Source organism: Triturus cristatus, chromosome 1_1 (assembly GCF_964204655.1).
Source record: "Triturus cristatus chromosome 1_1, aTriCri1.1, whole genome shotgun sequence".
NCBI lineage: Eukaryota > Metazoa > Chordata > Amphibia > Caudata > Salamandridae > Triturus > Triturus cristatus.
The window spans coordinates 1024506320-1024650498 of record NC_140579.1 but is presented as its reverse complement, the minus strand read 5'-3'; the positions used below and the strand labels follow the sequence as shown (position 1 = coordinate 1024650498).

Sequence of the window (144179 nt, the reverse complement as noted above, 5' to 3'; positions counted from 1 at the left end):
TGGTACTGAGGTACCCCGGACATTGGTACACCAGGGTTCTCCTATGGGCTGCTGCATGCATTGTGCTACCCATGGGAGTCCATGCAAACTGTGTTTGCAGAGCTGCTATTGGTCTGCTTGAAATGGTACATGCACCTTTCACTTTAGATATAAGGCCTCCCTTATATCCCGGTCACTGCACTTTAAACAAATAAGTCACCCACATAGAACCGTGCACCCTGCCCGTGGACTGAAGGGTCTACCTTAGTAGGCCCTTCAGTCCAAGGTCTGCCCTCCCTTTCAGTCCAAGGGCAGGGTGCACGGTTCTAAGTGGGTGGGTGGGTTCCCTGCCCGAGCAAAGTTTCCCCCACAACCCCTGGACTCCATTCTCTTGGCTTTGTAAGTGCGGGGCAGTCATTTTAAGGTAGGTAATGGATACTGGAAAGTCGAGATGCTCAGCTACAAAATGCCTTCCCTGAACCTGGTTATGTTTGGTATCAAACATGTTGGAATCATGCAACTACACCGATTCCAGTGTTACTTGCATGATACCTAGTACTGGGGGGCTCCTTAGAGGACCCTCTAATACCTACGTGTGAATGAAGTATTTTCTGCGAAGGAGAGGTGTAAACGCCTCTCCTTTAGGGATTAGGTAAGATGGGGCGCTTCTGAGCGCCACCAGATTGCACTGAAGGGCACATTTGGTCCACATCTTGCATAAGCCAGTTTGGCCCAGTTCAGGAGCCCTTGGCTTCCTCTCTGGCACGAAACTACACAAGGGACAGGGGAGGGTCCACCCCCCTGACCATCTCCTCCCTAGGGAGGTGCCTAGAGCTCCTCCAGGTGGCCACTTGATTCTGCCATTTTTATTTTTGGCCACAGGGAGAATCTGACTGGCTGTGCCAGCTGAGTAGTGTCCCTTACCTCTCCTGATAAGTGGGTCACTGCAGAAGATGTTGTTTCCCATTTTAGGGTTAATTAAGGGCTCCCCTGAGGGTAGGTCCTTATATTCGTCCAGACTCTATCATCAAGAACTGACTGCCTGTCCTCTGCTGCAACTCCGTCTGTGCTCTTCCAAGTTTCTACAACTCCGTGACCATGCATCCTCCGAGTCAGCAGGGACTCTGCATGTATTCAAGCAAGAAGGAATCCCCTTTGGAGAGAAGGAGTCCCTTCCCTGGATCCGCAGGCACCGCAACATCAAAGACCGGTTTGCTAATCCTGCTGTCCCATGGACACTTCCCGGCTCTGCAACATAGGGGGTAGCTTGTTGGCTCTCCAGAGGCCTGACCAGTCTTCCCAGCAACTTGGAAGACTACACTCCCTCTCCAGCCAACGTGTACCGCATCCCTGTGCACCGCGTCTTGTTGCCATTGCCAAGGCTTTATTGACTCTCCTCACCAAGATCTTCAAGCTCAAAGAAGCACAGCCTCCAGCATTGTACAGCTCCCAGAACGAAGTCCTACCTGCATCCTGTGGACAGTTGGCCTCCATCTTCTATGGGCTGCTGAGGCTTCCCTGTAACTCCCTGTACCTGCCGCCAGAGGGTCCTTGAGGGTGCTCCAACAATTCCAGCTGGCTCTCCTGCATGCTGAGGGCTGGCCATGACTTACTCTTGCAGAGTTAGTCCCATAAATCTTGCTGGTCTGCAAACTAGGCATTTTTTCCGTTTCCCCGACTATTACGGTTGCCAAAGCTTGTTGGTGGACGTGCTGGACACGTCCAGGGTTTGGACTCAGTCCCTTCTGCTTTCAGGTACTTCTCATCCAGAATCCACGTTTGGGTTCCACCGGCCTGGTCCACGAATTGTTGCTGCTGCAGGTCTTCCAAGATCTTCCATTGGCTTCTACGGGCGATTCAGACACCACATCGCACCTATGCACCTGGGCTCTACCTTGTAGGTATCTTGGTTCCATGGATATCCATGGGTGGGGTGGCTCTCCAACCTCTCTTGATCCAATTGGTGTCTTCGGGGTCCTTTTGGAAGAGTCCTGAAACAAGAAAATACCAACTAAGACTTACCCTGTGTTATTCTATAGATGTTTGACCTAGTGTAACCACTAAGCACCCTGCCGAACTTCGGGTACCTAGCTTCTCACCTTTGGTGGTTCCTTGCTTCCCCTGGGGTTGTACATCCTTGGGTATTAGTCTCGTTTTGGTTCTTACCTCTTATACCACGTTCTTAGTACATGGTTTGACCTCCCCATAGCTCATAACGAGGAACATACCTGGCTGGTGGACGCTCCGCTGCGCACTCTGCATAGCCCGGGGTCCGGAGGTGCTGTGGTCTTCTTCTTTGCCGCCAAAGACCTTGCTGGACGCCGCGTTGGGGACTACATCCCCCAGAGTCCCTAGCGGCACTTCCCGCTTCCGCTTCCCTGCGCGCCCGGAGGCGCTTAAAACTGTGAGGCTCCCTCGGTGGAGCGGGGGCATAACGAGGAACATACCTGGCTGGTGGACGCTCCGCTGCGCACTCTGCATAGCCCGGGGGTCCGGAGGCGCTGTGGTCTTCTTCTTTGCCGCCAAAGACCTTGCTGGACGCCGCGTTGGGGACTACATCCCCCAGAGTCCCTAGCGGCACTTCCCGCTTCCGCTTCCCTGCGCGCCCGGAGGCGCTTAAAACTGTGAGGCTCCCTCGGTGGAGCGGGGGCATAACGAGGAACATACCTGGCTGGTGGACGCTCCGCTGCGCACTCTGCATAGCCCGGGGGTCTGGAGGCGCTGTGGTCTTCTTCTTTGCCGCCAAAGACCTTGCTGGACGCCGCGTTGGGGACTACATCCCCCAGAGTCCCTAGCGGCACTTTCCGCTTCCGCTTCCCTGCGCGCCCGGAGGCGCTTAAAACTGTGAGGCTCCCTCGGTGGAGCGGGGGCATAACGAGGAACATACCTGGCTGGTGGATGCTCCGCTGCGCACTCTGCATAGCCCGGGGGTCCGGAGGCGCTGTGGTCTTCTTCTTTGCCGCCAAAGACCTTGCTGGACGCCGCGTTGGGGACTACATCCCCCAGAGTCCCTAGCGGCACTTCCCGCTTCCGCTTCCCTGCGCGCCCGGAGGCGCTTAAAACTGTGAGGCTCCCTCGGTGGAGCGGGGGCATAACGAGGAACATACCTGGCTGGTGGACGCTCCGCTGCGCACTCTGCATAGCCCGGGGGTCCGGAGGCGCTGTGGTCTTCTTCTTTGCCGCCAAAGACCTTGCTGGACGCCGCGTTGGGGACTACATCCCCCAGAGTCCCTAGCGGCACTTCCCGCTTCCGCTTCCCTGCGCGCCCGGAGGCGCTTAAAACTGTGAGGCTCCCTCGGTGGAGCGAGGGCATAACGAGGAACATACCTGGCTGGTGGACGCTCCGCTGCGCACTCTGCATAGCCCGGGGGTCCGGAGGCGCTGTGGTCTTCTTCTTTGCCGCCAAAGACCTTGCTGGACGCCGCGTTGGGGACTACATCCCCCAGAGTCCCTAGCGGCACTTCCCGCTTCCGCTTCCCTGCGCGCCCGGAGGCGCTTAAAACTGTGAGGCTCCCTCGGTGGAGCGGGGGCATAACGAGGAACATACCTGGCTGGTGGACGCTCCGCTGCGCACTCTGCATAGCCCGGGGGTCCGGAGGCGCTGTGGTCTTCTTCTTTGCCGCCAAAGACCTTGCTGGACGCCGCGTTGGGGACTACATCCCCCAGAGTCCCTAGCGGCACTTCCCGCTTCCGCTTCCCTGCGCGCCCGGAGGCGCTTAAAACTGTGAGGCTTCCTCCGCGTCGCGGGACGCGCGCGGGCGGCGCCGGGCTAAGCCCGGGCAAAGGGCGGGCCCTCTGTGGCCCTCAGAGGCCAGAAGAGACTGGGCTGGGCCAGAGACGCTGTCCCTGAACATATATGGTACACTAGCTCCGGGGGTGACATTGAGTGGGCTACTAAGACTGTGCTATTGTTTTAAAGTTTTAAATATAGGATAAACATAAACGGGGAAACCGTTATAACAATTCAGTAAGCTTTAGACGGGGTTGTGCCATTTTATAAAATGTCTAGATCTAAGCCCCTTTCTGGGCCACGTACTATGGATAATTATTGGGTCCAGAAGGTTAGTAAGATAAACTCTGAAAGGCGACTGTCGCTGGGAAAAATTAGCACCCCGCAATTAGAAAGCCCTGTAGGGGGTTCATCAGCATCTAGTATGGAGGATGCGAACAATCACTCTGACATTAATATTCCGGAAGGGGTAGAGTTGGTAGAGATGGGACATCTCGAGCCTGAACAAACTAGCCCCAATGAGTTAAGAACAGATGACTACCCTGATATGGTGGAACAATGTCTACCAACTCCAAAAGTACGGGAAGTTAGAACATGTAGAAAATTCCCTATTAAAAAGGGGGCACTGCGGAATGGGCGGAAACGAGCAGCCTCACCAGATAAAGTCGCAGATACTAATGTAATGAGCAAATCTAATAAGGTGGGAGTGGAGGATGATATAGTAACTAACCTAGAAGAGATTATTGGTTTAAAGATTAGAGGCATTATAGATCCTTTAGTCTTAAAAATTGAGGAATTGACAAAAGAAGTTGCTAGATTGGGTGGTTTGCTTAGAAAGGTCGTAGACAAACCAGGAGAGGTGTCCGCTGCTACTACTGTCACAATTGCTGCAACTGACACTACTAGCAATCAACATAAGCATCAGGGACAGGGAGATTCTTCTAAGGAAGCCACAGGAAATAAAGGGAACAATAGTGTTAACCCCATAACACCTCAAAGGAGCATGCACTTAATTAGCAAGGCTTTGCCTGCCATAGATAACATAAATAGATGGGAGGAAACTAACAAAAAGTGCGCTATTCACCTCCCACCTGAGTGTGCACCTTATGTGGTGGTACTTACAAATGTACCGCCGCTTGATAATAGGGGTCACCAGGAAACCCATGATTCCTTAAAAAATAAATGTCTATCTTGGCTAAATAGACAATGTGGTTTCCCATTGAATTTCTCTGATAATGTCCTGACTACTAGAAGAGTCAATTGGATCGGGAATGATAGGAAAAGCTCAAAAGGGGACTGTGTAATTATTAATTTCAAACACCCACAGCATGTTACTACCGTCCTCCTAAGAGCGGCATCCCTTCCAATTAACGATGGCAATGTATGTGCCCGAGCACTAGGTTACTTTTACAATCACCTTAATGTCAACCGGAGGGACAATACTAGAATCTCTACTTACCCACCCACTTTTAAACCTCATTTTGATATCCCTATACAGAATAGATTTCATGCACTTAGCTCCCTGGACTCCAATGATTGATGCACAAATGAGACGGAGATAGGTTTAGCAAGGGAAGAGGGTCCCGACAGGGATCAATATATGGATGACTGTGTACCTGAAATAACTTCTATGGTCTCCGGATTTGTACCTGAAATAACTTCTATGGTCCCCGGATTTGTGCCTGATCAGAATGAGGCAGAGAATAATTATGAGGGTAGTATGAACGAATGTGAAGCAGGCCAATCAAGTGGGGCTGTCAACATAGAGGGAAATGCCCGAGGTTCTATCAGTGGGATTACCACCAGAACAGGTACATGTTCCAGGATGGTGTGCTGGAATGTAGCTGGTCTGAAATCTAAAAGTAGAGACCCTGGTTGGGAACCCTTTATTAATAGGTACGATATTTTATGTTTCCAGGAAACCTGGTGCAAAGATAATATTGATTATGAGGGATTTGTCTCATATAATCTACCAGCATATGGAGAGGGCCCGGGAAGAGCTAAAGGGGGCTTACTTACCCTTGTATCGGTCAATCGCCAGATATTGGTGGAAAAATATGTACCGGTGGGTGATCTAATACAGATGATCTGGTTTCGCGAAGGCAAAAGTCGTAACATCCTTCTGATCAATTATTATAACAACATTTTTGATAGCACCAGGGGCAGAATAATAACCGAACTGGCCAACGCTATTGATACCTTAAGTTTGGACTCCAATGTAGTATTTGATATTATCTGGTGTGGGGACTTCAATACACCGTTATGTGAGTTATTATCTACAAAGGCTTGTGGGGTTACGAATAATGACGGATGGGAGGTCCCACACTTTGGTCATGATATGTATGGGGAAAATGTGAATACATTAATGGGGAGCCTTGACCTGGTAATTTTGGATTGCTGCAGGGATAGTAATGGTTTACCTATCCCCACATTTAGGAATTGGCGCTCCAAGTCTGTAATTGATCATGTGTTGGTATCTTCTAGTATTGCCGATTGTTTTGCCCCATTGGAAATGGAAATAATGGACACTAGTGATCACAATTGTATCATTGTACCCATGACTTTGTGGGGGGAGAATGATAGAGAGACAGGGACCACGGTTGGAAATATCGAAGCCCATCGGGCTAATGGGGTAAGGTTGAGGTGGATAGGTACAAAAGCATCCGAATTGACTGAATCCATTATTATGAAGAATTTAGCAGACATTGTTTTTATTTTAGAAAATAGATTGGATCATGAGCGGGTCTTATCTAGTTTTATAGGAATCAACAATGCCATTAACGCAAAGTTCACAAGTGGTAGTAGGGGTGGTACAAAACCTGGTTTTGTCTGGTTTGATAAAACCTGTTCTGCTGCTCTGACTGATCTTAAGCAGGCCCTAGCAATAAGACCTAGGGATAAAAAATTAGTAACAACTTTGAGGCTAGAATATAAAAAGGCCATTACAGCTAGGAAGACGGTTCTACAGCTTCAGGCATGGGATTCTCTTAACCAAGCGGCGGAACTTTCTAACTCTGTATTATTTTGGGCAACAGTCAACTCCCCATTCCTTAACCCCTTCGATGCTCATGACGGAACGGTTCCGTCATGAGCATCGGTTGGGCTGTGCTCATGACGGAACCGTTCCGTCATGAGGACAGCCCCCGGGGGAAGCGCTGGCGCTCCCCCCCTTGTGCAGCGATCTTCACCCCCTTTACGGGGGTGGCAGCGGAAGAGCTTCCGCTGCCACCCCCGAGCCCCCCCGAGCCCCCCCACGCTTTCTGATGACGTCAGCGTGCACAGCGCGCGCCGGCGTCATCAGGAAGCGTTGGACGCGCTGGAATCCATTTCTTCCAGCGCGTCCAAGGGAGCAGAGGTAGGTTTTGTAGTCCGGTGGGGGCCGCGGCGGTGAAATTTGTAGTATTGAGGCATCGGGGGAGAGGAAAGAGTATTTCCTCTCCCCCGATGTCTCAATACAGGGCATTCCTGCTCCACGATCGCGCACAGCGTCGCGATCGTGGAGCAGGGATGCCCCACTAGACACCAGGGATGTGTTTTATTTTATTTTGGAAGCGACCCCTTGGGTAAGGGTCACTTCCTGGGGGCCATATATTATTATAAGACTTTTCTGCCCCCTCTGGGGGCAGATCGGTGGTTTTTTTTCGCCGTTTCTGCTCCCAGGGGGGGCAGAAAAGCCCACTAGACACCAGGGATATCATTATTTATGTAGGAAGCGACCCCTTGAGCAAGGGTCGCTTCCTTGGGGCCCTAAATTGTTTGAAGACTTTTCTGCCCCCTCTGGGTGCAGATCGGTGTCGTTTGTTTTGCCGTTTCTGCTCCCAGGGGGGGCAGAAAAGCCCACTAGACACCAGGGATCTTATTATTATTGTAGGAAGCGACCCCTTGGGCAAGGGTCGCTTCCTTGGGCCCACACATTTTTGAAAGACTTTTCTGCCCCCTCTGGGGGCAGATCGGTGTCATTATTTTGCCGTTTCTGCTCCTAGGGGGGGGGCAGAAAAGCCCACTAGACACCAGGGATCTTATTATTATTGTAGGAAGCGACCCCTTGGGCAAGGGTCGCTTCCTTGGCCCCCTAAATTTTTTGAAGACTTTTCTGCCCCCTCTGGGGGCAGATCGGTGTTATTTTTTTGCCGTTTCTGCTCCCAGGGGGGGGGGGCAGAAAAGCCCACTAGACACCAGGGATCTAATTTTTGTTGTAGGAAGCGACCCCTTGGGCAAGGGTCGCTTCCTTGGGCCCCTAATTATTTTGTAGATTTTTCTGCCCCCTCTGGGGGCAGATCGGTTTTATTTTTTCGCCGTGTCTGCTCCCAGGGGGGGGCAGAAAAGGCCACTAGACACCAGGGAATTAGTTCAAATAAAAATAGAAGTGACCCCTCGCTTCCAGGGTGTAATTTGTTTTCTGGCACACAACCCGATTGACCATTTGGGTAGTGACATAGCATGTTATAATGTTTATTGTTATATTTTTTGTGAATTCCAATTGTAATGTTTTTTTTTTGTTTACTTTTTTGTTCTAGGTGAAGGCTTTTCTTCATTTCACGTTGCAGTGTTGTGACTGGTGGTTCTGCTGTTTGTGTAGTTTGGTAAGAGACTTATTTTTGTACAATGTAAATGTGTTTGATTTCTCTGCCTGTTTTGCAAATGGTGTAATAATAGCAGTATGTTTGGTTTTTGAGTGTCAAAAACTTTTTGCATTGGTGCTCGATGTGTATTTTGTTGTCTTGTGAGTAATTTGTTTTTTTTTCTTCTTTCTAGTTTGATATCGTTGGTTTTTGCTGTGTCACTGCAGAGTTGGTTTCTGGTGAGTGCAGCTGTCTCTTGTAATTGGATTGTATAGTTTTTGAGTACATTGATCTTTGTGATAAAGGTACACATTTCTTTACTTACTTTGTTTGCACATTGTTGGTTGTTGTTGACTTGTTTGTGCAGTCTTCTATCTTAGTAAGTATAATGGCTAGCCGCAGGATGACTGCTCAGCAGGTTGTTGGTTTGCTGTTTGAGTCTTCCTCTGATATTGGTTCAGAGACTGACTCTGCATCTGAGGGAGAGGAGGCAGGGGACGATTCTGGCAGTGAGTTGTCTCTCCGTATGGAGTCATCGGATGATGAAGATACTCTTAGTGCGGATGAAGTGCCTGTGTTAGAGGAGGAGATTGATGTGCCGATAGTGCGGCAAGAGGCATCTGGGCTGCAGCCTGGGGCTGCAAGACTTCCCGTTGGTGTAGTGCGGCAAGAGGCATCTGGGCTGCAGGCTGGGGCTGCAAGTCTTCCCGTTGAAAGTGATGACCTCTGGGTTGCCCCTGGCATGGTGCAGCCGGAATTTCCAGAGTTTACTGGTGTTCCAGGGTCTAGAGTGAATACTGAGAACTTTTTGCCTGTAAATTTTTTTCAGTTGTTTATGGACGATGTGTTTTTGGCAGAGATTGTTGAGCAGACTAATTTGTATGCCGAACAGTTTTTGAGGGACAACAGTGCCAGTCTTAAGCCACACTCTAGAGCTACCCGGTGGACTCCCACAAATGTTGAAGAGATGAAGAAGTTCTTGGGTTTAACTTTTTTGATGGGCTTGCTAAGGAAGCCATCATTGGCTTCATATTGGTCTAGCAGTCCCTTGATGGCAACGTCTATTTTTCCGGCAGTCATGACTCGTGACAGGTATTTGCTTCTGCTTCGGATGATGCACTTTGTTGATAATGGTTTAGCGTTGCCACGAGATCACCCTGATTGTGACCGTCTTTTTAAGATTAGGCCTGTCCTTGATCACTTTGTTGATCGATTTTCTGAGATTTATGCCCCTGGTAGAGAAATTGCAGTGGATGAGTCTTTGGTGTTGTTCAAGGGCCGCTTGGTTTTTAGGCAATACATTCCTAGTAAGAGGGCACGCTATGGAATAAAGCTGTATATGCTGTGTGACAGTAGGACTGGATATGTCTCTAATTTCAGGGTGTACACCGGTAAGGAATCTAGGTTTAACCTCCCTGGTTGTCCGTCCACTTTTGGAGTGACTGAGAAAATTGTTTGGGAACTTGGTAGAGGATTTTTTAACAAAGGCCACCATTTATATGTAGATAACTTCTACACTGGTGTGCGGTTGTTCAGGGAATTGGCCAAAGTGGACACTTTTGCTTGTGGCACAATCCGCTGTAACCGTAAAGGTTTTCCGAAAGAACTTGTTTGTCAAAAGCTTGTGCGGGGACAGTGCAGTGCGTTGCGTTGCCAGGAGCTTCTTGCTGTGAAGTTTACAGACAGGAGAGATGTATACATGCTGACTTCCATCCATGATGAAAGCACTGCACCTGTGACTGTTTGGGGTCAGGTCGCTGAAGCGCGCAAACCTGTGTGCATTTTAGACTATAATAGGCACATGGGTGGTGTTGACAGAGTAGATCAGAGGTTGGAACCTTACACTGCTCTTCGTAAGGCTTACATTTGGTACAAGAAGTTGGCTATCCATCTTTTCCACATGGCAATGTTTAATGCTTTTGTTGTGTTCCAGGATTCTTGCCCTGAGTCAAAGATGACTTTTGCTAAGTTTCAGGAGTCTGTAATAGGCAGCCTTGTTGTAGTGGAACAGGCAAGTGTTCCTAGAGTTGGACTGGTGGAGGATGTTGCTAGATTGAAAGAACGCCACTTTCCAGATCACATTCCTCCCACACCCGCAAAAGATTTTCCCAGTAGGAGATGTAGAGTCTGTTGGCGAAGAGGTTTGCGGAAGGAGAGTCGTATGTACTGCCCCGATTGTCCCTCTCATCCTGCACTGTGTCTCTCTGCTTGTTTCAGAGCGTACCACACGCGTAAAAATTTCTGGGAACATTCATGAGTGGTAAAGTGAACTGCCTGGTCTGTATTCTTTGGAAAATATGATTCTGTTTCAAGGTTGGTGTTAGTGCAATGTATTTAGTTGCTGATTTTCTGTTAGAAGATTTGTATCTATTTGCAATTTGTTTGTGTTTTTATTTTTTTCTAAAAAAATCCAAAATGTGATGGCGGTGTGTGTAGGCTTGCGCTTGGCTGTTGGTGTGTGTGGACTGGCACTTGGTTGGTGGTGTGCGTGGAATGGTGCTTGGCTGACGGTGTGCGTGGACTGGCGGTGTGCATGGACTGGCGGTGTGCGTGGACTGGTGCGTGGCTGGTGGTGTGCGTGGAATGGTGCTTGGCTGGCGGTGTGCGTGGAATGGTGCTTGGCTGGCGGTGTGCGTGGAATGGTGCTTAGCTGGCGGTGTGCGTGGACTGTTACTTGGCTGGCGGTGTGTGTGGACTGGTGGTGTGTGCGGACTGGTGTTTGGCTGGTGGTGTCCGTGGACTGGAGCTTGGCTGGTGGTGTCCGTGGACTGGAGCTTGGCTGGTGGTGTGCGTGGACTGGAGCTTGGCTGGCGGTGTGCGTGGAATGGTGCTTGGCTGGCGGTGTGCGTGGACTGGTACTTGGCTGGCGGTGTGCGTGGACTGGTGGTGTGTGCGGACTGGTGCTTGGCTGGTGGTGTCCGTGGACTGGAGCTTGGCTGGCGGTGTAGGTGGATTGGCGATTGGCTGCCGGTGTGCCTGGACTGGCGATTGGATGGCGGTGTGCCTGGACTGGCGCTTGGCTAGCGGTGTGCGTGGACTGGCGTTTGGCTAGCGGTGTGTGGCGACTGGTGCTTGGCTGGCTGTGTGTGAGTAGTGACTTTCTGCTGGTCACTACACACACTGCTAGCTGAGTGCCACTCCACGCAATCCTTCAGCCTGTGTAGTTGCTGTGTCTGGATTGTGGGCGTGTGAAAGTGATGGGCCCTTGAATGGCGCTGTGTGCTGGTGTGAGTTTTGTTATGTGATGGGCCCGCGGCTGGCGGTGTGAATGGTTTTGTATGTCTCACACGTATGAAAGGTGTATGAATGGCCTGTAAAGAGGTTGGTGCCTTGTCGTGGCTTTACAGCTCACGAGCTGTGAGTCAATGGTTCAGTTTCTTGCCCTTTCAATTATTACCAGTGCATTTCATGTTTTGTGAAATCACTTGGTAATACAATTTTATCTACTGAACCATCACTCACCCTCGTGCCAAATCCAACCAGTATGTGTGTGTGCTTGCGGGTTAGATGACTGTGCAGTAATATTTGTCTTTCTGAAGCAGGGTGTACCTTGTCCCTTTTTGGTGATTTTTGTACTGTGTTGCTTTTGTACCTGGTGGTGCGAATGGTCTTCTTTGTATCACGTATGAAAGGTGTGTGAATGGCCTGTAAAGAGGTTGGTGCCTTGACGTGGCTTTACAGCTCACGAGCTGCAAGTCATTGGTTTGGTTTTTTGTGAATTTAATTATTGACAGTGCATTTCATTTTTGTGAAATCTCTTGTTAATAAAATTTAATACACTGAACCATGACTTGCCCTCGTGCCAAATCCAACCAGTATGTGTGTGTGTTTGAGGAATAGATGGTTGTGCAGGAATCTTTGTCTTTAGTTTCTCTGCCAAGGTACACTTTCCATGTAAGAATAACCCACCAACTGTAGATATTGTCGAAAACCCTTGGGAGTTCATGGTGATGTCTCTCTAGTAATTTGAAAAATATTTTTTATCCCCATTGTCCTGTAAACCTCAAATTGTCTGCCACATTTTCTTTGCAGTATTATTCCTAAATTCTCACGCTGTAGTAACAATAGGTAATCTGGTTTTGCAAGGGGGGTTACTTTGGTTTTTTGCCCAGGGCTCGGCGGCCATCTAGGGAAACCTTTCAAACCCACGCATTTCTGAAAACTAGACACCCGGCGGCTTCCAGGGAGGTATGGCTTGCGTGGATCCCCCAACGTTTCCTTACCCAGAATCCCCTGCAAACCTAAATTTTTGCCCAAAAAATCACTTTTTTCACACATTTTGGGGTGGGAAAGTAGTGGCATCACCGGGCTCACACAAATTTACCACCACCCAGCGTTCCCCCAGGTCTCCCGGTAAAAATGGTGCCTCACTTGTGTGGGAGGCCCAAGTACCCGTGGCAGGCAAGGGCCCCAAACGTAGTGAGGCGACATCAAAATGGCCTATCGCCAAACCACCTGGTTTTGCAAGGGGGGTCACTTTGGTTTTTGGCCCGGTGCGCGGCGGCCATCTAGGGAAACCTACCAAACCCAGGCATTTTTGAAAACTAGACACCCGGTGGCTTCCAGGGAGGTATGGCTTGCGTGGATCCCCCAACGTTTCCTTACCCAGAATCCCCTGCAAACCTCATTTTTTGCTCAAAAAATCACTTTTTTCACACATTTTGGGGTGGGAAAGTAGTGGCATCACCGGGCTCACACAAGTTTACCACCACCCAGCGTTCCCCCAGGTCTCCCGGTAAAAATGGTGCCTCACTTGTGTGGGAGGCCCAAGTACCCGCGGCAGGCAAGGACAACAAACGTAGTGAGGCGACATCAACATTGCCTATCCCAAATGTCGCCTCACTACGTTTGTTGTCCTTGCCTGCCGCGGGTACTTGGGCCTCCCACACAAGTGAGGCACCATTTTTACCGGGAGACCTGGGGGAACGCTGGGTGGTGGTAAATTTGTGTGAGCCCGGTGATGCCACTACTTTCCCACCCCAAAATGTGTGAAAAAAGAGATTTTTTGAGCAAAAAATGAGGTTTGCAGGGGATTCTGGGTAAGGAAACGTTGGGGGATCCACGCAAGCCATACCTCCCTGGAAACCGCCGGGTGTCTAGTTTTCAAAAATGCCTGGGTTTGGTAGGTTTCCCTAGATGGCCGCCGCGCACCGGGCCAAAAACCAAAGTGACCCCCCTTGCAAAACCAGGTGGTTTGGCGATAGGCCATTTTGATGTCGCCTCACTACGTTTGGGGCCCTTGCCTGCCGCGGGTACTTGGGCCTCCCACACAAGTGAGGCACCATTTTTACCGGGAGACCTGGGGGAACGCTGGGTGGTGGTAAATTTGTGTGAGCCCGGTGATGCCACTACTTTCCCACCCCAAAATGTGTGAAAAAAGAGATTTTTTGAGCAAAAAATGAGGTTTGCAGGGGATTCTGGGTAAGGAAACGTTGGGGGATCCACGCAAGCCATACCTCCCTGGAAGCCGCCGGGTGTCTAGTTTTCAAAAATGCCTGGGTTTGGTAGGTTTCCCTAGATGGCCGCCGCGCACCGGGCCAAAAACCAAAGTGACCCCCCTTGCAAAACCAGGTGGTTTGGCGATAGGCCATTTTGATGTCGCCTCACTACGTTTGGGGCCCTTGCCTGCCGCGGGTACTTGGGCCTCCCACACAAGTGAGGCACCATTTTTACCGGGAGACCTGGGGGAACGCTGGGTGGTGGTAAATTTGTGTGAGCCCGGTGATGCCACTACTTTCCCACCCCAAAATGTGTGAAAATAGTGATTTTTTGAGCAAAAAATGAGGTTTGCAGGGGATTCTGGGTAAGGAAACGTTGGGGGATCCACGCAAGCCATACCTCCCTGGAAGCCGCCGGGTGTCTAGTTTTCAAAAATGCCTGGGTTTGGTAGGTTTCCCTAGATGGCCGCCGCGCACCGGGCCAAAAACCAAAGTGACCCCCCTTGCAAAACCAGGTGGTTTGGCGATAGGCCATCTTGATGTCGCCTCACTACGTTTGGGGCCCTTGCCTGCCGCGGGTACTTGGGCCTCCCACACAAGTGAGGCACCATTTTTACCGGGAGACCTGGGGGAACGCTGGGTGGTGGTAAATTTGTGTGAGCCCGGTGATGCCACTACTTTCCCACCCCAAAATGTGTGAAAAAAGAGATTTTTTGAGCAAAAAATGAGGTTTGCAGGGGATTCTGGGTAAGGAAACGTTGGGGGATCCACGCAAGCCATACCTCCCTGGAAGCCGCCGGGTGTCTAGTTTTCAAAAATGCCTGGGTTTGGTAGGTTTCCCTAGATGGCCGCCGCGCACCGGGCCAAAAACCACAGTGACCCCCCTTGCAGAACCAGGTGGTTTGGCGATAGGCCATTTTGATGTCGCCTCACTAAGTTTGTTGTCCTTGCCTGCCGCGGGTACTTGGGCCTCCCACACAAGTGAGGCACCATTTTTACCGGGAGACCTGGGGGAACGCTGGGTGGTGGTAAATTTATGTGAGCCCGGTGATGCCACTACTTTCCCACCCCAAAATGTGTGAAAAAAGTGATTTTTTGACCAAAAAATGAGGTTTGCAGGGGATTCTGGGTAAGGAAACGTTGGGGGATCCACGCAAGCCATACCTCCCTGGAAGCCGCCGGGTGTCTAGTTTTCAAAAATGCCTGGGTTTGGTAGGTTTCCCTAGATGGCCGCCGCGCACCGGGCCAAAAACCAAAGTGACCCCCCTTGCAAAACCAGGTGGTTTGGCGATAGGCCATTTTGATGTCGCCTCACTATGTTTGGGGCCCTTGCCTGCCGCGGGTACTTGGGCCTCCCACACAAGTGAGGCACCATTTTTACCGGGAGACCTGGGGGAACGCTGGGTGGTGGTAAATTTGTGTGAGCCCGGTGATGACACTACTTTCCCACCCCAAAATGTGTGAAAAAAGTGATTTTTTGAGCAAAAAATGTGGTTTGCAGGGGATTCTGGGTAAGGAAACGTTGGGGGATCCACGCAAGCCATACCTCCCTGGAAGCCGCCGGGTGTCTAGTTTTCAAAAATGCCTGGGTTTGGTAGGTTTCCCTAGATGGCCGCCGCGCATCGGGCCAAAAACCAAAGTGACCCCCCTTGCAAAACCAGGTGGTTTGGCGATAGGCCATTTTGATGTCGCCTCACTACGTTTGTTGTCCTTGCCTGCCGCGGGTACTTGGGCCTCCCACACAAGTGAGGCACCATTTTTACCGGGAGACCTGGGGGAACGCTGGGTTGTGGTAAATTTGTGTGAGCCCGGTGATGCCACTACTTTCCCACCCCAAAATGTGTGAAAAAAGTGATTTTTTGAGCAAAAAATGAGGTTTGCAGGGGATTCTGGGTAAGGAAACGTTGGGGGATCCACGCAAGCCATACCTCCCTGGAAGCCGCCGGGTGTCTAGTTTTCAAAAATGCCTGGGTTTGGTAGGTTTCCCTAGATGGCCGCCGCGCACCGGGCCAAAAACCAAAGTGACCCCCCTTGCCAAACCAGGTGGTTTGGCGATAGGCCATTTTGATGTCGCCTCACTACGTTTGGGGCCCTTGCCTGCCGCGGGTACTTGGGCCTCCCACACAAGTGAGGCACCATTTTTACCGGGAGACCTGGGGGAACGCTGGGTGGTGGTAAATTTGTGTGAGCCCGGTGATGCCACTACTTTCCCACCCCAAAATGTGTGAAAAAAGTGATTTTTTGAGCAAAAAATGAGGTTTGCAGGGGATTCTGGGTAAGGAAACGTTGGGAGATCCACGCAAGCCATACCTCCCTGGAAGCCGCCGGGTGTCTAGTTTTCAAAAATGCCTGGGTTTGGTAGGTTTCCCTAGATGGCCGCCGCGCACCGGGCCAAAAACCAAAGTGACCCCCCTTGCAAAACCAGGTGGTTTGGCGATAGGCCATTTTGATGTCGCCTCACTACGTTTGGGGCCCTTGCCTGCCGCGGGTACTTGGGCCTCCCACACAAGTGAGGCACCATTTTTACCGGGAGACCTGGGGGAACGCTGGGTGGTGGTAAATTTGTGTGAGCCCGGTGATGCCACTACTTTCCCACCCCAAAATGTGTGAAAAAAGTGATTTTTTGAGCAAAAAATGTGGTTTGCAGGGGATTCTGGGTAAGGAAACGTTGGGGGATCCACGCAAGCCATACCTCCCTGGAAGCCACCGGGTGTCTAGTTTTCAAAAATGCCTGGGTTTGGTAGGTTTCCCTAGATGGCCGCCGCGCATCGGGCCAAAAACCAAAGTGACCCCCCTTGCAAAACCAGGTGGTTTGGCGATAGGCCATTTTGATGTCGCCTCACTACGTTTGGGGCCCTTGCCTGCCGCGGGTACTTAGGCCTCCCACACAAGTGAGGCACCATTTTTACCGGGAGATCTGGGGGAACGCTGGGTTGTGGTAAATTTGTGTGAGCCCGGTGATGCCACTACTTTCCCACCCCAAAATGTGTGAAAAAAGTGATTTTTTGAGCAAAGATGAGGTTTGCAGGGGATTCTGGGTAAGGAAACGTTGGGGGATCCACGCAAGCCATACCTCCCTGGAAGCCGCCGGGTGTCTAGTTTTCAAAAATGCCTGGGTTTGGTAGGTTTCCCTAGATGGCCGCCGCGCACCGGGCCAAAAACCAAAGTGACCCCCCTTGCCAAACCAGGTGGTTTGGCGATAGGCCATTTTGATGTCGCCTCACTACGTTTGGGGCCCTTGCCTGCCGCGGGTACTTGGGCCTCCCACACAAGTGAGGCACCATTTTTACCGGGAGACCTGGGGGAACGCTGGGTGGTGGTAAATTTGTGTGAGCCCGGTGATGCCACTACTTTCCCACCCCAAAATGTGTGAAAAAAGTGATTTTTTGAGCAAAAAATGAGGTTTGCAGGGGATTCTGGGTAAGGAAACGTTGGGGGATCCACGCAAGCCATACCTCCCTGGAAGCCGCCGGGTGTCTAGTTTTCAGAAATGCGTGGGTTTGCTAGGTTTCCCTAGGTGCCGGCAGGGCTAGGGTACAAAATCTACAGCTAGTCACTTTGCCAAAAAAAGGGTCATTTTTCGCTGCAAAACCACGTTGCGTTTTGCGCCGTTTCCTGTCGCGGGCACTAGGCCGACCCGCACAAGTGAGGTACCATTTTTCTCGTAGGACTTTGGGGAACGCGGGGTGGGTGGAAATTTGTGGATCCACGCAGATTCCAGAACTTTCCATCACAGAAATGTGGGGAAAATGTGTTTTTTTTGTCAATTTTTTACGTTTGCAAGGGATTCTGGGTAACAGACCATGGTGGGAGGCAGTCAAGTCACCCCATCCTGGATTCCCCTGGGTGTCTAGTTTTCAGAAATGTATAGGTTTGCTAGGTTTCCCTAGGTGCCGGCAGGGCTAGGGTACAAAATCTACAGCTAGTCACTTTGCCAAAAAAAGGGTCATTTTTCACTGCAAAACCACGTTGCGTTTTGCGCCGTTTCCTGTCGCGGGCACTAGGCCGACCCGCACAAGTGAGGTACCATTTTTCTCGTAGGACTTTGGGGAACGCGGGGTGGGTGGAAATTTGTGGATCCACGCAGATTCCAGAACTTTCCATCACAGAAATGTGGGGAAAATGTGTTTTTTTTGTCAATTTTGTACATATGCAAGGGATTCTGGGTAACAGACCATGGTGGGAGGCAGTCAAGTCACCCCATCCTGGATTCCCCTGGGTGTCTAGTTTTCAAAAATGTATAGGTTTGCTAGGTTTCCCTAGGTGCCGGCAGGGCTAGGGTACAAAATCTACAGCTAGTCACTTTGCCAAAAAAAGGGTAATTTTTCACTGCAAAACCACGTTGCGTTTTGCGCCGTTTCCTGTCGCGGGCACTAGGCCGACCCGCACAAGTGAGGTACCATTTTTCTCGTAGGACTTTGGGGAACGCGGGGTGGGTGGAAATTTGTGGATCCACGCAGATTCCAGAACTTTCCATCACAGAAATGTGGGGAAAATGTGTTTTTTTTGTCAATTTTTTACGTTTGCAAGGGATTCTGGGTAACAGACCATGGTGGGAGGCAGTCAAGTCACCCCATCCTGGATTCCCCTGGGTGTCTAGTTTTCAAAAATGTATAGGTTTGCTAGGTTTCCCTAGGTGCCGGCAGGGCTAGGGTACAAAATCTACAGCTAGTCACTTTGCCAAAAAAAGGGTCATTTTTCACTGCAAAACCACGTTGCGTTTTGCGCCGTTTCCTGTCGCGGGCACTAGGCCGACCCGCACAAGTGAGGTACCATTTTTCTCGTAGGACTTTGGGGAACGCGGGGTGGGTGGAAATTTGTGGATCCACGCAGGTTCCAGAACTTTCCATCACAGAAAAGTGGGGAAAATGTGTTTTTTTTGTCAATTTTTTACGTTTGCAAGGGATTCTGGGTAACAGACCATGGTGGGAGGCAGTCAAGTCACCCCATCCTGGATTCCCCTGGGTGTCTAGTTTTCAAAAATGTATAGGTTTGCTAAGTTTCCCTAGGTGCCGGCAGGGCTAGGGTACAAAATCTACAGCTAGTCACTTTGCCAAAAAAAGGGTCATTTTTCACTCCAAAACCACGTTGCGTTTTGCGCCGTTTCCTGTCGCGGGCACTAGGCCGACCCGCACAAGTGAGGTACCATTTTTCTCGTAGGACTTTGGGGAACGCGGGGTGGGTGGAAATTTGTGGATCCACGCAGATTCCAGAACTTTCCATCACAGAAATGTGGGGAAAATGTGTTTTTTTTGTCAATTTTTTACGTTTGCAAGGGATTCTGGGTAACAGACCATGGTGGGAGGCAGTCAAGTCACCCCATCCTGGATTTCCCTGGGTGTCTAGTTTTCAAAAATGTATAGGTTTGCTGGGTTTCCCTAGGTGCCGGCAGGGCTAGGGTACAAAATCTACAGCTAGTCACTTTGCCAAAAAAAGGGTCATTTTTCACTCCAAAACCACGTTGCGTTTTGCGCCGTTTCCTGTCGCGGGCACTAGGCCGACCCGCACAAGTGAGGTACCATTTTTCTCGTAGGACTTTGGGGAACGCGGGGTGGGTGGAAATTTGTGGATCCACGCAGATTCCAGAACTTTCCATCACAGAAATGTGGGGAAAATGTGTTTTTTTGGTCAATTTTTTACGTTTGCAAGGGATTCTGGGTAACAGACCATGGTGGGAGGCAGTCAAGTCACCCCATCCTGGATTCCCCTGGGTGTCTAGTTTTCAAAAATGTATAGGTTTGCTAGGTTTCCCTAGGTGCCGGCAGGGCTAGGGTACAAAATCTACAGCTAGTCACTTTGCCAAAAAAAGGGTCATTTTTCACTCCAAAACCACGTTGCGTTTTGCGCCGTTTCCTGTCGCGGGCACTAGGCCGACCCGCACAAGTGAGGTACCATTTTTCTCGTAGGACTTTGGGGAACGCGGGGTGGGTGGAAATTTGTGGATCCACGCAGATTCCAGAACTTTCCATCACAGAAATGTGGGGAAAATGTGTTTTTTTTGTCAATTTTTTACGTTTGCAAGGGATTCTGGGTAACAGACCATGGTGGGAGGCAGTCAAGTCACCCCATCCTGGATTCCCCTGGGTGTCTAGTTTTCAGAAATGTATAGGTTTGCTAGGTTTCCCTAGGTGCCGGCAGGGCTAGGGTACAAAATCTACAGCTAGTCACTTTGCCAAAAAAGGGTCATTTTTCACTGCAAAACCACGTTGCGTTTTGCGCCGTTTCCTGTCGCGGGCACTAGGCCGACCCGCACAAGTGAGGTACCATTTTTCTCGTAGGACTTTGGGGAACGCGGGGTGGGTGGAAATTTGTGGATCCATGCAGATTCCAGAACTTTCCATCACAGAAATGTGGGGAAAATGTGTTTTTTTTGTCAATTTTTTACGTTTGCAAGGGATTCTGGGTAACAGACCATGGTGGGAGGCAGTCAAGTCACCCCATCCTGGATTCCCCTGGGTGTCTAGTTTTCAAAAATGTATAGGTTTGCTAGGTTTCTCTAGGTGCCGGCAGGGCTAGGGTACAAAATCTACAGCTAGTCACTTTGCCAAAAAAAGGGTCATTTTTCACTGCAAAACCACGTTGCGTTTTGCGCCGTTTCCTGTCGCGGGCACTAGGCCGACCCGCACAAGTGAGGTACCATTTTTCTCGTAGGACTTTGGGGAACGCGGGGTGGGTGGAAATTTGTGGATCCACGCAGGTTCCAGAACTTTCCATCACAGAAATGTGGGGAAAATGTGTTTTTTTTGTCAATTTTTTACGTTTGTAAGGGATTCTGGGTAACAGACCATGGTGGGAGGCAGTCAAGTCACCCCATCCTGGATTTCCCTGGGTGTCTAGTTTTCAAAAATGTATAGGTTTGCTAGGTTTCCCTAGGTGCCGGCAGGGCTAGGGTACAAAATCTACAGCTAGTCACTTTGCCAAAAAAAGGGTCATTTTTCGCTGCAAAACCACGTTGCGTTTTGCGCCGTTTCCTGTCGCGGGCACTAGGCCGACCCGCACAAGTGAGGTACCATTTTTCTCGTAGGACTTTGGGGAACGCGGGGTGGGTGGAAATTTGTGGATCCACGCAGATTCCAGAACTTTCCATCACAGAAATGTGGGGAAAATGTGTTTTTTTTGTCAATTTTTTACGTTTGCAAGGGATTCTGGGTAACAGACCATGGTGGGAGGCAGTCAAGTCACCCCATCCTGGATTCCCCTGGGTGTCTAGTTTTCAAAAATGTATAGGTTTGCTAGGTTTCCCTAGGTGCCGGCAGGGCTAGGGTTCAAAAACTACAGCTAGACTCTTTGCAAAAAAAGTGTAAATTTTCAGTGTGAAAATGTGGTGTGTTCACCTTAGGTTTTGAGCCACTTCCTGTCGTGGGCACTATGCCTACCCACACAAGTGAGGTACCATTTTTCTCGGGAGACTTAGGGTAGTTCAAATTTGTAAAGCAACTGTTATTACCTATTGATTTTTGATGCATTTCTCCCTTCCAAATGAAAGACATTGTGTAAAAAAAAAGTCATTTTGAAAAATGACCAATAATTGTCATGCAAATATGAGTATTCCCAATTTCGAAAATGTGCAAATATGCACTGTTTCTGAACTCTGTAATTTGTTCCCATTTCAGAAATACATAGGTGACTTTCATACCGATTTTTCCATGTATACATTTTCCCCAATAATTGCTATATACCCGGACCAAAAAAAAAAAAACATTACAAAATGCTGCTCATTTTTCTACTCTGGGTTCGTTGGGCTCTTGGTGAACCTACAAGTCCTATATGTCCCCACAACCAGGAAGGTCTACCGGATGTAACGGTACATTGCTTTCAAAGAGATGTCATAATTCGAAGAAGTTACAGGTAAAAACGTTGACTCAAAAGGCTGCTTTTTTCAACAAATTTTTAATTTTTCCTATATTTGCCTGTAAAATTCTATAAAGAAACCTTGATGGATCTACACAAATGACCCCTTGCTGAATTCAGAATTTTGTCTACTTTTCAAAAATGTATAGCTTTCCAGGATCCATTATTGTTTTTATACCCATTTCTACCGTTAACTGGAAGGAGGTTGAAAGCACAAAAAATAGCAAAAATAGGGTATGTCCCAGAAAAATGCCAAAACTGTGTAAAAAATGTTGGTTTTCTAACAAAATTCTGTCATTCCCTAAAAGCTGGAGAAATTGTGATTTCAGCCCCACAAACCCTTTTTTGATACCATTTGCAGAGAAAAACCCAGAAGCTTTCATTTGCAGCCCGTTTTTCACATTTTTCACAAAAAAAAAAAAAATTGCTGTATTTTGACTAATTTCTGGGAACCCTCTAAGAGAATCCACAAACCCTGGGTACCTTTAGAATCCCCAAGATGTTGGAAGAAAAGGACGCCAATTTGGCGTGGATACCTAATGTGGTCAAAACGTTACAGGGGCCTAAGCGCGCACTACCTCAAATAGCCCAAAAAGGGCTTAGCACAGGAGGGGAAAAGGCCTAGCAGCGAAGGGGTTAAGGAGACAAATACACCTGAGTTAACAGCAAATGTCTCATGCGAAGGCTGGATTACCCATTTATCAACAATCTTTGATTCAGGGAAAAATAGTAATAATGGGTCAGATAGATGGCCTATATTACCACTTGATATTACTGTGGAAGAAGTTGAAAGGGGGATTAGGGCAAGTAAGGGAGGAAAGGCCCAAGGCCCGGATGGGGTTCCAAGCGACGTGTATAAGGATGCGCCAGAAGTATGGGGTCCTTTGCTGGCTGTTGTTTTCAACGCAGCAGTTTGTATAGACCCTCCGTCGACATGGGAGGAGTCTATAATTGTACCCATATATAAGAAAGGATCCAGGTCTGAGGCTAAAAACTACCGACCAGTTTCATTACTGGATGCTTCCGTAAAAGTTATGAGTAGGATTATGCTGGTAAGATTGGAAGAATGGGCAGAACAAGATCATATTTTGGCAGAAAGCCAATATGGTTTTAGAAAAGGCAGGGGTACGCTCGATCAATGTATCAATTTAGAATTATTGATCGGGAAATATAGTGAAGCCAAACCTGGCCATATATATATGTGCTTTGCTGATTTAAGCAGCGCTTTCGACATGGTCGACCACTCTATTTTGTGGTCGACCCTGTTGAAATTGGGTGCGCCAGAGGGCATAATTTATTTTCTTGCCAGGATGTATGAGAGATTAAAAACATGCGTACGTTTTGGTAGGAAGGGAGAATGTACCCCGAACTTCAGCGTAAAACGAGGTATAAGGCAGGGTTGTGTTTTAGCCCCTCTTTTATTTATTTTATTTATAAATGGGATTGATGCAATTTTAAAGGATGTACACGCAGATGCTCCAATGATTAATGGCGCTCCTGTACCGGTGTTACTATACGCTGATGATGCTGTATTGTTGTCAAGAACCCCGATAGGGTTACAACGATTGATGGATAGTTTTGCTTCCTTTATTGACGACAAAAAATTAGTTATTAACAAAAGTAAAACGTACACTATGATCTGCGGCCCAAAGAAATCTAAACATGTAGTGAAAGGGTTTTTTATTGATAAGTTAAAAGTACAGCAGGTGGACAAATTCTGTTATTTAGGCATAACTTTTTCCAATGACAAAAAGTGGACACATGAATTTAATAATATACGCAATAAAATGGCTAGAAATGCCCATGGAATTTTCAGATTTGCTCAGAAAATTGGGGATCGTAGGACCAGAGACATGGTAAAAATTTATCAGGCTAGATGTGTCTCAACTGCATTGTATGGGGCAGGAATCTGGGGTTACAGTTGCGCACATGAATTGCAACTGGAACAGAATTCCTTTTTTAAAAAACTTTTATGTTTACCCACTTCGGCCTCTAATGCTTTATGTCATCAAGAGCTATCTGTGAATTACCTATCTGACCTTTTGTCACTTAGACCCCTGATGGTTTGGCGGTCTATTTGGTTGAATGAGGAAAAGTCCTTCACAAGGTCTATTATCCAGGATTGTTTGCGATTAGATAAAATCATAGCAATACCCTGGATTAAATACATTATCGTGTGTTTCTCAGATATTTTTAACCTGAATATTGTAAATGATCCGAACGCTGTTTTATTGATCCCCAAAGATGAGTTAAAAAGGGTCTTCCTAGCTTTCGCTGAGAGGAAGAGAACAGTTATTGCTGGTACTTTGTCCACTGTTATGTTTTATAACAGATATTCGGCCATGGATGGATTCCCTGTTTATTTAACCCTTGTCACCAGGCCGACACATAAATATGTGCTGACCAGATTGAGATTTGGAATAGTGCATCATCTGGTGGCCCACCCAGTAATGAAAAAATATCCCTTAGGACCTTGTAGATGCGATGGGATCTCCAAGCAGAGTACAATGCATTTTATATTATTCTGCAAGCTGTACTCTAATTTCCGTATCGTTTTGCTTAAACCCATGTTTGTTAAATACGGTACACGTACGGTTGAGCACGCAATGAAATTGATTTTTAATTTACAATCTGCGGACATCTGTTTTTATACTGCTACTTTTTTAAACAAATGTATCAATTCTAGGAAAAGTATGTGTTTTTAGATGTTGATATGTAATTTTAAACGTGTAAATTATTGTTTTAACTGATTATAGTATTTGGTAATATGTGATCATGTCTGCTTTAAGTCGTTCATATTTTGTATTTGTGACTGTGATGGTGTATGCTTTTATGGTCATTAATTTGTACCGAATAAAGCTGAATTGAATTGAATTGACTTACCCTGTGTTATTCTATAGATGTTTGACCTAGTGTAACCACTAAGCACCCTGCCGAACTTCGGGTACCTAGCTTCTCACCTTTGGTGGTTCCTTGCTTCCCCTGGGGTTGTACATCCTTGGGTATTAGTCTCGTTTTGGTTCTTACCTCTTATACTACGTTCTTAGTACATGGTTTGACCTCCCCATAGCTCTCCATGTGTTTTTCTATGCTACCTACCTATTTTTTTAAAGCATCTCTGATGTGACTGATCTCTCCAGGTAGGAGATATACCAAGTTAGTTCCTAGTGTTGTGTAATAAATACTTCAGTATTTTTATAAACTCCTGTGTGGTTCTTTCTTGTGGGAAAGCTTGCTGACTGACTCTTTGGTAAATGTACCTACTTTACACCGTCCTGAATAAGCCTTAGCTGCTCTCCACAGCTACAATTTGAGACCTTTGGTTAGCAGACCTAAACACAATCACTAAGGGTTGTTTCCTACATGCGTGAGCAGATATGCCCCTGCAATATCCTTGTCAATTCGTGGATATTGTAAGTGACCAGGGTAGCCATAGTAAGTACAAGGGCTCGACACTCATCATTTAGAGTTCCCCAGCTCCATGATGGCTTCACTGATTTATGGGATGTTTCGTACCAAACACCTCAGCATAATAAACCTGTATTGATTCCAGTGTCAGATTTGTTAAATGTGCACACAGAGGACCCCTTAGTGGGTTCCTCTGAAACTCACCAATCCTTATTGTGGCCACTGACTGGCCTGAACCAGTCTTCTACAAACAGTGTTCTGACCTCATGCCTGCGCACTCGGAGGCCGGAACAATGGCTTTCCTGGGTGGAGGTGTTCAGCCCTGTCAGGAAGAGTCATCTATGGCAGGGAGCTTCAAAGGCCTTGCTGCTTTTGTAATGCAACCCCAGTCTCTCCTATTAGAGGGAGCAGGCCCCCTTCCTGTTCTCACCCCCTTTTTGGCAGGAGGACAGGCGGGAAAATGTAGAAAGTATAGGAGGTGTGCCCCCCTCTGCCAACTCCACTCCTCAGTTCGTGGAGGCGAGGTGAAGATGGTGGGACTCCTCCAATCAAGATCAGGGATTTGGAGCGTGTAGTCACTCTTAATATAAGTAGCTTATTGGCTACTACCTGGCACTTCCTTTAAACGCCCCTAAATGTAACATTTAGGTGGCCCCCCTGAGCCTTGAACTTCAGTTCCTGGCAACCTAAGAAGACCCGGACACTACAGCATCGCAATAGCAGAGAAGACTGCAGAACCCAACTGACTTGGTCACAGCCCTACCGGCCTGTCTGCAGCCCTCTATGAACCTGTACCAAAAAGACGACTCATCCTGCAGCTTTGGGATAACTGCCTGCCTTCAATAAAGATCAAGATCCCCAAGAACAGTAGACCTGTTCTTCAAGCAGTCATTTTTAAAGGACTCTGTGACCTGAGGAACCGTGATGCCTGCACTGGTCCACCTCTACACCAGACATCTCCGGCCTGAGTGGCCCACTAGTCCAGCAAGGTTCTCCAGTGCTCCAGAGCCCGAGTCTGCCCTGAGCTGACCTCTCCTGGATGTCACTTGCAGCCTCTGCACGGACACCCCCCCCACCCACAACCTGCTCCGGTAAGCTGTTTCCGCCCATCCGCCTTGGTGAAGAGGACAAAAGGTGTCCCTACGTCACCGGGCATCTCAACTTACCTCTGCAGCTGTAGGTTTCCTGCGACCAGCCTCCTGGCCCGAGCCTGCAGCCCTTGCTCGATTTGGCCGTTCTACAATGCCTTGCATCGGAATCCCGGCACTGTGTTGGCACCCTGCACCTGGCAACCCCTGTGCCGCTGTTGGTGCTGCCTTTTGCCCTGTCCAGTGCTTGCTATAACCCCCCAGAGACAGACCCCCCGCAAGTCACTGCTACTTACCTGTAAACAGCCTCTGACTGATTGCCCCCAATCCAAATTGATTTGTATAGGCCGCCCGACTTCGAACTTGCACCCTGCAACCGGCCGCCCTTGTGCCGCTGGTGGTGCACTGTTGGTGCTGCACTGAACCATGCCCAATACTTACCTTAACTTCCGAAGACTGCTTTTGTAAGTCGATGTTATCCCTATATATGCTGAATGTTTTCTTCCTTCCATAGGTTAAGTTTGCAAAGTCTGAAAATTGCACTAATGTCCATTTTTTAAACTGCAAAGTATTTCTTTTGAAAAACGTATTTACCTGTGATGAAGTTCTGTGGTTCTGCAAAATAAATATAACCAAGCACTATTTTTATAAATTGGTCATGAATTTATTCATTGAGTGTGTGTGTCATATATTGCCACTGTGTATACAACAAATGCTTAATACTGCCGTTTGATAAGCCTAACTGCTCGTCAACACTACCACAAATGAGAGCATTAGTATTATCTACTTTAGCTTCTACAAAACCTCTGGGGATCCACTGGACTCTCCGTACACTACACCTCATGTTGGTATATAGAGAGCAAGCTTTCTACAGCTTCACTCTTAATGTCACCTGGAAGACTGCCCAGATACAGGGCAATACTGGACCACATTTGCTGATCGTATCGTCCAAGCAGACACAGGAAATTTGCTGCTCTAACCGTAAGCACTGACATGGATAAAAAGCACTTACCAATGTTATCGAGGTGCCTACCCTCCTTGTCTGGAGGCACTGATAACAGTGTAAAGGGTTTTCTATATATCTTCATTGTGCTGCCTGGGAAATGACAGAGTCTGGTTTGGGGCGTCTGTAGGAAAGCAGCCCTTTTGACACGGTCACCCCCACTTTTTGCCAGGTAACTGATGTGATTTCGACTGAAAGTGCACTGGGTTCCTGCCAACCAGGTCCCCAGTGCCAGGGCTCTTTCCTAAAACTGTACAATTGTTCTCCCTTATTGGCAAAACCTTTTAGCACCCTCTGCAAGTCCCTAGTAAATAGCGCTCCTGGTACCCAAGGCCTGAGGTACTAGAGTGTCCCTAGGGCAGCAGCACAGACAGTGCCACCCTAAAGGACCCCTTACCAAGCACATGCAAGGCTGCCATTGCAGGCTGCGTCTCTTGGTGCAGACAAAAGTGAAAACACAACATGTTACACATCCCTGTGTGCCATGTCACCCAATACTGCATGTAATATTTGTAAGTCATCCCTCCGACAGGCTATGGCAGGGTGCTGAATATTACATGTGTGGGCAGACCTGCATGAGCAGATATGCCCCTGTGCTGGTAAGTCCTATTACTGCCAGTACAAGTGACCAGGGAAGCCATTTTAAAACATGTGCTGGACACTGGTGAAAACAAGTTTCCCAGCCACATGATGGCTTCACTGAAGGTAGGGATGTTTGGTATCAAACATCTCGTATTGATAAACCCACACTTATACTAGGTATTTACCAAAACATGCACCCAGAAGGCACCTTAGAGATGCCCCCTGAAAACCTACCAGCCTCTGGTGTACTTGCTGACTGTTTTTTGCCAGCCTGCCACACAATACACTGTTCTAACCTCCTAGGGTGAGAGCCTTGTGCTCTCTGGAGACCCAGAACAAAAGTCTGTCAGGGAAGAGGGTGTAAAACCACCTCCCACAGGATAACTTGCTGATTAGCCTCCCGGAAAGCTTTAAAGAACTGCCACCTTTGAAATGCGAATCTGGCTCCACTCACAGGAGAGGAAGCAGTCTCCCTTTGTGTAGGCCTCTCTTGGCACCTGGACAGGCAGGAAAATTAGCTAGTCAGGTAGGTGTGCCACCTTCAGGCTAGTACCACCCTTAAGGTGAACTATAGTGAAGAGGCCATATTTGTGATGGCATACTTAGGAATTCTGGGACAGGGTTATGCCCTCTTCCCACAGGAAGTGGTCATGTAAGGGCAAACTGGTCACAAGGATCAGTAGCCCATTGGCTACTACCCTACACTCCCCTAACGCTCCTAAATTCAGTATTTAAGGGAGGCCCTGGCACCAGAGAAGCAGATCATGACTACCTATGAAGAAGAAGGACATGAAGAGCCACAAAAGCTGAAGAGAGCACCTGACTTGGCCGCAGCCCAGCTGACCTGTCTGCCGTTCTCCGTCTAACCAGTGCCAAAGACGTCACATCCTGCAGCTGTGTGCCTCCAAAACCTGAGAGGACTGTCTCCCACAGAACAGCGGAACTGTACCCTGCATCCTGCAGAAATATCAAAGAAAAGCCTCTGAGGACTCCAGAATCACCAAAACCCAACACCTGAAGCCATCACTGTGCCTGTTGCCCCAGCCCGAGTCGAAGTGGGCCCATGGTGTCATCAGGGTCCCCCAGCCCTCCAGAGCCAGAGTCCATCATGGTTTCACAACCCGTGGACTCACTGACGTCACCTATAGCCTTTGCACGCAGGCCCCCTCTACCACGATTGCTCCCGGTAAGAAAACCGGAGGCCTAAAGACAACTCTGCATCCGTTGCCCCTGGACTGTGGACAGGGGGACCAAGGGTGTCCCTACATCCCGAGCATTGCAAGACCAGAGCCCTCCTGGTGGTTCAGCCTGCTGGCCTTCCAACCAGAGCCTGCAGGATTGTTTTTGCAGTCACCAATCTCCATAGAATAACATTGAGCTCCCGACGTTGGTATGAACCCTGCACCCGGCTGCCCTCGTGGTGCTGGTGGTGTGCTGGTGGTGTACTGTTGGTGCTGCCTTGGACCTTGCCCATCACTCATCACTCACCTTAACTGTAGAAGATTGGTCCTGTAAGTCGCTGTACTATACCCGTTTGCAACACTTGTTCTTCCTTCTATAGGATAACATTGCCGAACTCAAAAATCCATTGTGTCCACTTTTTGAAGTGAAAAAAAGGTATATTTAAAAACGTACTTAACTGAACCATTTTTCTCTGATGCATAAACATATATAAAGATACTTGGTATTTTTATAAAGTGGTGTGGATCTCCTTTTTGAGTCTTATATCTCATTTATTGACCATTGTGTGTATTTCTAGAGGTCTTGCACTACTATGTGTTAAGCCTAAGGCGGCTCGATCACACTACCCCCTAACAGAGCAGTTTGAGATTTGCCATAGCAAGCCCCTGTCCACTCATAAGTGAACACCTGGGCTCTTTACACTGTATATCAGATTTTTGATATATCACTTAAAGAGCCAGCTTCCTACATTGGTGATGCAGCGATGGGATACAAGACTTTACATCTACTGCACCACCTGTTTTTTTTATTTTTATAAATGATTTTTATTAATTTTAGTAAAGAAACATCCAAAATATTTGCATGACAATCGAAGCATACTGTTAACATTGTAGATTAGCACTAACATTGAATGGCATAGGTAGGGGCATAAGGAAACACTCAGTCAAATAACATTTCCATGTCTACTATGCTTGTTGGCTTGCTGCTTCACTCAGCAGTGCCTCCCAGCTGAACTTAGTCGGATTACAATTAAATTGATCCTCAAGTCTAGTTCTACAGTACATTGCATACACTGCTCCACCTGGTTAATAAGGGATTCCACTAAGGAATCCAATATTGTCTCTAGTTAAACATTTTTGTTGATATTTGAATTTGTTTCTAAATTGTTTTAAAATAGCTGTTAGGGCCTTGGAGTCCCTCAGTAAAATTGTTTAGTATCTTAAAAAAGTATTTGTGTAAGCTAGGCCTTTAGGAAGTACTTCGCATTTTTGTCAATTTTCCAAAAAAGATCCCCACTAATCTAAAACCATGGATGATGTAGCAGGTTCTTCACAGGAGCTCAACCTGCAGCCCTACAAGAACCTTACGTTGGACAGACTTAAGACACTCTGTGAAGCCTGGAACTTCACCATGGGGCCCAGACCCACTAAGGAACACTTGCAAAATTTACTTGCAGAAAATGCTAGGAATATGGCTGAGGGAGAAGCCCCCCTTGGAGAAGGAGAGGTAGATGCTGAAATGGATGAAGTAGATAATGATTCCAGAAGTAATAAAACCGAAAGCAATACTCCCACTACCCAGACTCAGGTCAGAGCTTTTCTGGGCCTGACTGGGTATTACAGAAGATTTGTTAAGGGGTATGGGTCTATTGTGACTCCCTTTTTTGATCTCACCTCCAAGAAGATGCCTAAGAAGGTGAATTGGACAGTTAGCTGTCAAACCCCTTTGAAGCCCTGAAGAAGGCCATGTGCTCAGCTCCGATTCTGCAAAGTCCTGACGTCTCCACACTATTTTTTGTCCAGACAGATGACTCTGAGATAGGAATAGGAGCAGTGTTGTTACAACTGAATGAAGAGGGCCAGGATCAACCAGTAGCTTTTATCAGCAGAAGGTTGATCCCCAGAGAAAAACGTTGATCACCTGAGAGAGGGGCATTTGCTGTGGTCTGTGCCTTGAAGAAGTTGAGGCCATACCTATTTAGCACAAACTTCATTGTTCAGACAGACCATAAGCCCCTCTTATGGCTAAAACATATGAAAGGTGAAAAACCCAAACTTTTAAGGGGGTCCAGTTCCATACAGGGGATGGCCTCAGTGGAACATAGAACTGGGAGTAACCATGCCAATGCAGATGGACTTTCCAGATATTTTGACTTAGAAAATGAAGACTCAACTGGGAAAGGTTAATCTTACCTTCTTTCATTTGGGACAGTCATTTTAAGGTAGGTAATGGATACTGGCAAGTCGAGATGCTCAGCTACAAAATGCCTTCCCTGAACCTGGTTATGTTTGGTATCAAACATGTTGGAATCATGCAACTACACCGATTCCAGTGTTAGTTGCATAATACCTAGTACTGGGGGGCTCCTTAGAGGACCCTCTAATACCTACGTGTGAATGAAGTATTTTCTGCGAAGGAGAGGTGTAAACGCCTCTCCTTTAGGAATTAGGTAAGATGGGGCGCTTCTGAGCGCCACCAGATTGCACTGAAGGGCACATTTGGTCCCCATCTTGCATAAACCAGTTTGGCCCAGTTCAGGAGCCCTTGGTTTCCTCTCTGGCACAAAACTACACAAGGGACAGGGGAGGGTCCACCCCCCTGTCCAGCTCCTCCCTAGGGAGGTGCCTAGAGTTCCTCCAGGTGGCCACTTGATTCTGCCATTTTTTTTCTTGGCCACAGGGAGAATCTGACTGGCTGGGCCAGCTGAGTAGTGTCCCTTACCTCTCCTGATAAGTGGGTCACTGCAGAAGATGTCGTTTCCCATTTTAGGGTTACTTAAGGGCTCCCCTGAGGGTAGGTCCTTATATTCGTCCAGACTCCATCATCAAGAACTGACTGCCTGTCCTCTGCTGCAACTCCGTCTCTGTGCTCTTCCAAGTTTCTACAACTCCGTGACCATGCATCCTCCGAGTCAGCAGGGACTCTGCATGTATTCAAGCAAGAAGGAATCCCCTTTAGAGAGAAAAAGTCCCTTGCCTGGATCCGCAGGCACCGCAACATCAAAGAACGGTTTGCTAATCCTGCTGTCCCATGGACACCACCCGGGTCTGCAACATAGGTGGTAGCTTGTTGGCTCTCAAGAGGCCTGACCAGTCTTTCCAGCAACTTGGAAGACTACACTCCCTCTCCAGCCAATGTGTACCACATCCCTGTGCACCGCGTCTTGTTGCCATTGCCAAGGCTTTATTGACTCTCCTCACCAAAGATCTTCAAGCTCAAAGAAGCACAGCCTCCAGCATTGTACAGCTCCCAGAACGAAGTCCTACCTGCATCCTGTGCACAGTGGGCCTCCATCTTCTATGGGCTGCTGAGGCTTCCCTGTGACTCTCTGTGCCTGCCGCCAGAGGGTCCTTGAGGGTGCTCCAACAATTCCAGCTGGCTCTCCTGCATGCTGAGGGCTGGCCATGACTTACTCTTGCAGAGTTAGTCCCATAAATCTTGCTGGTCTTCAACTTTGCATTTTTTCCGTTGCCCTGACTGTTGCGGTTGCCAAAGCTTGTTGGTGGTCGTGCTGGACACGTCCAGGTGGTTTGGACTCAGTCCCTTCTGCTTTCAGGTACTTCTCATCCAGAATCCACGTTTGGGTTCCACCGGCCTGGTCCACGAATTGCTGCTGCTGCAGGTCTTCCAAGATCTTCCATTGGCTTCTACGGGCGATTCAGACACCACATCGCACCTATGCACCTGGGCTCTACCTTGTTGGTATCTTGGTTCCATGGATATCCATGGGTGGGGTGGCTCTCCACCTCTCTTGATCCAATTGGTGTCTTCGGGGTCCTTTGGGAAGAGTCCTGAAACAAGAAAATACCAACTAAGATTTACCCTGTGTTATTCTATAGATGTTTGACCTAGTGTAACCACTAAGCACCCTGGCAAACTTCGGGTACCTAGCTTCTCACCTTTGGTGGTTCCTTGCTTCCCCTGGGGTTGTACATCCTTGGGTATTAGTCTCGTTTTGGTTCTTACCTCTTATACCACGTTCTTAGTACATGGTTTGACCTTGACATAGCTCTCCATGTGTTTTTCTATGCTACCTACCTATTTTTTTAAAGTATCTCTGATGTGACTGATCTCTCCAGGTAGGAGATATACCAAGTTAGTTCCTAGTGTTGTGTAATAAATACTTCAGTATTTTTATAAATTCTTGTGTGGTTCTTTCTTGTGGGAAAGCTTGCTGACTGACTCTTTGGTAAATGTACCTACTTTACACCGTCCTGAATAAGCCTTAGCTGCTCTCCACAGCTACAATTTGAGACCTTTGGTTAGCAGACCTAAACACAATCACTAAGGGTTGCTTCCTACATGCGTGAGCAGATATGCCCCTGCAATATCCTTGCCAATTCCTGGATATTGTAAGTGACCAGGGTAGCTATAGTAAGTACAAGGGCTCGACACTCATCATTTAGAGTTCCCCAGCTCCATGATGGCTTCACTGAAATATGGGATGTTTCGTACCAAACACCTCCGCATAATAAACCTGTATTGATTCCAGTGTCAGATTTGTTAAAAGTGCACACAGAGGACCCCTTAGTGGGTTCCTCTGAAACTCACCAATCCTTATTGTGGCCACTGACTGGCCTGTACCAGCCTTCTACAAACACTGTTCTGACCTCATGCCTGCGCACTCTGAGGCCGGAACAATGGCTTTCCTGGGTGGAAGTGTTCAGCCTTGTCAGGAAGAGTCATCAATGACAGGGAGCTTTAAAGGCCTTGTTGCTTTTGTAATGCAACCCCAGTCTCTCCTATTAGAGGGAGCAGGCCCCCTTCCTGTTCTCACCCCCTTTTTGGCAGGAGGACAGGCGGGAAAATGTAGAAAGTATAGGAGGTGTGCCCCCCTCTGCCAACTCCACTCCTCAGTTCGTGGGGGCGAGGTGAAGATGGTGGGACTCCTCCAATCAAGATCAGGGATTTGGAGCGTTTAGTCACCCTTAATATAAGTAGCCCATTGGCTACTACCTGGCACTTCCTTTAAACGCCTCTAAATGTAACATTTAGGTGCCCCCCCCCTAAGCCTTGAACTTCAGCTCCTGGCAACCTAAGAAGAGCCGGACACTACAGCAGCGCAATAGCAGAGAAGACTGCAGAACCCAACTGACTTGGTCAATCAATCAATCAATCATAGGCATTTGTATAGCGCACTGCTCACCCGGAGGGTCTCAAGGCGCTGGGAGGGGGGGGGGGGGTGGGGGGGGGGAACGCTACTGCTCGAACAGCCAGGTCTTGAGTTGCTTCCTGAAGGCGAGATGGTCTTGCGTTGTCCGGAGGTGGATGGGGAGGGAGTTCCATGTCTTGGCTGTCAGGTAGGAGAAGGATCTTCCTCCGGCGGTGGCTCTGCGGATCCGGGGGACGGTGGCGAGAGCGAGGCTGGCAGAGCGGAGCTGGCGGGTGGGCTTGTGGAAGGTCAGGCGGCTGTTGAGGAACTTGGGGCCCAGGTTGTGGAGGGCCTTGTGTGCGTGGGTGAGGAGTCGGAACGTGATTCTTTTGTTGACGGGGAGCCAGTGCAGGTCTCTCAGGTGTCCGGAGATGTGGCTGTGTCGGGGGATGTCCAGGATGAGTCGTGCTGAGGCGTTCTGGATCCGTTGGAGTTTCTTCTGGAGTTTGGCGGCGGTGCCGGCGTAGAGGGCGTACCCGTAGTCCAGCCGACTGGTGACGAGGGCCTGGGTGACCGTCTTCCTGGTCTCAGTGGGGATCCACCGGAAGATCTTTCGAAGCATGCGCAGGGTGTTGAAGCATGAAGACGAGACAGCGTTGACTTGTCTGGTCATCGAGAGGGAGGAGTCCAGGATGAAGCCTAGGTTGCGTGCGTGGTCCGTTGGCTTGGGGGTGGCTCCCAGGGCGGGGGGCCACCAGGAGTCGTCCCAGGCGGAGGGTGATGATCCCAGGATGAGGACCTCCGTCTTGTCTGAGTTCAGTTTCAGGCGGCTGTTCTTCATCCATTCGGCGACGTCTTTCATCCCTTCGTGTAGGATGCCTCTGGCGGCATCCGGGTCGCTGGTGAGGGAGAGGATCAGCTGGTGTTGTCGGCGTAGGTGATGATCTTGAGGTTGTGTTGACGTGCGATGGTTGCGAGGGGGCTCATGTAGACGTTGAAGAGGGTGGGGCTGAGCGATGACCCTTGTGGAACGCCGCGGATGACTTCGGTGGCCGCTGACCGGAACGGGGGGAGGCGGACTCTCTGGGTTCTTCCGGCGAGGAATGAGGTGATCCACTCCAGGGCCTTCTCCTGGATGCCGGTGTTGTTCAGGCGCTGTACCAGGGTGCGGTGGCAGACAGTGTCAAACGCTGCGGATCGGTCCAGGAGGATGAGGGCCGCAGTTTCCCCGTTGTCCATTAGGGATCTGATGTCGTCTGTGGCTGCGATGAGGGCGGTCTCCGTGCTGTGGTTGGCTCGGAAGCTGGATTGCGAGTGGTCGAGGGATCAGTTGGTCTCGAGGAAGGCGGCTAGCTGTCTGTTGACGGTTTTCTCGATGACTTTGGCAGGAAACGGGAGGAGCGAGATGGGGCGGTAGTTCTTGAGGTCGGAGGGGTCTGCAGTTGGTTTCTTCAGCAGGGCACTGATCTCGGCGTGTTTCCAGCACTCCGGGAAGGTGGCGGTGTTGAAGGAGGCGTTGATGATGTCGCGGAGGTGGGGTGCAATGATGTGGTCGGCCGTGTTGAAGATGTGGTGTGGGCAGGGGTCCGTAGGGGATCCGGAGTGGATGGTGTTCATTGTGCGTGTTGTGTCTTCGGTGCTGACTGGGGTCCAGGTGCGGAGGGTGGAGGTGGGGGGGAATCGGTTCGGTGGTGGGGTTCGTGGTTGGTGGGCCGAAGCTGTTGTGAATGTTGGCGATCTTGTCGTGGAAGAAGGCTGCGAGGGAGTCGCAGAGGTCTTGCGAGGGAGTGATGTCATTGTTTCCGGCGTCGGGGTTGGAGAGCTCTTTGACGATGCTGAGGAGTTCCTTGCTGTTGTGGGTGTTGTTGTCCAGTCGTTCCTTGAAGGCTGTCTTCTTTGTGGCGCGGATCAGTTGGTGGTGTTTGCGGGTGGCGTGTTTGAGGGCCGTCATGTTGTCTGTGGTCTGGTTGGTGCGCCAGGTGTTCTCCAGGGAGCGGCAGTTCTTCTTGGAGGTGATGAGTTCGTCGGTGAACCAGGAGGCTTTCTTGCTGCCGCGTCTGCTGGGGGGGGTTCTTCTTCAGTGGTGCGAGGGTGTCTGCGCAGTTGGTGATCCACTGTGTGAGGTTGTTGGCGGCTTCGTTGGGGTCCGTTGAGCTGGTGGGGGGGTTCTGGCTGAGGAAGGTGGTGAGCTGGTCGCCGGTGATCTTGTTCCAGCTCCTGCGGGGGGCTTGTTGAGGGTGGTGGTGGGTCGTCGTTTTACTGAAGCTGAAGTGGACGCAGCTGTGGTCAGTCCACTGGCGATTGGTGGAGTGGCTGAAGGTGACGTATTTGCTGGATGAGAAGACTGGGTCAAGCGTGTGGCCGGCGTAGTGGGTGGGGGTGGTTACCAGTTGCTTGAGTCCGAGGTTGGCCAGGTTGTCCAGCAGAGCAGTGGTGTTGCGGTCCTTGTTGTCCTCCAGGTGGAAGTTGAGGTCCCCCAGGAGGATGTAGTCGGTGGAATTGATGGCGTGCGGGCTGACGAAGTCTGTGATGTCTTCGCTGAACTGTGTGCGTGGTCCCGGTGGTCTGTAGACGAGGGTGCCTCTGAGCGTGGTCTTGGGGTCGGTGTGTATCTGGAAGTGGAGGTGTAGGTGTCATCGGAGTTGGTCGTGATGCGGATGGTGTTCTTGTGGATGATGGCGATGCCTGCTCCTGTTTGGTTGACGCGGTCCTTCTGGTGATTTTGTAGCCTTCTGGGACGGCGATGGCGACGTCGGGCGCTGAGGAGGCGTTCATCCAGGTTTCCATCAGGAAGGCGATGTCTGGTGCTGTCGAGTCGAGGAGGTTCCAGAGTTAGACGGCATGCCTGTGAACGGAGCGGGTGTTGAGCAGGATGCACATCAGGTGTTTGTTGCTGGGGCTCGGTTTAGCAGGTGCGGTGTTGGGTCGGAGGCCGGTGAAGCGGCAGGTCAGGCAGGTGGGTGCGTCTCAGGGTGGCTCGGTAGCAGGCGGTGTTTCGGCCGGCGTTGAGTGCGTGGAGGGTTTTGGCATCGTAGATGTGCAGGGTGTGCTGGCGAGGACCAGGGGGTCTGGCGCTGGGCGCGGTTCAGGCGCGGACAGGCGCAGACAGGCTTACCTTTGGCACACCTTCGGCACTCAATCGGCGCTCCCGCTGTGCGCGTCCGCTGTGCGGTCGCTCTGGGGGCGTCATAATTAAGGAGCCGGGAGGGAGGAGCAGCTGGGTGGCGGGAGCGGGGCGGCATAAGGAATCACAGGGGGGCGGGGCCGCAGGGAGGCAGCAGCGGGAAATTCCAAGAAGCAGCGGGCAGCGGGAAATTCCCAGGAGCAGCGGGAAATTCCCAGGAGCAGCGGGCAGCGAGCGAAGGAATCTGCAGGCAGGAGGCGGCAAAGGCAGGCAGGAGCGGCAGCAGTGAGTGGGGCGACCAAGCCCTGTGGAGGGCTGAGCCCTACCGGCCTGTCTGCAGCCCTCTATGAACCTGTACCAAAAGACGACTCATCCTGCAGCCTTAGGATAACTGCCTGCCTTCAATAAAGATCAAGATCCCCAAGAACACTAGACCTGTTCTCCAAGCAGTCATTTTTAAAGGACTCTGTGACCTGAGGAACCGTGATGCCTGCCCTGGTCCACCTCTGCACCAGACATCTCCGGCATGAGTGGCCCACTAGTCCAGCAAGGATCCCCAGTGCTCTAGAGCCCGAGTCTGCCCTGAGCTGACCTCTCCTGGACGTCACCTGCAGCCTCTGCACGGAACCTTCCCCCCCCCCCCCAAAACAACCCACAACCTGCTCCGGTAAGCTGTTCACGCCCATCCGCCCTGGGCCTTGGTGAAAAGGACAAAAGGTGTCCCTACATCACCGGGCATCTCAACTTACCTCTGCAGCTGTAGGTTTCCTGGGACCAGCCTCCTGGCCCGAGCCTGCAGCCCTTGCTCGATTTGGCCGTTCTACAATGCCTTGCATCGGAATCCCGGCACTGTGTTGGCACCCTGCACCTGGCAACCCCTGTGCCGCTGTTGGTGCTGCCTTGGGCCCTGTCCAGTGCTTTCTATAACTCCCAGAGACAGGCCTCCCGCAAGTCACTGCTACTTACCTGTAAACAGCCTCTGAATGATTGCCCCCAATCCAAATTGATTTGTATAGGCCACCCGACTTCGAACTTGAACCCTGCAACCGGCCGCCCCTGTGCCGCTGGTGGTGCACTGTTGGTGCTGAACTGAACCATGCCCAATACTTACCTAAGCTTCCGAAGACGGTTTTGTAAGTCGATGTTATCCCTATATATGCTGAATGTTTTCTTCCTCCCATAGGTTAAGTTTGCAGAGTCTGAAAATTGCACTAATGTCCATTTTTTAAACTGCAAAGTATTTCTTTTGAAAAACGTATTTACCTGTGATGAAGTTCTGTGGTTCTGCAAAATAAATATAACCAAGCACTATTTTTATAAATTGGTCATGAATTTATTCATTGAGTGTGTGTCTCATATATTGCCACTGTGTATACAACAAATGCTTAATACTGCCGTTTGATAAGCCTAACTGCTCGTCAACACTACCACAAAAGAGAGCATTAGTATTATCTACTTTAGCTTCTACAAAACCTCTGGGGATCCACTGGACTCTCTGTACACTATACCTCATGTTGGTATATAGAGAGCAAGCTTTCTACAGCTTCACTCTTAATGTCACCTGGAAGACTGCCCAGATACGGGGCAATACTGGACCACATTTGCTGATCGTATCGTCCAAGCAGACACAGGAAATTTTCTGCTCTAACCGTCAGCACTGACATGGCTAAAAACACTTACCAATGTTATCGAGGTGCCTACCCTCCTTGTCTGGAGGCACTGATAATGGTGTAAAGGGTTTTCTATATATCTTCATTGTGCTGCCTGGGAAATTACAGTCTGGTTTGGGGCGTCTGTAGGAAAGCAGCCCTTTTGACACGGTCACCCCCACTTTTTGCCAGGTAACTGATGTGATTTCGACTGAAAGTGCACTGGGTTCCTGCCAACCAGGTCCCCAGTGCCAGGGCTCTTTCCTAAAACTGTACAATTGTTCTCCCTTATTGGCAAAACCTTTAGCACCCTCTGCAAGTCCCTAGTAAATAGCGCTCCTGGTACCTAAGGCCTGAGGTACTAGAGTGTCCCTAGGGCAGCAGCACAGACAGTGCCACCCTAAAGGACCCCTTACCAAGCACATGCGAGGCTGCCATTGCAGGCTGCGTCTCTTGGTGCAGACAAAAGTGAAAACACAACATGTTACACATCCCTGTGTGCCACGTCACCTAAAACTGCATGTAATATTTGTAAGTCATCCCTCCGACAGGCAATGGCAGGGTGCTGAATATTACATGTGTGGGCATACCTGCATGAGCAGATATGCCCCTGTGCTGGTAAGTCCTATTACTGCCAGTACAAGTGAGCAGGGAAGCCATTTTAAAACATGTGCTGGACACTGGTGAAAACAAGTTTCCCAGCCACATGATGGCTTCACTGAAGGTAGGGATGTTTGGTATCAAACATCTCGTATTGATAAACCCACACTTATACTAGGTATTTACCAAAACATGCACCCAGAGGGCACCTTAGAGATGCCCCCTGAAAACCTACCAGCCTCTGGTGTACTTGCTGACTGTTTTCTGCCAGCCTGCCACACGATACACTGTTCTAACCTCCTAGGGTGAGAGCCTTGTGCTCTCTGGAGACCCAGAACAAAAGTCTGTCAGGGAAGAGGGTATAAAACCACCTCCCACAGGATGACTTGCTGATTAGCCTCCCGGAAAGCTTTAAAGAACTGCCACCTTTGAAATGCGAATCTGGCTCCCCTCACAGGAGAGGAAGCAGTCTCCCTTTGTGTAGGCCTCTCTTGGCACCTGGACAGGCAGGAAAATTAGCTAGTCAGGTAGGTCTGCCACCTTCAGGCTAGTACCACCCCTAAGGTGAACTATAGTGAAGTAGCCATATTTGTGATGGCATACTTAGGAATTCTGGGACAGGGTTATGCCCTCTTTCCACAGGAAGTGGTCATATAAGGGGATGTATGACATTACAACGCGTGTAATTACAACGCGTGCAGTTACATCGCATGCGTTACAACGCATGCGATGTTACAACGCTATGCCATTACAACGCAAGTCTTTACATCGACTTGCACTAGATGGCGTGCTAACATTAGAAAAGTGTAGTTTACTATTCCAACTCCAGTCCACGTAACAGTAGGGAAGGTGTTGGGATAGTAAACTACACTATTTGTAATATTAGCACGCCATCTAGCGCAAGTCGATGTAAAGACTTGCGTTGTAATGGCATTGCGTTGTAACATCACATGCGTTGTAACGCATGCGATGTAAAAGCTGCGCGTGGTAAAAACCGCGTTGTAATGGCTGTTCCCCCATATAAGGGCATACTGGTCGCAAGGATCAGTAGCCCATTGGCTACTACCCTACACTCCCCTAACGCTCCTAAATTCAGTATTTAAGGGAGGCCCTGGCACCAGAGAAGCAGATCATGACTACCTATGAAGAAGAAGGACATGAAGAGCCACAAAAGCTGAAGAGAGCACCTGACTTGGCCGCAGCCCAGCTGACCTGTCTGCCGTTCTCCTTCTAACCAGTGCCAAAGACGTCACGTCCTGCAGCTGTGTGCCTCCAAAACCTGAGAGGACCGTCTCCCACAGAACAGCGGAACTGTACCCTGCATCCTGCAGAAATATCAAAGAAAAGCCTCTGAGGACTCCAGAATCACCAAAACCCAACACCTGAAGCCATCACTGTGCCTGTTGCCCCAGCCCGAGTCGAAGTGGGCCCATGGTGTCATCAGGGTCCCCCAGCCCTCCAGAGCCAGAGTCCATCATGGTTTCACAACCCGTGGACTCACTGACGTCACCTATAGCCTTTGCACGCAGGCCCCCTCTACCACGATTGCTCCCGGTAAGAAAATCGGAGGCCTAAAGACAACTCTGCATCCGTTGCCCCTGGACTGTGGACAGGGGGACCAAGGGTGTCCCTACATCCCGAGCATTGCAAGACCAGAGCCCTCCTGGTGGTTCAGCCTGCTGGCCTTCCAACCAGAGCCTGCAGGATTGTTTTTGCAGTCACCAATCTCCATAGAATAACATTGAGCTCCCGACGTTGGTATGAACCCTGCACCCGGCTGCCCTCGTGGTGCTGGTGGTGTGCTGGTGGTGTACTGTTGGTGCTGCCTTGGACCTTGCCCATCACTCATCACTCACCTTAACTGTAGAAGATTGGTCCTGTAAGTCGCTGTACTATACCTGTTTGCAACACTTGTTCTTCCTTCTATAGGATAACATTGCCGAACTCAAAAATCCATTGTGTCCACTTTTTGAAGTGAAAAAAAGGTATATTTAAAAACGTACTTAACTGAACCATTTTTCTCTGATGCATAAACATATATAAAGATACTTGGTATTTTTATAAAGTGGTGTGGATCTCCTTTTTGAGTCTTATATCTCATTTATTGACCATAGTGTGTATTTCTAGAGGTCTTGCACTACTATGTGTTAAGCCTAAGGCGGCTCGATCACACTACCCCCTAACAGAGCAGTTTGAGATTTGCCATAGCAAGCCCCTGTCCACTCATAAGTGAACACCTGGGCTCTTTACACTGTATATCAGATTTTTGATATATCACTTAAAGAGCCAGCTTCCTACATTGGTGATGCAGCGATGGGATACAAGACTTTACATCTACTGCACCACCTGTTTTTTTTATTTTTATAAATGATTTTGATTAATTTTAGTAAAGAAACATCCAAAATATTTGCATGACAATCGAAGCATACTGTTAACATTGTAGATTAGCACTAAAATTGAATGGCATAGGTAGGGGCATAAGGAAACACTCAGTCAAATAACATTTCCATGTCTACTATGCTTGTTGGCTTGCTGCTTCACTCAGCAGTGCCTCCCAGCTGAACTTAGTCGGATTACAATTAAATTGATCCTCAAGTCTAGTTCTACAGTACATTGCATACACTGCTCCACCTGGTTAATAAGGGATTCCACTAAGGAATCCAATATTGTCTCTAGTTAAACATTTTTGTTGATATTTGAATTTGTTTCTAAATTGTTTTAAAATAGCTGTTAGGGCCTTGGAGTCCCTCAGTAAAATTGTTTAGTATCTTAAAAAAGTATTTGTGTAAGCTAGGCCTTTAGGAAGTACTTCGCATTTTTGTCAATTTTCCCAAAAAGATCCCCACTAATCTAAAACCATGGATGATGTAGCAGGTTCTTCACAGGAGCTCAACCTGCAGCCCTACAAGAACCTTACGTTGGACAGACTTAAGACACTCTGTGAAGCCTGGAACTTCACCATGGGGCCCAGACCCACTAAAGAACACTTGCAAAATTTACTTGCAGAAAATGCTAGGAATATGGCTGAGGGAGAAGCCCCCCTTGGAGAAGGAGAGGTAGATGCTGAAATGGATGAAGTAGATAATGATTCCAGAAGTAATAAAACCGAAAGCAATACTCCCACTACCCAGACTCAGGTCAGAGCTTTTATGGGCCTGACTGGGTATCACAGAAGATTTGTTAAGGGGTATGGGTCTATTGTGACTCCCTTTTTTGATCTCACCTCCAAGAAGATGCCTAAGAAGGTGAATTGGACAGTTAGCTGTCAAACCCCTTTGAAGCCCTGAAGAAGGCCATGTGCTCAGCTCCGATTCTGCAAAGTCCTGACGTCTCCACACTATTTTTTGTCCAGACAGATGACTCTGAGATAGGAATAGGAGCAGTGTTGTTACAACTGAATGAAGAGGGCCAGGATCAACCAGTAGCTTTTATCAGCAGAAGGTTGATCCCCAGAGAGAAACGTTGATCACCTGAGAGAGGGGCATTTGCTGTGGTCTGTGCCTTGAAGAAGTTGAGGCCATACCTATTTAGCACAAACTTCATTGTTCAGACAGACCATAAGCCCCTCTTATGGCTAAAACATATGAAAGGTGAAAAACCCAAACTTTTAAGGGGGTCCAGTTCCATACAGGGGATGGCCTCAGTGGAACATAGAACTGGGAGTAACCATGCCAATGCAGATGTACTTTCCAGATATTTTGACTTAGAAAATGAAGACTCAACTGGGAAAGGTTAATCTTACCTTCTTTCATTTGGGACAGTCATTTTAAGGTAGGTAATGGATACTGGCAAGTCGAGATGCTCAGCTACAAAATGCCTTCCCTGAACCTGGTTATGTTTGGTATCAAACATGTTGGAATCATGCAACTACACCGATTCCAGTGTTAGTTGCATAATACCTAGTACTGGGGGGCTCCTTAGAGGACCCTCTAATACCTACGTGTGAATGAAGTATTTTCTGCGAAGGAGAGGTGTAAACGCCTCTCCTTTAGGAATTAGGTAAGATGGGGCGCTTCTGAGCGCCACCAGATTGCACTAAAGGGCACATTTGGTCCCCATCTTGCATAAACCAGTTTGGCCCAGTTCAGGAGCCCTTGGTTTCCTCTCTGGCACAAAACTACACAAGGGACAGGGGAGGGTCCACCCCCCTGTCCAGCTCCTCCCTAGGGAGGTGCCTAGAGTTCCTCCAGGTGGCCACTTGATTCTGCCATTTTTTTTCTTGGCCACAGGGAGAATCTGACTGGCTGGGCCAGCTGAGTAGTGTCCCTTACCTCTCCTGATAAGTGGGTCACTGCAGAAGATGTCGTTTCCCATTTTAGGGTTACTTAAGGGCTCCCCTGAGGGTAGGTCCTTATATTCGTCCAGACTCCATCATCAAGAACTGGCTGCCTGTCCTCTGCTGCAACTCCTCCTCTGTGCTCTTCCAAGTTTCTACAACTCCGTGACCATGCATCCTCCGAGTCAGCAGGGACTCTGCATGTATTCAAGCAAGAAGGAATCCCCTTTAGAGAGAAAAAGTCCCTTGCCTGGATCCGCAGGCACCGCAACATCAAAGAACGGTTTGCTAATCCTGCTGTCCCATGGACACCACCCGGGTCTGCAACATAGGTGGTAGCTTGTTGGCTCTCAAGAGGCCTGACCAGTCTTTCCAGCAACTTGGAAGACTACACTCCCTCTCCAGCCAATGTGTACCACATCCCTGTGCACCGCGTCTTGTTGCCATTGCCAAGGCTTTATTGACTCTCCTCACCAAAGATCTTCAAGCTCAAAGAAGCACAGCCTCCAGCATTGTACAGCTCCCAGAACGAAGTCCTACCTGCATCCTGTGCATAGTGGGCCTCCATCTTCTATGGGCTGCTGAGGCTTCCCTGTGACTCTCTGTGCCTGCCGCCAGAGGGTCCTTGAGGGTGCTCCAACAATTCCAGCTGGCTCTCCTGCATGCTGAGGGCTGGCCATGACTTACTCTTGCAGAGTTAGTCCCATAAATCTTGCTGATCTTCAACTTTGCATTTTTTCCGTTGCCCTGACTGTTGCGGTTGCCAAAGCTTGTTGGTGGTCGTGCTGGACACGTCCAGGTGGTTTGGACTCAGTCCCTTCTGCTTTCAGGTACTTCTCATCCAGAATCCACGTTTGGGTTCCACCGGCCTGGTCCACGAATTGCTGCTGCTGCAGGTCTTCCAAGATCTTCCATTGGCTTCTACGGGCGATTCAGACACCACATCTCACCTATGCACCTGGGCTCTACCTTGTTGGTATCTTGGTTCCATGGATATCCATGGGTGGGGTGGCTCTCCACCTCTCTTGATCCAATTGGTGTCTTCGGGGTCCTTTGGGAAGAGTCCTGAAACAAGAAAATACAAACTAAGATTTACCCTGTGTTATTCTATAGATGTTTGACCTAGTGTAACCACTAAGCACCCTGGCAAACTTCGGGTACCTAGCTTCTCATCTTTGGTGGTTCCTTGCTTCACCTGGGGTTGTACATCCTTGGGTATTAGTCTCGTTTTGGTTCTTACCTCTTATACCACGTTCTTAGTACATGGTTTGACCTTCCCATAGCTCTCCATGTGTTTTTCTATGCTACCTACCTATTTTTTTAAAGTATCTCTGATGTGACTGATCTCTCCAGGTAGGAGATATACCAAGTTAGTTCCTAGTGTTGTGTAATAAATACTTCAGTATTTTTATAAATTCTTGTGTGGTTCTTTCTTGTGGGAAAGCTTGCTGACTGACTCTTTGGTAAATGTACCTACTTTACACCGTCCTGAATAAGGCTTAGCTGCTCTCCACAGCTACAATTTGAGACCTTTGGTTAGCAGACCTAAACACAATCACTAAGGGTTGCTTCCTACATGCGTGAGCAGATATGCCCCTGAAATTTCCTTGCCAATTCCTGGATATTGTAAGTGACCAGGGTAGCCATAGTAAGTACAAGGGCTCGACACTCATCATTTAGAGTTCCCCAGCTCCATGATGGCTTCACTGAAATATGGGATGTTTCGTACCAAACACCTCCGCATAATAAACCTGTATTGATTCCAGTGTCAGATTTGTTAAAAGTGCACACAGAGGACCCCTTAGTGGGTTCCTCTGAAACTCACCAATCCTTATTGTGGCCACTGACTGGCCTGTACCAGCCTTCTACAAACACTGTTCTGACCTCATGCCTGCGCACTCTGAGGCCGGAACAATGGCTTTCCTGGGTGGAAGTGTTCAGCCCTGTCAGGAAGAGTCATCAATGGCAGGGAGCTTTAAAGGCCTTGTTGCTTTTGTAATGCAACCCCAGTCTCTCCTATTAGAGGGAGCAGGCCCCCTTCCTGTTCTCACCCCCTTTTTGGCAGGAGGACAGGCGGGAAAATGTAGAAAGTATAGGAGGTGTGCCCCCCTCTGCCAACTCCACTCCTCAGTTCGTGGGGGCGAGGTGAAGATGGTGGGACTCCTCCAATCAAGATCAGGGATTTGGAGCGTTTAGTCACCCTTAATATAAGTAGCCCATTGGCTACTACCTGGCACTTCCTTTAAACGCCCCTAAATGTAACATTTAGGTGCCCCCCCCCCCTAAGCCTTGAACTTCAGCTCCTGGCAACCTAAGAAGAGCCGGACACTACAGCAGCGCAATAGCAGAGAAGACTGCAGAACCCAACTGACTTGGTCAATCAATCAATCAATCATAGGCATTTGTATAGCGCACTGCTCACCCGGAGGGTCTCAAGGCGCTGGGAGGGGGGGGGGGGGAACGCTACTGCTCGAACAGCCAGGTCTTGAGTTGCTTCCTGAAGGCGAGATGGTCTTGCGTTGTCCGGAGGTGGATGGGGAGGGAGTTCCATGTCTTGGCTGTCAGGTAGGAGAAGGATCTTCCTCCGGCGGTGGCTCTGCGGATCCGGGGGACGGTGGCAAGAGCGAGGCTGGCAGAGCGGAGCTGGCGGGTGGGCTTGTGGAAGGTCAGGCGGCTGTTGAGGAACTTGGGGCCCAGGTCGTGGAGGGCCTTGTGTGCGTGGGTGAGGAGTCGGAACGTGATTCTTTTGTTGACGGGGAGCCAGTGCAGGTCTCTCAGGTGTCCGGAGATGTGGCTGTGTCGGGGGATGTCCAGGATGAGTCGTGCTGAGGCGTTCTGGATCCGTTGGAGTTTCTTCTGGAGTTTGGCGGCGGTGCCGGCGTAGAGGGCGTACCCGTAGTCCAGCCGACTGGTGACGAGGGCCTGGGTGACCGTCTTCCTGGTCTCGGTGGGGATCCACCGGAAGATCTTTCGAAGCATGCGCAGGGTGTTGAAGCATGAAGACGAGACGGCGTTGACTTGTCTGGTCATCGAGAGGGAGGAGTCCAGGATGAAGCCTAGGTTGCGTGCGTGGTCCGTTGGCTTGGGGGTGGCTCCCAGGGCGGGGGGCCACCAGGAGTCGTCCCAGGCGGAGGGTGATGATCCCAGGATGAGGACCTCCGTCTTGTCTGAGTTCAGTTTCAGGCGGCTGTTCTTCATCCATTCGGCGACGTCTTTCATCCCTTCGTGTAGGATGCCTCTGGCGGCATCCGGGTCGCTGGTGAGGGAGAGGATCAGCTGGGTGTTGTCGGCGTAGGTGATGATCTTGAGGTTGTGTTGACATGCGATGGTTGCGAGGGGGCTCATGTAGACGTTGAAGAGGGTGGGGCTGAGCGATGACCCTTGTGGAACGCCGCAGATGACTTCGGTGGCCGCTGACCGGAACGGGGGGAGGCGGACTCTCTGGGTTCTTCCGGCGAGGAATGAGGTGATCCACTCCAGGGCCTTCTCCTGGATGCCGGTGTTGTTCAGGTGCTGTACCAGGGTGCGGTGGCAGACAGTGTCAAACGCTGCGGATCGGTCCAGGAGGATGAGGGCCGCAGTTTCCCCGTTGTCCATTAGGGATCTGATGTCGTCTGTGGCTGCGATGAGGGCGGTCTCCGTGCTGTGGTTGGCTCGGAAGCCGGATTGCGAGTGGTCGAGGGATCAGTTGGTCTCGAGGAAGGCGGCTAGCTGTCTGTTGACGGTTTTCTCGATGACTTTGGCAGGAAACGGGAGGAGCGAGATGGGGCGGTAGTTCTTGAGGTCGGAGGGGTCTGCAGTTGGTTTCTTCAGCAGGGCACTGATCTTGGCGTGTTTCCAGCACTCCGGGAAGGTGGCGGTGTTGAAGGAGGCGTTGAGGATTTCGCGGAGGTGGGGTGCAATGATGTGGTCGGCCGTGTTGAAGATGTGGTGTGGGCAGGGGTCCGTAGGGGATCCGGAGTGGATGGTGTTCATTGTGCGTGTTGTGTCTTCGGTGCTGACTGGGGTCCAGGTGCGGAGGGTGGAGGTGGGGGGGAATCGGTTCGGTGGTGGGGTTCATGGTTGGTGGGCCGAAGCTGTTGTGAATGTTGGCGATCTTGTCGTGGAAGAAGGCTGCGAGGGAGTCGCAGAGGTCTTGCGAGGGAGTGATGTCATTGTTTCCGGCGTCGGGGTTGGAGAGCTCTTTGACGATGCTGAGGAGTTCCTTGCTGTTGTGGGTGTTGTTGTCCAGTCGTTCCTTGAAGGCTGTCTTCTTTGTGGCGCGGATCAGTTGGTGGTGTTTGCGGGTGGCGTGTTTGAGGGCCGTCATGTTGTCTGTGGTCTGGTTGGTGCGCCAGGTGTTCTCCAGGGAGCGGCAGTTCTTCTTGGAGGTGATGAGTTCGTCGGTGAACCAGGAGGCTTTCTTGCTGCCGCGTCTGCTGGGGGGGTTCTTCTTCAGTGGTGCAAGGGTGTCTGCGCAGTTGGTGATCCACTGTGTGAGGTTGTTGGCGGCTTCGTTGGGGTCCGTTGAGCTGGTGGGGGGGTTCTGGCTGAGGAAGGTGGTGAGCTGGTCGCCGGTGATCTTGTTCCAGCTCCTGCGGGGGGCTTGTTGAGGGTGGTGGTGGGTCGTCGTTTTACTGAAGCTGAAGTGGACGCAGCTGTGGTCAGTCCACTGGCGATTGGTGGAGTGGCTGAAGGTGACGTATTTGCTGGATGAGAAGACTGGGTCAAGCGTGTGGCCGGCGTAGTGGGTGGGGGTGGTTACCAGTTGCTTGAGTCCGAGGTTGGCCAGGTTGTCCAGCAGAGCAGTGGTGTTGCGGTCCTTGTTGTCCTCCAGGTGGAAGTTGAGGTCCCCCAGGAGGATGTAGTCGGTGGAATTGATGGCGTGCGGGCTGACGAAGTCTGTGATGTCTTCGCTGAACTGTGTGCGTGGTCCCGGTGGTCTGTAGACGAGGGTGCCTCTGAGCGTGGTCTTGGGGTCGGTGTGTATCTGGAAGTGGAGGTGTAGGTGTCATCGAGTTGGTCGTGATGCGGATGGTGTTCTTGTGGATGATGGCGATGCCTGCTCCTGTTTGGTTGACGCGGTCCTTCCTGGTGATTTTGTAGCCTTCTGGGACGGCGATGGCGACGTCGGGCGCTGAGGAGGCGTTCATCCAGGTTTCCGTCAGGAAGGCGATGTCTGGTGCTGTCGAGTCGAGGAGGTTCCAGAGTTCGACGGCATGCCTGTGAACGGAGCGGGTGTTGAGCAGGATGCACATCAGGTGTTTGTTGCTGGGGCTCGGTTTAGCAGGTGCGGTGTTGGGTCGGAGGCCGGTGAAGCGGCAGGTCAGGCAGGTGAAGGGTCCGTGGGTGCGTCTCAGGGTGGCTCGGTAGCAGGCGGTGTTTCGGCCGGCGTTGAGTGCGTGGAGGGTTTTGGCGTCGTAGATGTGCAGGGTGTGCTGGCGAGGGCGAGGACCAGGGGGTCTGGCGCTGGGCACGATTCAGGCGCGGACAGGCGCAGACAGGCTTACCTTTGGCGCACCTTCGGCACTCAATCGGCGCTCCCGCTGCGCGCGTCCGCTGTGCGGTCGCTCTGGGGGCGTCATAAGTAAGGAGCCGGGAGGGAGGAGCAGCTGGGTGGCGGGAGCGGGGCGGCGTAAGGAATCACAGGGGGGCGGGGCCGCAGGGAGGCAGCAGCGGGCAGCGGGAAATTCCCAGGAGCAGCGGGAAATTCCCAGGAGCAGCGGGCAGCGAGCGAAGGAATCTGCAGGCAGGAGGCGGCAAAGGCAGGCAGGAGCGGCAGCAGTGAGTGGGGCGACCAAGCCCTGTGGAGGGCTGAGCCCTACCGGCCTGTCTGCAGCCCTCTATGAACCTGTACCAAAAGACGACTCATCCTGCAGCCTTAGGATAACTGCCTGCCTTCAATAAAGATCAAGATCCCCAAGAACACTAGACCTGTTCTCCAAGCAGTCATTTTTAAAGGACTCTGTGACCTGAGGAACCGTGATGCCTGCCCTGGTCCACCTCTGCACCAGACATCTCCGGCATGAGTGGCCCACTAGTCCAGCAAGGATCCCCAGTGCTCTAGAGCCCGAGTCTGCCCTGAGCTGACCTCTCCTGGACGTCACCTGCAGCCTCTGCACGGAACCTCCCCCCCCCCACACAACCCACAACCTGCTCCGGTAAGCTGTTCCCGCCCATCCGCCCTGGGCCTTGGTGAAAAGGACAAAAGGTGTCCCTACATCACCGGGCATCTCAACTTACCTCTGCAGCTGTAGGTTTCCTGGGACCAGCCTTCTGGCCCGAGCCTGCAGCCCTTGCTCGATTTGGCCGTTCTACAATGCCTTGCATCGGAATCCCGGCACTGTGTTGGCACCCTGCACCTGGCAACCCCTGTGCCGCTGTTGGTGCTGCCTTGGGCCCTGTCCAGTGCTTTCTATAACTCCCAGAGACAGGCCTCCCGCAAGTCACTGCTACTTACCTGTAAACAGCCTCTGAATGATTGCCCCCAATCCAAATTGATTTGTATAGGCCACCCGACTTCGAACTTGAACCCTGCAACCGGCCGCCCCTGTGCCGCTGGTGGTGCACTGTTGGTGCTGAACTGAACCATGCCCAATACTTACCTAAGCTTCCGAAGACGGTTTTGTAAGTCGATGTTATCCTTATATATGCTGAATGTTTTCTTCCTCCCATAGGTTAAGTTTGCAGAGTCTGAAAATTGCACTAATGTCCATTTTTTAAACTGCAAAGTATTTCTTTTGAAAAACGTATTTACCTGTGATGAAGTTCTGTGGTTCTGCAAAATAAATATAACCAAGCACTATTTTTATAAATTGGTCATGAATTTATTCATTGAGTGTGTGTCTCATATATTGCCACTGTGTATACAACAAATGCTTAATACTGCCGTTTGATAAGCCTAACTGCTCGTCAACACTACCACAAAAGAGAGCATTAGTATTATCTACTTTAGCTTCTACAAAACCTCTGGGGATCCACTGGACTCTCTGTACACTATACCTCATGTTGGTATATAGAGAGCAAGCTTTCTACAGCTTCACTCTTAATGTCACCTGGAAGACTGCCCAAATACGGGGCAATACTGGACCACATTTGCTGATCGTATCGTCCAAGCAGACACAGGAAATTTGCTGCTCTAACCGTCAGCACTGACATGGCTAAAAACACTTACCAATGTTATCGAGGTGCCTACCCTCCTTGTCTGGAGGCACTGATAATGGTGTAAAGGGTTTTCTATATATCTTCATTGTGCTGCCTGGGAAATTACAGTCTGGTTTGGGGCGTCTGTAGGAAAGCAGCCCTTTTGACACGGTCACCCCCACTTTTTGCCAGGTAACTGATGTGATTTCGACTGAAAGTGCACTGGGTTCCTGCCAACCAGGTCCCCAGTGCCAGGGCTCTTTCCTAAAACTGTACAATTGTTCTCCCTTATTGGCAAAACCTTTAGCACCCTCTGCAAGTCCCTAGTAAATAGCGCTCCTGGTACCTAAGGCCTGAGGTACTAGAGTGTCCCTAGGGCAGCAGCACAGACAGTGCCACCCTAAAGGACCCCTTACCAAGCACATGCAAGGCTGCCATTGCAGGCTGCGTCTCTTGGTGCAGACAAAAGTGAAAACACAACATGTTACACATCCCTGTGTGCCAGGTCACCTAAAACTGCATGTAATATTTGTAAGTCATCCCTCCGACAGGCAATGGCAGGGTGCTGAATATTACATGTGTGGGCATACCTGCATGAGCAGATATGCCCCTGTGCTGGTAAGTCCTATTACTGCCAGTACAAGTGAGCAGGGAAGCCATTTTAAAACATGTGCTGGACACTGGTGAAAACAAGTTTCCCAGCCACATGATGGCTTCACTGAAGGTAGGGATGTTTGGTATCAAACATCTCGTATTGATAAACCCACACTTATACTAGGTATTTACCAAAACATGCACCCAGAGGGCACCTTAGAGATGCCCCCTGAAAACCTACCAGCCTCTGGTGTACTTGCTGACTGTTTTCTGCCAGCCTGCCACACGATACACTGTTCTAACCTCCTAGGGTGAGAGCCTTGTGCTCTCTGGAGACCCAGAACAAAAGTCTGTCAGGGAAGAGGGTATAAAACCACCTCCCACAGGATGACTTGCTGATTAGCCTCCCGGAAAGCTTTAAAGAACTGCCACCTTTGAAATGCGAATCTGGCTCCCCTCACAGGAGAGGAAGCAGTCTCCCTTTGTGTAGGCCTCTCTTGGCACCTGGACAGGCAGGAAAATTAGCTAGTCAGGTAGGTCTGCCACCTTCAGGCTAGTACCACCCCTAAGGTGAACTATAGTGAAGTAGCCATATTTGTGATGGCATACTTAGGAATTCTGGGACAGGGTTATGCCCTCTTCCCACAGGAAGTGGTCATATAAGGGGATGTATGACATTACAACGCGTGTAATTACAACGCGTGCAGTTACATCGCATGCGCTACAACGCATGTGATGTTACAACGCTATGCCATTACAACGCAAGTCTTTACATCGACTTGCACTAGATGGCGTGCTAACATTAGAAAAGTGTAGTTTACTATTCCAACTCCAGTCCACGTAACAGTAGGGAAGGTGTTGGGATAGTAAACTACACTATTTGTAATATTAGCACGCCATCTAGCGCAAGTTGATGTAAAGACTTGCGTTGTAATGGCATTGCGTTGTAACATCACATGCGTTGTAACGCATGCGATGTAAAAGCTGCGCGTGGTAAAAACCGCGTTGTAATGGCTGTTCCCCCATATAAGGGCATACTGGTCGCAAGGATCAGTAGCCCATTGGCTACTACCCTACACTCCCCTAACGCTCCTAAATTCAGTATTTAAGGGAGGCCCTGGCACCAGAGAAGCAGATCATGACTACCTATGAAGAAGAAGGACATGAAGAGCCACAAAAGCTGAAGAGAGCACCTGACTTGGCCGCAGCCCAGCTGACCTGTCTGCCGTTCTCCGTCTAACCAGTGCCAAAGACGTCACGTCCTGCAGCTGTGTGCCTCCAAAACCTGAGAGGACTGTCTCCCACAGAACAGCGGAACTGTACCCTGCATCCTGCAGAAATATCAAAGAAAAGCCTCTGAGGACTCCAGAATCACCAAAACCCAACACCTGAAGCCATCACTGTGCCTGTTGCCCCAGCCCGAGTCGAAGTGGGCCCATGGTGTCATCAGGGTCCCCCAGCCCTCCAGAGCCAGAGTCCATCATGGTTTCACAACCCGTGGACTCACTGACGTCACCTATAGCCTTTGCACGCAGGCCCCCTCTACCACGATTGCTCCCGGTAAGAAAATCGGAGGCCTAAAGACAACTCTGCATCCGTTGCCCCTGGACTGTGGACAGGGGGACCAAGGGTGTTCCTACATACCGAGCATTGCAAGACCGGAGCCCTCCTGGTGGTTCAGCCTGCTGGCCTTCCAACCAGAGCCTGCAGGATTGTTTTTGCAGTGACCAATCTCCATAGAATAACATTGAGCTCCCGACGTTGGTATGAACCCTGCACCCGGCTGCCCTCGTGGTGCTGGTGGTGTGCTGGTGGTGTACTGTTGGTGCTGCCTTGGACCTTGCCCATCACTCATCACTCACCTTAACTGTAGAAGATTGGTCCTGTAAGTCGCTGTACTATACCTGTTTGCAACACTTGTTCTTCCTTCTATAGGATAACATTGCCGAACTCACAAATCCATTGTGTCCACTTTTTGAAGTGAAAAAAAGGTATATTTAAAAACGTACTTAACTGAACCATTTTTCTCTGATGCCTAAACATATATAAAGACACTTGGTATTTTTATAAAGTGGTGTGGATCTCCTTTTTGAGTCGTATATCTCATTTATTGACCATTGTGTGTATTTCTAGAGGTCTTGCACTACTATGTGTTAAGCCTAAGGCGGCTCGATCACACTACCCCCTAACAGAGCACTTTGAGATTTGCCATAGCAAGCCCCTGTCCACTCATAAGTGAACACCTGGGCTCTTTACACTGTATATCAGATTTTTGATATAGCACTTAAAGAGCCAGCTTCCTACATTGGTGATGCAGCGATGGGATACAAGACTTTACATCTACTGCACCACCTGTTTTTTTTATTTTTATAAATGATTTTTATTAATTTTAGTAAAGAAACATCCAAAATATTTGCATGACAATCGAAGCATACTGTTAACATTGTAGATTAGCACTAAAATTGAATGGCATAGGTAGGGGCATAAGGAAACACTCAGTCAAATAACATTTCCAGGTCTACTATGCTTGTTGGCTTGCTGCTTCACTCAGCAGTGCCGCACAGCTGAACTTAGTCAGATTACAATTAAATTGCTCCTCAAGTCTAGTTCTACAGTACATTGCATACACTGCTCCACCTGGTTAATAAGGGATTCCACTAAGGAATCCAATATTGTCTCTAGTTAAACATTTTTGTTGATTTTTGAATTTGTTTCTAAATTGTTTTAAAATAGCTGTTAGGGCCTTGGAGTCCCTCAGTAAAATGGTTTAGTATCTTACAAAAGTATTTGAGTAAGCTAGGCCTTTAGGAAGTACTTCGCATTTTTGTCAATTTTCCAAAAAGATCCCCACTAATCTAAAACCATGGATGATGTAGCAGGTTCTTCACAGGAGCTCAACCTGCGGCCCTACAAGAACCTTACGTTGGACAGACTTAAGACACTCTGTGAAGCCTGGAACTTCACCATGGGGCCCAGACCCACTAAAAAACACTTGCAAAATTTACTTGCAGAAAATGCTAGGAATATGGCTGAGGGAGAATCCCCCCTTGGAGAAGGAGAGGTAGATGCTGAAATGGATGAAGTAGATAATGTTTCCAGCAGTAATACAATCGAAAGCAATACTACTGAGAGCACTCCTAGAAGTGTCTCAGAAGAAATAGATACTGAGGATGCAGATCTTCAGAAACTAGCCAAGAGGATAGCTTTAGACGCTAAAAGTGTCCACCTTTTGAAGTGAGAAGAATTTATATTTAAAACCTACTTACCTGAACGATTTCTCCGTGTTGCCTAAACATGTTAAAAGATACTTTCTATTTTTATAAATTGGTGTGAATCTCCTTTTCGAGTCATGTGTCACATATATTGACCATTGTGTGTATTTTCAGATGTCTTGCACTCCTCTGTGTTAAGCCGAAGGCTGCTCGACCACACTATCCCCAAGCAGGGCACTTTGGGATTGCCATAGCAAGCCCCTGTCCACTCAATTCAATTACATCTTTATTCTGAATCAGAAGTGTCCATAAAAGTACATTTTAAAATCACAGAGGAACATTTAAAACTGACATTTCATGTAAGATAATTATATTTAAAATATATGACAATGGGTTTTAATGAGCTATAAGCTACTACTAGTTTGTGTTCATTGACATACGAACCCGGACTGCAGTTTCAAAAACGTGCCCAAGGATAAAATGCTCTCATCATCAATAAGTTGAAGCAACATGCTATAAGCCTCTCTAAAATCATTAATGGCAAACCTCTTAATTCGATGAAGTAAAATCCTTTTAGTATAAATAGAATCAAAACCGCAAAATAATTTAAAAAAACGTAGCCGCGTTTGGCCTGAGCTTCCATTACATGGTCCAATTTTTCCTGAAATCCTAGGGGGAAACATAACATATTTAAGAGTACCTGCCCTAAAGCAAAACAGAAAAGTACTCTCCCATCGCCCCATAGGTTTTGTTAGATATGTAGCAATTGATCAGTCCACTCCTAAATTCATGTAGGCTGCTACACTTGGCTTTAGAACCTCAGTTCAAGTCTATCAGCCTGTAGGGTTTTGTACAGAGCTACTTGAAGCTCTTTTTTTTACTAATGTTGGGTGGTCCTTTCGGGTTTTCAAATAGATTTTGGCAACCTACTTTCCGTAAGTGAGATTCCATGGTCGTCAACCATGAAATACTCTTGCCTTTGTCACAGGCGAGACAGTCTAGAATAATGTCTCTAGTGAGACTTGCCTCCGTGTTCCTCCATAGTGCTAGCCATAGTAGTGGTGGGAGAGCGTGTATATAATCTTCAATAAAGGGGATAATCACATTTTGTGAGAAATAAAATTGGGGGTAGGAATGGGGCCCCTAAACATCTTATGAAGAACGTATTTTCCTCCACTTGGATTGAATTACACTTACTAATGCCCAATACCTCTGCCCCGTATGTAGCCGTTGGTTTAGACTGCATTTAAAAAATCTGTAGGAGTGGAAGAAGTGCTCCTCCCCTCCTTGGTTGTGGTAAACTAAACAGCGAGTTAACCACTCTTGATAGTTTATTGCTACCTTGTGCAACATGTTCTGTCCATAGACCATTATCTGTGAAAGTTAATCCCAAATATGATAAAGTGCTGGTGCGTTTTAAAGAGGACTCCCCCACTATAAGTTACTCTAAATTCAGTTTCTTCGGGCCACAAGTCATTATGTACGATTTATTAAAATTAGTGTGCAGTTCCAAAGATTTCATAAAACTTTACAAAACCATACACTAACTGTCGTAGGGCCCCTTGGGTGCGCGCCATTAATACTGCATCATCAGCATATAACAGTGACAGCAAAAAGGAGCCTTTAACTTTAGGCACATCAGGTGTAGTGGTGAGTAAAAATGGGTGGAGATCATTTATATAGAAAATAAATAAAAGTGGGGCAAGAACACATCCTTGTCTCACTCCCCTAAAAATTCCAATTTCCCCAGACACTACCCCTTCAGTGTTTATTTTTATTCTGGCTTTCATGTCTGTGTGCAAACGAGCTATAAACTGCACCAGTGCTTCATCCATGCACCATTAAAATCCTGACCCTAGTGCCTGCACGGTAACTACACTTGTGACTATTTAGTAGTTAAATATAGCAATATTTGGTGTTTAGAGGAGTTCTGAAACCTTTGGCCCTGGTTCCACTGCACCTACAGCACCACTGAAATAATGTCCCTAGAGCCTGCTAGATAACTGCATTTGTGACTGCCTGTTTTGTAGTAATCTTTAGCAATATTCAGCGTTTAGTGTGGTCCCTAGAGCGTTTAGCCCCGGTGCCACTGCACCTGCTGCACATTCAAATTAGCACAAAAGGGGGTGGCGATGGACGGAGCATCAGAACCAATCAAACACACACCCAGTCAACAGATCTGGGTTTGATTCATCACCGTTCTTTAGCCCACTCTGCCACCCCAGTTCAGACATGGCCATATGCAAATCAGTCTGACCCTGTGCCTCATGGAAACAGTCCAGCCCGAACTGCCAAGCCATGCCTTCCCTGGACCGGAAACAAGCTTCCTCGGACCGGTTTCTGGCATTTCAGCCGTCTTCAGCCAGGCTTGCTTGAATCCAGTGGCAAAGTGTGCAAGGGACTCGCGTCTGAGCATACCCTGCCAACTTATGGCGAACAAAGCGGCACAAAAGGGGGTGGCAGAGTGGGCTAAAGAACGGTGATGGATCAAACCCAGATCTGTTGACTGGGTGTGAGTGTTTGATTGGTTCTGATGCTCCGTCCATCACCACCCCCTTTTGTACCGCACATTCAAATCAAGCCCCTTTTAATTGCAAAATAACTACACTTGTGACTGCCTGTTTTGTAGCAAAATATAGCAATATTAGGTGTTTCGTGGGGTGCCTAGTGCTTTTGGTCCTGGTGCTACTGCACCTGCTGCACCATTCAAATCAAGTCCATAATACCTGCTCGATAAATGCACTTGTGACTGCCTTTAGTTTGTAAAATGTTGCAATATTCTGGGTTTAGTGGGGTCCCTAGAGCTGTTGGCCCCAGTGCCACTGCACCTGCTGCCCCATTCACATCAAGTCCCTTTTAATTGCAATTGCGACTCCCTGTTTAGTACTAAAATATAGCTATATTAGGTGTTTAGAGGAGTTCTGACAACTCTTTTTGGTCCGGTGTCACTGCACCTGCTGCTCCATTCAAAAAATGACCCCAGTGCCTGAAAGATAACTGCACTTCGGACTGCCTGTTTAGTTGTAAACTAGCAAAAAAAAAAAAAAAAAAAAAAGATCGGTGTTTAGTGGGGTGCTTGGAGCTTTTGGTCCTGGTGCCACTGCACCTGCTGCACCATTGATATCATTACCCTAGCACTTGCTAGATAACTGCACTTGTGACTGCCTGTTTAGTTGTAAAATATAGCAATGTTAAGTGTTTAGATAAGTTCTTATAACTTGGGCCCAGTGCCACTGCATCTGCTGCACCATTCAAATAATGACCCTGTTGTCTGCAAGGTAACTGCACCTGTGCCTGCCTGTTTAGTAGTAAAATATAGTACAGCTCTTGTATGTTAACTTTATTTTTAACATGCAATGTTTATAACAATATTTAGAATATGATCACGATGACCCAGTAGATGAAGTTGAAAAAATATCTCCGATAATGCCTACAAAGTGCAAAGAAAAGTACTGAAGCACGAAGAGGAAATGCCACAAACGATCTAAGGCTAAAGCATCTGCTTTACACAACTAAGTAATAAAAGGCAAGCGTCCCAGCATACTGTTAAAAGTGGTCTGCCTTTTCCGTGGGAAGAGATCTTATCTGGACAGTGAATGGGGCTTAAATAGTGTGAACAGCTTGAATAGAACTATTGTGAATGTGTGCAGCCAAGTTAAGTTAACAACAAAAAGTTCCACAGAAAAGTGAATGAACTCAGTAATTCTGCATTGGGAACTGATAAGAGCCCCTTTTTAAGATGTTTTAAATAGAAGAGATTTCACAGGCACAGAGCAAGTGCTGTGCAGGCGAAACCTAAAAAGCAGGCATTCCAGCATACTGTAAGAAGGTGTCTACCTTTTCCATGGGAAGAGATCTTATCTTGAAAGTGAATGGGGCTTAAACAGTGGGAACAGCTTTAGTAGAAGTATTGTAAATGTGTGCAGCCTGGGGAAGTTAATAAAAAAAAAGTTCCACACAAAAGTGAATGCACACAGCAATTGGGCTATGGAAACTGACAAGAGCCCCCTTTTAAGCTATATAAAATACAAGAGATTTCACAAGCACAGGCGTAACCTAACAAGAGACACTTTCAGATACAACAGCCCCCACACCCTCAAATGAAAGAGAATGAGATTAACCTTACCCAAGAGCATCCCCACCATCTAAGCGGAAAAACCTGGAAAGTCCATTTGCATTAGCATAGTCAGTCCCAGGTCTGTGCTACACTGTAAATTCCATAACCTATAGGGAGATGGACCACCTCAACAGTTTGGGGTTTTCACCTTTCATTTTCATTAGCCATCTGAGAGGCCTGTGGTCAGTTTGAACAAGGAAGTGAGAACTAGGTAAGTATAGTCTCAACTTCTTCAGGGATCAAACCGCTGCAAAGGCCTCCCTCTCAATAGCACTCCAACTCTACTCTCTGGGGAGTAACCTCCTGCTAATGAAAGCAAAAGGTTGCTCATGGCCATCATCATTGGTTTGGGAATAGGACCACTCCTATCCCATGTTCAGAGACGTCTATGTGCACTATGAACTGCTTAGAATAGTCTGAAGCTTTCAGAATGGGTGCTGAGCACATTGCTCCCTTAAGCGAGTCAATAGCCTTTTGACAACTCACTGTCCAGCTTACCTTCTTTGGCATTTTCTTGAAGGTCAGTTCTGTGAGGTGTGTCACAATGGAACCATACAACTTCACAAATCTCCTGCAGTACCCAGTCAAGCCAAGGGAGGAATGCCCTGACTTCAGTCTGGGTGGTTGGAGCTACTCCGTCCACAAATGTCTGGATCTTGGGTTGTAAGGGTTGAACTTGGCCTCCACCTACAAGGCGTCCCAAGTATACAACAAAGCCCTGCCTTATCTGGCATCTGCTTGCCTTGATAGCGAGGCCTGCATTCTGCAGATCCCCAAGGACCTTTCCAAGGTGGATCAGGTGATCCTGCCAAGTGGAGCTATAGACAGAAATATCATCAAGATATGATGCACTAAAAGACTCCAGCCCAGCAAGGACTTTGTTCACCAACCACTGGATGGTGGCAGGGGCATTCTTTAATCCAAATGGCATGACTGTAAATTGGTAATGTCCATCTGGGGTTGAGAACGTTGATTTTTCTTTTGCACCAGAGGTCAGACCAATCTGCTAGTACCCTGATGTTAAATCAAAAGTACTGAGAAGCTTGGTTGCCCACAACCTGTCAAAAGCTTCATCAGCCCTAGGAATTGGGTGTGCATCTGTTTTGGGCACTGCATTGAGGCCTCTATATACCACACAAAACCACAGCTCTGGTTTTTCACCCTTGGAATTATATTTTGGGACTAAACAACTGGACTGGCCCAGGGTCTCACAGGGGGTTCAATGACTCCCAATCTCAGCATCTTGTTGACTTCAGCCTTGATGCTCTCCTTGACCTGGTCAGCTGCCTGTATATTTGAATTTTGACAGGTAAGCTGTCCCCAGTGTCCACATCTTGTGTACACCAGTTTGTCTGACCAGGGGTCAAGGAGAAGAGCTCAGCATACTGGTACAGGACTTGCCTGCAGTCAGCCTGCTGTTGAGCAGAGAGGGTGTCTGAAAAGGCAACTACTTTGACTGACCCATCTTTAGGGTTGTGAGAGAGGTGGTAAATTCCTGATCCCCATCAATGCCCATCAGAATGGCCACATCAGCCCTGTAGGGTTTAAGGCGGTTCACATGGATGACCCTGGAAGTGCTAAGGTCCACCAGATAAGTGACCTCCCATTTTCTCTCAGTGCAGCCTTTTGGTCATACCAGAGCTTCTGCAGCTCATAGCTGGCCTCACGGGTTTTGCATGCTTTCTCCATGTATTTAGCCATCCTTTAACATAGGCCAAGTACATAGTCCACTATGTTTTGTTTAGGCTTTTTCAGAGGTCTCTCCCAGCCTTCCTTTACTAGACACAAAGGTCTGACTTACAGTATGACCAAACAGAAGTTCAAAAGGGGAAAAACTACTCCCTTCTACGGTACTTCTCTGTAGGCTTAAAACAGGCATGGCAAAAGGACGGCCCATCTCCTTCTGAGTTTGTCAGACAGTCCCATGATCATGCCTTTCATAGTTTTGTTGAATCGCTCAACTAAAGCATGGGTTTGTGGGTGATATGGGATGGTAAACTTGTTTGACCGCCCATATTCAGCCCACATGGCTTTCAGGTACCCAGACATGAAGTTGCTACCTCTGTCTGACACCACCTCCTTAGGAAATGCCACTCTAGAAAAGATATTATTGAGGGCCCTGGAAACTGCAGGAGCAGTGACAGTCCTAAGTGTAATAGCCTCAGGGTATCTGGTGGCATGATCTACTACCACCAGTATAAATCTGGTCCCTGATGCTGTTGGAGGGACTAGAGGCCCAACAATGTCAACCCCTACCCTTTCAAAGGTTACCCCAAGCACTGTTGGAGTTAAAGCAGCCTTTCTGTGGCTACCTGCTTTGCTACTGGCAGGTAATACAAGAGTTACAAAACCCCTTCACCTTCTGGGACATACCTGGCCAGTAGAAGTGGGTGACTAACCTACTCCAGGTTTTGGTCAGGCAAAGATGCTCAGCTAAGGGATTGTCATGAGATAAAGAGAGTAGGCGCACTTTATACTGCTGAGCACTACTACTCTCCTATTGGCACCAGGTTTGGGGTCTCTGGCCTCAGTGTACAGAAGTCCCTCCTCCTTATAGGTTTGGTGGGAGCCACTGACATCTCCTTTTTCCTGATCATCAGCTTGCTGTCTCAGGCTCTCAATAGTAGGACAGGTCCTCTGTCCCTGGCACAGCTCTTCCCTTGAGGGTCCCTCTGAAGCAAGAAGCCCAGCCAGGTAAGGCCCAAGTTCCTGGGGTTCAGTTCCCTCTGAGGCGAACAGGTCTTCTCCCTGAGGGAAAGGGAGGGGACCTGAGCTTGTGGCTCCTCAGAAGTTGAATTCCCAGACTTCTTGCCTTTTCTCTTGGAGGGCTGGATCATTATTCTGGGCTCCAACTCCTCTTTTTCACCCTTGGCTTTGCATTATGCTCTTGCTTTTACATACACTCATTCAGGTATATCCAACATAGCTGCATAAGTCTTTCTTTCGACCTCCACCCAAGCTGAGGACTCCAGATCATTGCCTAGCAGACAGGCTGCAGGAATTGTAGAGGATACCACCACCTTCTTTTGGCCAGTAACCCCTCTCAACAGATGCTCTTTCATAATAAGATTATAAAGCCTATCATATTCTTGCACCTTGTTACCTTTTAACCAGACACCTAGAGTTTTGACTGAAGTCAACAAAATCTATCCAGGTCTGAGTCGAGGTTTTAGGAGTTTCCCTGAACCTGATCCTGGACTCCTCAGTAGTGAGTCCAAAGCCCTCAATCATGGTCACCTTCATGAGGTCACAGGGTTCAGCATCTGTCGCATCCAGTGTCAGGAGCCTATCCTATCCCTACACTTTCCTGAGAACAGCTCCCAGAGCAGAGAGCCCTGATGCTTCTGACTCCATTTCCTCATTTCACAAGCTCTCTAAAAGGCTGTAAACCATTTGGCAATATCACCCTCCTCTACATGTTTGGGTACAATCCCTTTCGGAATCTTGTTGCAGTACCCCCTCACTTTTTGCCTTGTATCTGATGCAACTTTGTTTGAAAGAGTACTAGGTTCCTGGTAACCAGGTCCTCAGTACCAGTGTTCTTTCCCTAAACTGTACCATTGTTACACAATTGGCACCCCTTTAGGATTCCTGTAAGTCCCTAGCAAGTGGTACCTCTGGTACTTAAGGCTTTGGAACTGGTACCTAGGGCCTTGAGCTGCAGCACAAATTGTGCCACCCTATGGAGCCCCTCACCAAGCTCATGCAAACTGCCACTGCAGCCTGTGTGTTTTGGTGCAGAGAAAAATGAATTGTCAACATGGCACACACTCGGCTGTGCCCTCTTGCTTCAAGACCCCTTTCAAACTAAGCTGCCATTTGGGAGCTCCTGTACTTATCCTCAGGTCCCCCTGTGCAGTCTATATTTCTAAGTGGCCTCTCTTCACCATAGCATGCCCAGCTATAACCTCACCAGAACCCTGCTCACTGTAAAACCTGGGTCGTTCCCGAAGAACTGCTGTTAGTACTTTGGAATGTGGCCCACTACAACTCTGAACCCTGAAGGTGAATTGATGAAGTATTCCTTCCATTCTTCACACTTTAAATTACTCACTTCATTTTCTCTCACCATAAAGGGTTGCAGTGATGAACAATTTATTGTGGCCATCCTAAGATCCTAAACAGGCCCTTCTAGTATAGCTTACAAATATACAGATCCTGGACTTAAACAGTCACACTTAGTGTAGAGAAAATGACACACTTGACACAGAGGTGTGCGTGTCACAGTATCTCAGAAAAAGGAAGAATGCTTAATTCTGGTCTGCGTGTCACCGGCAATAATCCTTTATGGACTAAGACGCGTATCCTTTGGTGTATGTCACCGTTTAAACTCCCATTAGATAAGACAGTAATTACACAGTAAATGAGTCACCTGTGCAGAACAGGTGTGCGTATCACCGATAAAAGTCCTTTCAGGATAACACGCAAATACTTGGTGTGCCTGTCACTGTAGATACACTCCAAGAAGCCGAAAATATGCAGTGCATGCAAACGGTTCTGTCTTGGTGTAATTGTCACCGCCACTCACACAAGCCAATGCCTGCAGAAGGATCGCCGTATCAGTGCTTCCTTTCTACCTAAAATGGTGTGCACATCACCATAAAGATGTGCTGAATCACTGAAAACAAATCCAAGGTGGCCGTACCTTGCGTGACTCAATATGACTACGCTGCATGTTGAAGATGTGCAGTGTCCAACACGCCGGACCAGCCTCTCTACGTTCTCCAAGGCAGAGTGTAATGTGCTTGCAGCTCGAGCATATCCAACGGCGCTGCTCAAGCTAATGTAAAACCAGGGCAAAGAGTGAAGAAAACGGCTTGCGCACTAAACACTACTGCGCGTGGCTAAAACAGACTGCTGCTTGTAATGCTGGCACACCGTATAAACCACAGATATGGTTGTCCTCTTAAAGTCCTGTTTATTTAAGTCATACAAGGTAACAGGTGAGAGCCGGGCAGCACAGCTTCCACTCCAAGACCTCCGTACCACGAATGTAAGCCAGGATATGGAACGCACCCCACACATTCCATGCCCCATTCCAATACTGTCGTAATTCTACCATTACAAAACATCCCCCCTTCAAACACAACAAGAAACAGGAAAGCAAGGTACAAAAATTCACCACAACAAAGGGGAACCTATACAACTATACAAAAATAAATAAAGTGAAACTTAAACCATCTAGCCCATAAAATATGAAGTGAAGCCAAAACATATTACATTACGTACTCTTTTACCCATCCTGATAGCACCCTTTTCCTCTTGGTATTTTCCAACGCCCCAGGTACAATCACCTCCCCCACGGCTGCCTGATCACTCAATTCACATCTTTGAAATTCTGCCACATTGAACTCCTCCAACAACTCATCACCACTCCTCACCACACTCTCCTCAACAACCCTTTCCTCTCCTTTATCGACCAATCTATCAGACGCAATAGCAGATTGCACCCCATTCTGTTCAAAGATATCATCCATCCCCTCCACATCCTTGTTCTTATTCTCCTCCTGTCCATCCCTTGCTACCTCTCCAACATCATTCTCTAGTGCCATGGCCACCCTTTTAACGTTCCAAACTTTTCCATTCTTCACCCTAACAGCATTCCTCGAAACCTCCACCACTTCCTGGGGTGCCCAAAATTGAATCTCTCCTTTGGTGATCTTTCCGGGTTTCTTCACTCGCACCCAATCACCAACCTTCACTTGAACATCCTTCACCCCATGTACTTTGTCATAGTAACCTTTACTCCTTTCATGTGTTTCCTCCAATCTGCCTTTGACCCCTCTCAGCGACCCTTGACCCTGTTTTCAGGCAGGTCGCTCCCCCACGCCACACAGCACCACCTGTGCATCCCTGCCCTGTGCACGCTGACGCTGCTGACACTGTAAGTTGGAGGCCCCTGCCTCTGTTGTGTTTCTCTGCCTCCCCCGTGTCCCCTGTGCCCCTTTGTTGCCTTGCTTATTTTCTGTGCCCCACCGTTGACTTTTTTCGTTTTTGTGCCCCGTTGCTGCCTTGCTCATCTTTCTGTGCCCCACTGTTGTGACGTTCTCGTTTTTGTGCCCGTTTTTGCCATGCTTATTTTCTGTGCCCTGCCCCACTGTTGTGACTTTTTTGTTTGTGCCCACTGCTGCACTGGTCTGTGCCCCGTTGGCCCCCGCCTCCTCCGCTCTCCGCCCGTTCCCGCCGCCGCGTCCCCTGCGGCCCCGCCTCCCTGCTTGCCCATACACCGCCCGCTCCCGCCTCCCAGCTGCTCCTCCCTCCCACCTCCCCTTAAATGGTGGCCTAAGGCAAGCCCGTCCGCGCCAGTCCATTCCTGGACCATGCCCAGCACCTGGCCCCCACGAACGCCACGACTCCCGACGCCGCTACGACGCTAACACCCTCCACGCACTCAACACCGGACGACCGCACACCTGCTTCCTGGCTGCCCCGAAGCACACCAAAGGACCCTTCTCCTGCCGGAGCTGCAGCTTCACCAGCTTCCGAGCCGCCAACCCGCCGACCATGACAGGACGCAACCACCTCAGATGCATAATACTGAACACCCGCTCCGCAGGCAAACACGACGTCAAACTCTGGGACCTGCTCGACACATCCTCCCTGGACGTCGCCTTCCTGACAGAGACCTGGATGAACAACTCCTCAGCACCCGAAATCGCCATAGCCATCCCGGAAAGCTACAAGATCACTCGCAGAGACCGCACCAACGGAGTAGGAGGTGGAATCGCCATCATTAACAAGAACACCCTCAAGGTCTCGACCAACTCCGACGACATCCTCAGCACTGCCGAACACCTGCACTTCCAGATCCACACTGATCCCAACACTACCCTCAGAGGAACTCTGATCTACAGACCCCCCCCGGACCCTGGCCTCAGTTCAGCGACTCCATCACCGACTTCCTCGGCACACACGCCCTCGCCTCCACGGACTACATCCTCCTCGGAGACATGAACTTCCACCTCGAGAACAACAACGACACCAACTCCACCACCCTGATCGACAACCTCGCCAACCTCGGACTCAGACAGCTCATTACAACACCCACCCACTCTGCCGGCCACACACTCGACCCCATCTTCTCCTCAAGCTCCCACGTCTCCTTCAGCCAAACCACTGAACTCCATTGGACTGACCACCGCTGCATCCACTTCACCTTCCGGAAACCCCCCATGCACCATCGCACCCAACAGATCCCCCGTCGCAGCTGGAGCAAAATCACCGAAAACCAACTAAACACTGCCCTCACCCGAAGCCCACCCGCCAACCCCACTGACCCCTACACCACCGCCAGCAACCTCACACATTGGATCGATGACTGCGCCAACACTCTCGCCCCAATCAAGAAACCCTCCAACAGACGCACCAACAAGAATGCCAGTTGGTTCACCGCGGACCTCCAGACCTCCAAGCAAACCTGCCGAAAACTAGAGAAGAAATGGCAACGCGGACACCGGAGAACCACGCAGCCCACAAGAACGCCATTCGCCAACACCGTCACCTCATCAGATCCGCCAAAAGGACCTCCTTCAAAGACCGCCTCGACAACAACACACACAACAGCAAAGAGCTCTTCAACATCGTGAAGGAACTCTCCCACCCCTGCTCCAACACCAACGACTTCCCACCATCGCAAGATCTGTGCGACTCCCTCGCCACCTTCTTCCATCGCATGATCGAAGACATCCAAGACAGCTTCAACAACCCGACTGCTCCGGCAGCCACCAACACCTCAGACCCCACGGCCACCACCGTCACCCTACTCACCTGGACCAACATCAACGACGACGACGCCATCAAAATCATGAACTCCATCCACTTCGGTGCTTCATCAGACCCGTGCCCACACCACATCTTCAACAAAGCCAGCGCCACCATCGCACCCCATCTCCTCAAGGCCATCAACATTTCCTTCAAGAGCGTGACCTTCCCGGAGAGCTGGAAGCACGCCGAGATCAAAGCCTTGCTCAAGAAACCCAAGGCGGATCCGAGGGACCTCAAGAACTTCCGGCCCAGCTCCCTGCTCCCGTTACCAGCCAAGGCCATCGAGAAAACCGCAAACAAACAGCTGACCCGATACCTCGAAGAGAACAACATCCTGGACCCGTCCCAATCCGGGTTCTGCAGCAACCACAGCACCGAAACTGCCCTCATCGCCGCCACAGATGATATCAGGGCCCTGCTGGACAACGGCGAAACCGCGGCGCTCATCCTCCTGGACCTATCAGCCGCCTTCGGCACTGTCTGCCACCGCACCCTACGCACACACCTCCACAATGCAGGGATCCAAGACAAGGCCCTGGAATGGACCACCTCCTTCCTCTCGGGCAGAACCCAGAGAGTCCGCCTCCCCCCTTTCCGTTCTGAAGCCTCCAAAATCATCTGCTACTTCCCCCAAGGATCATCCCTCAGCCAGACATTGTTCAACGTCTACATGGCCCCGCTCGCCCACGTCACCAGACTGCACAACCTCAACATCATCTCCTATGCAAACGACACACAGCTGATCCTCTCCCTCACCAAGGACCCCCTCAACGCCAAAACCAACCTCCACGAAGGAATGAAAGCCGTCGCCGAACGGATGAAGAACAGCCTTCTGAAACTGAACTCGGACAAGACGGGGTCCTCATCCTCGGCTCCACCCCCTCAGCCTGGGACAACTCCTGGTGGCCGACCGCTCTGGGAGCAGCACCGACCCCCACCTACCACGCACGCAACCCGGGGTTCATCCTCGACTCAACGTTTTCCATGGCCAAGCAAGTCAACGCCGTCTCGTCGTCCTGCTTCAACACCCTCCACATTTTCTGCAAGATCTACAGGTGGATCTCCACCAAAACAAGAAGAACGGTCACCGAGGCCCTCGTCAGCAGCAGGCTGGACTACAGAAACGTCCTCTATGCAGGAGCCCCGGCCAAACTCCTGAAATGGCTGCAACGCATACAGAACGCCTCTGCCCGCCTGATCCTCGACATCCCTCGACACAGCCACATCACACCCCACCTGAGAGACCTGCACTGGCTCCCCGTCAACAAGAGGATCCCCTTCAAGCTCCTCACCCAGGCACACAAGGCACTCCACGACACCAGACCAGCATACCTCAACAGACAACTCACCTTCTACAACCCGAACCGCCAGCTCCGCTTGGCCGACCTCGCCCTCGCTACCGTCCCTCGCATCCGAAGAGCGACCTCCGGCGGCAGATCATTCTCCCACCTCACTGCCAAGACCTGGAACACCTTCCCCATCCTCCTATGGCAGACCCAGGACCTACCAACCTTCAGGAGGCTATTCAAGACCTGGCTATTTGAGCAGTAGCAGCACCCGCCCCCCCCCCCTAGCACCTTGAGACCCTCACGTGTGAGTAGTGCGCTCTACACATTTTCTGATTGATTGACCACTGCTCCATCATTCCATTCTTCAGCCACGCTGGAGCAAACTTACAACTAGGTCTCCTACCTCTCATTATCACAAAAGGGGACAGCCTAGTGGCATTAAGAGTGATTAGCCTATAAGCCCAAACAGCCTTTTTTTAACTCCAACCTCCAGTCCCTTTGCTTGTTCATCCTTCCTTGAATAACCCCTTTCCACACCCATTTAAACCGTTCCACGGTGCCGTTCCCGCTGGGATTATAAAGTGATGAGGTCTTATGTCTCACTCCAGTTCTTTCAAAGTAACTCCTTGGTGTTTTAGAGGTGAACTCCAGTCCATTGTCACTCAACAACACCGAAGGCATGCCTTCTGACACAAAAATCCTGTCAAGAAAAACAAACAAAGTATTAGTATAAACCCTCTCCACAATTTCCACCACCTGCCATTTAGAAAACAAGTCGACCACCACTACCAAAAATTACTGCAACTCTCCCAACAGTCCAAAAAGATCCACCACAAAACATTCCCAAGGTTGTTATGGAATTAACCCTTCACTCATTGGTGGCCTTAAAGCTTTTAATGACTTGTCCACCGAGGAACATCCAGAACACCCTCTCACAAACCTCTCCACTGCTCTATCCACACCTGGCCACCAGAACACACCCTTAACAGTTTTGGTTCTCACCACTCCAAAATGCCCTTCATGGCAGAGTTGCAGAATACTATCTCTTAGACCTTCTGGTGGCAGAACTCTATCCTCCCTCAATACCACATCTTTGTCCACCGACAACTCCATCCTAACCTCCCAAAAGGGGTGCAACACCTCTGTCACTCCATTTTCCTAGGCCATCCCTTGCATACAGGTTCCATTACTGCTTGTCAAACATTATACTTTTTTGTTCTTCATCCCACTCCCCTCTCAATTGCCGGCTACCCTGAATCCTGAACAAAAGCAATTTTAAAATCCCCCCACAGATCACCCACACTCTTCCATTGGGACCGGCATCCTAGACAGTCTGCCACATTTTCTGTTCCAGGCACATACACCAACCTGTACACATACTCTTTCATTTTCATAGAAAGCCTTGCCAGTCTGGCAGATGCTGACACGCTCACCTCCATAGTCAATAACTTCACCAACGGTCTGTGATCGGTCCAAATGGTGAGAGACTTTACCCACACAAAGGCGCGGAAGTGCTCTAAAGCCCAGGCAGAAGCTAATATCGCCCGCTTTATATCGGTTATTTGCCTTCTGTAGGTGACAATGATCTTGAAGCAAAAAGAATGATCTTCTCCCTACCTCTAGCATCCTTCTGTGACAGCACCGCTCCTAGCTCCTTGTCACTAGCATCGGTAGTCAAACAGCACTCCAAGTCTGGGTCTAAACTACTCAAAGCTGTTACCTTTCCCAGATCAAAATTGACCTGGTTGAACTCTGCCTCACAATTTGTACTCCATTGAAATTTACCATTCTTCTTCAACAACGTATGGATGTTATAAACCTTACTGGCAAAACTAGGAATTAATTTTGCGCAGTGCCATTTCCAAAAACGACCTCACTTCGTCCTTGTTCTTCCGGGCAGAACTACCAACGATAGTTTTCACCAGTGAAGGTTTGGGTTTCACACCTTCCTCACTGATCATGTGGCCCAGATATGTCATACTCCTCTGTGCAAACTTGCATTTGCTGAGCTCCACTGTCAACCTCACATCCTTCAAAACATTCAACACCTTTCTCAACCTTTCCTCATGACTCTCCTTACTCTCTCTGAAGACCAGGATATCGTTCTGGAAAATCTTCACTCCGCACTTCTTCCCAAACAGTCTATGCATCAGCCACTGAAATACAGCATCCACTGATGCTAGCCCAAACTATCATGTACAAAAAAGGAATAGGTACAGAGGAATTAATACAATTTTTACTTTAGTATAACAAACATTCAATTACCCCATCTTCAATCTCTAGTCATACAAAAATAGAGACTCCTCCAAGAATTGTCTGATAGACAATTCTTGGAGGAGTCTCTATATAAATAACCAACAAGTGATTTAATAGCTTTATGTGACACTACTGAGCTAAAGGAAAATAGGCGCCTTTGTCTAAAGTGCACATCTTGACTACCTCCGTGTGTATCACTCAAAATTAATGTGTGAACACCAGTAGAAATATATTTTTTGGTATTAGCAACGAAAAGTTGAATTCATTGTTTTTCTGTATATATATTTGTTTCACATATATTTGTGTATGTCTTTGTGTAATATATTGTCATTAGGTGTTGTTCAAAGATCGGTTCCAATGTATATGTGTGTCTTTAATTAACCAGGCAATCTTTTTGTAAGACTAAAGATTGAAGATGGGGTAGTTGAATGTTCCCTATACTAAAATAAAAACTGTATTAATTCCTCCATACATATCCCTTTTCTGTAAATGATAGTGTTTCATACCCAGGTATAGGAGGGTGATTTGGGTATACCCCGTGCATATATACAAGTTCGATGCTAGTCCAAACGGCATTCATTTAAATTGGTAACACCCAAACGGGATTATAAACGCTAGGAGTTTCCTTAATTCCTGCTTGAGCACCACCTGATGACACGCCGCTGAAAGATCTATGGTAGAGAACCAAGTCGCTCCTTTGAGATGACACCATCTCTTTGATCTTTGGCAAGGGAAATATTTCAATCACAATGTTGTTATTCAAGTGGCGCAAGTCAATGCATAAAAGAGTCCTGCCATTGGTCTTGCACGCTATCACCACTGGTGAAATCCACTCAGAACTTTTCACCTCCTCAATCAAATCCTTTTCAATCTATCCATCCAGCTCCTTTGCCACCTAATCTCTAATCAAAAAAGGAATCCCCCTCACCATGTGCACCTTTGGTACTGCATCCTTTCTGAGCATAATAGTAAGCTCAAATCCCTTCAAGACTCCTAAATCTTTCCCAAACACCTTTGGAAACATTTTTGCCATTGCATTACCCATCATACCGCACTCATCAACAATGAATACTTTTTCCTCGCTGCTAGGATCCAAAATCATATGCACATTTTTCTGGTCCATCCATCTTAAAACTGATGGTTCAAGCTTAGCCACATAGAGTTTCCCTCTCGCCAACCTACCCTCAAATGAAAATGTCAAACAGCTAAAAGCCAAGAAATACATTTTTTCTCCCGTGTAACTCTCAGGGTTTACATCCGTAGGTATCAAACGCGGTCCTACTTTGCTCACAAACTTTTCCTTCCATACCTCTTCATTCACTATGGTGAATGGAAACTCCGAATCTGCAAATATTTTAATTAGAACTCCCACTATCCACATATCACACACTGGTTTCCCTTTAACAGAGCAGTCGGAGATATTAAGCACAAAATTCCCTTGCAAACTCTTGGCACAGCCCAATTTCAAGTTCTCCATCTCTGCTTCACTTCCTTCTGGACTGTCTCCTTCCAATAGACATTTGACATTACTTTTCTTTATCCTGCAGACCTTAGAAAAATGTCCTGTTACCCCACAGTTGCTGCACTTTTGCTTTGCTGCAGGGCAATATTTACTAAATGCCAAGTGATCCTTCTGTCACAACGCTAGCATCTTCTCTCCTCTGATCTTTTCTCCTTCACAGTACTCCTCTGCTTCTTGCCTTGATTTCTGTAATCCGTGTTCTGTACTTTGTAGACACTCACTGTTTCCTTTTCCGATTCTTTAAGTTCTGTTGCACACCTTCCCGACATTTCTGCCTTTCTCCAAATTGCCAAAACCTCCTCCAATGGTGCATCTCCATTGATCCATAGCCGTTCTTGAATTGCAGAATTACTTGCATGCATGACCAATTGGTCTCGTATGAAAGCGTCATGTAAATTCCCAAACTTGCAATCAATGGCCGATCTCTTCAGTTCCGCTATATATTCGTCCACTAATTCTCCTTTGTTCTGTTTTCTCTGAAAGAAGTTATACCGCACAATGCCTATGCACACTTTCGGTGCGAAATAATGATCCAGATCTTTCAAAGCTGCCTCAAAAACATTAACATCCCCACCTGTAGTTATCTTGGGCATGCAAGTGTACGTTTTTAAACCAACCTGCCCTAGAGAATGCAGTAAAATCCTCTTCATTTGCTCCGCCTTCATTTTACCATTCTTATCCACTAGAATATTGTAATTCACAAAATAGTCATTCCTCTCCACCCACTTCATAGCTGGTTCTGAACCAAATGCCCAAAATGCATGTGGGGGGCGGATAGTAAAGTTTTGCGGAGCCATGTTCTCCTCAGTTGCGCAATCCCCTTGTTCCATAAATTTTCCTGTTTAAAATTACACCTGGGTGCCCACACCCTCACAGGCAGTTTAATCAATGTACATTGAAGCTTTCCCCTCTGACTTCCTCACCTGTTCTTTTTCTTTTATTTCATCAATAAGGCCCTTAGATGCAGACTTAGGTGTCCTTCCTCCTTCCACTTGCTGCAGTGCACGCAATGAATGCTTCTAAACGCTGCTGCGCGGTGCATTCAACTCGCTACGGTCATTGCCAGGCAACCGGAGCCCTTCGATGAACTCTTCCCCAAAGTGGCCATCATGCAAGGTCACGTTGCCTAACTGTAAGACCCACTCCAATGCATTAAGTGAAGATAGGTATCTTTATTGGTAAGATTCAATGGCAGGTACCTCCAGCTCTTCCTTCCAGCTTCACAGCCCCAACTACTTCTTACTTCAAAGAGTAACATTCCATCCTGGCAACAAGCCTTACATTCCATTTTCATTGAGAAGACTTCACACAGCCTCCCCACTATATACAGTAACTAAATATTCCACAAAATAACTCACTTAAGAATGTAAAGAAAGGAAAAATAAGATGGGGGGGGGGGAACCATAGAAACATTAATCACAAAGAAATGGTTGAGGAGCATGACATCTACAAACGTTTCCAGTACTCCAAGCAGAGCCATCAGTTAAAATGAGAATATTCTTCTTCACAGTTCTCACTTGCATAGGTTTAGAGAATTTGCTTTCACCTTTAGTGACAATTCCCCCCCTTTTCACCACAACCCAGTCTCCTTCCTCTATATCAGGAACTTTGACACCTTTCCTGAGATTATAGTAATTTGTAGCCGCCAATTGCTGATATGCAACATCACTCTCCACAGCAGCATGATCAACCCAATCCTTATTTTTAAGCCAACCAGGGGCTTCTTTCACACCAGGCTCATGCCCCTTCAGAGAGACAAATGGCTACACCTCAGTCACCGAATGAGGCGTCACTCTATATGACCACACCAATTTTTTGAGTTCCTCGGACCATGACATACCATTTGACATCGAAAGTTGAATGTTATCCATTAATAAACGGTTAATTCTTTCAACTAAACTGTTCGCTTGAGTTCTGAACATGGCGACCTTTTCATGTTTGACTCCCAACTTGCATAGAAATACTTGCATGCTCTTAGATACCAATTGAACTCCATTATCGGATACAAGGATCTTAGGAATTCCTTTGTTCATGAACTCTCTTTCCATGAACCTAATCACCTTCTCAGTGTCAATGCAATCAGCAGTCTCAATGACTAACCGCTTGGAGTGGTAGACTACTATGACCATCCAAAACTTACTTCACGTACCAAGTTCAGAGATAGGACCTAGAAAGTCAATCGCCACCCTCTCCCAAGAACGCTTGGGAAGAACCACACATGGGAGGGGAGGTTACCTTACAACTTTTGTCTTATCGCTTTTAGCTCACACATAGCACTCCGTAGCAACCTCCTCAATATTGTTGTCCATGCCAGGCCAACAAAATAACTGAGGTACTGGTCTCTTCGTCATATTTCTGCCCAGATGCCCCTAATGAGCGATGTTCATTATCTTATTCCTGAGAACTGCTGGTGGCACCAATTGATTACTTCTCCACAATTTCCCTTCACTCACACTCAACTCAGCCACAACATGGCATTAACTTTTGAAGTTAACATCCCGAGGAAGGTCTTCCCTACATCCTTCCGATACACATTTCATTACCTGTTGCAGCACATCATCATTCAACATAGCAATAATCCACTCCTCCTTGTCAAAGGCCTGTTCCTCACTGCACCTGATCACCTCCACACCTTCTTCCATGTCCTCCTCAATTTCATCCACCGGCATCCTAGATAAATAATCAGCTACCACATTTTTCAGGCCTTTCACATACTCCACTTCAAAGTTGTACTCAAGCACCAAGAACATCTATCCGGAAATCTTGGGAGTCACACTACCTTCCAAACCCCTACCTCCTCTAAATAAATGAACAAAGGGCTTGTGGTCCGTGCAAACTTTAAAAAGGTAACCCCCAAACAAAATATCTAAAATGCTTAATGCCCAGACAGCACGCTAGGGCCTCCTTTTCAATTACAGAATATGATACTTCTGCCCCTTGAAGTTTACTAGACACAAACCCGATAATCTTTACTTCTCATCACACACCTGGGTTAGAACAGCACCAATTCCCACAGCACTGGTGTCAGTGTTAATGAAAGCCTTAGCTTTAACATTGAAATGTCCAAGAGTGGAAGCATGGAGAATACAGGACTTCACCCTATTGAATGAATGCCTTGTCACAAATGTCATCCCTTTCAAACACAATACCATTCTCCATTAATAACGTCAGTGGTTCCACAATTTCCATACAACCATTCACAAATTTGGAACAGTATTCTGCTAAGCCTAGAAAAGATTTCAGCTGTTCCTTGTTCAGAGGATTAGAGGCATTCTTGACAGCAGACACAATACTCTTCTTGAGCTCAATCCCTGCATTGGAAATCTCATGCCCTAAATACATCACACAATTCTTCCTCAATTTAAATTTTCCCTTCTTTTAGAGCCTCTCCACTCACCTCAGAACTTCGTTCATCACTTTATCATGGTGTGCACTGTCCTTTCCTACAACCAGCACATCTTGAAAGCAACGGACATCTTTCATTCCGACAAAAATCTGTTGTATGACTCTCTGAAACACCGCTGAGGCAGACGCTAAGCCAAATGGCATTCTGCAGTAACGAAATGCACCCAGCAATGTAACAAACAAGGTGAGGTGCCTTGATTCCTCATTCAGGTGGTGGTATGCTGCTAAAATGTCAATCACACTGAACATAACCCTCTGCTCATGGCTGTCAGCATTTCAGAAATATTGGGCAGCGTTTGCCTTTCCACCCATATATTTCTATTCAAATTACGTAAGGCAATACATAAGTGAATCTTGCCCCCATCCTTGGGCGCGACCACAATGGGTGCCAGCCATTCTGAGGCCTCAATAGGTTCAATAATACCTTGCTCTAACAATTTCTTAAGTTCCTCTTGGGGAGGACCTCTCATTAGATAGGGTACGTTTCTCACTTTGTGTACGATGGGCACCGCATTCGTCTTGAGAATAATTTTATTAGGGAAGTTCGTAATTTTCCCCAAATTATCAGAGAAAACCTTGGGAAACTTCTCCATCACAGTTGTTTCATAAGCATCAACAATATGCACAATGGTAGACATGTCTGGCTCAGTAGCATTAGGATTGAGCACAATATCCAGATCCTTTTGATGGCGCCAACTCAGTAAATTTGAGCCTTGTCTAATATACACAACCATACACTTTTTTCCATTAAAGCTAATCACCATCCATTTGAGGCCCAAGCTATCAATGGTCTTTCCACTGTAATCAATCAAGACATTTGTAAAGCGCGCTACTCACCCGGAGGGTCTCAAGGCGCTAGGGGGAGGGGGGTCCGCTACTGCTCGAACAGCCAGGTCTTGAGTTGCTTCCTGAAGGAGAGGTGGTCTTGGGTCAGGCGGAGGTGGATGGGGAGGGAGTTCCAAGTCTTGGCTGCCAGGTAGGAGAAGGATCTTCCTCCCATGGTGGCTCTTCGGATGCGTGGAACGGTGGCGAGGGCGTGGCTGGTCGATCGTAGCTGGCATGTTGGAGTGTAGAAGGTCAGGCGGTTGTTGAGGTATCTGGGGCCCAGGTCGTGGAGGGCCTTGTGTGCGTGGGTGAGGAGTCGAACGTGATTCTCTTGCTGACGGGGAGCCAGTGCAGGTCTCTCAGGTGTCCGGAGATGTGGCTGTGTCGGGGGATGTCAAGGATGAGTCGTGCAGAGGCGTTCTGGATGCGTTGGAGTCTTTTCTGTAGTTTGGCTGTGGTTCCGGTGTAGAGGGTGTTTCCGTAGTCCAGTCGGCTGGTGACGAGAGCCTGGGTGACCGTCTTTCTGGTTTCGGTGGGGATCCATCGGAAGATCTTTCGGAGCATGCGTAGGATGTTGAAACATGACGATGAGACGGCGTTGACTTGTCTGGTCATCGAGAGGGAGGAGTCCAGGATGAAGCCCAGGTTGCGTGCGTGGTCCGTAGGTTTGGGTGTGCTGCCCAGGGTGGGGGGCCACCAGGAGTCGTCCCAGGCGGAGGGTGATGATCCCAGGATGAGGACTTCAGTCTTGTCTGAGTTCAGTTTCAGGCGGCTGTTCATCATCCACTCGGCTACGTCTTTCATCCCTTCGTGTAGGTTGATTCTGGCGGTGGCTGGGTCGTTGGTGAGGGAGAGGATCAGCTGAGTGTCGTCGGCGTAGGAGATGATGTTGAGGTTGTATTGGCGTGCGAAGGCTGCGAGGGGGCTCATGTAGACGTTGAAGAGGGTGGGGCTGAGTGATGATCCTTACGGGACGCCGCAGAGGACTTCGGTGGCCTCGGATCTGAACGGGGGGAGGCGGACTCTCTGGGTCCTTCCGGCAAGGAACGAGATGATCCAATCTAGAGCCCTCTCTTGGATTCCGATGTTGCTGAGGCGCTGTACAAGGGTGCGGTGGCAGACAGTATCGAACGCTGCGGAGAGGTCCAGGAGGATGAGGGCCGCTGTTTCCCCGTTGTCGAGCAGGGCTCGGATGTCGTCAGTGGCTGTGATGAGGGTGGTCTCGGTGCTGTGGTTGGCTCGGAAGCCGGACTGCGAGTGGGTGAGGGATCCGTTTGTCTCGAGGAAGGCGGCAAGCTGTCTGTTGACGGTCCTCGATGACTTTGGCAGGAAAAGGCAGGAGCGAGATGGGGCGGTAGTTCTTGAGGTCGGAGGGGTCTGCTGACGGCTTCTTCAGGAGGGCGCTGAGTTCGGCGTGCTTCCAGCTCTCCGGGAAGGTGGCGGTGTTGAAGGAGCAGTTGATGATGTCCCGGAGTTGGGGTGCGATGACGTAGTCGGCCTTGTTGAAGACTTGGGTCGGTTGGTGATCCGGAGTGGATGGTGTTCATCGTGTGGATGGTGTCTTCGGTGCTGACCGGGGTCCAGGCACGGAGGGTGGTGGTGGGGGTTGTCGGTTCGGTGGTTGGGTGCGTGGTCTGTGCGCCGAAGCTGTTGTGTATTTCGGCGATCTTGCGGTAAAAGAATGAGGCGAGTGAGTCGCAGAGGTCTTGTGAGGGAGTGATGTCGTTGTTTCCGGCGCTGGGGTTGAAGAGCTCTTTGACGATGCTGAAGAGTTCCTTGCTGTTGTGTGCGTTGTTGTCTAGTCATTCCTTGAATGCTGTCCTCTTGGTGGTGTGGATCAGCTGGTGGTGTTTGTGGGAGGCGTGCTTGAGGGCGGTCATGTTTTCTGTAGTCGGGTTTTTTCGCCAGGCTTTCTCGAAGGTACGGCAGTTCTTTTTGGAGTTTTTGAGGTCGTCGTTGAACCAGGAGGCTTTCTTGCTGCCGGGCCTGCTGGGGTGGTTTTTCAGAGGTGTGAGGTCGTCAGCACAGTTGGTGATCCACTGTGTGAGGTTGTTGGCTGCTTGGTTGGGGTCCGTTGAGCTGGCGGGAGGGTTCTGGCTCAGTGATGTGGTGAGCTGGTCGGTGGTGATCTTGTTCCAGCTCCTGCGGGGAGCCTGTTGCGGGTGGTGGTGAGTCGTGGTTCTTCTGAAGCTGAAGTGGACGCAGCTGTGGTCTGTCCAGTGGAGTCCGGTGGCGTGGCTGAAGGAGATGTACTTGCTGGAGGAGAAGACTGGATCAAGCGTGTGTCCGGCGTAGTGGGTGGGGGAGTTCACCAGTTGCTTGAGTCCGAGGTTGGCGAGGTTGTCCAGCAGGGTGGTGGTGTTGTTGTCGTTGTTGTTCTCCAGGTGGAAGTTGAGGTCCCCTAGGAGGATGTAGTCAGCGGAGGGGAGGGCGTGTGGGCTGATGAAGTCTGCGATGTCTTCGCTGAATGGAGTGCGGGGTCCTGGGGGTCTGTAGATGAGGGTGCCTCTGAGTGTGGTCTTGGGGTCGGTGTGTATCTGGAAGTGAAGGTGTTTGGCAGCTGTGAGGGTGTCGTCGGAGTTGGTCGTGATGCGGATGGTGTTCTTGTGGACGATGGCGAGGCCTCCTCCTGTCTGGTTGACGCGGTCCCGCTGGGTTATCTTGTATCCGTCCGGGATGGCGATGGCGATGTCGGGTGCTGAGGAGGCGTTCATCCATGTTTCCGTGAGGAAGGCAACGTCTGGAGATGTGGTGTCGAGCAGGTTCCAGAGTTCCACGGCGTGTCTGTGGACGGAGCGGGTGTTGAGCAGGATGCACTTCAGGTGGTTGCTGCTAGTGCTCGGCTTGGCGGGTGCGGTACAGGTCCGGATGCAGGAGAACTTGCAGGAATGGCAGCTGAATGGTCCGTGGGTGCGTCTTGGGGTGGCTCTGCAGCAGCCGGGTATCCGGCCGGTGTTGAGTGCGATGAGAGTGGCAGCGTTGTAGGACTTGTGGGTGGGCTGGCATCTGCGGGGCCAGGGGGTCTGGCGCTGGGCGCGGGCCAGGCGCAGATGGGCGCAGACGGGCTTGCCTTAGGCGTGCCTTCGGCGCGCCCGCTGCGCGCGTTCGCTGCGGGGGGAAGAGAGGGGAACAATTCAAGGCAGCAAAGGACATGGGTACAATGGGGGCAATTACAGGCACTCACTCGTGGGAACAGAAGAGAAGGAGGACACTGGCACTCAAACGCAGGCAGAAACAATGCAGCAGCGGATGGCGGTCACACAGGGGGCTGCGTGGCGGTGAGGGGAGCGACCTGCCTGGTAAACAGGGTCAGAGGTCGCTCTCTCTACCTGGCCTCCATATGAGTGGGAGAAGGAGGGAGGAGCAGCTGGGAGGTGGGAGCGGGGTGGCCAATGGGGTGCGAGGGAGGCGGAGCTACGGGACGCGGAGGCGGGAAACGGGCGGCGAGGGGGAGACGCGGTGCGCAGGGAAACAGAAGGCAAAAAGGATCACAATCCGGGCAAAAAAGGAGAGGGGAACAATTCAAGGCAGCAAAGGACACGGGCACAATGGGGGCAATTACAGGCACTCACTCGTGGGAACAGAATAGAAGGAGGAACAATTCCAGGCAGCAACAAGGCACAGGTACAATGGGGGCGATGCAGGCACTTACTCGTGGGAATAGAAGAGAAGGAGGACACTGGCACTCAAACGCAGGCAGAAACAATGCAGCAGCGGATGGCGGTCACACAGGGGGCTGCGTGGCGGTGAGGGGAGCGACCTGCCTGGTAAACAGGGTCAGAGGTCGCCCTCTGTAACCCACAGCTTTAATGTCAGACTTGTCCCAAGACTCCAGATTGCTCATACCAACACACACCTTGGAATACATTTCTTTGGATACACAAACTGCCTGAATCGACTAGCATTCTAACATTATTCATATACAAGCTTATTGTACAGTGCGGCTTTTCCAACTTATCTGCACTTTCTTTGGCAATACTACCATCCAAAATATTGTGGTTGCAACATAACTCTTCAGGAACACCAGAGCCATCCACACACATCATCAATTTATGAATACTCTCACATGTGTCATCCACTTCTTGTACAAATTGAGTTTTAGATCTACAAACTTTCGCAAGAGGTCCTCTCTTGCCACACGCCCTACAGATTATATTCTTAGCCATATACTTCGTGCTAGAAGCAATGGGACAGGAGCACCACACCAATAGCACTTAATCACTCGCACACCAGTCCCTGGAGTGTTAGCGCGAGGAACCTCACTAGGTTTGTTGGGAGGCTTACTTTGCAATCTCACAGCATGCTTCACAGTCTTAGTCTGTTGTGATGACGTGCCAGCTAATTCTTCCCTCGCGCTCAACAATGCTGTCTGAGAACAGCGCCGCCGCTCATAAAATGAGGCCGACCGGTGTTTACAGCCAACGGCTTAACATACCTCAACCAAGGTAATGCCTGCAATCTTAGTGGGGAATTCTTCTGTTGTTGCCGCCCCCTACCTGCCTACGCTGACCTCACGCTACACGCCGCACGGGACGCAGAGGACGTCGACGGCACAGAACTCCGGTCGCCCTCAGGAAGCCGCGAGCTGACCTACGGGACGCGGGACGTAAACACGAGGAGAATAGACGCGCTGAGGCACCCGAGTTGATTTCGGCGGACCCAAGGAGAAATATCGGGTCTGCAGATAAGGACATGGCGGGAGAAGAGGAGCCGCAGGTGTAGTAAAAGAAGTTCCCCATAAGGAAAGGAAAGGTGTGGTTATTGCACCTACGTGGGGCTAACCTTACGCCAATCATGCCCAGACGGCCAGAGGAAGCCAACGCGCAGGAGTAGGTGGATAGATTGCCCAGAAAAAGTGGGGGAAGCTAGGAAACCAGGAGACCTGGACAACGTAAGGAGTAATTAAAAGCTTTGGGCGGATTTACAGAAGTGCCCCCCACTGTGGTAGGAAAGAGGCATAGGGGGGCCATCAGTTCACCGTTTTGGGAAATAAGGAAGAAAAAGCACAAAACCCCAAAGAGCAAATTGGCAGGTATGGCGGGATAAAGGCACAACAGAGGTAAGTGTATGAATAACTGCACAAATGTTCGCTGTATCCCGATACCTGTTTTAGTATTTATTACCGGGCAGTTTTGGCTGATTAAGAGTCAAGGGAAGGGGAAAAGTAAAGAAAGTGCAAGGAAGATTTTTAAAGTTATAACGCATAGTAAAATTTGGAGTATACAAGAGCGCAATAAATACAGACTCGCTTCATCTAAGGGACAATGGCACCAAAAAGGAAGCAAAAAACCCGTAAGGAGCCTATGGAGGAAAGCCCCGGGAGGGGAGAACTCTCTGGGGAGGTAAGAACCCGAGAAGAGAGTCAGGAGAGCCAGGCCAGCCCCAGAGAAGGAACTAAGGGGGCGCTTCAAAAGAAGAAAAATAAAAAAGCCATTAAGAAGACCCTGCAAGAAACTAATGGAAGTACGTCAGCAACTAAATCTATAAAGGACTTTTTAGGTAAACATTACAAAAGATTAGATTTATCTACAAAGTCGATAGATGTAGATGCGGAGCTACAGAATGGGAATGGCATGGTAGAATCCCCTGAAGAACTCTTAGCGGCATCATTCCTAATAAATCACTCCCTTCGGAGTCAAAACGACCTTGTAATAGCACCGCGTCTGTCATCATCCCCTAAACTTTTCTCGATGCAAGCACAAGAATCAGAGACCTCAGTCCAAATGGAGAACAACTGCCAAAGGTCAAGAACTGACTGGGGAGCCTCACTAAATATATCGATATCACAATCAAAAGATGTAAGAAACCAAATTCAGCAGGAAACATCGAGAACTGAAAGAATAGCTGATCCCGAGAGAACTAGCCTACAAGACCTAGATATTTCTACGACCCCTCCCTCTTCAATGATGGATTTATTACTGATGCTTCAAAAAACCCTGCAGGGGTTGTTGGAAGTTACAATGTTGAATAATGGGGTTCTGAAAACGCAAAAGCTTTATTTGAAAAAGATTGAGGAGGAGTTGCAAGTAATCAGAGGTCAAATGCCACACATGATGAGACCAGTAGTAGATACCCAGCCTATAGAACAGAAAGAAAGCACAGAAACAGTAGGAACATCACATAATGTATATATATCTAAGTGCCCGATGCTGATAAAAAGAAGATGGGAAAACCCAAGACACAGCTTCATGAACTTTAGGGGTCATCATAAAAGGAAGTTACGTAGAAAGAGAGAAACAAATGTAGAAACAATGCGAAAAACAAAGGAAAAGGGGAAAGAGGTCAAATTAAATACTCCCACACTGGAAGTGTTATCTGCCAAGACCCCAAACGCGGAGAGTAAGAGGAAGGGCCCCAAAAATCAGGTAAAGAAACAGAGTAGTAAAAGCCCTAGAAATGATCAATTAAAAACTAATTCCACAAAAATAAAACCCATAGTAAATTCAAACTATGTGGGACATAATATAAATCATCAGAACCAAAATCAAGAGAAAGCTGTCCCACAACGAGGTAACTTAGAAGCAAAAGGTAAAATGGGGGAAAACACTGAGCAGGTAGGTATAGAAGCCCCAAAGATAGGGGAAGAGGCGGGAAGCGACAAATGGCTGTACTTTGAACCTGAGCAAAACCAAAAAAAGGGAAAGAAAATAAGGAAGATTATACCTCTGAATAGATCTCAAATCCTATTCTCATTCTCTAAATGCCCTAGCCTGAGGGGAATAGGAACAAAAGATTTGAGACAGGTGGGTTTCATAGAAAATATAAGTGGAAAGGAGATTACAAGAGTACTAGTCTATTCCGACCTAGTAAAAATGGCAATTTGGAAAGCGGCGAGTGAGATACTCCAGGAAGGTATACGGCTAATCCCAGAGAAAGAACTAAAGGGAAATAGTCAATTAGGAAGTAGCTTTCTAAAATGTCATGCAGGACTAGGAAAGAGACAGGTGAGGTTACTAGAGGAAAATGAGACTGGAGGATGTACTCTGAATGTAGTAGTCAATAACTCAGAAATGGATAACTCCTGGGATAATTGGAGCTAAAGAAGCAGCCCTGCAGGACCCTCTCAGAGATATAAGGATGTAATGGATGAAAATGGAGGATTAAGTGAGGTGGAATAGGATGAAGGGGGGTCGCATAGCCTTAATTTCTTATCATGGAATATAAATGGCCTTGGAGATATAATAAAACAGGAATGTATAACTAAGCTAGCAAATAAAGTGGAAATTGTTTGCCTGCAAGAAACTTGGCTATGCGACGAAACCCCAACTTTCGATGGTTTCCTCCAACTCCATCGACCGCCCAAGAAAAAAAGATTTGGCCGCCCAGCAGGGGGGATCATGACTTTATTGTCTACAAAAGTAACAAATAACGTGATCCCGCTAAAAGTAAAATGTAAATGGCTCCTGGCATGTGGACTATCTCTGTTGATTGTAGACATAAAATATGAAAATATAATCATTATAAATGTGTATATGCAATGGAAGAATGCTACTGAGTATGGAACTGAGCTGGTATATTTTAAAGATGATATAGATTGTTTATGTGAAAAGTATGACTCTGACATATTCTTTATTTTGGGGGATTTTAATCATAAATTGTACCCAAAGGAGGTAGACCTTTGGCATAGGGATATACTGGATGCATATGAAGTAAAACAAGCAATTTTTCCAGCATGTGAAATCTTAAGACAGGATAAAGATTTGGGAAATTATCTAGGGGCGAAGGGCCTTTTCTGCTTGAATGGCAGATTTGAAACAGATTGCCCAGCAGAGAAAACATTCAAAATAGGCTCACAAAATTGCCCAATAGATTATGCCTTTATGTCTGCCTGGAACTTCTCTCTTATAAGGGAATTTAAGATAGTTCAGAAAGAAGGCAGCGATCACTATCCCTTGCTGATGAAGATTCAAGGAGGAGCCCCGAAAGCCAGAGATAAAGTAATCTCACAACAAGTTGAATACCCCAAGAGAGTAACAACTAGATTAACAGAAGAGTATATAGAAAAACTAAGATCATTCCAACAAAAGGTAGCCTTGGGAGATATAGGGGGTCAAAATTTGGATTGGTATGAGGGAAAAATAGAGCAAGTGGTGCAATGCCTTCGAACTGAATTAGAAAAAGTTAAAACAAATCAGCAGTTAATCTCTGTTAGACAACCAAAATGGTTCACTGCAGATTGCCTAAAAAAAAAAGTGAGATAAGGAAAGTAAAAAGAAGCATTAGGAAAAAGTATGATCTGAAGAGACAAAATCATCTTAACAAATTAAAAAGTGAGTATAAAAAGCTAATTACAAATGCAAAAAGGGTGTATAAAGATAAATGCTGGGAAAATTTACTGGAATCTATCGAATCAAAAAATATAAGACAGTTTTGGAAGCTGGTGAAAGCAGCTGCCGATCACCCAGCGGGGAGAATGAACTGTGTGATAGTCGAGGCTGTATGGAAGAAGTACTTGAAGGAATTGTATAGCCCTCGCAGAGATCTAGAAGTGGAAGTGCCCCAGCCATGGCATAACTTAATGGAAGAACTAAAACCAGACTTTACAGAACAGAATGTAGAAAACACAATAATGAGATTAAAATTAACAAGAGCAGCAGGTCCAGACAACCTTCCAGCGATGATAATAAAGTCACAGATCAAGTGGTGGGCGAGATTTTTTTCTCATATGTTCCTGGAAATTTTAGTGGTAGGGAAAATACCAAAGAATTGGAAGGGAGCGGTAATAAGGCCAGTCCATAAAAAAGGCAATATGAATGCACCACAAAACTATAGGCTGATCAATCTTCTAGATATAGGAGAAAAAGTATTTTCAAAAATAATTCTGAATAGACTAAAGGACTGGGTAGAGGAGTTTTCAATTGTACCAGTTGAACAGGGTGGCTTTAAGGAAGGCCACTCTACGGTTGATCACTGCTTTGCCTTGTGGGCAGTAGCACGCAAGTCAATAGAACAAAATGGTAAGCTGTGCTGCTGTTTTGTTGATTTTCGAGCAGCATTTGACTCAGTTGACCGAGAATGCCTCTGGGAAACCCTTGTAAATAAAAATATCCCTAAAAGCTTACTTGCGATAATAAAAGAGCTACATAGCGGAAATTGGGCACAAGTAATTAGAGACACAGAAGGGGCATTGACGCCAAAAATAGCAATTGAGAATGGCCTTAGACAGGGCTGTGTGTTGGCCCCCATGCTATTTGCCATATTCCTAGCAGATCTACCAGCAACCCTAGAGGTTGAAAGAAGTGCTAGCCCGAGTATGGATGGAAATAAAGTGTCTTGTTTACTATACGCAGATGATCTGGTAATTTTGGACCAGACTGAAAAAGGTCTCCAAAGAAAGCTAAATGCCTTTAGTGAATATTGTGAAAGGAAATTTTTAACGGTAAATATGGAAAAGACAAAAATTTTAAGTTTTGGGAAAAAAGATATTCGATTTAATTGGTTTTTAGGAGACCTGAAACTAGAAACGGTGAACGAATACCGCTACCTTGGGATGTGGTTTGACAGGTCTCTAAAGTGGCACACTCATATAGAGGCCCAGAAGGCGAAGGCCTTTACATCGATCTGTAGCTTGAAAAAATTTAACCGAGATTATGGAAACATGTCGCACAGACCGCTGCTAAAGGCCTTCAGCGCAATGATACCCCCACAAGTACTCTATGGAGCGGAAGTTCTCCATCTGAGTGGTAAATGTGATTGGGATTTAGAGGAAGGGAAATGCCTAGAAACATTAATGTCATTACCACATTCGGCAATGATCCAAGCAATAAGAACCGAGTTAGGTACAACTGCTTGGAGGGTACAGGCACAAATGGCTTTAATTAGATTCTGGAAACGCCTGGATATAGAGATAGGCCAGAAAGTATCCCAATGGTGTAGAAAAGAAATTCAAAATAGTAATCTAAAATGGGCTAAAGAGAACAGGAATAAAATACGATTGGCCTGTAAGAACTTAAAGGTGAAAATCTGTCAAGAATCCCTGTATGTAGAATTCATTAAAAGTGATCTTAGTAAGTATGGACAAGAAGTCTCTCGATGTGCAGATATGGAATATCTGGCAAAGAAAAAATCTGTGCAATTTATGAGAGATTCATGGTTAAATAAAAATTGGTTCCCTTACCTGGATATTCTACCAAACCATTGGTACAGACAGGAAATCCTAAGACTGAGAATCGGTATAAATCCCTGGTTGATAAATGAAGAATTAAAAATAAAAATGTTAGGCCATGAAGGTTATTGTAAATGTACTTTGGGAACAAAAGGTGATATATTACATATTTTGTTAGATTGTGCAACATTACTAGAGCAGCGTAAATTATGTCTCCGCCCATTGTTTCTAAAATATGGCATAAAGTTACGGACACAGGCGGTGTAGCTAATCACAGAAATGCCTAACCTCGAGATCGCGATTGCATTAGGGAACTATATGAATGTAATTAAAAGTTATCTAAAAGAGATTTAGCTGTAAATTCCAGAAATTTTAAACTGTTTTAAAATCTAAATAAGGTTAATATTAACCTTTTAAAAAATGGATGAATTGCACAATATTTTAAATTGAGTTTTAAATTATGTATAATTTTTATAAATGCTCCAGCTGATTTGTATAGAAAAGTTACTATTGCACTCCACTCCGAAAATGTATTAAGTCTTAACGCTGAGAAGGTATAAATCTGTATTGTTGAACTGTCACTTTTAACTGTCAATTTTAACTGGTTATTACTGTTTAAAGACCAAGGTCTAAATAAACATTGTATTTATCGTCATCGTCGCCTGCAATCTTAAATATTCTTCCTTCCTTCGCGTCGACGTAAATCCAGCGTACCGTTTACTTCAAGTGCCTCGCAGTTCCAATACATCAGCTCCCCAATACATCAGCTCCCCTTCATTAGCCGAATAAAATCCTCTGATTTTCTGCTTACGCATGGAGGTCTCTAAATTGTCACCAATTGTAATGTTGGCACGCCACATAATCACAGAGAAGGATGTCCTCGTAAAATCCTGTTTATTTAAGTCATACAAGGAAACAGGTGAAAGCCGGGCAGCACAGCTTCCACTCCAAGACCTTCGTACCAAGAATGCATTGGACTGGAACCCAGCCTGTGGAATGCTCCACACATTCCATGCCCCATTCCAATACTGTAGTAATTCTACCAACGCAACACTGCTACAAGTACAAAAAGTATTTGCAAGCAACTAGATGCTGGTAGTGGTAGTAGAAGTGAAGCACTCAATGTGGAGTACCTCGCAGCATAGGAAGTGCCGTAAAAGTGGAAATAAATACTCATACTGAAGTTGTAGATGGCCTGTACACTTCATAGATTCGGCAAAGGGTGTGAGTCAATCGTCACCAAATCTTTTAAGTCCGCAAGCATCTCACAACCGGTCCCACTTGCAACTTCAATGGGGAGGCCAAAATAACTTAGGTAGGAGCACAGCTCCTTCATGGCCCATTTGCTGCGCTGGTGTTCAAATCTAGTATGGAAACCTTACCAGTCACACTCGGAAGGGTTTTTAGCCTGCAGGCTAGCAAAAGCAGCTACATTTGTTTCTCGTAATCCTCATATCCAAAAGGAACGCTTTTCGCCTTGAAAGTCAGAATGGGACAAAACTGTTGGATATTTAAATTCCCACTTTGCAGCACATAGAACATATGTCTGTCAGAACACGCAGACTGTGCTGCCAGAGAAATGCTGAATGACAAAAAGCTTAGAAGGCGTTGATACAAAGCAAAATGAGTAAAATATTTTGTGAACCAATCCAAAAATTCGGCTCATATGTAATTTCTGTGAAAACAAAGTTAAAAAATCATATTATATGCTGCATGATGGAACTGTGAAGGTTCATAGGTAGCACGTTTTTTCATGTATGACAGGATGCATGCCAACGGGAACACTTGCCTCTCGTTTTCTCTTTTTAAAATGGGAAAACTAAAAGGAAATTTCGGATGCAATACTGCTATATCAATTGCTATTATTATAAATGTCATAATTTATTTTCTGCCCCATGTTTATTGAAAGATAACTAAAGTAAATGTGTATGGGTTTCCTGCAAACAGGAAGAGATTTTCAGTGATAATGAATATTGATAAAGATCATATGATCCGAAGATACGCCGGAGTCTAGATCTTTGCATTTCTAAGCCCTTGGTAATGTAACCAATGAAAGCAATCAACTAAATTATAGAATTGTTTAAAAACTGAAACCACATTTATTGTTATTCTAGCAGGGCTAAAAGCGCTGTATTATCCGGTTTGGACGAAGCAATTGCAAAATACTCGCCTTATAAGAGGTAGGCAACTGGGTCTGTTTTGATACAGGAACTCTGTTGCTTTTATTCAGATGCAGGCCAACAGGCCTGTCTTAAACAGAAGAGAAAGCCTATGATTTTTTATGGTCTTCTCTAGTTGCTGGTCTTTGCTTATGGTTGGTTCATCGCTGTGAGGATTGGCTAGCATGAGGTAAGAAGCCGCAAGATATTTGATGTCCTTCTCCAAATGTTAAGCTCTTTAGATTTGACACCGGAGGACCAGAACAATTGGTCTATTCTACAGAATCTCTGCTGAGTGATGTAGGTCTGCATGAGAGAGAAAGACTAAAATAGTATTAGTTAAAGCTTTTCACAGTGCAAAAATGAGCACTCTCTTTGATTGCCAGCAGACTAATGAGGGAAACAGTGTCACCTACTGAATCCAAACCTCCACATCTCGAAATACAATACCGCAAATTTCTGACAGAATACTGCTACTTAACAAGGATAGGGACAGCAACGACGATAGGGATCGAACCATGTAGAAAGGGGGTCATACTGGTTCATAAGCAGGGCCACTGAATTATGCGGTTGAGGAGGATCAAATTATTGCTATGGCAGGGTTGACCATATTATAGAACATGAAAAGGCAAATTATGCGTCATAATGCAGAACATTTGTGATATTACTTTGTTACATTGTCATTTTTTACACATTGTAACACTGTCTGGGAAAGCAATTCACCTAAAAATCAAATTTAACACCCAAATACAGCAATTAGCACTTAGTCAACCTTTCTGAAGGGCCTCCCAGCATGCAGGAACACGTGTTGCCATGTTTTTGGTAACATTTGATCCGTTTGACCTAGAAACAACATTTCTTGTTTGTTAAAATCTACAGATTATGCAGCAGATGATGGATTATAGTTGTCAATGTGGCAAATCCAACAATGTAAAAAGAGACACCGCCGCAGAATAACAGTTGACCATAATGAAGGCCAAACAGACAAAGGCTTCCTCAATAAATGAAAAGAGTTGGGGAGGAGAAACAGGTCTGGTACTTGACACTTCGTTACGTCGTGTGACCACACAATAAACATGGAGGTGGTGATAACCTAATTTAAAAGGTTTATATGCTGGAAATTTTATTTAACAAAATAGATCCTCTGAGAGGAAAAGGATCGATTAACTCTTCCTCTATGAGGACCACTTATCAGTGAAACATGAATTCCCTTCAGTCCGTTAACTCCCACGTTTGGACAAAACTGGATTACAAAGTTGTAGGTTTTATCACTCACTGTATTAGCATGTGGTGTAAAACCTGGGCACTGCTTCATCTGTCAAAAGCAGGTGGAGTTCATGCACAATACATTTCCTTTTTATGGGAAAACAGGTAGAGCTACGCAGCCATTTCTCTTCCTGAGTATTAATACCCATTGCAAGGTAATTAACAGAATAGCACGGTATTTAAAAATATTGAGCTTTGGAAATATGGAGTTTTAAATATTGTTACTCAAAAACATTGTGATGCAAAAAAAATAATTGACAAGACTATTGATTTTTTAGGTAAGTAATACCGTTTTCAGAAACATCTGTGTTAATATCATTTTCAATAAAATAGATTTAAAAAATATAGTTTTTAAATCATGTGGTTTAGTTCATATGTTAATTTTACATGTTAGATATTGTTTGTATAATCATTGACTACATTTTTTAATATAGTTTGTAATTTTAAGTGATATATAATTTTTAATTTAATTGCCAATAGTAATTCATAGTGTTTAGCAGGTTGTGAGGTTTGTATGGGTGCAGGATGTGAAGTTAACTAAGTATAATTCATTATAATTAAGTTTTAAGTCATTATTAATTATTTACTTGATAATTATGTAAATTGTGTAATTATTATATTTTTAAAGTTCTATTTTAGGTACGGGTTGTTGGGTTTGTAGGGGTATATGGTGGGAAGTTAACTAAGTAATAATTAGTTAATGATTAATTCGTTATAAATTATTTAATTGATTAATAATTATGTAATTTGTTAAATAATTATGTCTTTTACGTTATATATTAGGTTTGGGCGGATATGTTGGTAGGGGCATAGGGTGGGGAGCTATTTATGTAATAATTATTAATTTATGAATAATTGATTATTAAATGTGTTAATTGGGTTATACTTTATTTTAGTTACATTTTTTAGTTTGTGGGAGTATAGAATGGGAATTTAATTAAATACACTGATTTAAAAAAAAATCCAAATTAATTATTAAAATGTTTAATAATCATGTAGATTGTTTAATTATATATAATTTTATATTAAGAGCTTTACATTTCTGGTCAGCTAAAACGGTATTAAAATGTGTTATATGTTTGAAGTGAAGTACTTTCCCTACTACTGCACAGACTTCAGTAGAAATAGTAAATATTACCCCTCTGGAGTCCAACTTTCCCTACTGTTGCACAGACTGGAGTGGGAATGGTAAATATAATCTCTCCGAAGTCCAATGCTTTCCCTACTGTTGCACAGACTGGAGTTGTAATAGTACATTTTACCTCTCCAATGTCCAATGCTTTCTCTACTGTTGCGCAGACTGGAGTGGGATTAGTCAATTTAACCCCTCTGATTTCCAACGCTTTCCTTACTGTTGCACAGACTGGAGTGGGAATAGTAAATGTAAGCCCTCTGTTGTCCAACGCTTTCCCTACCATTGCACAGACTGGAGTGGGAATAGTAAATGTAACCTCTCTGAAGCCCAACGCTTTCCCTGCTGTGGCACAGACTGGATTTGGAATAGTAAATTTTACCTCTCCAAAGTCCAATGCATTCCCTACTATTATATATACTGGAATGAGAATACTACATTTTACCCCTCTGAAGTCCAACACTTTCCCTACTGTTCCGCAGACTGGAGTGGGAATAGTAAATTTAACCTCTCCGAAGTCCAACGTTTTCTCTGCTGTTGCAGGGATTCGATTGGGGATAGTGAATTTTACCCTTCCGAAGTCCAACACTTTTCTACTGTTGTACAGACTGGAGTGGGAATAGTAAATTTTAGTCCTCCAAAGTCCAATGCTTTCCCTACTGATGCACAGATTTCAGTGGGAATAGTGGATGTTTTATTTGTTGATTTGAATACTTTTTTTCAATTGTTGAAATATATACCTTAGAATTATGTGTGTCTTTAATTTCAAATTATTAGTTTATATATAATTTTTATTTTTGTAATATTTTTTATATTTTCGTATTTAATAATTTTATATAATTAATTTGGTAATTTAGTTTAACGTTTTGTACTTGTGTTTTCATATATTTTTATGTTTATTTAACTATATAAATGTATATTTTTATGCCTTTGAGAATTGTAAATGAAAAACCAATAATTCATTTTTTATATAAATTAAAATATATATTGTTATTGAGTGAGATAATATATATATATATATATATATATACACACACACGCACACATATACATATACACACACTTAAATATTTAAAATGATTTATTTTATATTATTATATATGTTAAATTATTTTGGAATTACTATTTTATACTATATTATATAAATAATCGATACTTTTGTATTATTATTTTTTAATTTTTTATTAGAAACCATAGGTACACAATAAAATACAGACAAGGGCCTACAACCACCAGGGCCGGCCGCTATAGAGCCCGAGGGCCCGCAGTGCAACGCCACACATTCAAATGAACCAGAGGCAAAGCTCCCGGCAGTTCGTGAGCACATGTAACAGGCTGTGGCCATAGGCCAGGAGCAATCGGAAAAAACAGTTTCATTTTCTATTAAATATAAAACACACTCAAGGCAATGAGAGTCCGAAATAGCAGCCTGCCCTTCCCAGGACGGGGAGCAACGTACAGTGCCCAAAGCAGTTCTTGTCTGGAAGCGGTAATGGGGGGCAACGGGAAGACAAAGCATGGAACACACCTCACACCGTCCCGCAGAATGCGTGGCTAGGGGGACAAAGCAATATCGACCTCTAATGGCAGAGGCGGGGTGCAGATACGTCCACGATATAAATTCCATGGACCCCATACCTTAGTCCATTTCCCTGGCTTGCCTCTCGCCACATACACCGTCTTTTCCCTAAACATACACCAGTCACTTTTGTATTATTTTTAATGATATTTAGTGCCAATGATATTTTTGTTCCAATGTTTTTGGACTTACCATTATAAGTGGACGATATTTTTGTCATTGATATTTTTGACTTGATATTTGTGTACCACAATATTTTCTCTTCCAATATTCTGTCAAATGTCCGAATAGCACATAACGTCAGATACATAAATATAAATATACATAAATGCAGTTAATTCTTGTGTTGAGTCAATGTGCATCAGTGCACTGCCCCATCCCAGTTTCTCTAAATCAGCTGGGTCTATAACTTCAATTGCTCTCTTAACTTACGTTTGTGACTGGTAAGACAGTGTCTACTGTGGGGTAAATCGCAGCTGTTGGGGGGGGAGGGGAGAAAGACACATTGAATTACACATCATCATTTTGGCAAGTGCACCTAATGTCGTCAAAGGTAAATGCCTCATTTTTAGGATAGCCTTTAAAAACCATGCTTGGTTCACTTCATTTTGTGATTTTCTAAAGCGCAACTCTGTAAGTTAGGTGTCAATTCACTTAAATCACGCATTTGGAAACAGATGTCTAGAATTAGAGATAAGAAATGGTTATTTATCTGTAACCCTAGTTCTGCTCCATTTCTAAACAGCCCATTTCTAAATGGATTGTTGCCACCATTTTACTATTATTAAAATGCTAACAAATCTTTGTCTGCTAGGCTCAAAGCCCCTTCAACAATGAGTAAAGCAGCTACAGATGCACTGCCATAAAATATTTCTATTGCTAACATATGTAAAGTGGTCACTTGGTGATTTGTACATACCTTTAGAAGACATTGTTATCTTGATTCAGATTCCAGAGCAGGTGCCCAAGTAGGACAAGCTTCTTTCTAGCATCTTTTTGATTAGTATAATTCTGCTATTTTTACTTTTCTCTGTCTCTACCTTTAATGGAGATGGGCTTGCTATTCTAATCAGTTCTCAGAACTATAAACGGAAAAGGAGGAATAGTTGTAAACATGTAAACGTAGTTCTCCTCGAGGGGAATTTTCTCTATAGTAATGAAAAATTCATTACCCTCCCTGAAGAAGAAGACAAGGAATTAACTACTATCCTCCATGATCCTTAACTTTCCAGTTTTTCCAGCCTTTTAGGGTCCAAGTTATTAGGCACAGTGCCCCCTATTTTCCCATATTCTTCATTTATAAAGGTTTGTAAACGAGTTTGCTGTCACTTTCTGAAAATAGTAACATTTTCGAGTAAATAAGTGGCTATTGGTCAAAATAACCCTTTATAGGCTATCAAGATATATATATATATATATATATATATATATATATATATTTTTTTTTTAACTGCCTTGTCAAAAAAGAAAAAGTTATTAAACTTAAGTTACAATCTTTCTGGTGGATACTCAGTCTACCTGAAAGTTCTGCCCCTTTTGAATTTCCCGGGTGCTAGACTGTACCTGGAAACTTTTCCATAGCTCTTCTACACTGACATGAGGGTGTGGCGGAGGGTTCTGGCTATGCATCAACGACATAATCAACACTACTGGAGCCACAATGCACGCACCCCAGTGGTGTGCATCAGTTTTCCATCCTTTTCTACACACCAACAAGATGGAAGGGCAAGAACAACATAAATTCTATAGAGGCACAGTGCAGCAAAACAATTTCTATGACCATCTTTCAAGGCAGTGAGGAGTATGAGATTGGTAAGGAACCTACAGGTAGATTGAGTATCCAGCAGAAAGATTGTTACCAAACACAAGTAACTTTTTTTCTGATGGATACTTCTACATGCAGATTATTCACTTTAAAAAAAGATAACCAAGCAGTACAACACTTGGAGGAGGGATTTAAAGGAAATTCAACGGATGGTCAGACAAGAAAGTAATGAAAGACACACTGGGTATAAACAATAAGTGGAAATGCACAAGAAGAGGAAAATTCTACGTCAACCATGATACCTCCCACAAGACTCCTTTCAATTCATACTGGAGGGCACAGAACTGCAGGCAATGCGTGTTGCTGCGAGTCTAAAACAGGTCCACCTGATGGGTACCCACTGGGCAGAAATGTACTGGAGCACCTCCAAGTGGAGGTATAGCTCATGGTCGGCCAGATGATGCTAACTGAGGCCGTCGATCCTATACTGCACACCAGTCTGTTGCACCCAGCAGGAGCTAAGAGTATGACAGAACCCCGCGCTATCTTAAATTCATGCCTGACCTATACGGTCGGCAGAAGTCCTGTTGAACAAGTTACTTATCTGCAGTAATGCTTTCTCTATTTAGCTGTAGATTCCTTACCTTAGAATATCCCCAGGCATCAGACTAGATCTGGAAGATTCGAGCAGTACTCTTGATAGGTGGTGTCATTCGGCTCCATGTTGGCAGTGCCAGAATGACGTGCAAGGTACCTATATAGGTGCCAACTCAGTGTGCTGATGTCAGTTACTTTCGTGACTTCACCCGCCAGGAGTGTGGACCAACAATGAGCACAGGCCACTGGTGTGACAAACTAAGGCCCTGAGAAGGGTGTTTCCTACACCGTAATCGGTTCGCAGAGCGGGGAGAGTCGGTAAGGAATCTGTGACTCTGTTAAAGCATTACAGAAGGTAAGTAACTTCTAGCTGCAGATTCCTTACCTTAGAATAAATATACAAGCAATTCCTCCCCGGAGGTGGGATTGTGACTCTAATGAAATCAGAAAGTCCTGCAGTACAGAACAGGTGAAGTGCTCATTATGAGAAACCTGATGACAGTGCTCTTTTTGAGTCCAGATGGTAGAGTCTCTCCTCTTTGGAGGGGTGAGGTGGAGCAAAGAAGGTAGGCTGGGTTGTTTTCTAGCCCACATAGAAGGGAGTCTCAGCCTTCAGAAGGAAGGAGGCATATGTACGGAGAACCAGCTTATCCAGATAGAAGGTGGTAGAAGGAGGGTCTGCAAAGACTGCCTGAAAGTCACTGATCCTCCTGGCCGATGTTACGGCCACTAAAAAGGCAGTTTTTAATGTCAGGAGCCAAAGAGGACTAAATGTGTAGATGCTCTAATGGTGGACACATGAAAAAGGTGAGGATCAAGTTGAGGTCCCACTGAGGCATGATGAATGGTGTAGGGGGAAACATCTGTTGCAATGATTGAAAGAGCGAAAGTTAATCCGGCAACCGCAAGAATGCCAAGATGGAAGGGAGAGAACTCTTAACTTTAGGCGAAAATGTAAAAAGGTCGGAAAGAAGGCCAACCGATATGTGATCCAGTAGAGAATTAGATCAGTTTGACTATGGCATATTTATTTTTTCAGCTGGGGGATTAGCATATTTATGAATTGAATATAACAATTTAAATATTGTTCATGTGGTTTTTGTATCTTGAATTTTATGGATCTCTGCTTTGCGTCTGTGTGTTTTTTCACTCAATAACAAACAAATCCATCTATGTAATTTATATAAAAACATTGTGTGAAGCACACCATGACACAAACTTGTCCCAACAATAGGCGTATAGTATCTTGGTGGAGGGACGCCCGGCTGCCAGAATATCATTACAGACTTGGGAGGAATGTTGATAGCTGTCAACTGTTGCCAATAAAACTCCACGCATTAAGGTGGAGGGTGTGCAGGTTCGGGTGCAGGGCCCTCCCCTGTAGCTGCAACAGAAGATCCATTTGAAGGGGCAGGCCTGACTGGAGGACCGAGAGTCATGCTCAGCAGATTAAGATACCAGACTCTCCGTGCCCAATCTGAAGCATGAACAAGAATGACTTGGACCCGTTCATTCCTGATCTTCTTGAGAACTGTGGGCAGGAGTAGTATAGGCAGAAAGGTGTACATGAGGCCTGAGCTCCACTTGAAACAAACTGCATCTCAGAGCGAGAGTCACCTTGGAAACTCCAGAGCTCAAAACTGCTGCCATTGCACATTATTAGCTGTAGCAAACAGATGTAACCAAGGCTTTCCCCGCTGCTGAAAACACACCACTAAGGGAGCCCACAACAGAGTTAGAAAAATTGAGTCGTTTTTAATAAATAAAACAAGATCAAAACAACAAAAATCCAATTAGTAAAACTGGAGATATTGAGTGTTAAATTTTATAGTGAGAAATAGTGCTAAAAAGAAAATAACACCTATTACAGATATCTGGTCACGCCGGACAGGGACAAAATCACAAGTTCAGGCCGAGTGCGATGTAGCGCAGGCTAGCTACAGGGATTCAGTGAGGCATGCTGAACAAAGTACCTTATAATTCTGGTTGCGCAGTGTTACTTGGATCAGGGTAGAAGAAATGCCGCGCAGCAGATGTGATGCGTCGGTTCCGAGATGCGGCGAGGCTGCAGTGCAAGGTCCTGTTGTGTTGGTGTCGAGCATCCCGTCGGCAGGGCTTGTGAGGCAAACTCCTGGCTTCGAGGATGCATTGGACAGCTGGCAGTATGTCGGTCTGAGGAGCCACGAGACTGCGATGTGGAGTCTGGTGTCGTCAAAGCTGGTGTCGACGAGAGATGTGAGGATCTGGGCTGCAGATTCGCCATGCTGTCAGCGATGCGCCAGTTCTGAGGACTGCCAAAGGCAATGCGGGTCTTCTGTGGCAAGACCAATCCATGCAGCAGCAGCAATGCGTTGGTTCTGCTCAGGAATGATGATCTGCTCAGAAGAGAAGATTTGTTTGTTCTGCTCCGGTATGTGTTGCTCAGCAGAGAAAATGCATCAGTTCAGCTGGCAAGTTCCTTAGGCCCACTTCCAAGGGTCTAGGACTGGGGTGGCACCACTTGGCAGGGCAAATTCAGAGATGGCATAGTCCAGGTTGCTGGAAGTCTGTTATGTCCCTGAGGCTTCAGATCAGGAGGCCAGCCAAATATCCCTGGGTTCAAGAGATGCAGGTCCAGTCCTTCTCACCCATGCAAAAGGGCAGGAGGCAGCAGGTCAGCACAGCAAAGCTGGAGTCCAACAGAGTAGCTGTCCAGCAGAGTAGCAGTCCTACAGGAGCACAGCAGTCCGTCCTCGTGGCAGAGTATCCACAGGTCCAGAAGTGTACTGAAGTGGTCATGTCTGAAGTCCTTCTTTTATACCCCGATGGGCCTTTGAAGTGGGGGAGAAACTTCTAGAGACATGCCTTTTAAGTGCACAGATAGTCTGGAGCCAGGGCTGGCAGACCAACTACAGGGGTTATGCAGCCCTTTGTGAGGGGACAGGACACAGCCTATTCAGGTGTGAGGAAGCCTGGGTCCAGCTCATCCCTAACATCCTGTCAGTGATGGCACATTCAGTCACACCTAAGCTCCCACTGTGAATACACAAAGCCCAACTGCCAACTACACCCCATCAGGTGGTCAGAGAGAGGCTGGAGGCACCAAAATGGCTAAGGTAACAAAATAACAACTTTCTAAAAGTTACAAATAAGTGAAGTGTCTAGCTGACCATTATTTGGCTGCCAGCTATTTTAGCAGACCAAGACCCAAATCACAAATAAGATGGTCTACATCATTTAATTATTCTTTTTTTGGAAATTATTATGCGATTTATGAGTTCACAAGACAGATATGGACTACACTTCACAATTTACACAATGTCAAAGTTGAACTGAAAAAAGTAAAAATATTGAAGCAAATCACAACACAATCAATTGATAAATTCACGAGACAGATATGGATTACATTTCACAATTACGCATTGTCAAAACAAAAAGTGAAAACTTTAAAACAAAGTTCATCACAATCAATTGAAACTGTTACCAGTCAAACAAGAAAAACAGCCAGGTAACCCACATTTCCATCAAAAACTGTTTACGAGGAACAAACTCGGGTTACCAACCAACAGGGATATTTACATTTCATGCTAGTGAGGATGTATATTTTGAAAACATTATTTCCCTCAGTTGCTATACTTGGTTTTATACAAACTAATCCCCTGTTGGTAATAAATGCCAACGCGTTTCAAACCCCATTTATATCAAGGGATTCTCTTCAGGTCTGTGACTGGATTATGTGAAACCAAAAAGAAATGTGTTTTAAAAAAGGGGGGTTGCCCTACTTTTCTCTATATCTGTAAGACTCATACAAAAATAGGGAAGTGTGTACCTGTTTATACGTCTAGGAATCTCTTCAAAGTTGTAGGGAGCCCAATTTACTCATGTACCTGACCAGAAGGCCTGAAACATGAACGGCCAATACAAAATCAAATATAGAATAATTTGAAGAGAGCTAATGTAATATTTGAGTACTGGCTACTGACTTAATTGTAGCTCCTGGTGTTGTAGATAAAGCTAGGAGATTTTAAACACAGCAAGTTTTGTTGTTTGAAAAGACAGACACGTAATCAATACCCTCTAGTGTTCTTAGGGGAGGCTTAGTATATTTACAAAACGTGTCACTTACTCATAGGAAGGGGCCGAAAATGCTGTTGCATCCGCTATAAGTCGTAACACGAAGATAATGCGTTCTTCAACAGGTGCTGCACTATTAAAAGTTTCTCTCCGCCAGCAGATGCTTGAGCATTCGTTTTGATCTGAAAGAAAAGTTCTAGTTACCAGAAATTGAACTACATGTTGCGGAATCATTTTTTTCGCATCCGACTTAGAGCTTACTTTCTGATTTCAAACGATGGCCCTAAACACTGTGGGGCAGATTTATGTTTCCTGGCGCATCCCTGCAAATCAGCAAGGATGCGCCAGGAATGATGCGTCACGCAAGTTTACCCTTGCGCCACACATGATGCGCCGCATTTACAATGCGGCGCATCATGGCGCAGGAATAAACAGACGTGTGACGCATCCGATGGCGTAAGGTTGGCGCAGTGCTTCAGTTGCGTCGCAAGCGCGACGCAACTCCAGCACTGTTCCAACCTACCCTATCCCTAACATGGTGCGTCAAGCCTTACGCCTGCTTCAAGCAGGCGCAGGGTTTTGGCGCATCAGCGTTGGGAAAGTGACTCAGTCAAATCTTATAGATTTGACTGAGTCACTTTTCAGGGGCGTTCCTGCGACGGAACGCCCCCCCCCCCCTGTCGACACGCCCACTTGAAACCTGACGCAGGTTTTACGTGGCGCAGGGCTTTACATCGTGACGCATCTCCATAGATGCGTCACGATGTAAATATGGCGCAACGTGGCGCAGGGTGTACACCGCCGCTGCGTCACAAAAGTGACGCAACGGCGGCGTAAAAGTGGCGCATCTCCGATATAGATCTGCCCCTGTGAATCCTACTGCCAGCGGCAGTGCGTGATTACCCCTGGCTGAAACGCCGAGTGGTTTTCAATCGCGGCTAATGCGCACAAGTTCATTGTCTCTCAAAAGAAGCACAGTTATTTATGACTCATTTCGGGCAATCACGAAATGAGTCATAAATAACTGTGCTTCTTTTTCGCCAAGATACATTGTAACCAACGTGGTGACTCACATTTTAGTTCAAGCGGCCATCCTTCTACCTTTTCGGCTTCCGTCTGCCAAATGGAACAAGTTCTGTTCGGTTTTGTTAATCTGCGCTGAAACGGACTTCCTGTACTTTGTCCACAGTTTGAATGGTTAACAAGCAGTGGATGCTGGGTCTTGTAGTGTGTAGTTAATGCGTATTAACACTTTCAACTTCAGTCAGTTACCTATCGGCCTACCGTGAGCTGTGTGTCCGATAGACTCAGCTGGGCCATAATGTACCATGCTCATAAAGGATGAATTCTTAGATTTGTAGTGCAGTGTTGCAGTCATGACCAGACTTGTTCAAACGTCTTCGGTGTTTTACGTCCTTGATATTTCGGACATCTCATAGCGCCAGATGTGGCGCTATTAAACTTAAGGAAGAGGTAGGCTTCATTTGGTAGAAGGGTTCTTTCGGTCTCCTCCTCGTGGCGCCAGTTTAACCACACAAAGGACTATCCATTTAATGTCTCTTTCACTGTGGTTAGCTTGTATAAAGTGGCTGACCATAGGAGCACTTTTGTACGTATTCTAGAGCGATGTTGGACAATTTGGAATCGGATCTCTTGGTTGGTTTTACCGATATACAGTTTTCCACATGGGCAAGTGATTCCATAAACGACATTCTTCATTTTGCAATTTGAAAAGGAATTATGAATCCATTTAATGGTGTCATGCTCAAAAATGGATCCTTCACAGGTCGTTTCACAGGAAACACAATTCCCGCACTTGTGGTGGCTTTCGATTGGTTTTAAGTTCCACTGGGAGCGTAGGTCCTGTTTTTTTATCACTGGGGTGCAGTCAGCCCTCACCAGTTGCTGCCCTATACTAATTTCTTCATGGCAAATAGCGGCCTTTCAAACGGGCATTCCAAGTCCTGGAGTAGGCGTCAGTTTTTTAAAATAATTTGGCGAAATTTGTTAGTGTGTGGACCAAAGGTCAACACACACACAATTTTAGTCATGGGCACCTTAATTCTCTTGGATAGGAGGCATTCTCTTGGTGTGAACTAAGCCCTCCGTTTTGCCTGTTTGAGCAATTTTTTAGGATAGCCTCTTTCCAAAAAAGAATAATTAAATTATGTAGACCATCTTATTTGTGATTTGGTCTTAGTCTGCTAAAATAGCCGGCAGCCGAATAAATGGTCAGTTAGATACTTCACTCATTTGTAACTTATCGGCCCACTCTAGCTGTGTGATATAGGGCCTACCCCTTGATATAATGAACTTTCTAAAAGTGGCATTTTCAGAACTGTAAGTTAAATTTCGACTTCACTATAAATTAGGATTTGAAATTAGGATTTCAGAGACACCAAACATGAACCATTTATATCTTCCCGTTTGGAAATTACACTTATAAAATATAATGAGGTTATTCAAATTTTAACCTATGAGAGATATAGGCCTTGCAGCAGCAAAATGAATTTAGGAGTTTTTGACTACTACAACATGAGAAAGGTGAAAGTACATGTCCTGCTTTTTAAATACATTGCACCCTGCCCTTTGGGCTATCCGGGGATTAACTTAGGGTTGACATATGCATTAAAATGGAAATTTTGGCCGTGGCAAAAGGTTTATTTTAACAGGTCAAATGGCAGTTTAAGATGCACACACAGGATCTGCAATGACAGGCCTGAGACATGTTTAGGGGGCTATGTAAGTGGGTGGCACAACCAGGACTGCAGGCCCACTAGCAGCATTTAATCTACAGGCCCTGGGAACCTGTAGTGCTCTTTACTAGGGACACATAAGTGAATTAAATATGCCAGTTGCATATGAGCTACTGTTACCATGTTTAAAGGAGAGAGCACATGCACTTTAGCACTGGTTAGCAGTGGTAAAGTTCTCAGAGTCCCAATGCCAGCAAAAAAGAGGTCAGAAAAATGGAGGAAGGCAAAATAAGTTGGGAGAAAGATAACTCTAAATCTGATAGGTCTAACACAAGCGAATCACCCGCAGCTCCAACAGGTCAATACGAAGCTCGGACTCCGCTGGACACCAGAGTTCTCCGATCTCCACGTCTCCCAGATGGCTACCCTAGTCCAGGAGATATGCATATGTCACTGTGGTGCATCTGTCACTGCAGTCAGCTACGGTTGGGGAAGGGAGAGGGGTCTGCCACTGACCCAATTGTGGCTTGTTAGCCACCACTGTAGATCTTTTGCTGTCCCCTCCAAGATCTGAACCATGTTGGAGAGATTCCCCGATGCTGTGCCCACTGAAACTTCAGGTCCCACTGCAGAGGTTACATTTGCCAAGGGCATGAGCAAAAGCAATAGCCTCAGAGTTATTCCCACCAAAATCCAGGATAGAAACTGAAACATTGCGATCATAGCCTGAATATCCTGGACTTAGGAGGATATGCCTGAAACTACACTGTGTCCAGAACAGCTGCGATGAAAAGGAGTGTCTGAGAGGGAGTCAGATGTGACTTCAGTATGTTCATAGTGAACCCCAGCGAGTGAAGGAGGTTTGACGTAGTCGGAAGGTGGCAGACGACTACCATAGAGTGAGTCAGCCTTAAACAGCCAATCGTTGAGGTATGGGAAGACTGGAACTCCATGTGAGACAGTGCCATCTTTCTTGCATGGTATGCCCCCACTTTTTGCTGAATTGCTGAATGTACTTTGACTGAGTGTGCCCTGGTCTCCTGCCAATCAGGCGCCCAGGGCCTATGTTTCTTCCCTAAACCAAAACCTCCAACCCAAATTGGCAAACCCTGGCCACATGTCAGCCCCTGGTAAATGTACCCTAGGTACCCAGGGCCTTGTAACCAGGGAAGGCCTCTATGGGCTGCAGCACTCATTGTGCCACCCTTAGAGGCCCTGTACCCTAACACACACACAATGTCCTTGCAGGCTGAGTGTCTGGATACAGGACAAAACAGAGAGTCGACATGGCACACATCCCTGTGTGCCACGCCCACAACATACACTGCCCTGGCATACATCCACCACCCCTCTAGCTGGATGCCCTATGCCAGTGATGTGGGCACAGGAGCATGAGCCCTGTGCCCCTACAGTACCCAGGTCCATTCCTGGGCCCTGTAAGTGCAGTGCTGCCATTTAAGAGTACATGGTGCTGGGAGCTTGTCAAACACGAACTCCACAGCACCATAATGGCATCACTGAAGACTGAGAAGTTTTGTATCAAACTGCTCAGCACATTAAACCCACACTGACGCCAGTGTGAGATTTAATGTACCAAGCACCACAGAGGGCATCTTGGAGATGCCCCCTGAAACCTAACCTACAATCCACGTCTGGTCTGAGACGCTGCCTAGGCTGCGCACAGCAGACATGTTGCTGGACCCCTGGGTAGGAGAGCCCCTGCTCTCCTGGGCCTGCAACAATGCACATCCTGGGTGAGGTGCTAGATCTCCTCCCCCAGGATGGGCAGGGGGAAGCCTCTAAGGCATGCCGCCTCTGTGAGCTTCCCCAGGCCACTTGCAACCCCCACTCTGGTGGGAAGCTTGGCCGGAAACCCCAAATAAGGACAGGGGATGTGCCAGCCTGCCAACTCCACCCCTCAGGTGGGGGAGGCGAGGTGAAGCACATCTCTGGGCGCTCGCCATCTTGAAGATGGGAGGCCCTGCCCAATCAGGACTAGACTACTGCCCCCCCTCCCACAGGAGAGTGGCAGAATAGGGGGTGTACCCACCCTAGGATAGGGACCCATTGGTCCCTGCCCTTTAACTACCTGTAACGCCCCTAAATCTAGTATTTAGGGGCACCCTGAACCTTCCTTCCCCAGATTCCAGATTCTGAAATACAAAGAAGAGCAAGAAGAAAGAAGACCTGCCCTGCAGCTGCTAAGAAGAGGAAGACACCAACTGCTTTGGCCCCAGCCCTACCGGCCTGTCGACCCTCGAACCTGCTCCTGCTCCAACCCGGCATCTCTAGTGGCCAGCAACCTCACAAACCCCGGAGGACCTGGCTACCTGTTGGCTCTAAGCACCTGGGACTTCCATGAGTAGAGGCTCTACTCAAAATCAGCTTCTACTCCATGGCATCAGCCCGGAACCGCGAACCCTACACACTCTGCACTCGCCAAGCCTGGCCTGTGCCGGAGTGAACAAAGACCACGAGGACGACCCCAAGGCGACTGTGACCCCGAGTCCGGCACCCAAGGACTTCCTTCAACGCTCCTGACGATGCCTGCAGCCTGAGAACCAGGTACCCCCCAACCGCGCTCAACAGAGGGTAAGATTTCCCGACACCAAAAGGCGCCCCTGCACCCGGCGCCCCGCAGCCCCCTGTGCTCAACTCCTGGGTACCTACCTATCCTCCAACTACCCAACTTACCTCTCGAAGTGGTGGTGGCACATGAAGAATCTTCGTCCCCGAGCTTGCAGTCTTTTTCTAAACCGGAGCTTACCCTTTGAAATCAATTGAGCGCCTGAAGGCTCAAAAGCACCCTGCACCCAGCCGCCCGAATGGCCCTGGCAGTGTAACCTTTGCACCTATCTACTTCCCCATTTGCCCTGAGCAAGTGACCAGGAGCCCAGCTACCACAGCCTTGTGGCCTGCTAGTCAGCAGCCACCAACCAAGGCCCCCCTGCCTTCCATAGGATAACATTGGGCCTAACTCACTCTGCACCCGGCTGCCCCTGTGCCACTGAGGGTGTAACAACTGTACCTACCTGACCCTGGGAGACCCCCGAGTCTGTGCCCAGAACCTTAACTTTGCCAGTCAAGTAATTACCTGACAGCCGATAACTCAATTTTCTACATAGGGTAACATTAACTGGTTTTTCCTGAAATTTCTTCTACGTGTGGACTTTTCTAAATTTAAAATATTCACCAAAAATCAGCCGAGTAACGAAAACGAAAATACTCACCTGCTATTAGGTGAGCTCCCAGTGCTGGATCTTGGTGCCCAGCACTGACCCTGAAAAATATTCACAACTGTACTTACCAGTAATCCAATTTTCTTCCATAGGAAACCATTGACTGTTTTTCTGTGAAATTTCTTCTAAGTGTCGATTTCTGAAAACTTTAAATATTCTTTCAAAATCGTATAAATTGTGAAAACGTAATTACTTACCTGTTTTGCATAAAGGTCCCAGTACTGAGTCTAGGCACCCAGTACTGGATTACAAAAGTAACGAGAACCTACTATACCTGCAACTTGAATTTTCTTCCATAGGGAATCATTGACTGTTTTCTATGAAATATTTTCTAAGTGTCAACTTTTAAAATAGCAAAATATTGTCTTAAAATCATAACAGTAACTAAGTCGACTTTTATCACTTGTTTCCAAATACTGACCCAGGACTGAATCTAGGATCCAGTCCTGGAATCCCAAAAGTAATCCTAAAAGTAATCTATTGCAAATAACTTGAAACTTCCATGAAACTCAATACATTATTGTGTTTAAAATTGTGTTGCCTAAAGCAACCACTTGTATTGTTCTACAAAAGCCAATTGCATATTGCAAATGTATTTATATAAACCATCTCATTCTGAGAAAGTATATTTTTATACATATTGTTGGTTCTAAAATAAAACAAGCATATATTTTTTATATATAATCCATTGGCCTAGAGTTCAGTTATTGAGTGTGTAAGACCATTTGCTGACTGAGTGTGTGCAACAAATGCTTTACACTGTCCTCTGATACTGCCTTACTGCTCGACCAAGCTACCACTTTAGAGAGTAAGGTTATATCTAACTTTAGCCTCTGCCAAACCTCTGGGGACTGTGGACTCTGTACACCCTGTACCTATTTGGGAACAGTATATACAGAGCCACTTTATCACATTGGTGGATCAGCGGTGGGATACAAACTTGCATTTGTTGGACTACTTGGTTACCATCTGATCACATGACAGAACTCTTAAAATTGTCTTTAGAATTCTGATTGGTCTTTTCCAAAATACTGAAAGTCTTGCTAGGGCCTTGATTAAGTCCCATTGGAATTTTAGAAAAATAAAAGTCACTATAATCAGGGTAGAGGATTAGAACTGTCGGGTTAGAATGACTCAAACAAACCCAGCTATTAGTAAAAATAATAACATGGACCTGGTGGAGGAGCTTGCCCTCTCACCTTAGTTACACTTGTCTTTCAAGGAATTGAGGTCCCTATGCAAACTTAAAAATATACCAGTGGGCCTGTATCCAACCAAACCAGGGCTCCGGGAGCTCTTGGCTGAGTATGCTAAGGACCACCCATCTGAACATGGTGATGGCCAGTAAGATGAGGAAAGGGAAGAAGGGGAGGTGGATAATAACCCCCCACACTATTCCCTAGGGAGGAGAGGGCCCCCATACCCTTCAATCCAAGAATTACCATCTGGGGACCTAGAGGTCACACAGGTGACTCTGGTACCAGAGAGATCACTGGGGGACCCACCAGTGAAGAGGACAGCCTTTTAGAAAGGCTGGCCAAAAGATAGTCCAGGCTCCTGGCTCTAGAAAAAGAAAGGAGAGAGATGGGTTTAGCACCCATCAATGGTGGCAGCAATAATAAAAACAAGGATAGGGAGGAAACTTCTGATCCTAAAATCCCCAAAGGGATTGGCCCTAAATTTGAGGAAGGTGATGACATCACAGAATGGTTCACAGCCTTTGAGAGGGCTTGTGAAATAAGAAGAGTAAAGAAACCTCTCTGGGAGGCACTCCTGTGGGAACTGTTCTCTGGTAACTGCAGAGACAGGCTTCTGACGCTCTCTGGGGCAGAGGCAGTATCCTATGACATCATGAGGAAGACTCTGATTGAGGGATTTGGATTCACCACTGAGGAGTATATAATTAGATTCAGGGGGGCTAACAAAACCGAGACCCAGTCCTGGATTGACTTTGTAGACTTCTCAGTAAAGACACTGGATGGTTGGTTAGCTGGACATGGTGTGCAGGATTTTACTGGATTGTACAATTTATTCATGAAGGAACATATATTGAGTAACTGCACAAATGAAAAGTTGCATCAGCATTTGGTAGACCTAGGTCTAATTTCTCCCCAAGAATTGGGAAAGAAGGCAGACCACTGGGTCAAGACTAGGGTGACAAGGACAGCCACTGGGGGTGACCAGAAGAAAGTGGTCACAAAGCCTCCCCAGGGGAAAGGTAGTGAGAATCCCCAAGATAAAAAGTCTGAGTCTTCTAAAGGGCCCCAAAACCTGTTCAGGGGGGTGGGACCCAAACTACTCCCTATGTGCTTTTTATTAAGATATACACCGGCACTCTAACGTTATAGTTGAAGTGTCAACCAGTACTCTTGAAACAATGGATAATCAAAATCATAAATTACTTTTTGGATAATTGGTGTTCTGTCCCCTCAGTGAGAGACCATATATATCATAAAAATTCCTTTGAGAGAAAATGAAAACAGGAAAGAACATCAAAAAGCAGGCAATATTTGCATAGTTCGTATCCGCACAGTTTAATGTGGTATGTTGAGGGAGTAATATCAATTACATATAGTTTTAAGGCACAACATGTGCAATTTCAAAGTAATAATAAATGTGTTCTACAAATTACACATAATTTCACGGCACACTCTATATGGTTCCAAAGTGATTCTACATACACTGTACAAAGTTCAGGTACACAATTTCAATGTTCAAATAACTCATTTGCAATATTCCAATAATGTATTTTTCTTTTTTGATTACACCACAAATATACAAAGTAATGACCCAATATGAAGATCTAATCCTAAAGGTTTCTCAAGATTGATGTTTGAGAAAAGGCCAGAGAACAAAAACCCCGTCGGGGGAAACAGTCCAAATCCGCCACCCCGTCGGGGAAACAATCCAGGACAGCCGACACGTGTTTCGTTACAGTACGTAACTTTATCAAGGCTGTGAACACAAATTCCACAAAGAATTGGGATGTCCTCCTTAACCCGATGGGCACCGTAATCTCGTAGGATAGTACAGAACTTGAGGAATGTTTAGAATTTGATGTGCGACTGTTAAAACCATCACTACCACTGTAGTATTTTGTAATACTCCCTATGTGCCTCAACCCTATAGGGGGAAGAACTTTGATCCCTAAAAGGCCTGGTGTAATAACTGTAAGAGGTCAGGACACCGAACTGTAGATAAGTCTTGCCCCCACATCAAAGCCACTAAGGCACCCAGTACAGCTACTCCTGGGGCAGCAAGCATACAGATGGGATCAGAAGTGTACCCAGAGCAAATCTGGGAACACACTGAAGCAAGTCTAGTCTCACTGGGGGAAGTGGAGTTTGCCACTGTAGATGTGTGGCCACCCAACTTAAAGAAATATTTGCAGTACCCCTGGGTGAATGGAACTAGGGTAGAAGCTCTGAGGGATACAGGTGCCAGTGTCACTATGGTGAGAGACACACTGGTTTCCCCAGAGCAATATTTGATTGGGAAGTCTTACCCAGTCACCAATGCTGACAGTGTCACCACTAGTCATCCCATGGCCATGGTGACATTAGGCTGGGGGGGGGGGGGGGGTTACTGGCCTGAAACAGGTAGTGGTCTCTCCAAAGTTGCCAGCTGCCTGTCTGCCTGGAAATGATCTGGAAACATTGAGCTAAAGCCCCATGCAGCCATGCTGGGCATCCCTGAATTGGTGTGTGTGCAAACCAGAGCAAGAGGAAGGGGGAAAAAGTAGGCCTGGAGCCTGAAATAATGGCCCAACCAACCAAGAAAAAAGGTAAGAAGACTGGGGAACCAGCTTCTGTACAGTAAAACATTCAGGACCCCTCTCCACAGGGAGAAGATTTGGATACCCCTGAGGGAACTGAGCCCATGGAGCTTGACCCTTACCAGGTTGAACTCTTGGGCCCAGGGGGACCCTCTAGGGAAGAGCTGTGCCAGGGTCAGCGAGACTGTCCCACTATTGAAAGCCCGAGGCAGCAAGCTGTTTCAGAAGCAAAGGGAGATGTCAGTGGTACCCACAGAGCTTATTGGGAAGAGGGATTACTGTATGCTGAGGCAAGAAACCCCACTCCTGGAGCCACCAGGAGGGTGGTAGTGCCACAGAAGTATAGGGAGTTCCTCCTAACTTCGGCTCATGACATCCCCCTAGCTGGACATCTGGGGCAATCCAAAACTTGGGAAAGGCTAGTGAGTCACTTATACTGGCCCCAGATGCACCAAAAGATGAAGGAGTTTGTCAGCTCCTGTGTTACCTGTCAAGCCAGTGGCAAGACAGGTGGCCACCCAAAGGCCCCCCTCATCCCACTACCAGTGGTGGGAGTACCCTTTGGAAGGGTAGGAGCGGACATTGTGGGTCCACTTGAACCTCCCACAGCCTCAGAGAACACACTTATTCTAGTAGTAGTGGTTCAGGCTACTAGGTACCCTGAAGCAATTCCACTTAGGACTATTACAGCTCTTGCAGTAGCCTCCTGGGTGTCTTTACCAGGGTAGGGTTTCCTAAGGAGGTGGTTTAGACAGATGTTCCAACTTCATCTCTGCTTACCTGACACACATGTGGAAGGAGTGTGGAGTGCAGTACAAGTTTACTACACCCTACCATCCACAAACCAATGGCCTGGTTGAGAGATTCAACAAGACATTGCAAGGTATGATCATGGGTCTTCCTGAAAAACTCAAAAGAAGATGGGATGTCCTGTTACCATGCCTGCTTTTCGCTTACAGGAAAGTACCACAGAAGGGAGTAGGTTTCTCACCCTTTGAACTTCTGTTTGGTCATCCTGTGAGGGGACCTCTTTGTCTTGTAAAAGAAGGCTGGGAGAGGCATCTTCAAGAGCCCAAACAAGACATAGTGGACTATGTGCTTGGCCTAAGGTCCAGAATGGCTGAGTACATGGAAAAAGCATCCAAGAACCTTGAGGCCAGCCAGGAGCTCCAAAAACACTGGTATGACCAAAAAGCTGCACTGGTTGAATTTCAACCTGGGCAACAGGTGTGGGTTTTGGAGCCAGTGGCACCAAGGGCCCTCCAAGATAAATGGAGTGGCCCATACCCCATCCTAGAAAGAAAGAGTGAGGTCACCTATTTAGTTGACCTGGGCACTAGCAGGACACCCAAAAGGGTTCTCCATGTGAACCGCCTTAAGCTCTACAATGACAGGGCTGACATCACCATGCTGATGGTGACTGATGAGGAACAGGAAGCAGAGAGTGAACCTCTCCCTGACCTCCTCTCCTACAGCCCACAAGATGGGTCAGTAGATGGTGTGTAGATGGTGTGGTCTTTCCAGACACCATCTCTGCCCAACAGCAGACTGACTGCAAGCAAGTCTTGCAACAGTATGCTAGCCTCTTTTCCCTGACCCCTGGTCTGACAAACTGCTGTACCCATGATGTGGACACTGGTGACAGTGCACCTGTCAAGAACAAAATCTATCGCCAGTCAGACCAAGTCAAGGAAAGCATCAAAGCTGAGGTCAGCAAGATACTGGAGTTAGGGGTCATTGAACCCTCTGAGAGCCCCTGGGCTAGCCCAGTGGTTCTGGTCCCCAAACCTCATCAACAAGGTGAAAAGAGAGAGATGAGGTTCTGTGTGGACTATAGAGGGGTCAACTCTGTCACCAAGACCGATGCTCACCCTATTCCAAGAGCAGATGAGCTGATAGATAAATTAGGGGCAGCCCAATTCCTCAGTACCTTTGACTTAACTGCAGGGTACTGGCAGCTTGGCATGGCCCCAGGAGCAAAAGAAAAGACAGCATGCTCCACCCCTGATGGGCATTATCAGTTTACTGTGATGCCCTTTGGGTTAAAGAATGCCCCTGCCACCTTCAAGAGGTTGGTGAACCATGTCCTGGCTGGGCTGGAGTCCTTTAGTGCAGCTTATCTTGATGATATTGCTGTCTTTAGCTCCACCTGGCAGGATCACCTGATCCACCTTGGGAAGGTTTTAGAGGCTCAGCAAAATGCAGGTCTCACTATCAAGGCATCCAAATGCCAGATAGGGCAGGGCACTGTGGTGGACTTGGGCCACCTTGTAGGTAGAGGCCAGGTACAACCCTTACAACCCAAGATCCAGGCCATCCTGGACTGGGCAGCTCCAACAACCCAGACCCAAGTCAGGGCATTCCTTGGCTTGACTGGGTACTACAGGAGGTTTGTGAAGGGAAATGGGTCCATTGTGACCCCCCTCACAGAACTCACCTCCAAGAAGAGGCCCAAGAATGTTAACTGGACAGTTAGTTGCCAAAAGGCTTTTGACACCCTGAAAGAAGCAATGTGCTCAGCACCAATTCTAAAAGCTCCAGATTATGCCAAGCAGTTCATAGTGCAGACTGATCCCTCTGAGCTAGGGATAGGAGCGGTCCTATCCCAGACCAATGATGAAGGCCAAGACCAACCTGTTGCTTTTATAAGCAGGAGGCTACTCCCCAGAGAGCAGCGTTGGAGTGCCATTGAGAGGGAGGCCTTTGCTGTGGTTTGGTCCCTGAAGAAGTTGAGGCCATACTTGTTTGGTACTCACTTCCTGGTTCAAACTGACCACAGACCTCTCAGATGGCTAAAGCAGATGAAAGGGGAAATTCCAAAACTACTAAGGTGGCCCATCTCCCTACAGGGAATGGACTTTGAAGTGGAACACAGACCAGGGACTGCCCATGCCAATGCAGATGGACTTTTCAGGTTCTTCCGCTTAGACAATGAAGTCTCCATAGGGCGAGGTTAGTCTCATCACCTTTCGTTTTGTGGGGGGGGGGGGGGGTTGTGTGGGAAGTGCCATCTTTCTTGCATGGTATGCCCCCACTTTTTGCTAACTTGCTGAATGTACTTTGACTGAGTGTGCCCTGGACTCCTGCCAATCAGGTGCCCAGGGCCTATGTTCCTTCCCTAAACCAAAACCTCCAACCCAAATTGGTAAACCCTGGCCACATGTCAGCCCCGGGTAAATGGTACCCTAGGTACCCAGGGCCATTTGACCAGGGAAGGCCTCTAAGGGCTGCAGCACTCATTGTGCCACCCTTAGAGGCCCTGTACCCTAACACGCACACACTGCACAGCTCCGGGCGCTCGCCATCTTGAAGATGGGAGGCCCTGCCCAATCAGGACTAGGCTACTGCCCCCCTCCCACAGGAGAGTGGCAGAATAGGGGGTGTGCCCACCCCAGGACAGGGCCCCATTGGTCCCTGCCCTTTACCCACATGTACCGCCCCTAAATCTAGTATTTAGGGGCACCCTGAACCTTTCTTCCCCAGATTCCAGATTCCGAAATACAAAGAAGAGCAAGAAGAAAGAAGACCTGCCCTGCAGCTGCTAAGAAGAGGAAGACACCAACTGCTTTGGCCCCAGCCATACCGGCCTGTCGACCCTCGAACCTGCTCCTGCTCCAACCCGGCAAATCTTGTGACCAGCAACCTCACAAACCCCGGAGGACCTGGCTACCTGTTGGCTCTAAGCACCTGGGACTCCCATGAGTAGAGGCTCTACTCAAAATCAGCTTCTAATCCCTGGCATCAGCCCGGAACCGCAAACCCTACACACTCTGCACCTGCCAAGCCTGACCTGTGCCGTAGTGAACAAAGACCACAAGGACAACCCCAAGGCGACTGTGACCCCGAGTCCAGCACCCAAGGACTTCCCTTGACGCTCCTGATGACGCCTGCAGCCTCAGAACCAGGTACCCCCCCCAACCACGATCAACAGAGGGTAAGATTTCCCGACACCAAAAGGCACCCCTGCACCCGGTGCCCCGCGGCCCCCTGTGCTCAACTCCTGGGTACCTACCTATCCCCCAACTACCCAACTTACCTCTCGAAGTGGTGGTGGCACCTGAAGAATCTTCGTCCCCGAGCTTGCAGTATTTTTCTAAACCAGAGCTTTCCCATTGAAATCAATTGAGCGCCCGAAGGCTCAAAAGCACCCTGCACCCAGCCGCCCGAGTGGCCCTTGCAGTGTAACCTTTGCACCTATCTACTTCCCCATTTGCCCTGAGCAAGTGACCAGGAGCCCAGCTCCCACAGCCACGTGGCCTGCTAGTCAGCAGCCGCCAACCAAGGCCCCCCTGCCTCCCTTAGGATAACATTGGGCCTAACTCACTCTGCACCCGACTGCCCCTGTGCTGCTGAGGGTGTAACAACTGTACCTACCTGACCCTGGGAGACCCCTGAGTCTGTGCCCAGAACCTTAACTTTGCCAGTCGAGTACTTACCTGAAAGCTGATAACTCAATTTTCTCTATAGGGTAACATTGACTGGTTTTTCCTGAAATTTCTTCTACGTGTGGACTTTTCAAGACTTAAAATATTCACCAAAAATCAGCCGAGTAACGAAAACGAAAATACTCACCTGCCCTTAGGTGAGCTCCCAGTGCTGGATCTTGGTACCCAGCACTGACCCTGAAAAATATTTACAACCGTACTTACCAGTAACCCAATTTTCTTCCATAGAAACCTTTGACTGTTTTTCTGTGAAATTTCTTCTAAGTGTCAATTTCTGAAAACTTTAAATATTCTTTCAAAATCGTATAAATTGTGAAAACGTAATTACTTACCTGTTTTGGATAAAGGTCCCAGTACGGAGTCTAGGCACCCAGTACTGGATTATAAAAGTAGCGAGATCCTACTATACCTGCAACTTGAATTTTCTTCCATAGGGAATCATTGATGTTTTCTATGAAATATTTTCTGTCAACTTTTAAAATAGCAAAATATTGTCTAAAAATCATAACAGTAACTAAGTCGACTTTTATCACTTGTTTCCAAATACTGACCCAGGACTGAATCTAGGATCCAGTCCTGGAATCCCAAAAGTAATCCTAAAAGTAATCTATTGCAAATAACTTGAAACTTCCATTAAACTCAATGCATTATTGTGTTTAAAATTGTGTTGCCGATTGCAACCACTTGTAACTTTCTACAAAAGCCAATTGCATATTGCAAAAGTATTTATATAAAGCATCTCATTCTGAGAAAGTATATTTAAATACCTATTGTTGGTTCTATAATAAAACAAGCATATATTTTTTATATATAAATCATTGGCCTAGAGTTCAGTTATTGAGTGTGTGAGACCATTTGCTGACTAAGTGTGTGCAACAAATGCTTTACACTGTCCTCTGATACTGCCTTACTGCTCGACCAAGCTACCACTTTAGAGAGTAAGGTTATATCTAACTTTAGCCTCTGCCAAACCTCTGGGGACTGTGGACTCTGTACACCCTGTACCTATTTGGGAACAGTATATACAGAGCCACTTTCTCACACCCGACCTCTGCAGATGAGCTGCAACCACCCTCATCACTCTTGTGAACACCAAAGGGGTGCTGGTAAGGCCGAAAGGGAGCACTGCAAACTGCAAGTGCTCCCTGACAAATTCTGTCCGTGCAGGAGGGGAAGCTGTCCTGACGTGCGTGGGGTTTGCTGGGCCCCGGTTAGTGTTTCTTTGCCTCTCCCCTCTGTGTGGATTGGCTGGAGAACTGACACACCTCTCCTGAGGCGGCCTACTTCACTACGGCCGATGTGCGGATGTGCCAGACCTGACCTCCGGTAGGAGATCAATCTCGCTGTTGTTTTATTCCACTCCCCTGGGAGTAGGACTTTTCAATCGATCTAAAGTGTATTATATTATTCACTGTTTTTAGAGTATGATTCTTGTCCTTATAGCACTTCAAGTGTGGGGAGATGCCTGGCTCCCCTCTGCTTTAGAGTATTTGATTATTTTCCTTGTAGCACTTCTAAGTGCAGGCATCTGCCTGGCTCCCCTCTGTTTTAATCAGTATCAGAATTGGAAACTGCGATTACCTAATTACGATTCTCAGAAAATAGTAATTAGGTAATCCAAGTTTCCAATGTATGAAACTCCATGAGTTTCAAATACCAATTCGTAGTGGGCCGCAAACCAACCTACCTTATTAATATTAATGAGGTAGATCACAATTTGCCACCCCCTAGGAATCACAAAAAACACAGGGATAGTGGCCTGCTGAGGTAAGCAGACTACCATGTCTGTGACTGTTTTTAAATAAATACATCTTTTTTTGTAAAGCAGCCCATTTTCCTTAAAGGAATTAGGGATGCTTTACAAAAAGAAAAATGAAAAGTTTTCCTTTTTTAAGAGCAGGCATTGGTCTGTGGGACCACTGCCTGCTTTTGAAAAAGGCTTTTACAAACATTCACAAAGGGGAAGGGCTATTCGGAAATGGGTTACCACCTACTTCAAGTAGGTGACAGAATGCGAATGTTTTGCGACCACATTTCGGTCGTAAAACATTCATATATACCGATGCGATCCGGTATTAGGAAGGTACGCCCTAAACATACCCGTTCCTAATACCGAATCGCAAAACCCAATTTGCGATTCAGTAACAGGTTATCAAATCGCAATTCGGGTTTGATGCATGCAAAGAGCCTTGTGTGCAAACTCAAAAAGGCTTAATTCATGTGGCCCTATATGATTTTCTTTTCTCATTATTATTTTAGCTCATCTTTTCTTTACCTGCGACATCGTGCAGAGGAGGAAGCTCTCCTGATGCACGCCGGGTTGCTGGGCCCCGGTTAGTGTTTCTTTGCACGCCCCCCTCTGTGTGGATTGGCTAGCGAACTGACACGCCCCTCCTGAGGCGCCCTACTTCACTATGGCTGAGGCGTGGATGGTCCACCGGTGCGCTGAAGGTACAGCAAAGGCAAGCCCCCCTGCCCATTTTAACTCCAAGGGAGTGTGCTACTCTGCCCGCGAACTTAGGAAACCAGCCCCAGTCTTACCTAGGGACTGCTGTAATTCAACTGAGGTGGGTGGCTCTCATCCTTTATGTAACTCCTGTGGTAACACCCCTGACTATCTGGCGGACTTAGGGAGTGCAGCCTTACACCAACAGGCTTAATACGCTGCCTCACCATAAACTGCTGCTCTGTATCAAAACACAAACATGACTTTTTTGACATTCTCAGTGATAAACAACAAGATGCCTTAGTCCTCATGGAAACCTGGCTCTCGGACGCCTCCACCCCTGATATCTTAGATGGTATACCTATCGGCTATGGCATCATAAGACGCAATCACCCCACCTTGAGAGAAGGAGGCATTGTTATCATTTTTTTAAATTTCAAATCATTTTTATTAAATTTTCAAGAAATGAATAAATAATAATGGTGACACAGTAATAATGATAAACACAGTGGTGAGATGATAACCAGAAACGAAAATGAGATTGCTGACAAATCATAAGAAATACAAAGTAAATATAAAACAAATAGAAAACAACAAGTTACTGAAGTTATCATTTTTAAACTCTCTCTGAATTGCTCTGTTAGTGAGGTGGATATGGCTGAGTGTAAGGCAGCTCTCTTCTCGCTAACATTTTCGAGCAATTGAACGACAACAGGACTTTTTATCTGAGTCAAAATTCACATCGGCCCTCACAGACACTATCGCTCAACTTGCCCTACACCATAATAAGCTGATTATCTTAGGCAACCTTAACCTCCACTTTGAGCAGAGTTCCTGCAGGGGCTAGGTCCTTAATTAGAGACTTAGAGACCCTTCATCTCATTCAACAAGTTTCTGGACCTACGCATGTGAAGAGTCACACTTTGGACCCCATCTTTTCTAACTTTCTCTCACTTTTGGTGGAAACTCCCATTACTATTCCTTAGTCAGACCATTATATGATCCTCTTTTCCTTCCCAATACCTAAATCTACCCTAAAAACTATCAGATGGTTCTATCTAGGAAATGGGCTAAGATTGATTGGAAGGCCTTCATGGAGGCTTTAGTGATCACCAATCCTGCCTTAGGCGAGGACGTGGATTTAGTGGAGAACAATGTAGACAGATGGATTAATGAAGCCTTAGATGGTATTGCCCCCCTGGCCCCAAACATCAATCTAGAACCTCTCGCTCTGCACCCTGGTAGAATGAGCCCTTAGCAGCAGCCAAGAAATGATGCAAATGCCTTGGAGACAAGACTACAGCCTGATTAACCTGACTAACCACAAACAAGCATTCAAACAGTACCACAAGCTTATCAGAAGTACTCACATAGAGTTCTACGCACATAAAATGTATAGTGCAAACAAATCATCTAAAGAACTCTTCTTTATACTGCACTCTATCTTCTCTTGAACGTGTGTCTACAGCAATAATTCCCTCCAAGTAGAGTTGTAATAACATTGCCACTTTCTTTGCTTCGAAAGTGGCTAAGATATATGACACATTCCCAATCAAGCAAAGAAGGGATTTGACCCACTAGAGAAGAAAATATCAACCTTGGTGGGTTGGTCAAATTTGCCTGACCTTCCCTAGATGAGCTACAAGGTCTCTTTTTGCAAATAAAATCTGGTTCTCCTCTTGACCCAGCCCCGCCAAGAATATTGCACCTAAGCATGACTTCTATTTTTCCTTATCTTAGACAGCTGATCACTATGTCCCTCAACTTAGGACAAGTCCCCCAGAAATGGAAGCATTTCATATCTATTCGTAGGAAACGTTCACTAGATCCTATGATCCTGGAAAATCCAAGTCCCATCTCCCTTCTTTGCGTAAATCCTTGAAAAACACATCAATAATCAGTTAACATGGTTCATCATCATATCAGCCAATGATTTGTTTCATCCATTCCACCGAGTCAGCTTTAGTATTCACAGTGGAAACTCTGAGACAGAGTACTGACGAAGGTCATACCTCAGCCATGATATTGCTTGATCTGAGCGCTGCATTTAACACCGTCTCCCACGATTTAGAGTCTGGGGGAGTGCGGTGTGGGTAGCACAGCACTACGATGGCTTGCCTCTTTCCTACCTTTTCTTCTTGATTGTACTTTTCAAGTAGCCCAGAGGCCTTTTGTGTCTGATACTCTTACCTTAACTCAGGAAGTTCTGCAGGGTTCAATTCTGAGCTCCACCTTGTTTAACATTTACATCCACCTCTTAACAGAGATCATTGGTAGGTACAAGGTAAAATATGTTTAATGCCGATGAAACTCAGTTAATAGTAATGTTCTGCCAGTCGGAGGGTGAGTCAGAGAAGCAATTTAAATCCTGCCTGGCGGAGATGGCCACGTGGATGGCTAACAGCTGTTTGAAGCTATACGCCTGTTAGACCTGGCACCTTGGCGTGGGTCTCCCTTCCATTTTTTTGCTGGTGCCTCATGTGTTTTTACTGGTTATAGATGCTTTGGGCACTGTGCCACTGCTGTCCAGTGCCACAGTGCAAGTGCTCCCTATGGTAAAGTGATGTATGGATTAGTGATTCCATGATTGGCTATTTTGGTTTACCTGTCAGACCCTAGTACAGTGCACCAGGAGTGCCCAGGGCTTGTAAATCAAGGGCTGCTGGTGGGCTTGCAGCACTGGTTGTGCCACCTACATAAGCAGCCTGTAAAAGCGTGTCTCAGGTCTGCTATTGCAGATCCTGTGTGCAGTCTGGTACTGCCATGCTGACTAGGCAAGTGCACCCACTTGCCAGTCCCTAAACCTTCAATTTTCTGCATATTAGTCACCCCTATGGTAGGCCCAAGGGCAGGGTGCATTGTAAGTCTAAGATAGGACATGCCCTGGTGTGTGTGGCATGTCCTAATAGTAAATTACAGCCATTTTTGCTTTTCCCTATTGCAAGGCTACCTGTTCCCCATAGGCCCGGAATGGGCAGTTTGATTATTACATCTTATAATCCTAACTGACTCAGGGAACTAGGTAGAAATTCGAGTATAGTATGCCTGAACTCAGAATGATAAAAGACATCTTTGAGTGAAGTTGGTTTTAACATTCTGTGTGTGAAAATACCACTTTTAGAAAGCAGGTATTTTCTTGTCTAACCATCCAAGCCTGTCTCTGCTAGGGCTAGGTTGTGTATTCCTTGTCTGGAGTTTGAGTGACAGGGGGCTTGGGGATTCCAGGAGTCAGGGTGAGTCAGCACAGGGCTGAATAGAGAGATCTGCATGTAGATGGGTGGGAGGAGTTGCACCTGGGACCTGAATAGGGCTGTGCCTTCTCTCCACAATGCTGGCTCCTCCTCATGTGGTGCATCTGATGTCCCTGGCCTGCACTGTGAAAGGAAAGAAGGAGTCTTGTCAACAAAGTGCTCCAGGACTGACCAGAACTGGTTTGGACTAGGCAAAGGCCTCTCTGCCTTCAGAGAACAAAGAGAAACTGAGTATAAATATTGGGACCCAAACCCAAGCACTTTAGATCACTTTGGTAAACAAGAAGAAACCTTTGCTGAGGAGAGGAACCAGAGAGACTGAGGAGAGACTATACCTAAGCTGAAGTGCTGCTTGGGGGATTGGCCTGCAGTGGTTGCCTAAACTGCCAAAGAAAGGGGAGAGGAACTTTCATCAACTTATAGAGGATCTCCAAGGGCTTGAGATAGAGCTTGTCTCCTGCTGAAGTCTCAGGGACAACAGACTTCACCCACTAGCTCCACAAGAGTTCTTCTGGAAGTGCCTGTTGCTGTGCGAGGCTTTTTGAAGGACTGCGTGTCGCAAGGAGCTGGAAGCGCAACTCACGAAGAAGAAGCATGTCGTAGCCGTGTCCTCACATTGCCGAAGAAGAGGATCGACGTTGCATCAGACGCTGCCGCATCAACAGAGAAGCGTGTCGCCACCGCTGCAGTTGTCGCATCGTTGACGAAGTGCCTCGCATCGCCGGAGAAGAGGATCGACGTTGCATCAGACGCCGCCGCATCACCAAGAAACGTGTCTTAGGGCCTGTCGCGGCTCAGAATAATCATTGAGTCTCTGCACGGCCGTCGCATCGTTGCTGAAGCGCCTCGCATCTCCGGAGAAGAGGATCGACGTCGCATCAGACGCCGCCGCATCACTGGGAAGCATGTCGCAGGGCCTGTCGTGGCTCAGAAGAATTGTTGAGTCGCCGCACGGCCATCTGGCGTGCACGCATCGTGTCGCATCAAGAAGAAGACGCCATCTTTGTCGCATTGTACCGGATCTTCATCGCATCACGGCATTGCGTGCCGCAACGCCACGGAAGCGCAGTAAGAAACCGACGCTTCACCTCCCCTCGCAGAAGAGAACCGACGCACCTCCTATGCATCAGTAGGAACCCGACGCATCACTGTTCTTGCCTGTAAGAAACCGATGCATCACCTTCCCCGAAACACTTTCGTTGTCTAGCGTTACGCATCCTAAGGTACATTGCACTCAAAGTGTCGCATTTTAACATCTAAAGAGAACTACGCTAATTCTACCATTTTAAGTACAGTATTGTGGATTTTTGTTGTTTATGGTCTTGTGTTAAACCTATATAAAAGATAATTATTTTTTTTAATATACAACTTGTGTGGTGTCCATCTGTAGTGTTGTCACTTAGTTACTGTATGTGTTCACAAATGCTTTACACACTGCCTCTGAGATAAGCCTGTCTGCTCGTGCCAAGCTACCAAGGGGGTGAGCAGGGGTTATTTTAAGACTGTACCCCCTTACCCTGACTAGACGCAAGGGCCCCTATTTGGCCAAAGGTACCTACCTCTGCCAACTAGAGACCCCCAAATCTAACAACGCCAATACAACAGAGATTCTGATTGTGGGCAATGCCCCAACTATCTGGACATCAGCCTGGTGGCTGGATGCCCTTGGTCAGATCCCGGAACCCAAACCCAAAGTCAAGAACATAAGTATATAGTGCGATTCCAAACTTAACTTTGAAAATCATATTGGCCGTGTTGTAGAAAAAATGCTTTGGCACCCTCAAGACTCTAAGAAAAAGCCTAGACTTACTCCCAGTGGAATCACCGAAAACCATTGTTCATACTTTAGTATTGTCACAGCTGGAATACTGTAACATGCTATGTTTTAGACTCTTTGAAGTTTTTTCAGATTACCCTTGGTAGCTCCCAGGTACATACCAATGGTAATCTGAAAAAACTTCAAAGAGTCTAAAACACAGCAGCAAGCCTGTTACTCAACCTCCCTAGAAGGACATCGGCAGCCCTGGCCTCTATTAACTGGCTCCCCCTGGAAAAAAGAATCAGTTCTAAAGCCATGTGTTACTGTCATAGAATCCTCTACCAGAAAGGCCCCAAATATCTTCGCAACATGATACAACCGTACTTACCATTGTGAAACCTAAGATCTTCTAAAGCCAAGTTAGTGCAGCTTCTAGTCTGTAGGGCCAGACTAGAAGCACGCTCTTTTTCCTTGTTGTCCTCCAAAGCCTGGAATTCTTTTCCATCATACCTGACCACAGAACTCTCTGAAAAAACTTTTAGGAACAAACTTAAAACCTGGCATTTTAGCTCCACTTAGTATCTGATGGGGATATTCCTAATCTATTTTCATCTGTGTTTCTCTTAAAAAGTTTACATAGGTCATGGTTTCAGCACGGGGACACACCGCACGGTGTAACCAAGCACTCTACAAATCACTTATTATTATTTATTTTTTCTAAGTACTCTTAGCCCACCGCGAGTCACAGGTAACTCCTGTGGGCAGGCAGGATGGGGATGTGGAAATATGCGTCCTACAACTCCAACTTTACCATCCAGTCTCCCGGGTCAAGGGCAGAAAGAACTTGGGCAAGCGTGTGCATTTTGAACTTCTCCTTTTTCAAGATGAGTTTATGAAGGCACAGGTCTATGAAAGTCTGAAGTCCTACGTCCTTCTTTGGTACCAAAACGTCGCAGGAATAACAACCACAAACCTATTTCTGATGCAGGCACCCGCTCTATGGTTCCCTTGGTCAGGAGCGCCTTCACTTGTTGATGGAGAGATGCTCCTCCGTCAGCCGATTGTTATTATTATTATGTGGGGGGCAGCATGGGTGACGGGGTAGTCACAAAGGGGAGGAAGTAGCCCCTTTGAAAGATCTGGAGGATCCATCGGTTGGATGTTACTGCTGGTGGAGTAGGTGATGGCGTATCCTGCTTCCTAGTGTGTACCCGTGACAGTTGTGGGGCAAACTAAAGAGGCTTAGAGGCAGAGGCTGCCGGGAGGTGGTGGACTGACTCAATCACTGGCCGCTTGTTCCATGCTGTCTATGGGACCCATGCCCTTGTTCTCAAGATGGCTGGGAGGCCGGCTGTCCGTGGTGGCTGGGAGGGTATGGGAGCAAAAGGGGCAGACGGCACATTGGGGTTGGCAAGGGGCCACAGACAAGCTCAAGGACCTGCCTGTAGCTCTGCTGTCCTTAAAGTGCTACAGCGCTAAATCCACCTTCTCTCCAAAGAGGTGAGAGCCATCAAAGGGCATGTTCATGAGGGAAGTATGGTCATCCACTGAAAAGCCAGTCATTCTTGGCCCGCCATGGCACCACAAGGCCACTAATGATGAAATTGCTCTGTCCAGTGAGTCGGTTGTGTCAAGCTCACACCATATGGTGAACTTTTCTGCATCTTGCACCTCAGCAATAGCCTAGGTGAGTATGGCTTGGGCTTCCTCAGAGACCATAGGAAGCACTTGCACATCTGAGTCCCATATCGTATGGGAATAACAGCCCTAAAGGCATGCGGTGTTTACCGACCTCCATGTTAGGCTGGCAGAAGAATACATTTTCCTGCCAAAGTTAACCAACCTTTTGGATTCACTATCCAGTGGAGTGGTCTGGAATGCACCGGGGTAAATTCTGGATGTGGAGGCTTGGACTACCAATCTCTACCGGGTGGGATTCTTGGTGATGAAACTGGAGTTCCCAGGAGAGGGGCCATGGGGCCATGGCGGCAGGCAACTGTCTTATGCACAGGAGCCCCTGTGCAGGGCATGGACCTGGTCACGAGTAGGACGTCTGTAAGGGCTTCACTGAAGGGAGGTAGGAGTTCTGAAGGGGAGGCTGCTGACTGAAGCAGTATGTCGGGATGTTCATCTTGACTTCCACTGTGGACAACTGAAGGTCAAAGACCTCAGCCGCCCCATTGCACCACTAATGCAAAAAAGGTTCTCTCCTCCATAGCCACGGTAGGAGAAACCAGTGTCGGGTAAGGTGTCTAACCCAGTGGCCTCTGCCAGGTCCTGATACCAGTTATCCTGTTTCTGTTCCTCTTCTGGGAGCTGGTAACCATAAGGTCCCACAAACCACACCCATTTGTCTCTCTCTTCAGATCCTATCAAATAAGTAGGGCACTGGCACGGGAAGCATGAACTCAGTTGGCGTGGGTGTCGGAAGACGCCCATCCAGCTCTGTGTCGGAGTTGGGAATAACGATGGGGGCATCGTTAGGGGCGTTGCCACTGGAGCGGACACTGTGAAGGTCTCGGTCTTGCTGGCAGCTGCACTAAGGTTCCAAGAAGGGATCCATGGGGCACAACTGGCACCAAGGGTGAACCCCCTGGCGTGGATCCCATAGGGCGCAAAGGCACTCTAAACAGGCCTGGTCACCCAAATATGAGGCACATGGCCTCATAAAACTCCTTCAGCTGGGCGGGGGTGGCACTGGGAAAATCGGGGAAGTGCAGAGTAGACCGTGGTTCCGGTTCTGCCGACTTGCGTGGAGTGCCTATGTGCCTACGTCTCATCAGAAGACTTCTATAACTTCTTGCGCTTGTGGGACGCCGACTTGGAGTGCGATGACGACCATCAGGAAGGGCTCCATGAACTGTCCTGGAACCTTCAGTCAGAACGGGACCTCGAGCGTCATGGAGTCAACTGAACTTCATGCACCGAGGAGCTTGAAGAACCACGTCCTCGCAAGCCTTTGAGTCGTGGTCCCGCTTCGAGCACCACAAACACACTAAGTGGGGTTCTGCCACTGGCATTTGGCTGTGACAGACCCCACGTGGCTTTAAACCAGCTGGCTTCTGGGGTGACATGACCTCACACCAGGAGAAAAGTCCCCAAAAGTTCAACAAAATGTCAATCAAAAAGTGAGTGAGGGGCAGCTCAGACTGGATCAGCGCTAACTGGCACGGAAAGAAAAGAACTGACGTCAGTGCGCCGAGGTGGAACCTATATAGGTACCGTGCACATAACTTCCAGCACGGAAGTCGCCAACGACGATGCAGAGCCGATTGACGCCTCCTACCGGGGCATAGGGGTAATGCTCGGAAAACGTCCGGATCCAGTCTGATGGCTGGGAATATTCTAAGGTAAGGAATCTGCGGCTATAAGTCTCTGTCAGATGAATTCTATTTAAAGAGTTGGAGCATTCTTTAAATGCCATACAGAAAGCTTTTATGGTTATTCTTACATCTGAGTGAGTGAATTATTTTATTTGTTCCTCACTGTATGGTGTAATCCACGAGCGCCTGGTTTCCCTGAGACTGTAATGGACTATCCTGGACCTTGTGGTTTCATGATCCCAGGTTCCGTCTTGAAGAGAACTGCACATTCCAAATGGATTCGAAATGTCGTCGAAAACACACAGCACACTAATTGTAACAGGTTGAAACAAACTGCTGGTCCATATTTTGATCATATGTGTTCTTCAGTAGACACATACTTGGAAGAGGTTTTCTGCATGTTCTCGTTTTCTCTGCACTAGGACACTAAGTACCCTAGTTTCTTCTTTTTGTCAATATGTGTGTATTGGCCAATTGTGTGTGTGTGTATGTGTGTCTATATATGTAGGTGTATATGCATATGTAGGTTCTCCTACAGTCCCCAAAAAGCAAGTTCTGCTACAGTGTACCAGGAGATCACCATTGTGTCTGACAGATCTTCCCTGTGCTGTAACTACAGCCCTCAAATGCCAGGAGGAAGCAAGAAGCTAACAGACCTAACAGGCATAAAACCACCAGGACTGGAATCTGAGCCCCTTCTCAACACATCGGAATCACAGCTGGATTGTCCTGAATCCTCTGAGTTGGGGGAATGCTCAGAGCAATATTTTGATAAAAACCAACCAGGAGGCGCTGGAATGACTCCACAGGAGATTTGGGGACACTGATGGAAAAGTTCAAGTCAAACAGTTGCGTGACACCACATAGCTTTCTGCAGCCAGACTCTGACCTTCTGCGATGAGCCGCTATCAGCACCATCACCTTTTTAAAGACTCAAAGTGCTGATGTTAGTCCAAAGGCGAGGAACAAAACTGGTAGTGGATGGACCCAATCTCGAAACACAGATACCCCCTGTGCGACTGCGGGATTGGTATGTGGAAATATGCATCTTACACGTCTAGGAACACTATCCAATTTTCTGCTTCGAGCGTCAAAAGAACCTGAGCCAGGGACAGCATTTTGACTTTCTCTTTGTAGATAAAGAGATTCACAACCCAGAGATTGAGAATCGGATGAAGATAGCCAGGAAGTACCTAGAGTAGCCCCGCTTATGCACCAACACCACTGCTCGTCTTCACAACACTGCCTGCTGCAAAATATGGAGATGGTTTTCTGACTAACAGAAACAGGAGGGGGCCACCTGAAAGGGAATGGTATAGTCCCTTTTGACAGTTTTAAGGACCCACTAGTCCGAATTTATGGATGTCCTAGTCTGTAGAAAGGAGGACATCCTGCCACAAACTGGCCTCATGTGTTCCAATAAGGGCAAACTAAAGCTGCTTCTCGGGTGGTGGAGAAGAAAGTCTGCTCGACAGTGTGGGCTCTGAATTTTCCACAGCGCCTATATTGCCAAAGCAGTGGGGTTTCTGATTGGTGCTGGGATTGGCGGAAGTTGAATCCAAAGTCACAAGTTTTTGGTAATCTGAAGTCCCAAGGAGCCTTTCATTGGTCTTCTGGTTTTGAAATGGTCTAGGGACAAATCAGCCTTCTTCCCAAAAAAGTCTTGAGCAGTCAAAGAGTAGGTCCATCATAGTGGTCTGAAGTCCTAAGCCAGACATTTGCACCCAAGGGCAACCGAGGAGCTCATAGCCCTGGACACAGAGTCTGCAGTGTCCAGGTGCAATTGAATAATCTGTCAAGGTGCCATCTGACAGTCCCTGACCAGCTCTGAAAAATGTTCAGACAGGTTTGGGACAACTAGGCTTACCATATCCCATAACGTGCCTTTAGTGACCCAGAAAGCACATGGCATGGAAGAATTCTAAGGCCAAGATATCTGCCTAATATTCTCTGACCGCTAGGGTGTCAGGAAAGCTCCAGGAGGGAACTTCAAAGAGCTGAAAGCCTGGTCCACCAGACTCTCGTGTGAAGGGTGAATGGAAAGAAAACTCAACAAGCACTCCATATGACCACATGCTCCCACAGATTGGATGCCTGCAACATGAAGAAGAATGTTGCAGGCAGTCTTTACAGGACTTGGGACATAGTCCACGGTCATGCATTTTGTTTTTAATATAAGGAGCTGGGTAGGATTACACTGCTCATCTAGGGCTTGTGTGGGGGGGACCCATCCTGGGACAAAAATAATAAAATAAAAAAAGCTGTGATCCAAATTAATTTTGACACCTGGGATACGCCAAGGCTTGGGGGTCTTTAATATTATATTTTTGGGGGGGGCGTGTGATTAGGGCCCTCTTTTCTGGGCCACACAGGACCCCAGGGCCTCCAACACCCAGGGGCAAATGCAAATTTAAGGGACTGTGGGCATGCAGCCCCGTTCCCTGAGCCACTACTGGGCTCTGGGGGAACAATCTCCAGGGGCCAAATGTACTTAGAAGTGGAGGGAGGCATGTGGCCCCCTCATCCTTGAGTATCTACTGGGCCCCGGCGGTCCCATATCTACTTGGCCAAAAAAACTACAAAAAGGGGAGGAGCCATGCCCAGACCTCCATGTGGTGGTATTCGCCCCTGGGACCTCAACTGCTGGGTAGCGCACCCCCTGTAAACTGTGGTTCCCTGCCAGAGAGAGTGCTGACATACCCTGACAGAACTCTCCTAGGAGGGAACTCCACTTTGCTCCTGCCCAGTGTGAGCATTAGAAAAATGCTGCTTCCGTTTGGGTGAAGCAAAGGAAACGCGCTGCCTCCCACCAGCACCTTGTATGGTGCTGACTGGGAGCAGGCTAGGGACCTGGGACTCCCCAGCAGCCCTAACATAGTGGGTGCGCCGGGTCAGCTCCTGTGCACCCAGTAGAGGCCCCAGGGGGATCGAGTGCCCAGGGCCCTCAAGGGCTGTGGAGGAGAGGCACACATCTTCTCCCCTTAATTTTAAAAGAAAAAAGGCCTTCAGGGGTGATCTCTTGGGCCCCTAATGGCTTAAGTAAATGGGCCGCATGCATGTCCTCCTCCCTTTATTAAAATTGTATATTGATGTCACTAGTGGGCACCGTGACACTCACTGTAAATTAAAAAATAATAATAAAGTGAATAATAAATGAGTGGCAGGATTATATTTATTATTCACCACTCCTTTGATGAAGCACCCCATAATGACCGGCAAGGGCTTTTATTTTTTATATTTTTTTAGCTTAGTGGTTCTAGAATAGTGAGGGGCACCTCCAAGACTTTTTAAGTCTCGCCTAGGCAGTGCATGCACTGTCTCTCTGAGACATGCCGTATCTAGAAAATGCGCTGCAGCAAGAAAAGATGGACGGAATGCTGAATGAATTAAACATTCGCCCCCAGTCAAGAGATCTGGGTTAAATCTATTGTTCTTTTGCTCACTACGCCACCCCAGTTTAGACCCAGCCATAGTCAAATCAGTCTTGACCCTGCTCCTCATGGGAATAGTCCAGCCCGAACTGTCAAGTCGGACCAGAAACAAGCACCCTGGGACCACTTTCAGGGTAACACCCCTCATCAGCCAGGCTAGCCTGAATCCAGTGGCACATTGAACAAGAGACCCACATCTGGGCATACCCATCATACTTAGAGCGAGAAGTGCTGCGGCAATAAAAGATGGACGGAATGCTGAATGAAGAAAACATTCAACACCAGTCAAGAGATCTGGGTTAAATCCATCGTTCGTTTGCTCACTGTGCCACCCCAGTTTAGACTAGCTATATGCAAATCAGGCTTGACCCTGCTCCTCAGAGGAATAGTCCAGCCCGAACTGCCAAGCTGGGTCCTCCCTGTAGCAGAAACAAGCATCCTGAGACCGGTTTCGGGGTAACACCCCTCATCAGCCAGGCTAGCTTGAATCTAGTGGCACAGCAAGCAAGGGATCCACATCGGGGCATAACCATCCCACTTAGGGCGATAGGTACTGCAGCAACAAAAGATAGCCGGAATGCTGAAAAATGAAACATTCACCCCCAGAAAAAATGTCTGATTAAAACCATCATTCTTTTCGTACCTAGAACATGGGCTTGAAGCACTTCCCATGTTTGCTATTGGGTCCTGTTAATGCACTTTGTAAATGGCTGCTTCTGATTTCTGAATATGGTTAGTTCTTCCTGACTTTTGCTGTTTCGGACCCTCCCAGCAGACTGCCCCTTTTACATGTGTTCTTCCTTTTTTTTTAATGTATGTTTGTTTGTGGCACTATTTACTTTTTTTGCTTGCCTCTAGAGCTCATCCTCGCCTGGGCAGCAGAGAGCACGCCTAAGAGACTGCGGGTGTGAGCCGGCAACTTTGCCAGCAACCACCGCGTAATTCAATGCGACAATAGAACTTCACTTTTTCAGTAACAGAGTGCCCACTGTGTTATATCTTTTAACATGTCTGCCACACTTTTTATTGCATCACCACAGCTCTTGCCAGCGTGTAGTTTGTTACTGGCATAGGGGCAGCATGCCGGCTGCTCAGGAAGCACACAGCATTTTTATTTCATCAACATGGCGCCTGCTGCTGAAAATCTTTTACTATGGCGGCCACCTTTTTATTTAATCACCACAGCTCTTGCCAGCGCAGCATTGTAAAATGCTTTCAAACACAAAAACAGAATTAAAAAACGTTGTCATTAACAATGTCAATAGCTGGAACTTTCACAAATGTGCAACCGATTGCATTGCAAATGTTTGTTTGCTAATGTTGTTGGTGGCTGCTAGGAGTCCAGCAGCCTCCCAGCAACATTAAAAAAAAACAGTAATTCTCCTGGGTCATTAAATCAACGACCCCAAGATAACTTACCATATTTAAGCATTCCTAGCTGGAGCTTTATGTTCTTCAGCTAGTGTGCAAGGCCCTCTTGTGGTTTTTTTACGCTTACATTTTCTGATCCAAAAAAAGATAAAAGAAAGACTCAAAGACGTTACTTTTTTGAAAATAAATAGAACAATATGTCTTTAACTATTTCTAACTATTTCTTAATAATCAATATTAATAAACATTGCACTGTGTTAATTACTGAAATATGCATTTGCTTAAAAATATTGCTGATTTTTGGAGAAAGATGATAGATCTGCTGCATATATTAATATGCCCACCCTTGATAATGCTAACAGGCTCAGTTTTTATATTTTGGAGTTGCGACGCTTTGACAGTCAGTCAGCCTGAGTATGGCGGGGTCCTGTGTGACCAACCGCATGCTGCACATGCCAGAAAGCTGTGTGGAGTGTAGGGGTGGCTGCTCGCATGCAGAGGCCCTACGGACAACCCATCGTTCACAGCCTGCAGGGGGTTGGCTGCCCGCAGAGAATACAACACAGGGGCTGGCCGCAAGGCAGACCCTGCAGCCAACCCCCCACCACACATGAGGCTGGGGGTTGGCTTTATGTTTGGTAATAAACTATGACTTTATGTTAAAAAAAATATAGAAATTCACTAAAAAAAACAAAGGTTAAAGTGACATTATAGTTACGTGAAAATTTCAGTGACAACATAAAGTTTTAAACAAAAAAAAAACCACATAAATTCACCAGTTGTAGTTATTTCTAGTAACTATAACTCGTGACCTAAGGTAACTATAACTCACATCCATGCTGTGTACTGCTAATTACCTTACATATTACTTCACTCATAACAAGATCTATGACATCATTGGACATATCACTGCAACATCTCCCAACACCCTCCCCCTGTACCTCAGACCCTCAGCATTGCTTCAACAGTTCACAAAGGACCTCTAGACCTGGATTATCAACCAATAAGAACAGACAACATGATCCCGCCACATAACCAAACAGCACCTCAAGACCCTCTGGTGATGCAACCGTGCTATACAAATCCTGATTGGTTGATATGAAATTACATAATTGATGACAAGATTGTGGGGGAGTTTAAAATGTTACGTTGTCACTGAAAGTTTCACATAACTAGAATTGTCACTTTAACCTTTTTTTCTTTCAGTGAAAAAAAATAATATATATATATATATATTATCTACTCGCGGTCGCCAGTAGATAGTTATAGTTAGGACCGAGTTTCCATAGGAAATCTGAAAATTCTATTTTTAATAACTTTGGCGCCGGTTGATGAATCCTCGCGAAATTTTCAAAACTAATGGGGCGCTCCGTTCAGCTCCTACCCTGAAAGTCTCGGGGTGATACGTCAAGCGGGGGCCGAGAAAAAAGGGGGATCCCAAAACGCGTTTTCCCCATGCATTTTTCCATAGGACCTTTAGTCGAAGGTACAGCCCGAACGGCTGAACAGAATTACTTGAAATTTGGCAGAGAGGTAGTCCTGAGGTCAGGGAAGTGCCTTTTGCAGGTCTGGTGTCAATCTGTTCAGTAGTTCCTGAGAAAATAGCATTTAAAAGCATATAAATATCTATAAGCGCGCACCGTGCGCGCACCGTGCACGCACCGTGCACGCACCGTGCGAGCACCCTAACGTGCGCGAGCGTAATTCTCATTGGTGGTTACATGTTAGTCAACGTTCGAATCGATCGAAATCAGGAAGTGTCGGCGGCCATTTTGTTTTTTTCAGTGCGAGAGTGAAAAAGGAAGGTGGCGAACGTGAAAAGGGGGCAGGGTAGAGAGTTCCTGACCCCTAGCCTTTGTCAGGATTTTTAAATTTTTAAATCGCGGGGGTGCGCGCACCGTGCGTGCACGGTGAAAAACCAAAAAAAAATATATACATTTTTAATACGTAGTTTATTGTAAAATAAATATATAAAAAAAATAACAATACATACATAACTTAGCATTTAAAAAACCGTACAAATTCACTGAAAAAACCATAGGTTTCACACACGTTATAGTTAGGAATTAGCATTTAAAAAACCTTGCAAATTCACTTAAAAAACCATAGGTTTCACACATGTTATAGTTAGGTGGATATTTCACTCGTAAAAAACCAATGAAATTCCCCCGTTATAGTTAGTTCAGATAACTATAACTCGCGCGACCGCCACTCTATCACAAGGATGATGTCATCAGTGATGTCATGAGTGATGCCACTGACCATGTCATGAGTGATGTAATATGTGACGTCATGAGCAGTGGATTGCGGGCGCGCGAGTTATAGTTATCTGAACTAACTATAACGGGGGAATTTCATTGGTTTTTTACGAGTGAAATATCCACCTAACTATAACATGTTTGAAACCTATGGTTTTTTAAGTGAATATATTTTTATATATATATATAATTAATGTTTAAAGATTTTAAATATAAATAAAAATACATAAGTATTTTGATAACCTTTTTCAAATGTAAAAATTAATGTAACTTAAATTTGTAAACAAATTCTGTAGTTAACATTTTGTAATTTTTAATACATGATAAATATATATTTTTTTTTACTTTATGTGGGTTTTGGTTAATACCTTAGAACAATAATGTTAAATTAATCTAATATATTTAAATTAATTAAATAGTCAAATGTTTATATGTTCCCTGTATTAAAGTATAAGGAAACATTTAAAACGTTTAATAAAAATTAAAAAAATGAATAGTAAGAATATTTTTATGTTAAACATTCATGTCAATTATTATTTTTTTATCTCTATTATAAATGTAGAACACATTTAAAAAAGTTACTGCATTGATAATTTCAATTTCAAATGTGTTTTGAATATATTACATTAAATGAAAATTACTTTTCTGAAGTTTAAATGTAAAAAAGAAATTACACTTAAAATAAAAAATGGGTCTTAATAACTATTAAAAGTGATATACAGACTCAATTAAAAGTAATGTTATCAAATTTCAATAAAAAGTAATAGTTACATTAATTTTATATTTAAAAAAGTTATCAACATATATTAAAATAACATTAAATTAAATGAATTTATATTTCAGCTTTTTTAAATAATTGAATTTTATTTAGCATCATCTCAAATGAGATTTAAGTACCTACCTCCTTTATTTTCTATGGGAGGGTGATGCAGTATCAGTGGCTGGCCATTTGTGATGCTAAACTTGCCGAAGCAGGAGTACATCTGCAACTGGTTTTGGGCCCCTTTCGGCTGAAGTTACTTTAGAATATCAATGCCGTTTGAGAATGCAATTGCGCTTACTCTTTTGTGAGTGGGTGCACATCCCTCCCTAAACCCCTTCTTAGCCTTTAATCGTAAGTAATCCCCATTTTCCAGCCACCCCTCACTCTCCTTCTCACATTTACTATTGAAACATAGAGGAGACTCTGCAGACAGGACAGAGATCTTTGTACAGAAAAAGATTGGTGATTATTTGTAAATAACAATTTGTATTACATTAGTAGAACTCCTGTAGCACTACTAAACATACTACAAAATGGAGTTTGTGAATAGGCCTTTCAAAGTAGGTTGCCTATTATTTCTGGTATTATATTTTTAGATCCTATATTCTTTTTTGACAGCACAAAAAGACCTACTAAATGACTTCATTAATCTCAGCTACTGGTAATGACTAACCACATTCCATTCCATTGTTTTGTAGCTTGTCTGTACCATTAAAGACAAGGACCAACCACATGCAAGTTTGTTTTTGCCCCCCCCCATGAGGCACAGTCCAGACTAAACTACTGGCCAGGTCCCCTCTGAATAGGAACACAAGCAACTCAATAGCAAAGTCAAAAATGTAGGTCAGCTCAGCTCCTTGGACACAGTAAGCCTACATCTGGGCAGACCTAATCTACTTAAGGAGACACGCTTAAATAGCATAAGAAGTGTTGATGGATTGAATGCACAAATTAAGCTCAGCATACGTCCGTTACTTAGGCAGACTGACTTGGCTAAAAGTGATGTAGGAAATGCTTAAATTAATGTAAGCCAGTGGTAATTTCTTGTACTGCATTCCATTCCCAATATGTTTCGCTCACCTGTGACATTACAAATGGACACCACCCATATGCAATTTAATCTTGTCCCGCTCCACAAGGGGCAGCCCAGGATAAACTGCCTGATCACGTCCGTCTGAACAGAAACAGAAGCCATCCTTATTTGGCCTCATTACCAACATGAATATTAAGTCCTAGGGCATATCCTAGCTACTCAGGGAGACTCACCTAGATAGTACAAAAGTGATTAATTGAATGCTTGACTTAATGTCAGTCACTGGTAACTACCCAAGGCTGCATTTCATTTAGATCACCATTACATTTATAAACAGGGACCAATCACAAGCAGATCCGTCTTGGCTCTGCCCCACAAAGAATGATCCAGACCGGACAATGGGGCCAGGTCCCCTCTGTATGCTCAGGTGTGGCTTCCATGTTCACTGTGCCACAGGACACAGGTTGTACCTCACTGATGACGCAGAAAGCTGAAAACAGTCTCTGGTGGCTTTCGTTTGATCAGTTGGTGAAAATTGAGAATGTTACATGAATTATGTGTGGGTAGTTGTCTCTGAAAACTCTACATGAGTGTGCAAAGTCAAGCGAGATACCTGTTCAGTGTATTGGTTAACATCAAAGTATGCAAAATATGTAAAACCTAATATTTGCGATTTAGGCAAGATTAGGTCAGTGTAAAAACATGCCAGGTCCGGTACTGCGTAAAAGACCCTGTAAATATCTCTTCTTTCCAGTCCCTTCAGCTTCAAGCATGTGCAGACTTCCAACCAAGTAATGGAAGAAGAAAGTCTAGTAAATGATTAACCAAATACATTTTTAAGACTGGCTTGACTCAAGTGTGTGTGGCCACTGGAATGGACATCCAATGCATGGTATTTGAAGAAGTGTGCAAAATAGTTGAGGTGGCTGCTTTGCTGATGGTTTCAACGAGAATGTGTGTCAGTGCTGACTAAAAAAAGAGATAAGTAGATAAGGCAGTTCTCTGCCGTAAAGTATTCCAACATAAGGATCAGAACATTCTGAACATTAGCAATTTGTTTGTTCACTTGTTTTTTCTCAACAGAGTACTGCCAAGACCAGTCGAAAAACATGTGGACTAGAAAGAAGATTTGATCCAAACCTTGCCCCTCCAATGGAACTGCCCCTGTAGCACCATGAAGCTCGCTATTGCTGACTCCAGGAAAATGGATCGCAAAATACAAGGATGACAACCCATAGAACTAAAGTAGGAGACTGCCCCGAAGAAGATGGCAGAGAGTCGTTGTATGAAAACTGAGCCAGTGATAGCCTATGTACCTATTGTTTTTGGTCATTCATAATAAAGCTGCATAAGTAGTGTTAAGTGGCCTAACTGATACTTTGTCTGCTAATTTGTTCGAGGATGATGACTGCTGAAATGACGGTGAACAGTTCCCAAATGTATTAAAAGTTATTTTCAAAATTTAGCAACAAATTGTCTGCCTGAAGAAGATTTCACATATTCTTTTGAAGTCTTCTGTATTTACATACCGTTTCAAAAAGTCAAATTTATTTCCCAAAGGTGCTATGCAATGTTATGGTATTTCTAGAGTGCATCCTCACCCGTGAGGGTATCCTCGTGCTGAGCAGGTGTGGTGCTAGACTGTGAATCTAGTCAAAGAGCCAAGTCTTCAGCTTTTTGCGGCAATCCAAGAGGGAGAAAGAGTTCCTTATGTAGAAAGAGAGGTTGTTCCATGCTTTGCGGGCAATGTACGAGAAGGTCCGGCCCTCGATTTTGGTCCTGTGTATTCATGGGACCTGTACGAGGGATAATCCTGCTAACATGAGGTGTCTTTTAGGGTGGTGGAGATGGATTCTACTGTTGAAGTATCCTAGTCCAGTCTTGTGGAGTGCGTTGAACGTGAGGATAATCAGTTTAAAGGGATTCTCTTGAGGATTGGTAGCCAGTGTACTGTCTTGAGGAGAGGTGTGATGTGTTCTCAATGAGGACGTTTAGTATGAGGCAGGCTGCTGTGATCTGGATGGTTTGAAGTCTGCTGGTTAGTTATATGGAAACTCCATCACAGAGGCAGTTACTGTACTCGAATCTGCTGCTGAGGAGGGCTTGAGCAAACATCTGCTTGGTGTTGGGTGGCAGCCACCTGAAAATACTTTTCAGTATTTTCAGAAGGTGGAAGCATGATGAGGTCACTGAGTTGATCTGAGCCAACAAGTCCAGTTTGTCGTCAGTGATAATCCCTAGGTTTCTTGCTTTCCTATAGGGGGTAGGTGTATCCCTGAGGTTTGGTAGTCACCAGGTGGAGTCCTGATTGTGGTCTCTTTTTTTCCAAAGATGATCACTTCCATTTTGTCTGAGTTGAGTTTCAGTCAGTTGTCTTTCATTCATCTGGCAATCTCAGTCATGCAAGCGTGTTGTTTTGTCCGACAGGTATACGATGAGTTGAATATCATCAGTGTAGAACAGAACTTTTACATTATGGGCTCTGATGATGATTGTTAGAGGGGTCATCTATATGTTGAAGGGTGTTGGGCTGAGGAAGAGCATTGGGAAACCCCACAGATGAGTTCCAGTTTCTTTGATGTGTAGGATGGCATCCCTGACTAACAGGGTCCTTCTGATGAGGAATGAGGTGAAAAAAGACACAAAAGTCCCTAAACTTCGATATTAAGAGGGCAACTTCCTCACCATGGGCCAAGTGTCTATGTAAATATGTCGCTAATCTAGCATGAGTAATATGTAATAAACAGTATCATCTTAGAGAATACAAATGCCTTACTCTGAGTCAGATGTCTATGTAAACCTACAACCAATCTAGCATGCGAAATATCCAGCACAAAAGTTTCTTAGAAATATGTATTTATAAAAAAAGAATTTATTTGAATGAAAAGTATATTTATAAACATACAAATCACTTAACCATTCAATAGATGTAATAACTCTCCTCCCACCGGAGGTTACAATCTAAATTCTTCACGCCAGTAGATAACTTTAAAAACAGTCGCCGCTACGTTTCGGTGACTACTTGATATTTTCACTTATTCATTCCACAAGCTGGTCATGCTATACATTACAATATTTTGTTTTAACTCGCATTCTATCATATTTAAATCATTATTATATAAACTAGACATTTGTTCTAAGTCCACATAATGCTATACTGTGGATATATATCGCGACACTTATTTATTAACACTTGGTCCCCCAAACCTTCATTTAAAAAACTATTACATTGTTGTTATCACATCTTTCTTCATATATTCCATTCTAGATTCATTATTGTGCTATTTAAAGGGTCATGAAATTGTCCTGTCCTTCGAGGAACTCTCTGATTAGTGGTATTTCTGACTCTTTTATTTACTTTATGTTGCACCAGTACTATGTCAAATAAAACATTAATACTAACATGCCTAAGGTGCTATCATAATCAACTCAGATTGTATTTTCTTATATTATCTCTGGTATAACATTTCTTAATCACACAATTAATATCGACTTTCAAGGACCAAATAGATAAATGCCTTGATCAATTCAGTGACAATACCTTATAATGAGTTGGATTATGTTCCAATTCCATAATCTTAGGGGGATGAATCTTTTGTCCCACCAAAAGGCTACAGTGATAAAGCCTATGGATAAAAGAAGGTGATCATTGTCTCCATGTCTCTCATCATCAATCTGAAATACGTATTGTGACACCGGTATCATTCTTATTGCATACCATACACTTTTGATAATCTAAATCTTCTCTTTTTCTGTTAGAGCCACCCTAGTATTAGGGATACACAGGTAGGGAGATTGAAAATTAAGATACAGCTCTGTCTGTCTTTTTTTCTATATAAAAACAGAGAACATCAGAACATATCAATTTTCTCCTGCGTTTTATTTTTATGCTATTAGGTCGGTGGAACAAACTCAACAGGGATATCACAGCTTACCCACTGCTGATGTATTATATTCTGCAAATGAGGCAAATTTTGAGAGGTGGCATCGACTTTTTTCACATTGGCGATATAGTGCGCTGGTCCTGATAGTCATATATTTAGCAGGTAGTTTAAAATCTGTAAATATAGAATTCAAAGTGCCTTATTTTATGTCACAAGTTGGCGTACAAAATAGCATAAAGCATTGCTGTACACAGCATAAATACAGCAATCTCCCAGCATCTCTCTATGTTCGACATTTAGTGTTTATCAAATTTGGACTAAGGTGTTGTCACTATCGGGGCCGGTATAAGTAGCGTTCTGTTTAAGTTCTACTCATTAAAGTAATACTGAGCATAAACATATTAATGTCGCTCTATCTATGATCTCAATAAAATTAACAATCTCTTTCAATGGTTGATACACCGCATTGTTTAAGCCTCCGCGTTCGTGTTCTTTGATGGGGCAGTAAAGAATATTCAATACATTAACAAGCATTTACAATGCAATGGTCTCGGCATTGTTAAAGTTAGAGCTATTGGCATTGCTCATGACATTATTTTTGTTTATGTTTTTGTTTTTAAAACATTTAACCCCTTCCCCGCTCATGACGGAACCACTCCGTCATGAGCCACGGTTGCGCTGTGCTCATGACGGAGTGGTTCCGTCATGCCGCGGCCGTTGGCTGCCGCTCTGCCCACGCGGGGCGTTTTCCCCGCCTGTGCGGGCGTCCAATGTAAGTGGGCGGCGCCGTGACGGAACCACTCCGTCATGAGCACAGCTCAACCGTGGCTCGTGACGGAGCGGTTCCGTCACGAGCAAGGCGCCACCGTGCTGCCCCCAAACCCCCCCCAGCACCGCAGCGGAATTCCTGCCGCGGCGAAGGGGTTAAAGAAACGGCATTGTTATTTACAATGTCAATAGCTTAATCTCACCAAAACCCCACTGTGACATTGCCAGCCGTAGAGAGAGGCCGTGCTTCACATAAAATACACACTGTGACTGCCAGCCTAAGGGAGATCCCCACTTCACACCAAAAACACACTGTGACGCTTCCATCCCCAGAGAGAGGCCGTGCTTTACACCAAATACACACCACGGCAGTGCCAGCTGCAGGGAGATGCCGTGCTTCACAGCAGATACACACCGTGGCACTGCCAGCTGCAGGGAGAGGCTGTGCTTCACACCAAAACCCCACTGTGACATTGCCAGCCATAGAGAGAGGCCGTGCATCACACTAAATACACACCGTGGCACTACTAGCTACAGGGAGAGGCCGTGCTTCACACCAAATACACACCACGGCACTGCCAGCTGCAGGGAGAGGCCGTGCTTCACAGCAAAAACACACTGACGCTTCCAGCCGCAGAGAGAGGCCGTGCTTTACACCAAATACACACCACGGCACTGCCAGCTGCAGGCAGAGGCCGTGCTTCACAGCAAATACACACGGTGACACTGCCAGCTGCAGGCGGAGGCCGTGCTTCACAGCAAATGCACACGGTGACACTGCCAGCCGCAGAGAGACGCCATGCTTCACACCAAACACAAACCGTGACACAGCCAGCCACAGGGAGAGGCCGTGCTTCACACCAAACACACACCATGGCACTGCCAGCCGCAGAGAGAGGCCGTGCTTAACATCAAATACACACCACAGCACTGCCAGCTGCAGGGAGAGGCCGTGCTTCAGAGCAAAAACAAACTTGAGACATTGCTAGCTGCAGGGGAGATGCCGTGCTCCACAGCAAAACCACGCCGTGACGCTGCCAGCTGCAGGGAAACGCTGTGCTTCACATCAAAAACACACCAACACTGTCAACTGCAGGGGGAGTACAGTGCCTTCACACCAAAAAATACACCGTGACACTGTCAGCCGCAGTGAGAGGGCTGTGGGTGAGCCGGGCTCCTACTCCAAATACACTGCATAATACTGCCAACAAACAGCTGGGCCAGGGGCCAGGCGTCCACGAACTACTCACAGTGAAACGGCCACCTCCAAGGAGTACCAAGCGTCACATTACTTAATCACAGTGCCACTGCCAGCTGCAAAACAGGGCAGGGAGTGAGCTGCTTCCCACCAAATACACACTGACTGTGGCACGGCCAACTGCAAGGAGAGCTCGTGCTTCCCACCAAATACGCAGCGACACACTGCCAGCTGCGAGCAGAGCTTCACACCAAATACAAAACCACACGTCTGCCATTCCAAACAAAAAGCTAAACACCACGTTTATTTAAAAATACAACAAGTAAACCACTGGAGCAGAGTAATTCCAAACATCAACACCACTCTAACTGCTCCGAGGCACTTAGAAACACACGCAAGAATCTCGGTGGAGTGGGAAGACGTGTAAACAAACCAACACAACAGTACTATTGAGCCTGGCTATTATTTCAGTCAACATCACAAAGGCTTCTTGTTTACATGTAAAGATGTATTTTGCTAAATTGTAACTCGGCTGCCTTAAATTATCTAACCGTATGAAATTATTACTCAGACCAAGCATTCAACTGCTTCCAGATTCTATTGCTCCGTTTCATTACTAGTAATTTTCTAATATTTGCTACAAGCACAATGTGGCGAGCACTACAAAAACTATTAATAGTAAACAAAACTATTTAAAGTAATCAGGGAGTGTTAACGGAAACGCAATAGACCTGTTCCAGAACTACAGTGAACATCGGCTTTGCCCCCCTAAAACAACAGAAATATTGCTTACGTTTAAAAGTTACTACATTTATTGCACGCGCGAGATATATATATATCGGAAAAAGTTGCGTTTATTAATTAACACGTCAGGCTCGACTTTCCCGTGAAAAGGCGTCTGTAAAGTGACCACATAATACTGGAAGTAAAAAAGCACCTGAATTTACCAATAATTAGAGATAACTACAGCTGCCGCTCTAAAGAGTTGAGAGAGTTTTAGGACAAAACAATGGGCCCTGTTTCTTGCAATGCACTGTGATTTCTAAGACTCAGGCAGCAGGGCTACCAAATCTCTCCAAACACAAGGCTATTCGCGCACCAATGCGAGTGGCACAGCGTGGCTAGAACAGAGCGCTGCATGGAATGGTACTGGAGAGGGTGCAGCGGGACAGGTGGGCATGGGGAGCAGACCGATAGGTCGGGATGGGATGCAACATGAGAGTAGTATTGCGATGGGTAGAATAGCAAGGGATAGAGCACACCATGCCAGTAGCAGTGGATGCAGCATGGAATACACATGTGTAGCTAGTCAGGGGACCCGCGTGGAGCAGTGCCCAGTGTCGTTTAGAACTGTGAAGTTCAGGGCGTGCTGTACGGCTGTCGGGTACTTTGCGGGATACCTGGGGTACTGCAGGGCAGGAGGTGACGATTACGTGCCGCACGGCAGGGGATGCAGCGAGGCAGTGTGCAGGAGTCATGTGCAGTTATTGAGGAGGTTGGTTGTTCGGTACTTACATGCTAACAGCCCAGGAGGGCAGCGGGGCATGCAGTTCGGTAAGACCCAGGCGGCTACAGTCCGGCAGGTCCCCGGAGCAGGTGCAGTTTGATGGGCAGGACGCGGAGACGGGCGGTCCGAGCAGAACCAGGACTAGAGGGAGCAGCATCCTGGAGCGGCGAGGGCTGCAGGATCCGGTGAAGGGCCTCGTGCTGCGGGGTCACAGCACAGTGGCGAGCATCGGGGGTACACAGATCCGTGGCAATGCCTAACGTAGTGCGACCAGGAGCAGCAGAGAGCACGCCTGCACCCCGATCTCAGACCTCCGGGGCACGGATCCTGCCAGTGGCAGACGCGTGATGAGGGCGGTAGAGCTGACAACGTGCTAATGGCCAGCCGTGCTGCATGGCAGCTCCCGGTGAGCAGTAGGTTAAGCCGCTGTCCAAGCACACCCCTGTTGCACGGTCCGTAGCTTCAGCCGGATTCCCGCTGCCTCTCGGCTCCTGCCATGAGCACTTCCAGGGACAATCACCGACAAGGCGCGCGAGCCTCTCCCAAGTGTCCGGCGCGAGCCTCTGCTGCACTCCAGGGGCCTGGCATGAGCCTGCCTTGCACCCAAGGAGTTAGCGCGAGCCTCGCCCCCTCCCGTCAATCCGGCTCACGAGCCTCTTCCTTCCCAAGACAAGGCTCGCTTCGCACCACAGCCTACTTCGAGCCCTGCCAGGCTTACGAACCAGAATTCTACCATCACATCGACGATGTCAAGTGGCTCTCTATTGGCTGCTGAAAGATGAATTGTGACTGGCTGCTCCGCGCTCACTTTTCATTGGTTTAAATATATTTTTTACAGACAGTCGCTGGAGGTCTGCTTCTGAAGGCAGGGTTTATTACAAATCTGCGAAGGACAGAAGTGCCTCAGGCGCAGCCGCCCCAGACTCCCTTCTGGCTTCTGCTGAAATCTGAAAAGGCATAAGCACACCCAGCTCCTTGAAACGTTTGGCGCCCAATAATTAAAACACATAAACGGCTTCAACATTTGTGGTTTTCAGCGGAGTATGCACTCGGCGTTTCAAAACATGGACACGGACAACGTTTACTTGTTGCATTATTATTTTGAGGTCATGATTTTCGCAGTCGTATGCAAATATAACACTATTGCCTGAAACAGTATCCTCCCAAACAAGCACACCACTGCCTTTCTCCGAGGCCAAGCAGAAATGCCTCAGAGAAAGGCAGCGGCGGTTTCTGATTCGGGGGCGTGTTTTTCTTTTCTCTCCTCTTGCCATTGGCTGTAGGAGAGAAAAACACGCCCGGGCGAAATGGCACAAAAAAAACGCCCCCGAATCTGAAAAGGACGGGGCCTGTTCGGAGTGACAAACCTCTTCTCCAATGGCTGGCCAGCATTCAAGAGGCCAGCCAATGGAGAAGAGGAGAAAAGTGGGGCGGGTTCAAGCCCCTCTTCTCCAAGTCAATAAATCTCGCGAGCGAGACTGCGCAAGTGCAGCCTTCGCTAGCCGAGACCTAAACAGGACACCCGCTAAGCTTGTAACTGCAGCGTAATCAAAATGAAAACTCAGCGTGCTCTTTTCCAGGTTCTAGTAACCACTTGTTGGATTGAGCAAAAAAAATAAAAATTTCACTATCTGCAATGTCTAAATCGGGTTTAAGACCAATGTAAAAAGTTGTTTGCACCGCCTTTATTTAGCAGGGATGCTCATGTATATATTTAGAGCGAAAACGAGTATTGAGTACTTTAAATGTAAGAAAATGCTAGGCAGGTTGAAGTACTGGGGTTTTTAGGACCCCAGCGGTGCCAGGGGTAGCACCCTATGACTTCGAGTTCTTCCTGTCTTGGACCACAGAAACACAGAGTCTTGTGGTGGCTTCAAAGATCGATTTTATTATGACTGCAGTCAGTAACAGGTATCCTAGAAGTACACACGAGTATGTTCTCAGGAGACTGCTCAAAGTTACAAAACCAGTCTTCTCCTTATATACAAAATATCATGCTTCAGGCACACATTCCTCGTTTTACGATATGGTCATTCATATGTATTCATTACAAACGAAAAGGCAGAGTCATGATGACCATCCCACATTTCAGTTCAGCCAGCCCACAATTATTTACCCAGCGAGGCTCAGATCCCTCATCAGATATCAGCAGACCCCAATAAACACGGGCACCTCCTCCTCGTAAAACAGGCGATAAAGCAGGAAGCAGAGTCAGGTGTGAAAGAGATTAGTCGGGGGCTTGTGTGGGATGAAAGGCTTTATGGTGTGTCAAACCCTGATGTTAATCACAGGTGGCCGTAGGAAGGGGAGCTCGTGAGACCGGACTGACCTCGGGCAGTGGAGCCAGTTCGCACAGGTCACAGAGAAGTCAATAGAAGGTACATGTGTTCTGAAGGCCTGTGCATGTCCTTAATGTGCAGCCTATGTGAGGGCAACCATAAGATGGCTACCGCTCTAAAATGGAACCCACGAAGTCAATGTGTAATATCGTATACAAAGTGAATTTATCGATGAAACGTTATGCAAAACACTTGTACATACCGCATTGGCCATTCGCGGTTCGCTGATACCGAAATAGGCAGGGTAGGGCCATGCCTCCTACCTGGTCCTAAAATTTAAAGTACCACAGACCCTCCTTTTGCCCTTACATAGGCAATAACTATACTCATATTAATCCGAGTCTAGGTCTATATTCATAAGGTCATGGAGTTGTTGCTGTAGCATCATCCTATTGCTTAGCTCGTCCCTCGTTACAGGTTTCCTTACACACAATGTAGCACAGAGGCCACATATCGCAGGAGCACACTGTACACACAGACAGAACAGGAAAAGAATGGCTACGATCATTCCAATGACCATCAGAATCTTCCATCCCCAGGCAGATATCAGTTCCCAGAACCACCCCATCAGTGACCAATCTCCTTTATCCACGTGAATAGATTCAGATATTTTATGCAGTTTAGAGATGGCTTGATAAACTGTTGGAGCGTTATCTGGTATGAAAATGCAACAGCTAGATTGGATGACCTTACATACCCCACCACGGTCTGCAAGTATGACGTCTAGAACCATACGGTTCTGCAAAGTCATGAGGCGATCCGCTTGGAGCTCAGCTGTCAAATTACCAAGGGCACCAGCCGTTACATTAACAGTGGATTCAACCACACGAGTCAGTTGTCTCAGGTTCCTACTATTGACCATCGGTCCCCAAAATGGCAGGAAACCCAAAAAGAAGTCTCCCGCTTCCTGACCGGCAGTATCCTCCTGACTAACAACGCCTCTCACAACTCTGGTCTTGTGATAATCAGAGGCAGCAGTAAATGTTGGCGGTAGCAAGTTTGCAATATAACATGTGCCCGAGAAATCAGGGGGCAACCATGTATATGCTCGGTCATTGCAAACAAAATATGTACCCTTGGCAGCCAAAAACGCAGGGGAAAATTGTGATGGAAAAGTGTACGTTTCAGTACAGTCACTTTTCCCCAGTTGAGCTCTTGGATTCTGACCATTACCTTGTAAACAGAACCGACCTATGTGGGGTATGACCCAAATTGGGGATGAAATTTTGCGCTGTTTTTCGCCCAGACTAATGCTATACCCCGTCGCGTTCCAACCTACATAAGCTCGTAATTCATCCTTAGGAATAGATGAGTATGCGTCGATATCTCTGCTCATATCAGCAACTCCTTTCATTAAGGCCTTATTGTTCGTGCTAGGTCTACGATGGAACGCGGTTGTCGCGGGGAGAAGGCATCTAATGCAAAAAGAAACATGGTCTGGAATGCCCATGACGATCCATTATAGCTAAACGGCAGCACTAGATATGGGATACCCTTATTAATGGTATGTGGCATTAAACCACACACCCAGCAATTGGTTGTATTCATAACTAGTTGGTGCTGGTGCAGGAGTTGAATAAAGAGTTGTTTACGAACTCAGACCGTCTAGCTTGTTCGTGTTCAGGCAGAGGGTGGAAAGAGTGTAAGGAGACAGTAGGAGGAGGTATAGGCTGTACAGTGGGTGCAAATGGCACTTGAGAGGACAATAATACATATCCCACAGTAAACATCATCATACTAACTAGTGCAACCAGACATAATAATACAAAACGTTTGCTTTTCATTATTTTACATATTTTTTTCTTAAAGTTCATTTCCTCAGCGGGTCTCTCCATCTTGAAAAACTCCATCCTCTAATCGTGCTGTTCGCGGCGGGTGAGTTTCTTCTGCTTAGGAATACACCTGTCAGTCCAGGGAACGCCCCAGACTAACCAGAACCGTTGACCTAACGTCTCCGGCTTGTACCCCAAAGTCTTGGCACCGCGACCCTACAGCTGAACCTGGATGGTGGTTCGAAAAAGAAAAACCAAAAATAAGAAAGTTTCTCAGATGAGAGAGAGCTGTATTGTCAAAAATATCAAAGAAAAAGAATTTTCATTTGTCCATAGTTCTAGGCCTCAAGTTATAGCGTTCTCGTCCGGGTACTGTCTGATCTTGAAACAAAAGTTCAGGCTCTGTAGTATCCAATCGGATTGACGGTGGCACAGCTTCTTGCAGAATATTGTCACTTTCTTGCTCAGAGCTTGTTCCTTTCACACGCGCATCGCTAAAAGGCAGAAAACGAGGCACGGTCTCAGTTTCAGAATCAGCGATCCCCTCCTGGACCCACCGGTCATATGGCAAAGGCAAAGGGACCCTTTTACAGTG

The 144179-nt window shown here is 46.9% G+C and overlaps 1 long non-coding RNA gene across 1 annotated transcript; it reads right to left on the bottom strand.

Moving 5' to 3' along the window:
- Positions 1-67963: 67963 nt before the first annotated feature.
- On the bottom strand, positions 67964-140228 carry LOC146871473 (uncharacterized). Its single transcript, XR_014981004.1, has 3 exons — positions 139482-140228; positions 98379-98508; positions 67964-68362 (listed from the first exon to the last, which is right to left on the bottom strand). It is a non-coding gene; the product is annotated as an uncharacterized LOC146871473 (long non-coding RNA).
- Between the last annotated feature and the right edge of the window lie 3951 nt (positions 140229-144179).